Source organism: Lottia gigantea, assembly GCF_000327385.1.
Source record: "Lottia gigantea unplaced genomic scaffold LOTGIsca_73, whole genome shotgun sequence".
Lineage (NCBI taxonomy): Eukaryota > Metazoa > Mollusca > Gastropoda > Lottiidae > Lottia > Lottia gigantea.
This window is the reverse complement of record NW_008710453.1, coordinates 408,864-553,042: the sequence shown is the minus strand read 5'-3', so window position 1 is coordinate 553,042 and position 144,179 is coordinate 408,864. Positions and strand designations below refer to the sequence as shown.

The following is a 144,179-nucleotide window of genomic DNA, read 5'->3' as shown; positions in this document are numbered from 1 at the left end:
TTTGATTTGTCTAACAATACTCCATTAGGTAATTTTGTTGACTCTTTACTAGTGTTGATTAAGTAAAATGTGAAAATGTGAAAAATGTACATTATGTTTAATAATGGGCACCCTTCTTGATGAAGGACTTTGGTATATCACAGACCCCATGCTTGATCTATAGTGTTTTTTCATGTGCCAAGTTAAAATGTCGGTCAAAAGTCCTTTTACATATTTTGCCTTTATACCTTAAATCCTGGTATGCACTATATGAAATGTTACAACTTGATATATGTTTTCAGGAATGTCAATATTTTTAAAGAACATCACTTTCCATGGAATATTGTTGGATGCTCTGTTCGATGAAGGTAATAAAGATTGGAGTCAAGTAGCAGACTTAGTTAAAGAGGGAATCAAATCAGGTGCTGTCAAACCCTTGCAGACAACAGTTTTTGAAAAGAATGAAATTGAGGAAGCATTCAGATTTATGGCTCAAGGAAAACACATCGGAAAAGTTGTCATTAAGGTAAATTTGCCTTGGTATTGCTTTGAAAATCTCAATTTGCTTTGCTAATTTTACCTTTAGCATGTGATAATAGTGATTGGTGTTGTGTTGGAAATGCATGTCAACAGAATAAAATACGGCCAGTGTCAAGTGGCACAGTATCAACTATCTTGTTATTTTCAGATGAAATTTGTTAAAGCAGCAGTTTTCAGCGATTTAGTTGCATAATTTGAAATATTTACATTATACATTAAAATCGGATTGTTTGAAAATGAAAAGATCATTAAAACAAATATTCGCTTTTGGGGAAATTTGATAAATCTGTGCACAATAGGAGAATGAATTCTTTATTTCAAAGTAGACGCCTTATCCACCAATATTAGTCACTGTCATGTATATTGTCTTGCTCATGTTCAGTTGGAATGTATTATTCAGGTTAGAGATGAGGAGGAAACCAAAGTGGTTAAACCTGTTGCAATCAAAACACCAGCTATACCACGTACAGCATGTCATCCCAATAAAACTTACATCATCATTGGTGGCTTGGGAGGCTTCGGTTTGGAACTTTCACAGTGGTTGATAGATCGTGGTGCCAAATCTCTTGTTCTGACCTCCCGCTCTGGTATAAAGTCTGGATATCAATCTAGAAAGTTACGATTATGGAAGAAGAGCGGTATAAATGTAGAGGTATCATCTAGAGATGTCAAGACTGAATCTGAAGCTAAACAGTTAATAACAGAATCTTCTAAACATGCCCTAGTTGGTGGAATCTTTAATTTAGCAATGGTGAGTCTGGTTTAAATTATTAACCAAAGACTTAGGGAATCATTGCACACAGCTTTAAGAATCAAAACAGAAAGTTCTCTTATATTAAGTAGTCAATTAGTTATAAAAACATTTAAAGTCTGCATTTGATGGTTTCAATGACTACATATTCTACAAAGTGATTCCAGGCATTGTCTGAAATGTAATTCTGATATTTTCCTCCCAGGTTTTGAGAGATGGCTTCATGGAGAACCAGACATTGGAAAATTTCCAGAAAGTTTGTGAACCCAAAGTGAAAGGAACCAGTAATTTAGATAAAGTAACAAGAGAGATGTGTAAAGATAGTTTAGATTGGTTTGTTGTATTCTCATCAGTCAGTTGTGGTAGAGGCAATCCAGGACAGGCCAATTATGGTTTTGCCAACTCCTTTATGGAGCGAATTTGTGAAGCTAGAAAGCAAGATGGACTACCAGGTATGTGTTCAATGAATTATGATAGCTGAAAGAAGACAAAATGCTGTCCATAGAAGTACTATTCAAGCACCTGGTCTAGTACATTTAATTGTTCTTAATACAACAAATTTACTATATTGATTAATTTTAATAAATTTTCTTTAATGCCTTACTTTCTAAATTCTAAAACTTCAAAAAAATGTGTATCTGTAAGATATGATGAAGAAATATTCTGGATTTACATCTTTGGTCTAGAATAGAAAGATATTTATATTTTTCTGTTTATTTTCAGGATTAGCAATTCAATGGGGAGCTATAGGAGATGTTGGTGTGGTCTTAGAAACAATGGGCAGCAATGATACAGTTGTTGGTGGTACATTACCTCAGCGCATCACTTCCTGTCTGGCTATCTTAGACGAGTTCCTCAATCAGTCTCATCCAGTTATGTCTAGTTTTGTGCTAGCTGAAAGGACGTCTGGTAGTAAAGATGGTGATTCCAGCAGACCTGATCTGGTGCAATCTGTTGCCAATATTTTAGGTCAGTAGTCTTATGTCCATGATAATTATTTTTTCTTTGTATCATCACAAAGACAAAACAATGGTACAATTTTGAATGTACATGAATTCTAGTTCTGGTCAAATTCATAGATTTTTTATAATTTTATACGCTCACACATAAGATGGGCGTATATTGTAATCACCCTGTCGGTTCACATTTGGCTTGTGCTCATTCTACAGGCTACAGTTCTTTATGGATTCTTTTGATTTTTATTTTGTATGTCAATGTCATTATGAAGATGATCCCTATTGATTTTCGTGATGATCGGATAATTTTTCACCGAAATATCGTGTCTGACTTGACGTTTTTCTCTATTAGTTATATTGTGCAACTCGTGCTCACTCTTACAGGCTACAATTTTTTACAGATTCTTTTGATTTTTATTTTGTGTGTCAATGTCATTATGAAGATGATCCCTATTGCTTTTCGTGATGATCGGATAATTTTTCACCGAAATATCCTGTCTGACTTGACGTTTTACTCTATTAGCTATATTGTGCAACTTGTGCTCACTCTACAAGCTACAATTCTTTACATTCTTAAATTTTTTTGATTTTTGTGTGTCAATGTCATTATGAAGATGGTAAATATATCGAATTTCATAATACTTACAATCAAAGCTATGTGGGCGTATGTTACCTTGCCTGGCAAGCTATATTTGACTTTGCATGTATCTTTGAAAACCAAATATTCCTGGTAAAGATTCAAATGTTCTTGACATAGAACTTGAAAGTTTTTATGTTTGAGCCGCTCGCCTTGAACACCTGGTGTCACTGTTTGTTTTTTTCAACACTGCATCCCTTTCTGAGAGTCAGCATTATCTATGTATTTATAACATTGCTCTGTGTAATGTGAAAATCTCTTTCCAGGAGTGAAGGATGTATCTAGTATTAATGCTGATACTAGTCTAGCTGATCTTGGATTAGATTCCTTGATGGGTGTGGAGGTGAAACAAACATTAGAAAGAGACTTTGAATTATCATTGTCAATGCGTGAAATAAGACAACTGAGCATTTCTAAGTTACGTGATATTGGTGGCAGCTCGTCACCTGAACCCAAGTCTGGTGATACCGAGAAGATGACTAATGGTTTGAATCTAGATGATAGCGGAGTGTCCGTTCGTTATGATTTTGATCATTTGATTCCATCCTCTACCATCATCCATTTGAATTCTGTTAAAAATACTGTCAATCCATTGTTTATTGTACATCCTATTGAAGGTAAGGTTCCTCTTTTTCTATCATGTACATAACTGGTGTCTTGCTTTTCTTTTTCCAATGTAGCCAAATGTGGACACTTTGATATGAATGTGTGATAGCCTGCCTATTGAAGTTAAATCTTGGATTTGTTCAACTTTCACCAATTTTGGTCTAGTTTTTTTAGCAGTCCTATGCTCTTGAGAATACATTCAAGACTAAACCCTGTATTTGTATAGCAATTCAGGAAATTGAGCTTTATTGCCTGGAGTTAATTTCCTTGGATGCGAAAAAAAATGAAATTGAAGAAAAGATGAATATTATCAAAGTTATGACGTGTCCCTTTTCAGGTGTTACCATTATGCTAGAAAATTTAGCAAACCAACTGTCTTGTCCTGTGTATGGTATCCAATGTACACAAGAGGCACCTTTATTGTCCATAGAAGCACTGGCTGGGTATTATTTAGAGGTAGTTTGACATTTGACGTAGAACTATGTCTCTAGTATTTTCAATATGTCTCATGGTAAACCCATTGCTCAATGTTCTGTCTTTGTTTATATCAAGGTTTACTTCAAGCTTTTTTTACTCAGTTTCTCCTTGTCATCCTATGGTTCAAAACTGGTACTCACAAATTAGACATTGTGATTTGTTAAACCAGAAATTTAAAATCAAGTTTGATTCAGACTAGGCTTATAAAGCCAGCCATTTACAGATGAAGGGTAATCTTGTCTCCAAAATAAAGTAAAACACACATTTTTCAGCAAATGGACACAATCCAACCTAATGGTCCCTACAGATTAGCTGGTTATTCATTTGGAGCATGTGTTGCCATGGAGATGGCTCTGCAATTAAAGGCTCATAATCCTGATGACCCTAACATTGTCCAGTGCCTCGTACTCTTTGATGGTTCCCATAAGTATGTAGCTGCTCACATTCAACCATATTTGGATAAAATATCACCTGGTAATGATGCCCAAGCAGAAGCTTATGGAATGATGGCATTTATCCAACAATTTATGCCAGTTGAATTTAAAGAGGTGAGTATTTTCATAACTTTTTGGCAGTTTGTTGCTATATGAATTATGAATTTTATTGATGCTCACTAATACCAATTCAATAAGTCTTGAGTGGGGTTGTGGGCTTTATTCAATTCTTTATTCAATCTGAACACAAAACACAACCATTTCACAATTCTCTGTAGATGTAAGCATCCATGTTAAATTCATGTTAATATCTGGCAAGCGAATAAACTTCTTGTTTGTAAACGGAATATTTCTTGACTTTTGTGTTTTATCCCCACTTTCAAGATTCGTGGTGGCTTAGTCCTTGTGCATGTTGAGAACTCGCTTATTTAGTTATCAAGTGGGTTATAGTTTATTTCATCTATTGCTATTGTTGAATATTTGAACCATTTAAAACTTTAATAAGTCTTTAATTTTCAATATTTCTTCCAGCTGTACCAAGAATTATTAGATCAACCAGATTTTAAGAGTCGAATCAGCTGTGCTATAGATAAGCTAATGCCTCTACGAATATTTCACCATCGCAGTGAACTAGAGTTAACAGCCAAATCCTTCTTTGATAAAATATTGATTGGTGGCAAATACATTCCAAAATCCTCTTATAATGGTGACATACATCTACTTAAAGCTAAACAATGTACCTATGATTCCAATGTACTGGGTTCTGATCTTGGTTTATCACAGGTTTGTAGGCTATATTTTGTTAATTAGCCCAATTAGTGAGGAACAGGAGGAAGTAAGGACAGATTGAGTTGATTGCATATTTATTGGATGTCCAATTTGACATGCTAACCACATCAGCAGCAGGTTTCAACATTCTCATAGAACTTAATATGTTCTCTAATTCTATGGAAAAGAAGTTTACATATTGTGTACAAAAGCTTTGATATTTTAGAAAATCAGCCTAAGAATTTGAGAATATCAATAATATGATTGAAAAATTGAAATTTGGTTTTGAGAGCAATTTTTAAAAAAAATTCTGTCATGAATACTTTCATGATAAACATAATATTTATGCTTTCAGATTTGTAGTGGTAAAGTTCATACTCACGTTATTGAAGGAGACCATGAAAACTTTATTTTGGGTGAAAATGCCAAGAAAATTGCTGCAGTATTGAATCCTATGTGGTAGAAAGAATCCAAACATTTGATCAGAACAACCATTACTTCATTTTTTGTAAATTATATCTAATCCAAACAATAAATCCAAACAATATAAAAACATTGCACCTTATTTGAACAAATGAAGTACAAATTATTAAAATTGTCAAAATATTAATTTATTTGATGAAATTATTAATTGTTTACTTAATTAAAAAAGCTCAATGATACCTTTTCACAATGGTTTACGGTAATTGGACTTTTTGTCAGATTTGTGCTTTGAAGGACCTGAACTTTGAAATCTTGAGTATCCAGATGGGCAAATCTGCACATCTGGGAACTACAAGAACAGTCTAATTTGATAGAATGAGTGGTAATTGAACAGTCTTTTTTTGTTTAGGGGTAAAATAAACTGCAATTTAAAGACAAGCCATACATATTTTCTGGTTGTTACTTAATTGAATTACCTCAAAATAAAGTGTTTGTTTGGGATGTGCATAAATATCTAAACCCAACTTAAGTCGTTTCAATTGTTATAATTTACATTATAATGGTGCTGATAATGTTCATAATGACTGTAATCATAATGTTCATAATGAAACGGAGTTGGCATGATGCAGGCAAAATTGCTAGCTGAACAACTTCTAGTAGCTTATGAACAGTAAAAGCCAAAGAAAGTGTATGATACACAAATTTTGTGTGGAAAAACTTTCATTTTGCTTTACATAGTATTCCAATTTATTTATTTTTTTTTTTTTCAGAAATGTTAGTTTTCTAGAATTAGATAAATGAACTTATTTAAACATTAATGTCTATTTTGAAATGAATCATCTTGCATTTCGCTAGTCAACTTCTATATAAATTGAAGAGCATAATTTGTTTAATCATTAACAAAATGTTAGTTTTTCTAACAAAGCATTCATTGCCAAAAACTATTTTTGTATGTGATTTCATTTTTGTGCATAGCCCTTTTAATTATTGGGCTTAGCATTTCACTCAAATGAGCTCGCCTTGCCTACAGTGACTGCACAAAGTAAACAAAATTCATCATTATTTGTCTGAGTAAAACTAATTTGCAAAACTTGTATTGCTGTCTTCTCAATATTTCTATTTCTTTTATACCGAATCAAATTGAATTATTCCCCTTTTTATTTATTTTCCAGCTCATTTATTTGTTTCTTGTATTGTTAGTGTTTGGATATATAGTCTTGGTGACTTGTACAGTATTCTTTTGGTCTGTATAAATCAAAATCAATTCCTCTTGAATTGAGTCGTTTAGTTATGACCTGAATTAACCCAGGGATGAAATGATCATGTAGAAGCACAAGATTTCTTACATTGATTAAGTGTCATTATCTTAACCTTAATGCAATGCAATTGTAAACCGGTGAAACCAGCATTTACATGTCCAGTACATCTGAATCAAAACAATGTTAACATACTTTAAGGCTCTGTAACCTTCACTCTATTATACCTTTTTGTTTTGTTGTGGTACTGTTTAATGAGTAATATTTATAATTTTTGATCAGAATATAAATTATTCTAATTCATTTTGTCCTGTTTTTATATTGCACTGCAAATGCTAATATGTGTATGTAGTGGAAAGGTTATACCTCTGGCAATTTTTACTGTTGGTTTTAGCTCTAACCTCAGGCTTGCTAAATTGGTGCTTACATAATTGTCCTCGATTGTACCTCCTAACTAGTAGCAAAGGCAATCAGGGTTAGCTAGAGTTACGCGTATATAACCCTCGCTAAGCGTAGGTTTCGGCGACCCAGTGGTATGCGCGCTTGCCTGGCAACTTTAGGGTCCCGGTTTCGAGGCCCAGTTGAAGCTTTTTCAAATACCCAGTCCTTGACTTGTATTCTTTTTTTGCTAAGTCAAACACCGCCTTTTCTATCATTTTATGTATACAAAAGAGGCCTGTGAAGTCTAGAGTGGCCTAACCCTAGGCATAACCAAATCGTTCACATTACCCACATCCAATTCACCATATCAGCTAATTGCCTGCCAGCTAGTCCTAAAACATATTGACCCTATTCCAGCCTCTGTGCCCACAGACCTCCTGTCGCGGTCACGCACGCCACCAACTTCACAGATTTTCAGGGAGGGCACTATGACAGTCACCCCCGCACCCCAGGTTTACGTTCTAGAGGGGGCATATCCGAGGTTGTCCGAATTTCTAACCTATTGACCTCTAGTATCACTTACCATCACAACAGGTAGTATTATTGACCTCTACTATACTCTAGTATCACACACATAACCCACACCCAATTCATTTTGATGTATAACATTGTATAACAAATTTAACAAAATTGTTATATTGTGTTTCCGTTAAGTTTAAATGGACACTGTAATTCATTAAGTTTACGAACTTACACTTCTGATAAAAAGAAGAATCAGGAAAAATAATTGACATGAGGGTATTTAAGAACATCAAGAAGGGGTCACTTTAATTTTTCATTATTTCGAAAATGCACATTTTTATACGCCCACACGTAAGATGGGCGTATATTGTAATCACCCCGTCGGTCCGTCCGTGCGTCCGTGCGTCCGTTCACATTTGGCTCGTGCTCACTCTACAGGCTACAGTTCTTTATGGATTCTTTTGATTTTTATTTTGTATGTCAATGTCATTACGAAGATGATCCCTATTGATTTTCGTGATGATCGGATAATTTTTCACCGAAATATCGTGTCTGACTTGATGTTTTTCTCTATTAGCTATATTGTGCAACTCGTGCTCACTCTACAGGCTACACTTTTTTTTACAGATTCTTTTGATTTTTGTTTTGTGTGTCAATGTCATTATGAAGATGATCCCTATTGATTTTCGTGATAATCGGATAATTTTTCACCGAAATATCGTGTCTGACTTGACGTTTTACTCTATGAGCTATATTGTGCAACTCGTGCTCACTCTACAGGCTACAATTCTTTACGGATTCTTTTGATTTTTATCTTGTGTGCCAATGTTATTATGAAGATGATCCCTATTGATTTTCGTGATGATCGGATAATTTTTCACGGAAATATCCTGTCTGACTTGACGTTTACTCTATTAGTTATATTGTGCAACTCGTGCTCACTCTACAGGCTACAGTTCTTTACGGATTCTTTTGGTTTTTATTTTGTGTGCCAATGTTATTATGAAGATGATCCCTATTGGTTTTCGTGATGATCGGATAATTTTTCACGGAAATATCCTGTCTGACTTGACGTTTTTCTCTATTAGCTATATTGTGCAACTTGTGCTCACTCTACAAGCTACAATTCTTTACATTCTTAGATTCTTTTGATTTTGTGTGTCAATGTCATTATGAAGATGGTAAATATATTGAATTTCATAATACTTACAATCAAAGCTATCTGTGGGCGTATGTTACCTTGCCTGGCAAGCCATATTTTAAAAATGATTGATGATTATTCGGCCTGATTCACATGCTTAGAATTCATTGCAAAATAGTTTGAGGTCGTTACCTGGTCGTTTTTCTACCCGGTTCCAGGTCGTTTCACGTTCATTGGTCGTTTCTTGGTCGTGGTCATTTCTGGTCGTTTCTGGTCGGTTCATGTTTAAGTAAGTACGTATGCTCAGGGTTTGGCCACTCTAAAAAAAAAAAACCCAAAAAACGGTGTTTGACTCAGAAAAAAAGGAATTTTTGAAAAAGCTTTAATTGGGACTCGATCCCGGGACCCTAAAGTTGCTAGGTAAGTGCGCATTTTCTATTCTATCAAAATGATCCTTACGAAAGAGATCGAAAGTGTAAGGATCATGGTGCTGTTTCGCTAAATCAGTCGCTAAAGGCATGGTACTATATATGCCCCCATTACTGCATCGCACCCCAAGCTCTTCCAATTGTGATATCGACACAAAGGTAATAATATGACTAAGTAATGTGTCTTGATTATTCACAGCAATTTTCAGACCGATCAGACAACCTGCACTATGTTATAATATCGGTCGCTAAAGCATCGCTGCATCGCACCCCGACAATTTGGTCGAAATGACTCGAGACTGAATGAATAGGCAAAGCAAGTACGACTAAACAAGAGTTACGTCCCACTGCCATTTCGCCATAATCAGGAAAAATTTATTTTAATGTCAGAGTGAAGACAAAACAGTAAAATACCCAAGAAATTCAGAAACACTGTTATCAAAAGATTAAATCTTAACAGTAGGTGAAGGTGAACCAAATCATCTAGTACTATATTGCATTGTGTTTCCTGTTTAGTGCTAATATACTGGCATCATGCCTGAGGATTCCAAGAAACTAATTTGTTTCATGGAGATACAAGATCTTTAACTCATTTAATATTCATAGCTGAAGTCAAAATGTATTAGTTAATTCATTATACATATATACAGCCTAACTTCATTAGAGAAAATAATTAGCAGACGTCTTGTAGAGAGTAAATGATACTAGCTGAAGCAGACATGTAACATAAAGTGGCCTCAACTCAGGTAGAAATTCCTTCAGTTGTAGCCATTATCAGAATTGGACAGCCATCGCCTTGCCATGATTTCTGCTAAATTTATCATCCTTATTAGTGTGCCAGCAGTGAGATTTTGTTGATTTGATACAATGTGTTATTGTAGACTCTTATAAGACAATTTATTAATAATTGTATAAATGTAATCGGCAGAAGGTACATTTGTGTGTATTTTATGAAAACCACTGATAATCTTCTGTGTTTATTCCAACCATTTGATTGATAGTCTTCAGATATAAAGGAACTATATTACATTAGTAAGGAATTCTTAGAAAATGTTGAAAAAGTTAATGGGATGGGTGAGTGTTTTTATTTTTTAAGGATGGATATTGTGTGGTTTTGATAGAAGGTAAATTATGTTAGTTCTGAAGATGATATATTTTTACTATGTACTTGTCATTTATGAGTTTTCCAGATTAATCTTGGAAAAAAGTTAAATGATTTTAATTCTTAATGCAAAAGCATGTACATGAACCACCATGTGATGGTGTTTATAACTTTGTAGCAAATTTTTCCTGTGTATTTTGGACTTCAACTCTTTGTTGGGTATTAGGTAGTGAGAACCGACACCGGTCCGATTCTAGGTAGCACTGACACAGGCATCAGAATTTTTCTTATCTTGACTAGGATTCGAACCCACGACACCTAATCACCTACCAGATGACTCAAACTTGCTACCAATTGAGCTATTCCACTTCCACATGGTTGGGATGATTTTAACCTTTTTTTTTTTTCATCTTTGGTCCTTACATTTGATAATGATTTTAAGGACATTGATTGGGTGTCGGTTCTAATCTTGGTTAGCATGTGGAAGTCTAGTGACCTTGAGTAAATCATCTTGATTATTTTGTTAAAACCTAGCTGTTAATGGGTACTGGTACTGAACCTTTTTCAAATAGTAATGGCCAACAATCAGCTGCTAGATATGATCCTTGAAAACCTAATTTATCTTATTTTTAGCTTTTTCTTCCATATTTAAATTCTAATTTAACTTTGATTCATCATAAGATCAGGAACATTTTTGAGAAGGTTTTGAAAATTAATCATGGTACATTAGTGAGTAATAGTGAACTGGGTGTGTGATTGAACAAATATGTTTTCTGTAAGTCTTGGTACTAATGCCAGGCTAGAGATGGAATCAGTGGTTTATTGAGATACTGACATATCATTTCTTTTTATCACTTCTGAGCTTTACAACTTGAAAATCAACTGTTATTATATTTTTCCATGTTTGTCTATTTTCAGAGTGACAGGAATGCTGGTTTCCTGAGAGCAGCTCTGGACGGTAATTTAAATGAAGTATCAAAATATTTGAAGGGATCTACAGATATAAACACCAGCAATCAGGTAATAAACCATAGAATCAAGTTTTCCAGCCCATTAAGACACAACCAAATTTCTTAAATATGATTGAAGGTTGGACTTGTAGCCAATTTGAATCAGATGACCTTGAATGTAGCAAAACGACATACCTATTACAATCACAATCCAACATTGTAGTCTGACTGGAAAGTCACAAGAATATGTGAGAGTAGCTGTGGACTGGCATTGTGACAGTAGAGTTTTTCATGCGTTTTGGTGGATTATTGATGCCAGGCCTATATATATCTTAGGGATACCTCAATGCAATGCTGTAGGGCCAGTTTTTTCCAATGCCTTTGGTTTAAGAATCATGTTTCTCAATTCAGAAAGGTGTTGCTTCTCCAAACACTCCCACTTAATCTATATCAATTCAAAAATTCATCAGTCTTGATAGTTCATGCATCACACAAAAACAGCTGGGAGTTGAAGAACCAACTATTAATAGCACTGGCTGTAGTATCAGTATTTTTTGACTAGCAGATGACAATCCAACTCACTAGGGATTGAGCTTTTTCAATGCTACAATTTGGTTAAAGTACTGCAACTATTACTGTTGTTGAAATGGATATGCCTTTCGTTCATAGCCCTTGTTCTTCCATACCTTCCAATTTTGTTTTTAGGGCAACTCGTCCATTACAGGCTCAGTGGTCACAAATTTTGACAGATCATGTCAGGTAACTTTGAGTTGCTGGAAGATATCTGAAGTTAGGAATCTGTATGATGTTTGTTTTATGTGGTCTTAAAATTCATGATGATGATGTACACTTTATTTTATATGTTTGGAATTATGCTAATACAATATTTAATATCATTTAATACAAAAATACTAAAATTAATTGCAATATAAAAATGATTTTATTTTTTTTATTTCAGAAGGGCCTCAATGCACTTCATCTTGCTTCGAAAGAGGGACACTTCAAGATTGTTACAGAGTTATTGGCAAGTGGTGCAAATGTAGAGGCTGCCACAAAGGTATGTATTGTGTTTCCTGTCTGCAATTTCCTGCCTCTTTTATTGTCTGCTGCTATTGTTATGTTAAACTGTCTACATGAAAACATTTTGGCAATATTTTATCTTAAGGATAACAGACTTAAGTACCCTGTCTTCCATCTGGTTCATGGATTATCCATTTCCATTTACAAGCCCTTTGATTCGCGTCTGCACATAAATGAATAAAAAAGGTTATAGTTGAACTTGAATGGTTGTTCTAAACTCTCATTCAAGTGCACTGCCATTATTGAATTGAAAATATTGTGCCCAGTTTATTAGTTGTGACAGCTTTTCTAAAGAAATCCAAGCTTTCCATTATTTTCTTATGCAGAATATGAAAAGAGATTTTGTGAGACATTTTGAATAGATTAGGTCATAAAAAGGATTAGTTACATTCTTAAGATATTTTATAATAGTCAGTTAATTCAGGTATAATGTAATATGTAATTGGATAAGGTTTTTTTTCAAGCAAAAAATAGGTCAAAACTATGGTGGCCTATATACGACAAAATTGTTATTTCTAATTTTGAATTATAAACTTTGATTTTTATTTTAAAACTTTGATTTTTATTTAACAACTTGATTTTTCACCTTTGTGGTATGTTTATAGATTGTGTAAAGCATCTCAATGGCATTCCGTGTATAATAAGAGCTGATAGAGGCACAGAAAATGTTAAAATTGAAGCACTTCAAAAGACTCTTAGCGATTTGAATGAAAATGCTGGTGCAAATATTTCTTTATGCAAATCAGCGCATTGAAAGTTTCTAGAAAGTTTACTGACCGGGGAGCAGCCAAAGGCCCGAGCTTTGTCTTTAGTGCAACACTTTGATGAATGGTCACAAATTTTGACAGATCATGTCAGGTAACTTTGAGTTGCTGGAAGGTATCTGAAGTTAGGAACAACTGTATTCTATGATGTTTGTTTTATCTTAAAATTCATGATGATGATATACACTTTATTTTATATGTTTGGAATTATGCCAATACAATGTTTAATATCATTTAATACAAAAATATTAGAATTCATTGCAATATAAAAAAGGTTTTGTTTTATTTCAGAATGGTCTCAATGCACTTCATTTTGCCACGAAAGAGGGACACATCAAGATTGTTACAGAGTTATTGGCAAGAGGTGCAAATGTGGAGGCTGCCACAAAGGTATGTATTCTGTTTCCTGTCTGCAATTTCCTGCCTCTTTTATTGTCTGCTGCTATTGTTATATTGAACTGTCTACATGAAAACATCTTGGCAATATTTTACCTAAAAAATGTTTATCGAAGATTGTTAATTTTCAGTACAAATTATGAATTTTGTATACAAATGTTAATTTTCAATGACAAATGTTGAATTAAGTGTGCAAATTAAGAGATAAGAATTTAGAAATAAGAATTAAGAAACAGCAATGAAGAACGTTGAATAAAAAGCCATTCAGCCTTCCATATATATCTAGAATTCGAGATGCCTAGTTTATTTATACAGTTATAAGCTGTTGAAAACATTCCAGAATTCTTACTGAAATGGATTGTAGGCTGAATTGAGAAGACTGGTCCTTCCTCACATCCAGTTATAAATCTAAGAACGTTCATTAAGTTGATATTTGTATGTCTTCCACCTGAAGAAAATGACAAACAAAATTGATAATAAAATAGAATTAATGTTAATTAGTATATATATAACAACACCGTTTGCAATTACAGTCGTAACATCCCTCATTTGAGGCGGTCAAATAAATTTAACTATTGGTGTTTTTAATGATTAATTTATGTATTCTACAGTAAAAAGACAATATATGAACTGAAAGACTCTTGAATTGATACCTCATGCCTGATCATGTGACCGACCTGACTGACCAGGGAAAATTCTGCCTTCTAATTTGTTATTTATGAGGTAATGGCAGCTTTGGTATTTAATGTTCCTCATTCTCAAATTCATTCACATCCAATAACATTTGAAAAACTAACTAACATTAGAGAGTTATCAATTCTGATATATTATAATTTTTTGGACTTTGTAACAAGAAACCTGTAATTTGAAAATAATTCCATCAACCTACGAAAGAATTTATCAGCTTCCCACGCTTTCTAGTAGAATAACTCAACGCAGGATTTCAATAACGCTACAAGATTATTGATCAATTTCCCAGAATTTTCATGGCAAATATCTCCATGGTTCCACTATCAGGGAAACCATTTAGAACAAAAATCAAATCTGAATTTGTTTAAAGGTTTCTTAAAGAGTAATTACTCAACTAGCTGTGAGTTTCAATTTAATTTGGAAACTTTCGATCTCAGCATTGATATATTCTGCGGATGATGCCATTGATTCCAATGGCACCATGACCTAATGTCTGGAGCTTTTTCTTAGAAATTTCAACTCAATCTGACATGCCTTGACCTTCAGAACATTTTCAAGACATTTTTTTTTCATAGCGTTAAAATGAATTATTTTATTTTTGAATTTAAAGTGGAAAAGTTTGATTCATTTTGAGAAAAATTTACCAATTGTTTTTAATTCTTTTTTCAGAAAGGAAACAATAGTTTGCACGTTGCTGCATTGGCAGGTCATGAAGAGATTGTGAATATTTTAGTTGATAATAATGCCAAGGTTAATGTCCAATCTCAGGTAAGGACAGTTAAACCTTGCGGGAAATTAAATTGTTATCAATCAAAGCTGTAAGCAAGTGTTTTTGATACACAATTAAACCAGAAATCATGATTATCCAACTATTTCTATTATGAAAAGAAAAAGTATTCTAAACAGATATACTTTGAAATATACCCATTTTAAGCCCTCAATGTGTCTCCAATTGTTTCAATGAGAGTTTTCATGTTTTGAGATTAGATTAGTAGGTCAAATTCATTGATAAATCACATTAATAATCTATATTGACCACAATGGGATACCAAACATACTTTCACAATTAGAGAGTTCTGTTTATACAAACTGTTATCTGTGTCTGTTGTAAATCTAATTTTATCATTAAATATATTAGGAATGACATTGTGGTTCAATATGTCCACATGAGAGGTCCAAAGTTTTGACAGTGGTCATTGAGATAGAAATGTAAAGGAATACCAAGTTTAAAGATTATTGTGTTGTATTTTCAGGCCGGTTTCACACCACTGTACATGGCGGCACAAGAAGGACATTCCGAAGTAGTCAGGTTTCTATTGGCTAATGGGGCTAGCCTAAGCTTGGCCACTGAGGTGAGTACTTGATTGTTTATATACATTCGATCAAATCCTAATGAAGTTGTACTTGTTTCTTTGTTATGTTTTCTCTGTCTCTTGTCCTCTGTGATGAGTTCTAACCATCCAAGTTGTTCTCAGTAGAATATTGACCAGATAGCTTTGTTTCATAATTTTTATCCATAGAGTTGATAGCAAGAAGATTAAGCTAATGCTGCTGTCCTGGCAAAATTTTCCTCATTTGCACATTTCAAGACGATTGCTCAAATAGATTCAAACGTCAAATTTAATTTCACAAAAATTTTATGAATTATAATAATAAGTTCACCATGATTCTGTGAGGGAGGTTATTTTGGTGGGTGGTGGGAGAGTTTGTTCCATGAGATGAGGATCTTTCTTTGACTTTCTCCATCTGAATCATTTCGATCCAAGATTCCATGTGTTTTGTCCCTTCCAGGATGGATTCACTCCACTATCTGTGGCACAACAACAAGGTCATGAAAAGGTTGTCAGTGTTTTATTGGAACATGATACAAAAGGTAAAGTGAGATTACCAGCACTTCATATTGCTGCTAAAAAAGATGACGTCAAATCAGCCGCTTTACTTCTACAAAATGAACAAAACAACTTCAACACACAAACAAAGTTGAGTTTATCTTGAATAAGGTTAAAATCTTGATGATGATGTACTTGAATTATTTTTCAGAATGGACTGACTCCATTAGGCCATTAGGTGATCATGTGGATTGTGCTAGACAAAGCACAAGTTGATGATGTCACAGTGGTAAGTTGAGTTTTTTACAGGTTATAATTCAAAGCAATGAATCATACTATCTTCTATTGTGTTCGAGATGTATGGTTGGGAAACACGAGCAATAGTGGATAAGAAGGCTATCTATTTGCAGATAGCATGATGGTCATAGGGTTGTGGTACAATCTTTGTAGACTGAGCAATAGTCTTTCTAATTCTATAACTTTCATGGCAAAACATTTCAGACAAAACCTTGCGTCTATGATGTTATCTATCCGTAAATTGTTCGTCTACATTAAAAATTATGGTCTGTAAAAATGTTTCAGTTGAACCAAGCAATAAGTCGACAAGTTGTGAGCAACATTTCCAAATGATCTTAATTTTACTGAACTTGTCTGTAAAACGAGGAATCAGTCGATAAAGACTTCGGCCATCGGTAAAACCGATTGGTTAACAGAAAGATCTTACATATATAATGTAATTGGTAAACTTTTTCTTTACATTCTACAGTAAAAGTAATTTTGTTCTTTGTTAAGTATACGATATTTCATCCCTGAGCGCTGGATCAAATGACCTATGTTTATTTTGCAGGTAAAAACGACAATTTGTCACTAGAATATCACTCTATTCATCAGAAACGGACATTATCCACCTAAAAGAAATCTGGCTGCACCGATGCTGTTACGTTCAATTCCATGTGTGCTGAAAAAATAGTAGATGCAGACAGAATTCAAATGGAAAAAGATGGGAAAATTGGGGCAGAATTAGAACAGACAGAACCTGTTCAGAACTCTTCAATCGAGCGTCACCCGGGTGTTCTACGGGTGTCCTGGACGAGAAAAAATAGAGGTATAATCCCCAACTTCTCGCATAAAGTTGTAAATATATACTCTGAATATGTCAATAATAGACACGCTCATCACCTTATTAATTTCATTTTGTGACTATTGTATTTCTTGTTGTATTCCAATGAATTCATTCGCCCCCAATGGTGATGGCTCAAAGGGTTGGATTCATTTCATTTCATTTTCAAAGGGTTGGATGTCGAAATAAAGCTAACACTCTTAACGCCATGAAATGCTTTTCAAAAATATTTTTGCTTCATTGACATCTATTAAAAATGCTGTATGTCGCTATTATCAAATATATCAACCAATTTTCAGAACAAAGTTTTATCAATACGCAACAAAGTGTTCTTTCATTTCATATGCAGAAAGCATATCTGTGAAAAGGCTGTAACCCTTTTTTGAGTTAACCTAAGTTGACTTTTATTAAACACAGAAAGTTACCACAAGATTAACCATAGGTCTTTATGTCCCAGTAGGAGGTTTTTTGAAAATTCTTTATTTGCCAAGTCCAACAATGTTTTTTTATCAATTTAAGTATACACAACAGGTCTGTGAAAAGGGATAAGCCTTGCAATCCTCATTGCCTTTGCCACATTTTAATTCACTTGGGAGCCACTCTCGAGAAGGGTAAAACTTGTATTTTGAGCTATTTAAGGGTTAGGGTGCTCTGAGATAAAACTAAATAAATTTACAAAATAAAACTGGAGGAAAATATTTGCAACATTATATTAGAATTTTATTCAAATTCAACATGATATTATAAACAACTTTCAAGAAATAACATTTACTTCTATAAAAGCACTAAAAAACTTATTAATTTTGCAAGATTTTTTTTTTCTCTAGATTTTGATGTATCTTATTTAATAAGCAATACAGCATATACAGTTCATACAAAGTGGTTTGTTGTAGTATAATAACACTTTACAAGCTCTAAAAATATACAAACTTGGTATTTCAATTCTTTTATGATATCAAATAAAAGTAAATCTGCATGCTACTTCTTTATCATTCATTTAGAGAAAGTACATTGTAAATCATACATACTTATTTTTTTTAATAATGTTATTAAAGGGATTGTAAAGAGGACTTCAAAATTTTTTATGTGTTTTGGGGACACTAATATCATTGATTTGCACCATTCCAATTTTTCATCAGATATCTGTGGTTCTTACAATTCAACTAAAACTATGCCTTATTTGACAACACTATTGCAAAAGCTGCTTTTGATATGCAAAGGTCGTTAACAATAGTGACGTCATAAAACGCAAACTAAGATAAAGCATTCTAATCAAGCTGAAAAGTTTTTAAAATTCCTATGGCTTGTTTTGTTTAAGTATACAAATTATCAGTTGTCACATTTTCTATTTTATAAAACAATAACATCAAGTATGGCATAACATTAAAATATTTAATAAATCTTTCTCTTTTTATTTCCTTTTTGTAGTGGAGAGAGTTAAAGTATCATTGAAATTAAGAATTCACCGGTTTTGATTTAAAAAATATTAACATGGAATAAACATTAAAACATTTTCAAAGGGATTGTAAAGTGGTTATCTTAATTTTCTATGTGTATCAGGGACAGCATCAATGTGATTTGCACCATTCCTATTTTCAATCAGATGTCTGTGGTTCCTGCAATTCCACTACATCTAATTATTTGATGACGTCACTAACTGCAAAGGGCCTTATGAGACAGCATATTTTGTGATTAGTGACATCATCAATCACTTCATTTTTGTGGAACTGCAGGAACCACAGATGTCTGACTGAAAATTAGAATGGTGCAAATTGATGCTAACAGTGTCCCCGATACACATAAAAAATTGAGAAAACCTCTTTACAGTCTCTTTCAGATTTTAAAGATAGTTAAATATAAGACTAGTAAGATTTCATTGAGTTATTTTTTTTTAACATACTGATTATCTTGAGATAAGTTTTGAATTGTTGCAAAAGCAAGTAAATTTGTTTTTCTTTGATAAATACGCTGAACAATAAAGTGATGAATATACTCTTATTGGTCAATGTTGAGAATTAAAATTTTAATATCAATTTAAGAGGTAGTATACCTTTAAAGATCTTGGCCACTACTGTTACTTCCAGGCATACATCTTAACCTATGAATAAAGCACCATATCATAAAGTACATAAAAACAACAAATTCCAAAGACTTCTTGGAATAAAATACTCTTCCCGTTCACCTCTTCAGCACAATTTACCTCGAATGAAATATCTGAACCACACAGCAACATTTATGTTTCTCAAAATTTTCTTGGTTGATCATTCTTTTCTTTGTAATTTTTCTTTAGCTTTCAAGCGTTTTGATAAGTCATTCATCAACTGGATACTCAATTCATAAAGAAAGAATCCAGCCACAAGAACAGAGCTAAAACCAACTGCACAAAGTCCAACAAGAAGTAAGGCACCACCTAAAAACAGGGTGGCTAAAGTTAACATAGTTCCTGGAAATAGAAACAGATGTGCTCATAAGTTCTTACCGGAATTCAATTGATTGTTCTGTGCCCCTGTTTCAAAGACTTCGCATGGATGGAAATAATAACCTACTGGAGCTAAATTATGACTACTTGTATATTTGATTCTTTCTTGATTTACAATACCTTTTCTTGCCAAGACAACTATTTTTAGTCATACTACATACTATTTTATTTTCTAAGAGTTTCATCGTATTTTGTACCTTTTAGTACATGAATAACTTTAAAATATGTCATACGAGTGAGTAAATATGAGAAACAAATGCAACTAACCTTCTATCAGAACAAAACCAGTCACACCCAAAAACATACTTCCACAAACAAATGTCACAAAACATATTATTGGTATACTGCATAATGTTAACAAAACTACACTAAATACTGTAACTACCGGATGACTGAATGTGAACTCTTTGATTGTGTTTAGTTTCTGCTTCACTTCAAAATAATCACTCAGGGCATGTAGCACAGCTGATATCTGATCTTCATCTTCATATATTGAGCCCATTTTCGCCTTACCAGCACTAGGTTTGTCCCTGCGAAAATTCAAGTGATTGTTATATTAATGCTCACAGACAACATTAAGGCCTACTTTGATTAGACAATCTGATGTTAAAACACCTTGCAACTTTAGAGGAGGGATAGACCCAAACTCCACCTCATAAAACAGGAAACGTTTTTTCTGACCCTATTCCATTCGACAACTGTCAAATTTGTTACCAGAGGTTTGGAATTAAATAGTCTAGAAGTAGAGTAGTAAAGAGAGGCAGATGTGTCAGGCGAATCAAGTTAATCAACATTAACTGAACCCAATCTAAGACTATCATTAGCTTACTATAGTAAGTTATTAGTAAAGTAGTATCATAGTTATAATTACTGTAATTTACATATTATATTAGGTGGGTAGTGTTATGTTGACACGGTAGGGCTATGCCTTATACTAGTTGATTTTATTGGTGGCAATTATAACCTAAAATAAAAATCAAGTTCGTTTCCGGAAATCAGATATTTTGACAAATGCTGAATTGCCAAATTATTTATTGAAGTACTTTTTAGATAGGGCCTGATCACCAGATGGGGAAAAAATGATTTGAGTGGTTCGTAAAATTTGAATCCCCGTGTGTAGGACAAAATTTATTGGGATTGTTCTTTATTGAATCTAGACTATGATCTAGGTCTCACTTTAGTCTAAGATTTTATGCTATTCTGTCAACACTTTATCAAGATAAGACAACTCTTGTTTGACGTTTTGTCGATCCTGTGAAGAATGACACTCATCGTTTCAGAATTGTTTTATGAAATTCATATTACTTTCAGCCCAATAATTCGTTTGTAAATAAATTGATTATATTGATTCTTTCCATAAATGAAATCAAGAACTTGATTAAAAAGTGTTTTACGTACCGGTAGTGTAACATTGGCCTAATCCTTGCTTTGAGTTTGACTGAGAATGTGATAAAAAGAATATCCATTTGGAAATTTATTACTAGGCCTATAAAAATACACAGACTAAGAGGAAGGTTTTCATTTCTACCGTTCAATGGGTGATTTTTATGTACAAAGAAAATGAGTTAATTTTATTTACACTATAAAGTGTAAAATCATATAACATTTATTTTTCTATGGGCTCAAAGACAATTTACTGAAGTATCATCATTACAACCAGGATCTTTTAATAATTTGATAGACCCACAGACAATGGAAACTAATTAACAAACATTGAAACATTAATTCAGGGCTAGCAATGATAGAGCTTGTATCAGCCCTTCATTGCGATTAATGGCCAAGATATCTCTTGATCTCTGACTGTAAGAAATTGTGCATAAAATTAATGAAACTTGTTAATTTCTATTATTCAGGTAAAAGATGTCACGTTATGACGTGGAAAAGTTTGTTCCACAACCAGACCAAGAATTGATATGTTGTATTTGTACCAATGTACTGGACGAACCAATGGAAAGTCCTTGTCGTCATGTCTTTTGTAAAATTTGTATTGAAACCTGGTTAAATAATCGTAGCACTTGTCCAACATGCCGATTTACCGTAACCAATGGAGACCTAAAACCAGTTCTACCCTTGGTCAGAAATATGCTGAATAAATTAACACTGATATGTGATTTCTCTGATAATGGCTGTAAAGATTTGGTACTCTTAGAAAAATACCAGAACCACATAAAAGCCTGTGATTATGAAAAAGTTGTCTGTAGATATCCTAAATGTGCTTTATCTATGTTACGTAAGCTAATTAAGACACACGAAGAAGAAGAATGTAAATATCGGGAAATTATATGTCAAAAAGACTGTGGATTAAAGATTGCTGTAAATTCTGTTGAAACGCATGACTGTCTGAAGGCACTGAAAGCATTCTGCGAGAGTAAGTATTGAAATAGTCTATTGATACTTCATCAAATCCTAAATCACATGTTCGCATAATGCCTGTTTGTTTAAGAGATAAAAGGTAGTATTATTAGGAAAATCCAGAACTTGAATGGTTCCTGTTATTCTGAAATGAAGACATTGTCATAATCTTGTTAAGAAGTCGAAAGTAGGGAAAATCAAAGAAGCTCTATGTTTTGAATCCTTAAAGATTACAGTTCTGTCTATATTTGTAAGCAACAAAATGTCAGATTTTAATCGGGGAAAAAATGATAAAAATTTTATCTGTTTGCATCCATGATTGATAATCATTGTCTTGATTTATTTTTTCAGAAAAAGATAAAGAAACAGAAATCCTTAAGGGTGAGTTACTGGAACTAAAAAATATGTTTGTAAAATTAAAAGAAGATGTAATGAAATTTAGAAAAGAAGAGATTAGACAAAGAAATAATTCATGGGAATCCAGTTCAAGTTCCAGTCAGGATAGTATGTTTAGTGAAATTGGCTGGCACAGATCTAGATCACCATCAAGAAGTCCCTATAATTCACTATTAAACCAATTACTGAATTCATCTAGGAGTCAATCTCGCAGTAGGAGCAGAAGCAGAAGCAGAAGCAGAAGTAGGTCTCGTAGCAGATCTCTGTCTCGTACTTCATCAAGGAGTAGAAGTTCAACTCGACATTCAAGCTATTCTCCAAGTCCAAGAATATCTCTGTATTCATCTGGATCATCAGTTGATTCTTTTCCCTTGCGTCAACGAGACCGTGATGAGCAGGAGGCAATTTTAAACAGTATCAATTTGGCATCGGATAGTGTTTCTTTAATTGATAGGAATTTAAACAGAGCACAAGATCTTTTGATCACAGTCAATAACCCAGTGCCCATAGTGAAATGTGTACAATGCGATGAATTACAAGAAAATTGTCAATGTGATCATTACAGTGTTGTTCATTCAGATGCCGAACATTCTGAATCGGGAGGATATTCTGAGGGACCCTCTCTGACATCTTTTGCAGAAGAAGGACAATTTTCTTCTGACAATGATAATCCAGATCAAAATTTATCTGAAGATAATGTAACCAATGATGAATCACTGCATAGCAGAAGAGGCAGAAGCTCTTCAGAAGAACACAGCAATGACAGTTATAGTCCTACTCCGGTTGAAGGTCAAACGTTCTCTGTCAGTTATAACCCAACACCCTTAAACCAGTCTCCAGCTATCTCTCCAGGTCGTACACAAAGACCCAGCAGTCTTTCATACCCACTAGTGGTTGATTTGAACTCATGGTCAGCGCCAGTTGACACAGTTAATAGCATTGATCCAAACTCTGTAATAGGAAGACCTGCTTCAAGAACTGATCCAAGTTACAGTCCAAGGTGCAGTCCAAGATCTCACTCAAGGTCGACATGTTCAAGTCCAGTAAGTGAGCGTAGTTGTTCAAGATCTCCTGTGCGGAACGTAAGCTACTATACTAGTGAATCTGAAATCATAAATCCAGATGACAGATCTGCTAGACATTCATCACATTCACCAGGACCAAGTTACAGCCAATCGCCATACAGGACTTGCTCTAGTTCCAACTCTGACTCCAGTCCTGCTAGGCCTCGTAATACATGGTCAGGGAAAAGAAAATACTCTAGAAGCCCTGATGCTAGCCCATCATCAAGAAGCGACAGTCCAAATTCTTCAGTGTCTGGCCCATGTTACAGAGAATCAGATAAGACAGACACTGATTTCAATCGTTATTTTAATGACTCTTTCAGAGCAGAAAAGAGGCAAAGGATTCATAGTGATGCAAGTTTCAGTCCGTCTGCTTGGTCTCCAAGGCGTGACTTTGTTACTGATTTTAAATCTAAATATCAGCACAAAATTAATGAAGGTGCATCAACTTCAAGTCAACAGTCAGATTTTGCAACAAATCAACATCACTATCAAAATGATTACAAAGACACAAGTAATGAGGATACTGACAATGAGCGAAGGATGTCCAAAAAATCCAAAAGAAAAGCAAGTGGTAAAAAACGCAAAAGATCCAAAAAGAGATCATATTCCAATGACTTGAATGATATATCTGGTAATGAACGAGAACACGACACAACTGTATCCAAACCCAAATTAAAAAGTGTAGTTGGACTTTATACACCTACCAAACCTAATAATAAGAATTTTAAGTTTATTTTACGCAAAGCTAATGGCGAGCTGATGTCCTCAGAAAGTTCTGATGACTCAAATTAAAGATAAACCAGTAATTATACCTCAGGCTTTTTGGTGATTTTTGAGTGAATTGGAAAATCAGTTTGAAAGTAGTAAGTTGGCTTTGATAGAAATATTAGGCTTTGTATGTTAACATTGTATATAAACGCACTTCCCTCCCAGAAATTTCAACAGAAAATGATGCAAAAGTTTAGCCAAAGATTTTCCTCATATTCAGAATATGTTTACTGTTGAATCTGATAACTCAATTTTGTTTTACTGATCAGAAACATTTTACTGAAAACTGATGAAAATAAACTTTTTCAGACCAAGAATTATGGAATATTTAATTTTGGAAAAGTTTATTTTTTATGATTTTAACGACTTCAACTTAAGCCACTTTGTCACTTGGTTTGTGAATTTGACATCCTTTCAGAGTGTCCACATAACTATTAGTATCTTTAATATAAGCTTATTTATTTTATTATACTTTTTTTTTGTTAATCATTTCTTTAGATAATAATCTAAATAATATTTGGCACCAGACTGGAACCTCATATAATTCAGGAAGAACCTGAAGGAGATTGTCTTTAGTTTTAGGCTGCAGAACTATAACATTTTGTGTAGTAATATATAATAATATATTTAAATAAAGGCTAAAGATGTTGATGTATCATATATCTTTACATTCAAGTGCTTATATATGTGAGTAAAGACATCTTAACTAATGCTAAAAGGCAACAAAAAGAGGCAGTAGATTCTTAAATAAGTGTATTAACCACATTACACATGTAACTGCCATTTTCTGTTAAGTTGTATCAGTATGTTCACCAGTGATGTTTGACTGTTGACTTTCTGTATTTTATTGGATACTATAATGTGATAATAATTTGTATATTGCTTGGTTTGAATAATTTTCTAATATAACTTTGTATTTCTTTATTTTCTTTCCATCATCTCTCTATTAGTTCAGGTTGTCACAGTTTTTCAGAAAACGGGATTGAATGAGTAAATTTCAATGAGTCCCATAATGGCATTGATGGTTCCTATGTTGAAGCAGCCATTTACTTAAGATTAAGATTAAGATACTATATAGGCCTACTAGTAGAAGATCTTGTCAAAATTTTACCCGAAATCTTCAGAGACGATAGGTGCCATAAAAAAGGCATCTTGTTCAAATAGAACACTAGACCATGGCTACAGACTGTATCATGAAAAATTTCAAACTTAGCCATTTAGTTGGACTTTGCAGGCACCATGACTAAAGAATAATGCTCATAAGACTATCATTTAAACTAAATAATTATTTAAACACACTATTAAACATTTTACGAAAGTACTTAGTCTAATGAATTATTCTTTAGTTTCATGGATTTATTGGATTCTGTTGTATAGTTTTGACATCAGGTAAGTCCACTGATGAACAAAGACTCATCTTAATCAAGATTAAAAACTTCATTTTTTTGGTCATCCTAAGCGGTAGTATACATTTAACAATATTTGAACCAATCATAAGAAATTTAGCAGAATCAATGGCTTTTAATAATACAGAACAAAAAACCTTGTTTTACTACATTTAAATACAAAGTTAAAATGTATTTCATCAATATAACAGACAATAACAATCTTGACAAGTTATGAGAAAAAATTGCAGAATTAAAATAGGTACAAAACATACATACATTATAGGAATATAGGAAAAAAGAATTAAAATGAGAAATCCTCGTCAGTTTTATTTTATTTTGTTACCCTCAGATAAGTTTTATGGTATAAAATATGAGTTACCAAAAACAACCAAAATTTGGAAAAGCATGAGTATTATCAAATCATGAAATAAGGTTCAGTTATAACTATCTAAAGTACATATGTAGCATTGGGTTGTTGGTCTGATTTTTTACATAATTTTGCATTCTATCTTAAAATGTTCACCCAAAAGATTCGTCCACAGGAAGTTCAGTTTATGATCTAATTGTGCCTTCACATTCTACTAAAGAAATAGCTATTGTGAGATGTCTTGGTACCATTAACCAAGTGAAGACGAATTTATTCTATTGATATGTGCGAGTTCCTGAATTAAAAGATTAAATGTTAAAACTTACACCTCTATACACATATAACTAATTGGGGTCACTGTGCTATAAATAGCTATATACTATAAATCGAGCCACAAGTTAAAAAAATCCCTAAATTCGAGAACTGCGACACTCTCGGCACTCCAGTGTCCCAGTGTATGTCAGACTACGAAGAGTTTATAAAACTCCTTCTTCTACAGATTAACCACACAATGCTAAGAGTAGTTTCTTGTATTTTCCACTGGTATCAGATGATATTGCATCTTGTAATGATTTACCATAGTCCTCATCAAAAATTTGTTTTATATCTGCTAAATCAATCTAGAAAAGCAAATGATTACATTGAATGTTCTTAGTTAATTTGTATGCATGAAGTCAAAGAAGCTTTTTATTGGATGGTGCAGAGCGATGGACAGGTACTAATAAAAAGGTCTCAGACACAGCTACTGTTTCTCCACTTACCTCTGGTCTAGAAACAATAGCTCTTGATCTCTTCCTTGACTTACCTCAGATCTGGAAACTTTGATTCTCGACAGGTGTAGCATCATCTGTTCCTCCACTTAATTCAGATAAAGAAAATATGCATCTTATCAGTGTAGAATCATCTGTTCCATCACTTACTTTAGATAAAGAAAATATGCATCTTATCAGTATAGAATCACATGTTCCTTAACTTACCCCAGTTACAATCATCTGTTCATCTACTTACCTCACTTTTTGGAAACTATAATTCTTATCTGCATAGAATCATCTGTTCCTCAACTTCCCCCAGTTAAAATCGCCTGTTCCTCTACTTACCTCAGATCTGGAAACTATAATTCTTATCAGCGTAGAATCATCTGTTCCTCAAAATCATCTGTTCCTCTACTTACCTCAGATCTGGAAACTATAATTCTTATCAGCGTAGAAGCATCTATTCCTCAACTTCCCCCAGTTAAAATCATCTGTTCTTCTACTTACCTCAGATCTAGAAACTAAAATTCCTATCAGTGTAGAATCATCTGTTCATCTACCTACCTCAAATCTAGGAACTATGATTAAAATCATTGTAAAACCATCTGTTCCTCCAATTATTTCAGATAAAGAAAATATGCATCTTATCAGTGTAGAATCACCTGTTTCTCCGCTTACCTCAGATCTAGAAACTATGATTCATATCATTGTAGCATCATCTGTTCTCTCCACTTACTTTAAATAAGAAAATATGCATCTTATCAGTGTAGAATCATCTGTTCCTGAACTTACCTCAGTTATAATCATCTGTTCCTCTACTTACCTCAGATCTGGAAACTATAATTCGAATCCACTAACCCCAGTTTGTTCCTCAGCTCTAGAAAATATGGTTCTTATCATTGCAGAATCATCTGTTCCTCAACTTACCCAAGTTACAATCATCTGTTCTATACTTATCTTTGAAAACTATCATTCTTATCAGCATAGATTTATCTGTTCGTCTACTTACCTTAGATATAGAAACTATAATTCTTATCACTGTAGAATCATATGTTCCTCAACTTACCTCCGATTTGGAAATTATACTTCTTATCTGTGCAGAATCATCTGTTCCTCAACTTACCTCAGGGAGAATCATCCATTCCTTACCTCAGATCTAGAAACTATAATTATTATCTGTGTAGAATCATCTCTTCCTCAACTTACCCCAGACAAATAAAATATGCATCACATCGGTGTAGAATCATCTGTTCCTCCACCTCCCTCAGATATAGAAATATGATTCATATCAGTGTAGAATCATCTGTTTCTCCACTTACCTCAGATCTAGAAACTATGATTCTTATCAGTGTAGAATCATCTGTTCCTATACCACTCATGGCCTTCTTTAATTTCTTAGCAAAATACGTTGGTGGATGACTACTGTCAACTGAAATATAAGATACGCCTTATGAGCTACATTCTCGTGTTTAAATGGTTGCGGAATGAAAAGATTAGCGATTTGGGTATGGATGATGATGATGCCTGCAGATTTTTCCCTGATCATTGGTGCAGGTCAGAGGTCACAAGAGGCGTCTAGTCATTTCGATGAGACAAAAAATACAACCCTGTGGTCTACAGGCTGTGTACATTTAAGATGTTTCTTCAGTCAAAAATCAAAACAGAGAAGGCTAATGCCAGTGTCCAGGGAAAATATCACTTATGGGGCACTGCATGGATATGCTACAAATAAAATTTTGCCCTTTATTTATTACAATTTGGAGCAGACAAATTGGATAAAAATAACTCCATTTCATCAAATTTCAGCTTTAGTCATTTGAAATAATACATACCAATTGCTGTTAATCCCTTGGCTAAATTACCGGACATTTCACTCTTTATAGACTCTCTTAACTCTTTTCCTGCTATCTGTAAATACATGTAATTTCTAGTCAATATGGACAATTTTGTTACAGGTATACTACCTCTTAGGACGACAAAAAATTGAAAATGTTGAACTTGGTTGAAATGCGTCTTTGTTCATCTGTTGACACATTAACTGGTGTCAAAACAATACGACAGAATGGCACCTGGTAAGTCCAGGATGAATATATACACTTGTTGACTAAGTTTGAGATTTTCAATTTTATGTCCATTCTAAGAGGTAGCATCCATTAAAAATATTATGTAAAGAGTGGTTTCACATAGATATTCATACTAGTTACAATGGCAGTAATAATTTAGAATGAAATGTCATAACACCTGAACTTATGTGTATGATGTTAATGTTATGTGACATCACTTGGTAACAGCTGGTTCACCTGCCACTCAGTGTAGCAAGTGTTTAAAGGGTTAATGAAAAAGACTCTCATATATTTACCTCCTGGTACTCTTCAACAATAGCACTTATTTGATAATAATTTCTTAATCCTAATATTTGAATAAACATAGATTCATCTGTTCCTAACTTCTTCTCTCCAGCTTTATATAGTTTCTCCGCATCTTGTCTAGCTTGTTCTCTATCTACCACAGCATTGATACCTTCTCTACACGCTATTTCATAGTTCTCATCACTAACTTCATTACGATTACCCTGTCATTGAAAATAATGGAAATTTCATTTCATAAATCATTAGACGAGAAGGCGCCAGAGAATTTTCTTACTGGCAATTATTTCCTCATGTAAAATGATAAAAAATAAAATTAAACTTGGGAGGCCAAAGCTAAGCTAGGCTTTTTTTTTGGGGGAGGGGGGACTTTATTGGTTATAGGTTAACATAGTTTTTAAGTAAATACATCAAATGCAACATGTAAGCCTATTCCATTATTGGAAAAGATAGACCAAAATTAATTTCATAATGTAGATAAATCCATCTGATTAGGATCGAAAACTCAGATTCTCAAGGTTATTTTCATTTTCAAATTAAAATTGTGGATCTTAGAATTTAAAATTTGAAGCTTAATAATTGAAAAAAGAAGCCATAATTTTCACTTGGTACAAATTATTCATTGGAATTAGCAACAAATCCATTCCTGCACAGTTACAACTATAGATGAGTTGGAAACTATTATACTAAGAGCTTTACCTGACAAAGGGCTACAAGAAGTCTTTTATATTTTCCGCTGGTTTCTGATGATATCTTTTCTTCTAATGTTTTACCATATACTATTATTATTATTATTATATCAATCAGAATATATTAAGATAAAACACATACTAAATACTCATTCGTATTAATATCGGGACTAGAAACTAACATTGGCAAATGTTGAGCAAAATGACTAAATATTTTGAAGATCTTTGAGATGCAATTAAAAAAAAATTAATTAAAAATATCTAAATTCTATGTACATGAATTCAAATTTTGCAAGCATCATTGCAGGCAAACATCAGTAAAATCAGTAAAATAAGTACTATGTGAAAACCACACAAATGTAGTAATATAAAGACTAAAGGGATGTAATTTGAAGACTAAAGGGATATATTTTGATAACATGATAATAAAAGGAAGATCGTTAGAAGAGTAAAGTGGACAATATGAAGACAAAGGACTTGAAAAGTGAAAGACAATAAATTGAGAGAAAAAAACATACTATAGCATTTAAAAATAATTTGATGATAAAAGGTAGACAAAAGGGAAGTAATTTTAAAACTAATGGGAAGTAATTTTAAAACTAAAGGGAAGTAATTTGAAGACTAAAGGGAAGTAGTTTGAAGATAAAAGGTACACAATTTGAAGACTAAAGGGAAGTAATTTTAAAACTAAAGGGAAGCAATTTGAAAACTAAAGGGAAGCAATTTGAAGACTAAAGGGAAGCAATTTGAAGATAAAAGGTAGACAATTTGAAGACTAAAGGGAAGTAATTTTAAAACTAAAGGGAAGTAATTTGAAGACTAAAGGGAAGCAATTTGAAGATAAAAGGTAGACAATTTGAAGACTAAAGGGAAGTAATTTTAAAACTAAAGGGAAGTAATTTTAAAACTAAAGGGAAGTAATTTGAAGACAAAAGGGAAGTAATTTGAAGATAAAAGGTACACAATTTGAAGACTAAAGGGAAGTAATTTTAAAACTAAAGGGAAGTAATTTTAAAACTAAAGGGAAGTAATTTGAAGACCAAAGAGAAGTAATTTGAAGACTAAAGGGAAGCAATTTGAAGACTAAAGGGAAGCAATTTGAAGACTAAAGAGAAGTAATTTGAAGACTAAAGGGAAGCAATTTGAAGACTAAAGGGAAGCAATTTGAAAACTAAAGGGAAGCAATTTGAAGACTAAAGGGAAGTAATTTTAAAACTAAAGGGAAGTAATTTGAAGACTAAAGGGAAGTAATTTGAAGACTAAAGGGAAGTAATTTGGAGACCAAAGAGAAGTAATTTGAAGACTAAAGGGAAGTAATTTGAAGACTAAAGGGAAGTAATTTGAAAACTAAAGAGAAGTAATTTGAAGACTAAAGGGAAGTAATTTGAAGACTAAAGAGAAGTAATTTGAAGACTAAAGGGAAGTAATTTGAAGACCAAAGAGAAGTAATTTGAAGACTAAAGGGAAGCAATTTGAAGACTAAAGGGAAAACTAAAGGGAAGCAATTTGAAGATAAAAGAAAGACAATTTAAAGACAAAAGGGAAGCAATTTGAAGATGAAGGGTAGACAATTTGAAGATAAAAGGTAGACAATTTGAAGATAAAAGGTAGACAATTTGAAGACTAAAGGGAAGTCATTTGAAGCCTAAAGGGAAGCCATTTGAAAACTAAAGGGAAGCAATTTGAAGATAAAAGGTAGACAATTTGAAGACTAAAGGGAAGTAATTTGAAGACTAAAGGGAAGCAATTTGAATACTAAAGGGAGATAATCTGACGACGAAAGGAAGGTAATTTGATAACATGAGAGAGAAAACATAAGATAATTTGAAGACTAAAGGGAAGAATTTTGAAAACTAAAGGGAAGCAATTTGAAGATAAAAGAAAGACAATTTAAAGACTAAAGGGAAGCAATTTGAAGATAAAAGGTAGCCAATTTGAAGACTAAAGGGAAGTAATTTGAAGACTAAAGGGAAGTCATTTGAAGCCTTATGGGAAGCCATTTGAAAACTAGAGAGAAGCAATTTGAAGATAAAAGGTAGACAATTTGAAGACTAAAGGGAAGCAATTTGAAGATAAAAGGTAGACAATTTGAAGACTAAAGGGAAGTAATTTGAAGACTAAAGGGAAGTCATTTGAAGCCTTGAGGGAAGCCATTTGAAAACTAAAGGGAAGCAATTTGAAGATAAAAGGTTGACAATTTGAAGACTAACGGGAAGTAATTTGAAGACTAAAGGGAAGCAATTTGAAGACTAAAGGGAGATAATCTGACGACGAAAGGAAGATAATTTGATAACATGAGAGAGAAACCATAAGATAATTTGAAGACTAAAGGGAGATAATTTGACTACTAAAGATTTTCTTTTCTATAGAAATTATGTACAGGAATCAAAGGAAAACTTTGACGAACCAACAGAAATAAGGAAGTAGATAATACTTACTTTCTTTATAACACTCATTAATAGCAGCTATTTCATCATTCTCTCTTGTTGCCAATATTTCAATTAATACATCATCATCAGTACCAATTCCCTGAAATAATTTAACATGATTCATGATACATTATCAAATAAATTCAAGCAAAAATATTTAAGCACACCTTGAGAGACCACTTTCCTTCTAGTAGTATATAAAAAATGTACAAAACCTATTTACAGTCCCTCTTATTTTACTTAAACTAAACTGTCTGTGTTTATGTTTAGAATTACCCACACGATGCCCACAAATATCTTTGCTTGATTTTTGAGCTTTTCTTTATCAAATTCAAAGAGTATAGTAATCTGACAAGACATCTTCTTCCAGTGCCTTTGTTATTTTTTTCCCATGATAAAAAGCTCATCATAGACTGGGTTGGACTCACACATTAGTGCTGTTGATTAAGCTATATTTGCCTGACATGTCTATAATGCAATCCAACATATCTGGTTGAAAATAGACTTCGTCGGCATGTGCCACACAATGAACTTTTCCACTTCCCTTATAAAATCCATAGGAGTTTCATACCAAATGCTGAAAAAAATGGGCTCTGTTGATGCATTACCTTCATGGCTTTATGGAGTGACCAAGTATCATAATAAGCAGGTGATTTAAATAATGCCATGATGGTTTCTTCCAAATTACCAGATAGTTCACTACAAAGATCTTTTATCAAATCCTGCAAGAAAATAATACTTCGTGGTAAAAGAAAGCTAATCCTGAACATGGTTTTTGTCCAGGTTTGCACGGTCAGTGATGATAGACCGAATCTATCATATGGAGAATAAGATGATACAGACTGCATATAAAAATTTCCTTAGGCAGACATTTCTTTCATTGCATACATTGTTGTGCTTTGATTTAGTCTGTTCCAATTCATTGAAAATATATAGTAGCCTAAATCCGAAAATTGAGTATAGATGAGGCAAACACAAGCTGGGTGACCGTAGTTGATCATCGTGGTGGGAAACCCATTGTTGCGAGCAGCTATTTCTCTCATTGCATTCAGTATTGTAGTCCTCTGTCATATAAGACTGGTAAGGTAGACATAATAATATTCCACCAACTACTTGTATCTTTGGGTTAAATACAGCCATTATGAATGCATTTTGAAGAGGTAAACTCTTATTACTTACCTTTCCAAACATAGTTTTGTACATTTTCTCAATCTCCTGTCGTTGTTCATTAGATCTATGGCTGACTATTTCAATAATAAGAGCTTCTTCAGTTCCTGAATTGTTGCAATAAATATCATAGATATATATTTGTTTCTAAGTTAACACTACATTAGAGAAGCTTTTAGCATGACAGAAACAAAAACAGAAACACGATGTTTGACAGATGAAAGTTGTAACCCGGAGGACAATCAAATCTTTATAGTAAGTAACAACATAACTTGATGAAATTTAATTGACAGTAAGAGCTCACTTAGTATTTGTGTTTTGAATATCTGGGATATGAAATCAAACATGTTACAAAAGCTAATTTTAGAGAAAAATGTTGTATATTCATGGCCATATTCTTTGTACATCCACGTTATTGTGGAAATTGTACCTCACCATTACCACTTTTTTGACCAGAAGCAAAGCACCTTTGCTTATTGACTTTTCGTCAGGAGAGTCATATAATTTGAAGCTTACCTGTTCCTTTCATGGCTGCTCTTAATGCTTCTGCGTCAGCTTCTACATTAAAGTCTTCATATGGTCGTACTGTTGGATTATCTATTGCAGGTAAATTACCCGAAACATCAATAGCAGCCATCTCTGCTTGTGGAACATAATAAGGAGGCATTCCAGGTACTGGCATTGGGACAGCCATATCTGCTTGTGGTGCATAGTAAGGAGGCATTCCAGGAACTGGCATTTGGACAGCCATATCTGCTTGTGGTGCATAGTAAGGAGGCATATCAGGAACTGGCATTGGGACAGCCATCTCAGCTTTTGTTTTCTTTTTCTTTTTCTTTTTAGACTTTTTCACCTTATGTTTATGATGATGATGGTGATGTGTTTCTACAACAATCACATGGACATCTTCATGTTCCTCTCCACTGCCATGATCTTCATCACTACTACTACTGCTACTGCTACTGCTGTCACTTTCACTTTCACTTTCACTTCCTTCTTCTTCTTGGTCCTCTTGTTCTTGTTCTTCCTCCTCCTGATCAGCCTCTACCCAAGCTTGCACTTCTGCTTCTACCTCTTCTTCCTCAGGTTCTTCTTCAGGTTCTTCTTCTTCAGGTTCTTCTTCTGGTTCTTCTTCCTCAGGTTCCTCTTCTTCTGTAAAGAAAGAATTGATATCACTTAGAAAATAAGTACAAACTACAGATAGCTTTGCCATGGCGTTTGAAATCCTTCTATTTAATAGAGCCCTGTCACATAATTCAGAGTTGAGACACATGTTAAATTTCTATGAAATGTTGAGTGTCTAAGGGTTACAATTATTCTTACTTTAATTATTTTGAAAATACAGCTTTAAACAAATATGGTATTGCAGTTTAAATATGATACATTCGTTTATTAGTTCACCTACTAACTTAATGATTTATATATATATTTTTATTTGTTTAATTATAAAACATCGAATATTGTACATAATTATATTGTAAACTATGAACTGTATATATATTAGTGAACTATAGGCTTTTTTGCCTTATGGTCAAATAAATAAAATTATTATTATTATTATTATTATTATTATTATTATTAAATTTCTAATAAAAATTACAGACAGGAAAAATTTCGGCACTTCCACGATGTTTCACTGCAATAGTTAACAAATCAAAATGGTTTTATTTCACTCCCTAAGATATTGTACATCCATAAAACCTTATTTCCTTTAAGACTTGTGCAAGAAAAAGCGTGGAAGATCTTACCTTCTTCTACTTCTTCTATTTCTTCTTCTTCATCTACAAAATAAAACCTTTTCAATAAATAAAGCACATTTGGATTCAAATATGAAATGCAATATGAACTTTTTGATATGAATAATAAATGTGAAATAACAGCCTTATTCAATAAAATATGCGAACAAATCAGAGAATCAATATGCATTAGAGTGACTTAGATGTTTCATTGTAATGCACGGTCTTGCTGTCTAAATAAAACTATTTGTATAGATGAATTTGCATTTACTTTTGTACTAAAATACAATTACTTGATGGCCTTTTTCAATGTTTATTCACGTAAGAGACAGGCTGCAACCTTAAAAAAAACCTGGGCTGGCTCTTGGAGTATCAGCCCTGCAAAATTTTTGAGCAAACCGGCCTTCCAGATATTAGATATGTTTGGTATAACCAATCGAAGACATCCCACCAGACATCACCAATGTCTCATGTAAACTATGACAGAATATCAGACATCGGCAATGTCCTAATATAAACTATGGCAGAACACACAGAATATCAGGCATCAGCAATGTCCTAATACAAACTATGACAGAACACACAGATCATCATACATCACTAATGTCTCGTGTCACCAATGACAGAATATCAGGCATCAGCAAAACGAACCCACCGAACACACAGAATATCAGACATCGGCAATGCCCTAATATAAACTATGGCAGAACACACAGATCATCATACATCACCAATGTCTCGTGTAAACAATGACAGAATATCAGGCATCAGAAAAACGAACCCACCGAACACCCAGATTGAATATCATACATCGTCAATGTCCTAATATAAACTATGACAGAACACACAGAATATCATACATCATCAATGTCTCATGTGAACTAGGACAGAACACACAGAATATCAGGCATTAGCAATGTCTTACAACTGTTTGAATAGACCTACATAATTCATAAGCATTGACTTAGCTAGTACAAACTGACATAAAAATAACTATACAAATTAACCCGAACATCAGTAGGGCCTTATACTTCTTAACAGCATAGCATTAGGCCAATATTTTCCAAATAAACAATGTCTAAGTGCAACCTGATGATATTCCATTTCAAGGCATCAGCAATGTCTTAATATAACATCTACAATGTAATTCAGTAAATATAGAAGGCTACATACCAGACATTTTGAAATAACTAGACCTTCTGTATGGATGTAGTGACTAGTGTAGTTTTCAGGTACGGTATATGTGTGTCAACCCAACTGTCTACTGAAGCAGAGAAAATCACATACCATTTCACTCACTCAAATTATTATAGTATATATAGTCTCTATCTGTTTACTACAAGTCTATATATATATTCAGCCTCCAGTAAACGATTCATTTAAAGGGACACAATCATCTAATAATAGATTTATATGAACCTACTAATACACTTCTATGAAAACGTGCTTGAATATTAAAATAGCATGACATATTATGGAATAATATTCAAATATTACCAATTAACATAGCCAAATATATACAATAGGCGTATAAAGAAATAATTTTGTGTAGTAGAGGCCTACAATCCATAATATAAAAGTTATAACATACATCTAGTGTGAATCATAGCTTTACCAAAAACTTTGTAAAGCTTTAAATGGATGTAGTTTGAGGCAGTTGTTTATGTCAAGTCATTTAAAGTAACAAACACTTGCAATATTAATGCATATACACTAGTCAAAGTGATTTTCGCCAGCCTTTATTTGCTATTTCGTTATCTTAATAAATGTCTTAAAGAGGTTGGCAAGTTGAGACCTTAATGTAGCCTATGTATTACTTGTGTCCTTAATTACTTGGAAGGCATAAATATAGACCTACAGTAAAATAAGATTCCATCTTCACAAAAACAGTGCATTCCATTAATGACAATTACTATATATTAAGTTTGTGAAGATTATGAAATGAATTAGGTTTTGTACAATAATGTCCACATAAGGATTTTTCCTAAATCGGTGGTGCTCTCAGCTTTTAACAAGTGAAGTACCTTGTAAAATAAAGTGATTTTTTGGCGTCTTGTTATAAAGGATATGCCTTCAAATTTAAATAGAGGTACTCATACCTTGTGAACTTGTGAACCCAAGCATAACCAAATAACCCTACTGTCATGTATGATATATGCTGTAAGATATACACATGCATTTTTCAGTAGAAATGTCATAAAGGGATTGTAATGAGGTACTCTAAAGTATTTATGTGTATCGGGGACACTGATATCATCATTTTGCACAAATTCCACTAAAACTAAGTGGTTGATGACTTCACTAATTGCAAAATATGCTTTACCACATAAGGCACTTCGCGATAAGTGACCTTATCAAACTCAAATTAGATATTAGAGGTGAAAGTCGACCCTCCGAAGCACAGGCACAGGCATCAGAGTTTTTATTACCATGAGAGGGGTCAGAAGAACCCACGGCACCTCACTGCCAAGCAGACAACAATCTAACTCGCTACTGACTGAGCTATACTACTGTCACAACCCAGCGTTATAGGAAAGTATTGACGTTTACACAGTTCGAAAGTTGTTAACCCCTTTAAGGGTATTCATATAGCCTGGCATGGGCAATAATAGGTTAGGGACCGACGAAAAAGCGCAGCAAATTAGTAATAGTGGAATATGTTTGTCAATGTTCTGCTTTTCATACTGTAGTCTCTTCCTGGTTGAGTAGTGTCCAAAATGTGCGAAGTAGATACAATTTATAATCCATCTAAGTCGTACATTTTAATTTGTTTAAGCTGCAAATACCGTTCGTGGGCTTCTAATTCTAACAAATTCTCGGTACATTCACCAAGACTTTTCTGTGTAGCATACTGAGCTCTAGTTTATTGTCTGTCCAAACTGGATAATTTTCAAGGCAGTCTCATCTCCTGAGGGTAAATTTTTGGCATTAGAAAATTATATTATTGAAGAGATTCTTTATTAAATATATATAAATACTATCAATGATTTATAGAATATAATAAATACCAAAAAATATAACTTTATAAACTTTTGTTTATAATAAATATATTAAAATATATTAAAGTATACATATCAAATAACTGTATATGAAAATATTGGTTTAGATTGCTAAAACATAGTATGTACAATTTATATCACAGCATATCAAAATATATGGTATTTCACTTTTAGTGTTCCAAATCCTAATCATTACATTGGAGATAGAAAAGGTACCAACTCAGTGAAAATCATTAATAGGATGCACTAAAATACACTTATATCAATGGAAAATCTTTATTTGAAGTTCCAACATGGTGTGAAGGAAAATTTTGAAAATACCTTTAATAATTTGCTTAGATTAAATTGCCTTGATAATCTAGTCTACAGAATTTGAATTATTGTTAAGGGGGGAAATAGATTTGAATAATGAGACTCTCTCAAGCTTTGTTTACATTGTTGACAATTGCTTTGACAGCTTCATATTAAGAGAATTGTACAATTTCTTGTTATAAATCTGTATGAGATGGTCATTGATGGTTATCAATAAAACAAGTGTGCAATTTACTCTTTTTTGAGATTACATTTGTATAGGGTGAAAATATGGCAATATCATGGAAGAAAGTATATCAATCTCTAACTAATGATAACAACAACTGTTTGTAATCTCCGCTAGTATCAGATTCTATAGCAGCAGCTAGTGTTTTACCATATCTCTTTTCATACGCTTCTTTAATATCAGCTAAATCAATCTAAAAATATAATTTAAATAAATCTTCAAAAATATGTTTCACTTGTATCTCATATCATGCTTAAAGATGGATTTTCCAGTTTTTTAGTGTCAAATTAAGCAAACTATTTGATTAATTGGTGTTTCTAATGAATTATCATGTATTCTTAATCATATCATTATGTTCTTATTGCATATGATAATATAGGTTTTAACCAATCATAAATGTTCATGTTTGTAGAGTCTGGATAAACAAAAAAGACTTTTTGACCTTTCTTGATCGGCCACTCATTGGAATTCTGCTGGTAATTCTCTTTAATTTAGCTTATTATGAATTAATTATGGACATGTGAGATAAACTGGTATTTTTACAAGTCACGAGAACACCTCTACTTTCTATTCATATAAGCATTAGCATTTTCATTTTCATAAATGAAAATAAGGGAACCCATGTTTAACTTGTCATATGTGTCTGTCATAGTTAAAGTGACACAGATTATACTCAAGGGTAAGAAAAAGGGGTGCGCATTATATTTGCAATTATACAGTATATTATGATCCTATCAGAAATATATAACATTGTCACAGACAGGCAATATCAAGAACTCTTTGTCTACTTCACTTCAACAATTTGTCCAGCCACACCTCTAAAAATCCCTCAGGCTCAATGTTATAGCAGATTGTGCTTGGTACATTGGTGGTTTTATGTGGTCAGAAAGTATCCAATTAAAATTACCTCTGATCTGGAAACGATAATTCTTATCAATGTAGAATCATTGGTACCAGCCAATCTCATAGCCTTATATAACTTGTAGGCAAAATATTCTGGTCTATTTCTAGCTGAACGAACTGAAACGGGAGAAAAATCAAAAACGTATTCTATATCCATGATGAATGCTAATATTGTGTTCATATGGTAGACAAATAATAACATTGCTTGGTTACATCAAAAAAAATGATGGTTGTGGGTTCTAATATCGGTCAAAGTGTGGTGACACTAGGTAATAAGTAACATTTCCTCATTATTCAAATCTACCCAACTGTAAATGGGTAGGGATAATCAAAGAAAGATCAAGGCCAAGGGTAGCTGATAGATACTTAAGTCTTCTCAGGGATAAGCATCACCATGTGAATGCACAAAAATCCTAATTTATGTTTCACTCTTAGGAAACGGACAGGGGATGTCACATCGCTGGGAGTTGATTTGCATGAGAAATTAACTGAACTAACTCAAAAAGAACCCAAAATAAGCATGATAATAAAGACTAACCTATAGCTTTTAAACCACTTTCAATATTTCCAGACATCTCACTGTCTATAGACTCTAATATATCTTTACCAGCTAACTATAATATAAGATTGTATATTCATATCTCACTGTCTATAGACTCTAAAATATATTTACTGACTAACTATAAGATTTTATATTTATATCTCACTGTCTATAGACTCTAATATATCTTTACCGGCTTACTATAATATAATATTTTATATTTATATCTCACTGTCTATAGACTCTAATATATCTTTACCGGCTTACTATAATATAAGATTTTATATTCATATCTCACTGTCTATAGACTCTAATATATCTTTACCGGCTTACTATAATATAAGATTTTATATTCATATCTCACTGTCTATAGACTCTAATATATCTTTACCAGCTAACTATAATAAAGAAAAGAAAGTCTTTTACCTTTTGATATTCATCAAATACGGCAGTTAACTGGTAGAAATTCCTTAAAGCTAACACTTCAATAAAGGCTGACTCATCCGTACCAAACTTCTGTTCTCCAGCAGCATACAGTTTCTCGGCATCTTGCTGAGCCTGATCTCTGTCAATTATAGACTCTGCACCATCAGATAAAACACTCTTTATCTGCTCTTCAGTTAGTTCATTTCGATTTGCCTGGAAGTAAAGTAATCTCATTAGTTATATTGAAACATCGACAAAATATATCTATATTTTCAGCATGTTCTGCTCAATGCTAGACTCATTTCAAAGTTGCCCTTCCAGAAAGATCAGATTTTGGTAAAATTTCTAGTATGAAGTCAATGGTATTCATCTGAAAGTAACTTATCTCCTTTTAAAATCAATTTTCAGAATCATTCAGTACCCCTACAATTCAACAAAAATGTAGGCTACTTTAAGTTACACCATCACTTTCAGATCTTCCAATGCTAATTACTGATACATCCAATTTTTCGGGACTGCCTGAAAATGATGGCAACAGTCCAAACTTCTGCAGATTACACTCTCAAATGTTACAAGAAAGCTAATGGTAACCATGGATACTAATTTATAAGGGAAATAACTCACTGACCTGACAACAAGACACAAGCAGACGTTCAAAATAACCAGTTGTATCACCAGTTATATCATCTTCTAAATTGCGTCCAAAATCTAAAATACACCACAATTTATGGAGTCATTTTAAGAACACCATTAACGGGAGGAAAATGTTATAAATAATGCTTCATGGAAGTTAACAAAAACCATGCAACATAAATTGTTCAGCCCTGGAATTATATACATGGCAAAGTGAGTAGGCCTATAAGGATGTAATATAACAAAAACACAAACTAATTCTAACTGCAGAATTAGCTTTCATACTTACGTTCAAGATAAGACTCTTTAATAGCAGAAATCTGTTGATTTGATCTTGTACACAATATTTCAATTAGAACAGAGTCTTTAGTACCAGGTCCCTATGAAAAAAAAAAAAATTCACATAACCTGATTAAAGCAAATGTAGCTAATTGGTTTACAATTTTTTAAATTCTACCAAAGAAACCTGTCACAAACATCAGCAACAATCTTAACACAAAATCACCAATTCCCTGGGCTGATTTGGGTCTTGAATATATGTAAATAGTCTTCAGAAGAAATGTTTGAAAATCGCACATTCTAGTTTTATATACATTTGATTTTAACATTCAAACGCAGATAATTCTGGACACACACGGATCTGAAGGCTCAAATTTCGAGGCGAAGTTGTCCCTTTACTAGTACTGTAATCTCTTTATTAGTAATAAAACAATTTGGTGCACAACTGGAGAACTGCACTTGATTGACTACATCCTACTTAATAGATACCATGGGCATAAACAATTCAACTACAGAAAACAGCAAATACCTTCATAGCTTTCTGGAGTGACCAGGCATCATAAAAAGTTGGTGATTTAAATAATGCCATGACTGTTTCTTTTAAATTACCACTTAATTCACTGTCTAAATCTTCTACTAAATCCTATTGAAAAAAAAAGGTAAAGGTCTAGCAAGGAAAAAATCTTTGACTACCAATTTTTCAAGGATAAAAACGTGTTGACAAGGATACTGTCTACCAGACAGTCTCTTTGCTAAACCTTTTGGTATTGATTATCAATATCCATTTACAGCTGGGTCATATAATGAGGAAAGATGAATCAAGATAACCAAAGTTTCACAAGCCAACCTAGATTAGAACCCACAACCACCAGTTGATTGACATACGAAACAAATGACATCATGTAAAGATTCCAATGCTCCAACTGACTGCGCTGCAGCAAACCCTCACTTCATTATGATTCCTGCACGTGTCTCATTTGCAAAAAAACCTAATAATAAGTTCATTAAATGCTTACCTTTCCATACATAGTTTTATAGGTTGTCTCTATTTCTTGCCGTTGTGAGTTAGATCTATTACTGATTAGTTCTATGATAGGAGCTTCTTCTGTACCTGTAATACAATTAAATACATAAATACATTTTGGTTGGCAGCTGGAATCATTAAAATAATTAATCAAAGGTATGAAATAAAACAACTGGAAATGTATAGTAAATGTACAGGCCTTTTTATCACAGTATTTCACAAAAATGAGAAAAATGAAAGTTATAGGCTACTTTTGTATAAGATGATAAACAGAATACAGCTCTTCAATGAAAAGAAAAGAGGTGATATTTTTACCTGTTCCAGTCATAGAATTGCGTAAAGTTTCAACATCAGCCTCAACAGAGAACTCGTCTGAATTCTTAACAGTAGGATGATATGTTTCTGCCACATCATCGAGTGTCACGGTTGGCATCTGTTCTTCAGGAGGTGGTGTTGGTGCTCGAGGATCAGATGTATCATCAACCTCATCAGCATCTTGTCTCTTAGCTCGGATCTTCTTCTTATGCAGCTTCTTCTTCCTCCTCAACCTTTTCAGCTTCCTCTTCTTCTTCTCTTCTTTATCTACTTCTTCTTCTTCACCTTCACCAGCTTCTTCTTCTTCAGACAATAATTCTACAATACCATACATTAGAACAATAATTGAACTATGCAAATGCCAACTAATCATAAAATATTTGTACCATTTTTGAAGTTTCTTGAGAAGAGGATTCAACCACTTCAATAGATAGGTAAAAATAAAAGACTTTGAAATTCGTAATATATGCATATAAGAGTGTTAACCACGCAAGTCAAAACATTTCTGGTACATTTTTGTTGAAGTGCAGGAAAACCAGAAGTCAGATTTTCTTTTGAAAAGCGCTACGGATAGTTTTAATTGAACTCCATCAGACAGATGGTAAAGAAAACAATATGAACCCTCTATTCCTTAAAGCATCCCTAAGTATTTTATTGAACTTGCAATTTGACAATATTCTAGAAAAAGGCATTATGACATTAGTAGATTTGTTATATTGGCCTGGTTATTGTCGTTAAAAGTAGGAATGGCCTTTTGCCAATTAGATATAGCATTAGATATACCATTTTTTGAAACAGATTTTTATGTATTTATGGTAATTTTGTTATATGGGTCAAAATGTACAAAATTTAAACCTACCAGCACATTCTGCTTCATCAAAAGAGAAATCTTCATCTTCATCATAAGAAAAATCTTCATCACCTTCTTTGTGTTCTAAAATAGAGCAACAACCATAAATAAAGTACTCTTCTTATCTCAAAATTTAAAGAAAAAATGACCATAAACCAAAGATGACAAAATCAAATTTTTATAAACTCTTTTACAGTTACGCATATTTTGGAAATAAAATCACGAGTAATTAGAATATTTCTTAGATTTAAGGCCAATTTAAAATCTGGCCATTCATGCAGTATGCAATGAGGTTAATAAAACAAAATCTACAATAAGCAGCCTAGGTTTACAAAAACAATGGAACCACTAGTACAAAACCAGTACATGAAATAATGAATTTAACTGAAATGTCCGTTTTTTTGACGTAAAAATTTAAAACCCAACTGTACGAAAACTTTGTAGGACTTGTTAAAAAATTGTTTGCATGCGATTCATTCATTTATAAGTAAACTAAATGAATATATGATATCAAATCTAGATCAAAAGCGTATAACATTCTTAGCGTTAATTTCACAATTTAACTAATATAATTGCTTTGAAGTTTTTTTATATGAAAGGGACAAAAAATAATTTCCCATTTGTTTAAAATACTGAGCATAAAAAGCATAACAAACAAAAAATTTGACAAAAAATAAGGGGGAAAACAGACAAAAAAGCCAATATAACATAGAGATGAAGGATAATAAAACACATGCACGTTAGATGAAAATAGCTCTATATTGAGAGAAGTGATATACTGTACCTTTCTTTTAGCCTTAAAATAAAATCGCTATCTTCACAATGTCGAGTTATTACGAATTAAGTCTAATACCTTGACATCAATAATCACTTTCTTGTATCGAGTTTGTAAATGCAGCTATATGATTGTATTGTACCCTAGCAAATACAGCCAATCAGAACTATCAACAGAAAGACTGTTGACAATATTGATTGGCTCCGATTGGCTGTATTCTCTAGTGTACAATCAAATTAAATCACTGCATTTACAAACTTCTTTCATACAAGAAAATTGATTATTGGTGTCAAGGTATGAGACAGAGTTAGTAACACCATTACATTGTATAAAGATGCAAAATCGAAAAAAAAAATTATTTAATGTCTAAAATGTTCAGATTGCAACCCCTAAGTGTGTACAATGAAGTCTATGGTTGTACACAAGAAAAAGACAATCATTGTGAAAGTAGAGTTTATTAATATATAAAACAGAAATAGAAATTATATATACAACAATCCATTTATCAACAAGTTTCAAATAATAATGAAAGACTTGAATATAAAATAACAGACTAACTTCTTACTTCTGTTGGTAAATCTGTATTTTACCATGTTTCCATGTGAATTTGAATTATAGCTTCATATTAGTAATGATAGTCTTAGAATGACTTGACAACACAGTCTAGGTAACATAAGACCAAACTTTCGTTTCCTTTTTTTATTAGCTTTATATTAAAATTTTAAAATAGCCACTTCAGTGAGGGTTTTACGACAGCCTCTTGAAGTTTGTCTAATTAACAGGTTAATAAAAGCTAATAAAACACAGAACGAAAGTTTGGTCTAATTTCAATTGGACTGTTGACGACACTAATCAAAATATAAACACACATTTTCCTCCAAGAAATTTCTCACAAAAATGTTAACATGCAATGTCATGCAATTCTAAAACATGACTAGTTTGAAGACAATATTTGAATTCACAGGAAAAGCTTGTGGCACAATTTGATTTACTAACAAATGTAAGATGATAGTAGTAACAAATATTGTATTGAAAAGAAAGCTTAAAGATGGATTGCCATGAAAATTCTCTGTAATCTAAGGAGCATGATTCAAGCGAACTTCAACTAAACAACTATGTGAACATATGAACAATCCAATTGCAGAGTGGTATATGGTTTTAAAGGACAGAAGTTATTTTTCAACTTTCAAAGCTCTGTGGACTATCAAAACCTTACTTTCATGAATATCAATGAAGCCTGGGTGTTTTTGATCAAGAAAAAAATAAGAACCCACCATTACAAATCTAAGAAAAAGCTGAATATCAAGGCATATCAAGAATGACATGAAAAGGTAATTATTTAAAGGTATTGTAAAGAGGTTGTTTAAACTTTCTATGTGTATCAAGGACACTAATGACATCACTTTGCATCATTCCAATTTTTAATTGGACATCTGTATCCTTGAAATTCCACTATACATTGTTTTATGATGTCACTATCACTATAAGGTCTTATATAATATAAACAGCATTTGTGATAGTGAAGTCATAAAAGGCTTAGTTTTATTGGAATTACAAGTACAAAAGAAATTCAATTGAAAATTGGAATGGTAAAAATCAAAGCTATGAGTGTCCCTGATGCTGGCGGTGCCAGCCTTCTGAGACAGGGGCTACAAATAGGGGGCAGCTGAGGCTGAATTCAATTTTTGGCTACTCCGTGGTCCTCTCATAGCATCTTAGAGGGTTGTCTCAAGAAAATTTTAGAAAAAATGAATTGATTTTGTGCATTCTGACACATATTTTGGAGAAAAAAAGTAGACATTTTAGATTTTTTGAAAATAAAGTGGGGGTACAATTGGGGTGCAAACCACTTTTCTTGGGGGACAAATGCCCCCTCCCCCTGTAACCCCACTGGCGCTGCCACAATGCAACTCATAATAAATGCATAGTTCAATTTTCAGTTGCTAATAAATTAAATATAATTGTTATTCTAATGATAGTTTATATATTAAACAAGGAATATAGAAGCTACTGTGTGTGAAAAAAGTAAAAAAAATATCCCTCAGCTGGAGCCATAAAAACAAATGAGCACCATTAACCAATTATTTAGTAAATCAATGAACTAAACTAAGTGATAATTATATAAAAAGTCTGTTTATGATAAACTTGGGCATCCTTAATGGTACCACTAGCACTTCTGTTGTATATTCTCATAATCTAATGTGGATATGCTGTAAAAAATATCATTATTATGTGAGCTGATTGGACGGAAATTTTGCAATTGTATCACATAAATGAGCATATATGTATATAATATTTATGTTATATGGGATACTTTGCACTTTTCAGTGTTAAGTGGCCCTCACACCATCACCAGTTGCCTATGGTTGGGAATACAACTCTCATGGAACTGAGTTGTGAGTTTTGGATTCATGACTTATTATTTGCAACCATACATAAAGTCTATGGTGTGGGGCACCTTTAACAAGTGAACTCTTATTGCACTTTCTTTCAATATATGGTTAGAATTTCTGTGTATTTTTCATTTAAAAAGTTTAAGGGATTTTGTGGTCCAATTTAAACATTAGTAACTGGGCTTATTATGCATAATACTAAATGATATTGTATATCTAAACCCTTTGTGTAGTTTTTTTTATGTTTCCCTGGCAACCATTTTAAGCATCAAATTTGAGAATAGCTGAACAGTGTTGGCACATGGACATTATTTTTAAATGCATATTGAAAATGGATCTATTATGAGATACATCAAATGAATTAAGGACATACCAGGTCCTGGTGGATAGCCACTGGTATTAGGTGGTGGATACTGACCAGCAGGAACAGCTATAAACAGTTACAAACAATTGTAATTTTGCTGGCAATATTTCTCCAGGGTTGATTCATTCATGTAAACATTTGAGAACATTTATAACAAAGATATATAAGATTTGAACAACATTTAGGAGTGGAGAACTCAAGGGAATGAATTAAGTTACAACAGGAGTAAATTTTTTGAAAGAGGGTGTTATACCATAATATATTTTCAACATGTTTTTTGTTAAAAAGATGTATATAATATAAATAAATTCAATGTTCTGTTTAGTACAACTTGAACCATCAATGAAGACTCATGGAATGGATTATCTCTTGTCTAACTGTCTTAAAGTTTACTTGTTTATTCCCTTTGAATATATAATTACGAAAATAGGATAACCCTCATCCTAATAAAAATAAATCAATTTTTGTATCAAAAAAGATTCTTGTTAATTTGAAGAACAAAATCATTAAGTTGTAGAAAAAATACTTACAGAATCCACCAGCACCTTGTTGGGGTGGTGGATATTGGCCTTGAGTCTGTGGATAACCTGGTACCCCTCCTGCAGCCGGTGGATAACCTCCGCTGGGTGGTGGATAACCTCCGCTAGGTGGTGGATAACCTCCACCACCAGCTGGATAACCTCCATGTTGTCCTGGATAAGGGTTAGTAACATTATGATGAGCACCATGAGGATGATGAGCATAATTACCTGGTCCTGGAGCATAACCTGCAACTTTCCATGGCTGCAATGAAAAAATAATCATATGTTTCCAAGCAGTCAACAATAAACACATTTGTTTTAAGAAGGTATGCAGTATGCAATGAGGAAAAACAGGCTTGTTTTTATATATAGATTCATTGATTCAATGATTGGAAAGCTTATGGCCACAGACATTCTTTCAAGTCACAAAACAAAAGGTTTAATACTTACTGGAACGCTACCAGCTGGGATTCTTCCCTGAAAGCAAAAGAGCAAATTACTGTATAACTGAGCAAAAATACATTCATTTTAAACAGTAAACTTTGAAATTTCTAGCATTCAGACAGCAAATACTTATTATCATGCATTTTGATAATGATATGCCAATCATAGCACCACAGCAAACAAAAACCAGATCACTTTTTCATAAATTATCTGATCCTGCCCGGTAATAAACTGCATATAATATATATATATTATATAAGAAATGAAATGAATGGAGTTTTACGTTGTGCTTTTCTGCACCATGTGGGCTAATGAAGACGGGCAACGCCATTCAGGTTACAATGAGTAAATTTTGCCAGGACAGTGGCATTAGCCTGCTGGTGGTAGGACATTGTATCCATAAAAACACCTGAAGCCATTCTGCACCTGAATTTATCAACTCAGTTATGTTGCAGATGATTTCAACAAGATCAAATCAGTCATTATATCTTATCAGAGGTTACAAAAACAATTGCAGTATTTTTATATTAGTATTATCATGTGGCTATGATATGACAAAGGTTGACATGACCAGATAAACAGAATACTGTAATCTTTTAAAGAATTATTTACTGAATACAAACTTAACTTTTAATTCTAAAATTTGGGATGTATTAATACTAACAACTTTCTCCCATTGGATTCAATGCTTCATTGTTGAGTTTACACACATAAAATCTCAATCCAGACATTAATTCTGGTTTGTAAAGTGTCTAGATCATGAATATTTCGACAAACAAGCATAGAGGGATTGTTAAGAGGTATTTTTAACTTAATTGTGCATTGGGAACAGTGATATCATCGATAAGCACTCATTCAAACTTTCAGTCAGACATCTGTATCTGTAGTTTTCTGTTTTTTTATCATAAAATGTTTAGTTTGTATGGAATTTGCAAAAACAACAAATGTTTGATTGAAAATTGGATTATTGCAAATTGATGCTATAAGTGTCACCAAAAACATAGAAAATCTCTTTACAATCCCTTTAAATCAAGACTTGATGACTACATCCAACTTTTAAAGAAAACTCAACATACCTTCTTGTAATCTTTCTTCCATTTTTTCATCTTCTTGCGTTCATGTTTAGGTAAATGTTTGTACTCATCATCAGATGAATCTGAGCTAGAACTGGAAGAACTGCTGTATTTGCCTCCATGGTGAAGTTTCTTATGCTTAGGCATAGTGGTAGATGGTCACACTACCTGACTATAAACTGAAATAAACACAAGTCACAAGATAGAAGACTCCTACACAACTAGATACTGACTAATCTGATAAGAGTAGAGTCAGAGAGAAGAGATTTATAACAAAAATCTACATTCTTACATAACCTTAGGTTGCCATGTTACAACTTTTATATTAATCTCTAATCTCAAACAACTCTCAATAGATTTCATGGTTTATATCAGACCTAAATACAATATTAAGCTAATAATATAGCCCTTATCTAAGGGTGGGGGAAAGAGTTAACAAAGTCAATATGGGTCAATTATTATTTGAAAATATGCATTTACTGAGGGTCATTTTTAGCCCAACTGTGGCTCTTTTTGCAAACAAATGGGACCTTGGATCACTTTATCCTAATACTGCAATAGCTTGACAGAGTGAGTAAGAAATATAACCAAGTTTTTCATACAAGACAAGTTACCTTAATCTAATTCAGATTACCATTACTTATCAATGTTATTTTTTGAGGGTCTTCATTGTAATCTAACAAGATTGATACCGAGGTAGCATACTGGTGATGCTATAAGCAATATATAGCAGCCAATCATGGGAAACTCTCCCACCAATCAGAATCACTTTTACAAGGGAGTTTCAGCAGTCTCATTAATTTGTCTTAATATCACTCTGCCTTGTTTGGGTTTCCCTATCCCACACGTAATAGTCAATATTTAGACACTACCCTGCATGACATGCTGTGGTTGGTTGAAATGAATCTAACAGTATGCAAACTTAGTATAAATCTGTATAGAGGATAGGCTACAATGGAGTCCAAAATAACATAACATTAACAACAAAATGAAATTGTAATCCCATACTAATTAGGTTACCGTACTGTGTGTTCATATATTTACAAAACAAAACGACAAAAAAGCTATATGCAAGAGTGTCGATTGGCGGTTTTGAAAATTATGACATGAATATTTATTATCTCGGTCACGGCCAAATAAAATTCAGACTCAGCAGCAAGGTATCAGGTCAACCTTAAGTTAAGGGTTTCTTTTCTGACCTGTAGAATAGGGACAGGTAGATTTGCAAATTTCAGAGTATGACAGTTCATGACACATAAAAAACAAAACAGAATACAAAGGTTAAAACGAATCTCAATTTCATGTCAATGTTTCACTGCTCATTACCTTTTTTTAAATGAATAAAAATGGGTGTGATCAAGATCGTCAATCAAGTTTCCAAAACATGACGAGTAAGTTAGTACAAGTGAGACTAGTTAATCGAATATAATGTGTGTTCGATTACAAATTAGACCAAAATACAACCAGAGCCTTACATTTTGTTATTCTTATTGCTAGAAATTACATTTTCACCAATTTAGCATCTTTTCTAAAATATCAAATTTTTTAATAATCTTTTGCAATCCTGTCTTCCTTCACTTTCGGTAGATATATAAACCGAACGCATCCAAGGACAGACTACTCTGTACTAAAGAGCAGATAACTCAATTGTTTACCTTTTTTTAGTGGTAAGTCGTGAGCATCTTCTTTCCTTCTTCACAGTCACACCTAGGAATGTAAATGAAAACCAATTGGATATCTCACACCCCTTTTTAAGATCCAAGCAAGGCCAAGTTTATAAATGAAGGATATTAAGTGTTACTTGCGTGAGTGTACGGCAGTGCATTATTAATTGATACGTGTCACTCACCCAGAATAGATCAATTGTTTCACAGACCACAACAAGAGTATACGTTGTCAATGCCAGAGAATGGTGGGAGGCAATCGTAGGCTCCAAAGCTTAGTTTCTTAAATTTATTTGTCCTTAATCTTATATTGAAAATTAGTTATTATTGTTTACTGTTGTAAGAAAAGGAAAGAGAATTCATTACCCTTTAACTTAAGATTACGCACACAAGAAACAATTTGATTTTTGCTTTAAGTTTTAAGAACTATTTTATAGATCTAGTTTAGAAGTGTAAATATGGTGAGAATATCAAGTACAGGAGATATATTACCAGATGATAATAAATCTAACGCAAATACCAGTAGTAATAACTCAGGTGGTGCACAGAGAAGACAGGTAAGGGGATTAAATCATAATGTGGGCAAAATTGCTGACCATTATTAGCTCTGAGATAATACCACATATTTGCACTTAAATACTTATAACATATAAGGATAGGCAGCCAGTGAGCATAGCCATGCATCCGATGAAAATTCACATAAAAATTTTAGAAAACATTTTACAATGCCTTGTTTGTTTTTTGCTTGTTTAATATAAAGAATATATAGTTGAAAATTGAATAAACAATAATAATAAAGTAATGAAAAATATTCTTACATTCCTTTGTTTTTATTTTTAGGGGGCAGTTCGTCATGAAAATTATAATCAACAGGAACAGGCAGCAATGCAAGGAGAGGGAGGTGGAATTTCAGTATTTGAAGCCTTCAACCAGAGACTATTAGCTTTGGGAATTCCTAGGTGGAATGCAGGATCCTATGTGATAGAACCTATTGTATCTGTGGCATTTCTATTAGCAGGACTCTTCTTAGGACTTCCAGGAATAATAATGGGACTGGTGTTGTTTGCTGTGGTGAAATTAAGCCAAAGTGGTGGCATTCCTGGAATGGATTATCTGTTTGGACTTGGACGAAATCAGGGTACTAATAATAGACCTAATAGAGGAAACAATGATCGTAGACCAAGAGGTGGTGGGGGGCACAGATTGGGAAGTTCATAAAATTGAAACAAAATAATACTATTTTTACTTCATTTCTGGCATTAAAAAAAATATTTATAAATTTGCAAACCATTTGTTTTCATATTTCTACTTGGGGAAGGGGTGGCCTCAAAAGACATATCAAATGATCACCTTGACAAAATAAATGCCAACCATAATTTTTCTTTTTTGCACACCAGAAGCAATGCTGATGAGAATAACAGTCTGAATATTAAGACTGTTGTCATATTTCCCTTGAATGCAGACAAACTGGATGAGAACACTTGAAAGCGTCATATCACAAAATTTATTGTTAAGTCCATATCCTTGTCGAAGACAAAAGAAGCTTGGCCATCAGAGACTAACTTTTTTGACTAGTGATTTGTATCATTGAATCCATCACAGCCCTATCAATCATTTGAGTCAGAAATAAGAGTTACAATAAACATCAGTATTGTATGGTTTCCAGGTAAATCTGAGCCGCCAATATGTGGTGTATCAGCCCCAAATTCTTCCAATGGTATACATTTACTTTTTAGATTCCATTTCTTCAGTAGATGCACTATAGACCTGTCAGAACTGAAAATGAAGAATTTGATACAAGACATTGTCTTTAAAAATAGGAATTCAAGATTTTTACATAATAAGATACAATTCAATAAAACTTCTAACTTGTTGTTTTTAATCTTATAGTATTCCTATTTATAGTTTTAACACTTTTAACCCTAGCGGTCGGTTAACCAGCCACACACTAACGCAATATATACCCGAGCAGCCTGTATACCGGCCGTTACTTAGTAACGTCATACACTTTTACTTATATTACTTGGAGTTCAGGGTATATGGCGTTATATTTCATTTATACTCAGGGTTCATAGTATTAAGATACATGTCATTGTAATATATGTGTATATCAAAGAGAAAAAAGAGATATAGTTATTTAAGTATTTTATGATATCTGTATCACTTTTCACAATTTAAATCCAACACTCTTTCTGTATATAACAACTATTTATGGTAATTTTTGAACCTTTATTGCCTTAATCATTTTTGTTTAAGGGATTTGGTCATCTATTTATGATAAGATATGTAAAGTGGTACAGATAGATAGAATGGAAATCTTATCAGTTGGGAAAGCAAATGATAAGATTACTATATCCTTTTAATTAATAAATCTGAGAACTTATATTAACATTACCTTCATTCTTGATAGGTACACCAAAACTCACAAAGTGGATTTCTTTTTAAAATAAAACTAACTGTAACAATAACTTCTTCAAAATCTGAAATTATTACCAAAATGATTCTCCATATTACAGGATGATTTTATGTTTGTTTGTAAATTAGGGATATGCTTTAATTTGAATAACAACGACTTTGTAATTGAATTCATTGAAAGAATTATATTTTAGATAATTGCCTTAAATAAAGATTCAGAAATGAAAACATACCTTTAGTTTCATAAAAGCAATCAGAGGCTAAAATGATATCAATATTACCAAGTTCTAGTAAACTAGGATTAAATTCACCCCAAGTTAAGCCTATTACTGGAATATCTTTAATATTATTATCTAGACAAGTTCTACGACAGTTCTGTTGACATTCTAACAATCTAGCAGAATCACTCAATATCACATCAGCGCCACATTTAGCTGCCATTATTCCTGGAAGTGCTGTGCCTGCTCCAATCTGAAATATCAATAAAATTATAACCAATAGGCTGAATGAAGTGATGTCTGTGATAAGTCATTTAATATGTCATTAAGCACAGTGATGTCTGTGATTAATCATAAAAAGCGTCACTGAATACAGAGGTAAAGCAAATAAACTTAAAGATCATCATAATCCTTCAAATACAGTGATGTCCTCAATAATAACTCATTGAATACAGTGCTGTCTGTGATAAATCATTTAGACTGTCATTCAATACAATGTTTGTAATTAATCATGAAGTCGGCCAGTGAATACAATGATGTCAGTAATAAATTATTGAATACAGTGATGTCTGTACATAATAAATCATTTAGACTGTCATTAAATACAGTGATGTCTGTAATAAAACATTGAATCAGTGATGCCTGTAATAAACCATTTAGACTGCCATTGCATACAATAATGTCAGTAATAAATCATTGAATACAGTGATGTCAGTAATAAATCATTGAATACAGTGATGTCAGTAATAAATTATTGAACACAGTGATGTCTGTATATAATAAATCAATTAGACTGTCATTGAATACAGTGATGTCTGTAATGAAACATTGAATACAGTGATGTCTTTAATAAGTCATTTAGACACTGAATATGACTGTCATTAAGACTGTCATTAAAAACAGTGATGTTTAAAAACCTATTAAACAGAATGTCACTGAATACGGTGATGTCTGAGAAACACATAATACAGTGATGTCTGTAATAAATCATTTAGTCCAAGCTTACCTCTAGAACATTTTTATTTTTGACTTTTTGTCTGTTTTTCCAAATAAACTGAGCTAAAACAGGAGCACAAGGCCAGACATACATTCCATATTCAGGATTGATATACTGAAAATATACAAATCTGCCTACACATGGTTATGTGGCAGTGGTATAATTGCCATTGAACTCTTAGATTCTCTTTCAAATGCACAAAAACTTGTCCAAAATCTTAACAGTTAGATATTTCAAAAAAACATCTTACATTTCTTTCTCATGTGTAGGCCTATTAAGTAGTTAGTCAATTAATTTTGCATGAACAAATTTTACCAAATAATTTCAAATTTGAAAAGAGTAATTAATATTACCATTAACCTATAGCCTACCTCTGGCACAATGATCTCCATAACATCTTCTGATTTCTGTTCCATAAATTTGAATAGTTTTGATGAATTCATCTTTCAAACTAGAACTTCAGCTTAGTGTCTCAAAAAAATAAGTTAAACATTTTAAGAAAAAGTATATTCATGTATAAATAAATAAGATAATAATTTATTATGATAGGCCTACCAGGAGATTTTTTTAATATTGCAATTTACAGATTGAAAATTTTGTATTAATTGCCCAGGGTCATTCCACATAATTATTGTCTTATCCCCTAATCTAACAAGAGCTGAAGTTATTAAAATAACAAGTTGTTGAATTTGTATATATTTGATTGATGTAACAAATAGTAATTGAATGTGTGAGTTACCCAGGGAGATATATTGATACAAAATTACTTCGACAAGGTAATTTATCAGAGCTTTTGAGGGTTCAACTTTGAAAATCTAACATAGATCGGTGGCATGAGCGTAACGATTTGATTCACAATTGGACAATTTAGAGACATGAATCATGAAACTGAAACTACTTATTGAACTAAAGGTACTTTCAACAGAATTTTGCTGGATATTCGAGAAACAAAGAAAAAGCCGCTTAAATCATTTTAGGAAAATAAACTGAGCTGATTCTGAAGATAATAGATACTGCAGAATGTTATAAGTTAGTTGTCTAAATGAAACATAAAGACATAACCCGTCTGATATGATGATTTTTATGTCTAAAAGAAAAACGCTGAAAAATATGTCCATGATATAAGCGACTTTGTTCCTGTGGCAAATAAAGATGGCGGACGAAGAGGAAGAAAAAACTGAACGGACGAAAAGAGAGGCCCGAAAATGTTCCCAGGTTGCCAAAATCCTCATGAAAGAGGAAAAACGAGCAATTCTAAAAGAGGTATATATTTTGGTTCATTATGATTCACATCCCTTGACAAAGAAAAAGGAAAATGACCGTCTCTTTCAAACCAGTCCAAATCGGCAATCAAAACAAAAACAATCAAAATTTAAACATGACCTGACTTGAAATGATATCTACTTTGGCAACAAGTATATTATAAGTTCTACATGGTTTCACTAATTGAAAGCAATAAGCATTTGAAGAGCAAAATTACCATGGCCAATAGAATAAATTAATTCCTGGCCTTTGTCTACATGGACACTTTGTAACTTTGGTTGTAGAGACTCATCATGAATCATCGAGAGTCATGTTGGAAGTTGTGTATGATATTCCCAAATTCTGAATGCTTTATTCATGTCTTACAAGATTCTGGAATGGCAAAATATAAATAAGCTTGAAAAGACTACAATAAGATTATAAGTAGGCCTACTTGTCTTAAGAAACCCCATTAATTCTGACTTTAGTAAAGCTTAATGAAAAAGAAAACTTATGTAGTCCTAATCCAACAAATTTTGCATTTTTTCAAACACCAGGTAACATCTATCTTGAAAAAAGCTGAATGTGATAGAACAGAAGCAGAATTAACACAACTGAAATTAGCAGCAGATGTGGTCAAGATTGTGGAAAAACGAGCCAAATTACAAAAAACAAGAAAAGACAGACTTTTAGAGGTATAATAAAGATTAATTTGCTTAAGAGTTGATCCTTGCTAAATTTCATTAAAGTTATATGTACAGTTTATCTTGAGCAACTTTTTTTATATTCAATTTGATAATGCTTTGGAAAATTTCATAATACATGTTGTGCATTTTTTAACGTAATTATGATATGAAAAATAACTTATTTTGTAGACTGAAGATCCAGCCGAATTATTAGATAATAAATGTTACCAACTTGCTGAGAAGATTAAATCCTGTAAAAATATAGTGGTTTATACAGGAGCTGGTATAAGCACTGTAAGTATTAAAAAATTAAACTGAGAAAATCAAAGGCAAAGTCAGCAAAGCTATCCATAAGCTATCTTAAAATGAATATTGGAAATAAATTAAAATGTTGATATATTTAAACTTAAAGGGGTTTCTAGCTTTGAATTATTTGTAACAGGGCCATATGGATAAATTGAAGGCTTTCTTTACAGTTTTATTTACGATATTGATTACGTGTAGCTGTTTTCCTGAAATCATAGAAATGCTTATACAATCTCTGTAATAGTGCGTTCAGACGACTAAAGTTAAGGCAGCTTAACTTCAAACCGTTCTTCGAGCCCATTTTTTTTAGTCGTCTGAACGCAATCTGTTGAATTTAAGCTGCCTTTACTTGCATACTTTGGAGGTGGCTCAAAACCTGTCTTGGAATGTTAAGGCAGCTTATGATGCAAGGCTCTTTGTACTAAGTTTGTCTTTTTAAGACATTTTAGATGAATTTATAGGTTCTGTGAAATAAGCTTATGAATTGAATTCATGATGGAAAAATATAAGCTTACATCTTAGATGAAATTTGAAAGTTTGTATAGTTCATACTATCAGCTTACAAAATGATCTATCCCATATTATGTCTCTAACTGTTTACTGAATGACTTAGATTATGTACATCTTAATTTTAGGCAGCTTCAATTCCTGATTATCGAGGCCCTAATGGGATATGGACACTCTTGAAGAAAGGACAAGAGCCTAGGTAAGTAGAATAAAATCAGAAATCTGTAAGCTTATCTAAAGCTCATGCTGCTCACTCGTGTTTCCAAATCAAAATTCTCATAAGGGAAGGTGGTTTTAGAAATAGAAGTTTACTTTCGAATATAGGATAAAAAACATATATACACATACATATACATATATACATTTACATAAAAACATTTAATATCACATTAACCACTATCACACTGTTCCTCAACCGAAAGAAGAGGCTAGAATAAAATTTGCAGAATTCAAATGAATAATGAAGATATGTTTAGCTTAAATCGTTTGTATTTGCAATAAAAACATGAGTTTGGATATTTGGATGAGTTGAAGAGCCGTATAGAAAGGTTGTTATATTTTGGAAGTGTCTTGGAAGGTTGTGAATAGTCTGTTTTTGTTCATCTGAATGTGAGGTTTAGTCATTAGAATTATGTATTTGTTTCTGTTTCAGAGCTCAAGACTTGAGTGATGCTGAGCCCACTTTTACTCACATGAGTATAACTAAATTACAACAACAAGGACATGTAAGTTCTATTTTCAATTATACTTCCCAAAAATTGATTTCTTTTCATTAACATAAAAGTCTAGTTGACATTACTATTAAAATGACAGCAGAAACAATATTCTAGGAATGTAGACTAAAATTAAAATGTGCTTTCTGTAGGATGGTGCTCTTTGCTTCCACTGATGCATTTATCATGCATTACAGAAAAAATTGATAGCAAAAGAGTTTGTTTAGACTTGCGACAATGTGATATAGCTTAGATTTAACCCTGTTCATGTTACAGTATTTTTATTATAGATTTCCTATGTTGTGTCTCAAAACTGTGATGGGTTACATTTACGAAGTGGTTTTCCTCGGAACGCTTTATCGGAAGTTCATGGCAATATGTATTTAGAGGTAAGTGAAAATAGCTATAGGATATAGGATAAAAAGAGCTTTTTGCAACATGGATTCTTTAAGTGAGGTATGAAGTTGACAAACCAAGTTGTATAGTGGTAATACCGTGTTCTGCAAAGGTGGGCACAGTAAATATCATATTACCTTAATGGTGACATATGACACAAATCTTATTGAATCTATTATAGTTTAGATAGAAATATTAAAACAGAACCTGAAACATGTGCTATCTTAAGACAGCTGACCTATTGTCTGAAGATTATATGGCGTGAAACTCTGAGTAACAACATGTTTCAGGTTCTGTTTTAATATTTCTATATCACTCCACAATTGATGAATTGAACTTTTAACTGTGGAAATATTTTGTTATTGTAGTTTAGGTTATATTTAATGAAGTCATTTTATTCTGGTTTGTTTCAGACCTGCTATAGTTGTAAACCTAAAATAAGGGAATATGTCAGGCTCTTTGATGTGACAGAGAAGACTGGTATGAGACGCCATGCCACTGGTAGAACATGTCATAAATGTGGGGGAATGTTAAAAGATACTATTGTACATTTTGGAGAAAAGGGTGGAATGAAATCACCTTACCATTGGAAGAAAGCTGCTAAGGCTGCAAACAATGCTGATATGATACTTTGTCTTGGAACAAGTTTAAAGGTAACTAATTTACATCTATTTTTGTCTTCTTGTGTGCCAACAGCTAGTAGGTGAAACCCTTGACAAGACTAGTCGGTGACAAAAACACTGACCAAGACCGTTGGGGTGCCCGTACCTTTAGAGGCTGTTAAAAATCCCCAAACAGTCCCAATTAGTTCATGCTTTGATCATGAAGGAATTTCTATCACAACTTTTGCATGGCATCACACAACATCATAATCATGCCAGTGCATTGTTACATTTTTCTAAATTCAATATTTTATTTTTAGGTGCTCAGGCAATACCCCTGTTTATGGGCAATGGATAAAAGACCATCTCAAAGACCAACACTATGTATTGTTAATTTACAGTGGACACCTAAAGATGATAATTCAGCTTTGAAAATTAATGGTAAAGGTTTTATGATCTTCAGAAAGTATGAATTTCAAAATGAATGATAATTTGAAATAATGTTCAGATTATCAAATTTGCTACATTTATAGACAAGATTTTTTTTCTCATCAGTTTTAATCAGATTACTCTATTTCTAAACTTTAATATTTTGCAGGTCGTTGTGATGAGGTATTTGATAGAGTTATGAAGTTTCTAAATTTATCAGTTCCACCTTATACAAGGTAAGGTGTTTAAAGCATATCCATATAAGTTGAACAAGAATATTTGTGCATATCTGGCTGCGTATGCTCGAAATGATCTAAGCTCTAGAATGTCTGAGAGTCCTATCTTCCAACATTGTTTCTAGGATATTCTAGCACTAAGATCATTTTTGCCTGGTTTAATTCAAAACATACAAACACGTCCAATATTTTTGGGGTATTTTTGGGTTTAGCTGATAAACACTTAAAAAGGAACAGTTTGTGAATAATGATTCCATTTGTTAATCTTATTTTAGGCACTCAGATCCTATATTTCGCTTGGCCACTCAACTCAGGAGACATGAAAAAGATTCCACTGAAAAGAAGATTTTACAGATGCCGTTAACCATACCACCTGAAAAAACAGCTAAAAAATGTGATATTGCTCAAAAACGTAAAGTGAAGAACAATCATACAATGTTAAGGACATTACTCAATTCTTCTGTGACCAATCCAGATTTGGATGTACCAAGAGTCTTAAAGAAACAAAAAGTGAAAACTGAACCACAAGATGATAGAAAAAGGACAGATATTACTCCAGAAGTGAGAGATAAATTGGCTCAAATGCTCAGGAAAAATCCAAACATACCAATACCACAAGTCTTTCATAATCCTATGATACCACAGCTTCCTATCCACCCAGCTCTAGTAGGTCTTCAGGTACCATTTCATCCTTTGGATTTAGGTGCTAATCTTTCTCTTCCATCTACCTCGGCATCAGCATTTTTCCCTGAAGCAATGCACAAAGCTCTACTCCTCAATAACCAGGGACAACTTTTGCAAAACTGTTCCACGTTCCATCCAAGTTTGATTAATGCTACCTCCTTGTATCAGCAAAGTGATCTCATGAACAAGTTAACTATGCCAAATTATTCTGTGAATATTGACAAAATTGAACTGAATGTAAGACTAGACCACAACTATTTCCGAAAAATTGTGACTGGAAAAGTGAAGAAACGTTCAAATCCTGGAATGGTTCTGTCTGTTCGGAAACTGCAAGACAGCCCATGTGATTCTGAGGATTCAAGTTGTGATGATAGTGAAACTGACAGTGCCAGTGGGAGTGTCACTGATATCGCTTGTGAAAGTATGAGTGGTCGCTCAAGTATGAGTGGAAGTATGACAGATATCGCTTGTGAGAGTTTGAGTGGGAGTGTAACTGACATTGCTTGTGAAAGTATGAGTGGTCATTCAAGTATGAGTGGAAGTATGACTGATATTGCTTGTGAAAGTATGAGTGGTCGCTCAAGTATGAGTGGCAGCATGACAGATATTGCATGTGACAGTATGAATGACTCTGCTAGCGTGACTGATAGCGTGATAAGCTCTGTAGATGATGATGACTCAAATCCTGCTGTGAAACCCACAAGAGCTCCTGGGTGGTATGGCAAGGGGTTAACTCTGAAACGAAAGAGAAGAGTCAAAAGTATCAATTAAGAGCAAAAATATCATTTGATAATCTGTCTCATGTCATTTCATAGTGAAAACACATTTTGTACATGCATTAAAGCTATCATGCTTTTATGAGAAGTAAAATTAGCTATTGGAAGAAAAAAAGCAAGTGTGTTTGCTGTTATATTTACTACTAGCATCTACCATACAGTTTGAAGAAATTCTGCTGTCAAATTTTTTTTTTGATAATTTGTTTGATGACATAAAAATAGCCTTTAAATAGCGTGATAGCTTTAATTTAATTTCTACTTAATAGAGCTCATAATTCTGAGCAAGAGTTAATAAAGGGAGATAAGTGTGAATTTCATTTTATAATTGCCCGTAAGCCTTTGTCACCTTGATTTTTCAAAGGTGTTGGAATTAATTCGAAAACTACACCATTGATTCAGCAGGCTTATATAAAACTTGCAGTTTATTTATTTTGTAGATGATAATAGTTTATTGAAAAATTAAGAATCTTTTAGTGTAGAAAAACTTAAGAAGCAAATAGACGAAATTCAACATGGTGGGTGATTATTAGTAGAAAATGGAAGAAGCTAATACAAGAGATATACAAGGGGTGAAGACTAGATCTGCTTCTTCTATTTATGTTTTCATCAATAATCCCTCATAGAATTTTATCTTTTTGCGCCTAAAGCTTTGTAAGCTTACTTATGGATGGCAGGGTGAAAATAAACTGATATAGTTTCAAAGGTGTTTCCCAGCTGATTTTTCATGTGTTCTAATTGCACAACTTTTCAGATTGAATATCTGACTTGAGGTTCATCTGAAATTTTAGAGAACTGATGATAGTTTAAACAGACCAAACATAGTGATTATGTGTAAAAATAAGTAATTTTGACTCAGTTTTATTTTCAGTGAAGAAGAACCAATTGTAGGATTTTTCTGAAACGTGTTGTTGACATCTGAAATTAAGCTCAGCTGGTAAAGAATATTTTAATTTGACGAAATCCATTTAAAAATATTTTTTTTTATTGATTTCACCTATGATTAAATGAAAAAATTTTTTTTTTGTATTTATATTGAAATAAGATGTGTTTTAATTCAGAGCCAACACAAATCACAAAAATGTGGATTAAAACTTATTTTATTAAAAAGTTTATTTTTGTTCAAATTTTGCCCAGATACCTGTTATAGATGAACAAAAGGGTGACTGTTTTCACATCTTTCCTCATATAAATGCTCATTTACTATCATATCTTTATATTTGATTTATATTTTTATTTATTTATGGTAGAGGTGTGCTTCAGTATTTGAATTTTCTAAGAAAAAAACAATTAAATTATTTAGAATATGCTTCATGTTGTTGATTTTTCATTTTGGTCAAAGAGCACGAAACTGTTGTAATAAATGAATTTTAATTGCAAATTGACTTGAGTAGGGGACATCTTAATCCCAATAACAATGTTGGATATCAACACACAAGCTAACACAATAACAATGTTGGATATCAACACACAAGCTAACACAATAACAATGTTGGATATCAACACACAAACTAATACGTTTTTGTCGGACTGGTTAATAAAACAACACAGTCGATATATATATAAAGCAACATTGTCAAGATAAAAGCGCCTGATAACAACGCTTTTAATGGAAATGGCCTGTTTGTTTTGTTGTGAACTGGAGCAAAACGATGAAGTAATTCAAATAGCCCAGTCAGGCCTAAATAAATATTATACACATATCTCGAGACCAGGATATCACGTTCATTGAAAGACTAGTTGATCGAAATTTATACTTACGTAGCCTACATAATAAATCCTATTTCAGTCTACATTAAACCACCATTCAAGATGGATCCTACCCGGATCTTACTTTTAATTTCTTTTTTATATTACGTTTCTTGTGAAGGTAAGAATTTGTATTTAATATTTGGTTTAAATGATATGAATTGTGATAAGGAATTTCAACCTTTTTCGAGTATTAGATCAAAATATAATTATTAAGTTGAACGATTTCTCGAAAACTGACGTTTCGATTATTTACATACATGTACATTTTGTGTTTAAATTCCCATTGTAAATGTCTGAAGTAAAGAAGTTGAGAAGAAGAAAGGTCGCACACGCTGCATTCAAGCGTGTTACACCGCTGAGCCATAGATTTTGACCACCCGATTAGAGTCTTTCCGATAGATCGAAGAATCAAGGATGGGGATACAGAAGTGTGGACACCCCTTTCCCTCTCCCATTTTTCTAATTGATCGTTATTCAACGAGTCAAAAATATTTGAGTAATCCAAAACTAACAATATTACATCCGGAAGCATTTCTAAATACATAATATATCGGTACAAAGAGTGCCCAATACCGTTACATATATATATACTCCCTTGGTGATCTTTTAACTTGAACAATCAAACCACTCACAATGATACACTTACGACCAATACAGTTTCTGCGTACTAATATTTGAAACCACGAAGCACACGACTTGGGAATTAACCTTTTATGTACCCCAAGGCGTCGTTTCTATAGTCCTTAACTTTACTGTTGTACGGGTATTGTCATAAAGTGAATTAAAAAGATAATAGTCTAACGATATCCCCAAAGTGTAGTGTAGGCTATATTGCAAGTCTGTAAGGAATGTTTTAAATTTTCAATTGACACGCAGGTCCTTGTTCAATGCCACCCATAATTATTTGTCGGAATGAGAATGAATCTTGCGTCCTGTTGGTCTTAATATTAAAGAAAAACAAATTGATCGTATTGCCTAAAAAGAGGAATGGGGAACTGAAGTATACAGAAGTACTCACAGTACCGCCTTATTAGCCTTATTTACAACACGACATTCTATTTCAAAAATATAATTAACCTGTCACTTTAAATAGAATTCTAAGTGAAAATATTTATCGACATCACCTTTAAAGTAATTAGAACTGTCAAGCGAGCTATGACGTCATCAAATCGTCAAAAATACAAAGTATATTTTTTAAACAAAAGCTATAAATGAAAGAACGTAAACCAATGAAGTATGTTAAAAGGCCTTTACAATATTAGTTATTTCATGCTCTATTAGTCTTTGACGCACCTTGTTTATAAAGAAATGTTGGTCAAACATAGTTCACACTGCCCAAGACTACAAAAAAAATCTGACCGTCTCTGATCGAAAAAAATCTGATGTAGGATTCCCCTTCCCTCCCCCCTGAAAATTCTTATAACCGACCAATTCCATTACTACAGCTAAACACCATACACCATTGCCTCTGTGACTGGTTCCTGCAATTCCACACAGAGTTTGCGATAGTGACGTCATCAAACGCTTAGTTTTAGTGGAATAGCAGAAACCACCTGATTGAAAATTGGATGCACTTAAAAGTTTAGAAAACCTCTTGTCGTAAATATCATTATTTTGTCATAGCCATGGTGGTAATATAACAACCGTTGAAACAACTTTTCCGAAGAAGCTCTCGTCACAAAGAGAAGATTTTTGTTATTTTACGATGAAAGACGGTGTGAACGGCCCTTTAAATGATCTACTGTCCTTAAATCGGACGTGTCCTGTTGTATATTGTATAGAATCAATAAATAACTGGTATTATATATATTATTAACAGTGTCCTGGGTAAACCCGGTTGTTATAGGTGTGTTATTGAGTGAAAATACCGCAAAGCAAGCAAGCATGAGTTATTGCAGAAATTGTCTGATAAATGTGGAGGAGCCAGGTTAACGTTATATGTTATATTTACATTTTGAGTGATAAATTCTTTATGAATTTGATCATAAATTACCATTTGTCGAGTAGAGAATACACAGTAAAATAATCAACATATAGATATAAAGAAAGAATAGTATTTATACTTCACTAAATTTAATATAGAACTTATTACTTCCTGGTATACAGCATTGCTTAATTATTTTATTTATATAAATAGTTTATTCTATATAAAATGTCCGACCAAGTTGTTATTGACAATAAAACTAACAAAGACATTTTCAATTGGCTAAAAATTTGAATTTTTGATTAGTACTGGGGTGTTCGTGTTTCAAATGCGGATAATGCCTACACAATTTAGCAAAAAGTAAAACTTAAAGTAAAAATGACTTATTTGTTCAAAATGTCAAAATCTACCAGAATTAGTAAGGAAGCGGAATTTCACTTCTGTAAGCAAGTAAATCAACAAAATCTCTTAGTTGTACAACAGGCAAGGATTTCACCAGTATGATTAGACTTCATTAGCCCTTCAATAAAACTCGAGGTTGTAAAACAGCAATAAGATCCACATGGTATTAGTCTTAGACTTGTCAGAAAACCGAGGTTATACAACAATAATGGGTTTCACTAGGTCTGTGTGTTAGCCCTTCAGAAAATACCAAATAGCCAGCGAGAAAATCATAACGATGACTTTTAAAGAGTATATTATGGAGCATTTACTCTACAGAAAAAAAACAGTAATGGGCTTCACGAGTCATATTATTCACTTTACCCTTATCCAAAAACAACAACATTGGACTCTTCAATCAAAGGTTACTAATGAATACATGAAGGCTATTTAACTACAAAATAAAATGCATATTAACCGAGGCGGATTGACCTATAGGCAAACTAGGCAGCTGCCTTTCGGCTCATGGAAAGTTCGACCCATGACAAATTTTGTAACAGTAAAAATTATCAAACAGTTAATGAATTTCTGCAGGCCCATCGAAAATTGTCTTACTAGGAGCGTGATGTGTGAGAATCGACTAAATTGGTTGAGCCTAATGGTGATGAATGCGAATATTGCACTGCATTTTAACCAAAATGAAAACGAAACATAAGACTGAGCGTCCTATATGTACTAATGTTTTTATTTCAGAAATATCGTTTGAGTCAGGTGTTAGTTTCGAGACAGTTGAACAGTCTAAAATACCAAACTCTGCTGAATACGATGACGTAGAGAATACGGGTACGTTACATTTTATTTTCAAATTGCCTGTTCTGTTTGGTAGAAATAAAAAAAATGTATAGATAATACGTGGCCCAAACATGTTGACCGTTAACTTAACTGCTAATGTATTGTTTCCCTTTAAAACAGAGTGTCACTAAAATGCGTGTTATAATGCCTGCGTATTGTACACAGAGTTTTATAGTACATACATTAATCACTGCACGCGAGAATTTAAAATTCTATCCATTGGCATATTGACAAATAATAACAAAAACGTCTGATTACAATTATTTACCATAACCATATTTTCATATAATTAAAATAAAGAAGGTACGTAGGCTGAAATAAGTCATTTGTCTTAAAATCACAAAGCCTAAACTCTGTGTAACAACATGTTTCAGATACTGTTTTAATATTTCTATATTTTTACATCGTATATTATGCAGGAAGTTATTTATTTGATGCTGAAGTTAATAACAATAAAAAGAAAAGATTATCTTTAGGAGTTCCCGTTGACTATTTCAAATCTCTTAATTCGAGATATTTTCGGGCACATCCCGATTTTATGCCATGTGTTCAAAAAGTGATCACATCACTTCAAAATCAAGGCAAAAATGTAAGTTGTTCAGAGTATTAGTTTTATGGGGGTGACTGAGATATAACTAACGTTGTGCCGAAGGCATTTATTCTACTAAAATAACCATTCTGGTCAAAGAAAGGTACTATTTCACCAATCTGGTTGCTAGTTTGACGCGATAGTTTGGTATACTGGAAATACATGCCATTGGATTGATCCCAACCGTGGATTAGTTGCCTGTGTAGATGTGGTATAATATATAGCTGCAAGGTTTTGACGGATTCCAAGGCTGGTGGTTCTTCAGGATGTGCCTCTATTGCTTATAAATCAACGAATGTTTTGTTTCAGTTGAGAGTGGTATCGGGCTATCAAACTAAATCAGATACTAATAATGGTAATAGTATAGAGGATAGATATGCTAGAAGTGGTACTGGTATTAAGTTAAAGTATCAACCAGGAGTTACTGGTGATCTTAAAGACATCGCAGCAGCAGCTTTGAAGAAATGCCCCGTACACTTCGAGGTAAACTTACATTTTTTCCAAAGCGTCAAAGAATAACATCTTGTTAATTTAGATGTTCGGTTTTGGATCACGGCATAGATCGAGATAATATTTTCTGTTTTTCAATCCGGTTTCTCCCTGGTACTGGTGTATCTCTTTGCTTTGGTGTTGACATACCAATGTCTCCTAGTTCAATAAATTGGTGGTCCATGAGTTACAAGCTATGTACGTTAGCCACCTAAAGAAGAGCACCTCCATCATAAGCTATATAGATTTATGTGTATTTTGAAATAGACAGTTTCACAATTTTGTTTTGTTTTGATTTTACAGAGATTGCAAAGAAATCTGGGAGTGGTCTTGGGAAACGGCTACGTTCACCTGCACATGACATCGACAGAAAACGCTGCACTACATGTATCACTTAATGGAATCAGTGGTATGACGGATGCTGAACTTCAATCGTGGGCTTTAAACCAAATTGATGCTGGTCTAGATCCTGTCGGTTCACCAGATTGCAGTAAGATAACTGGATTAGATAACGGAGGGTTCTATCCAAGTGGTGTCACTACCCCACAAGAGGCTATTGGTGATGTTGATATTCCAATATCAAGAGAAGTTCCTGAAGATTTTAAGAGGTACTATATAGTCAAATAGTCATTGGACAATTTAATTTAATTTTGCTGTCCTTTTCTACCCTGATAAACATACCAATGAGATATCGCCATTTATATAAATTCCAATTCAACAGGAGAAATTGCACTTCACGCCATCAACCAAACTTGTTATTTGCTGTAAGTAAGGAAGGAGGAACAACTAAAGGCTAAACCTATTGTCAATTATCCTTCTGGATTGTCAGTTATTCTTACCAATAAATGAAATGAAATGACAGGTTTTGCAGTTTGTTCCAGACAACTCACTAGCGTAATATGATTATTTTCATTGTTTCAGATTAGTACAATACCAAGGTAGAAACATTGAGTTTGTTAACAATGAAAGAACTGCAGCATGGTGTGGTATTGTTGGTAACAATTGTCTTGACTGTAGAGAGAAACCACTTGGCAACTCTCTCAATCAAAGGTATGTTAGGTTCACCAGTCATTTGGTTTATTAGTTACATGGCTAGTTTGGAGATGCTGACATGGAAAAAGTTTAAAATCTCTTGACGGTACTTTTGGGTGTCTGAAAAAGAGTCGGTTAATGACACTGTCCAGGTAAGAATCCCGATATTGCTCGCTGCATGGTCTTTTGTGTCGTCATTACCCAATCAGCAAGATGTAATCTTATTGCAATTTCTCAACCACACTGAATCATTCACAAAGGTGTTGCCTGCCCTTTTAGTATTGATGATGTAGAGCAGTATATCGGATTCAAATTTGAAGAAGGCCAAGGAAAGAAAACACGGTGAAATGGTCTTCTATGATATAAAAGTAATGCTTCTAGAGGAAAACAGATCAAAATTGAAATTTGTATTTCAGATGTGCAGCGAGATTAATGAGTCAAAGAATGTACAATGTTCTTATTTCATTACAGAAATTAGTTCGTGCTAATGGAGGTAAGATAATGCAGTAGACTATCGTTTTCACCATACCCCTTGTATAGGTTCTTTTTTACACAGATGAACTAGGCACCTCTCATAGACACTAGTATTTTAAAGCTTTTTTTCAAACTGCAGTCCACAAACGTAATAACCTTTTGGCCTGTGGATTTTCTTCTTCTATTCATCTTGATCTATTCAAACGTCCAGCCTAAGTTTATGTTTTGCATCCTTTGAATTTCAGATAAATTGAAAGTGGAACAAGCTTTTGATGAGAAATACGCTGGACATGTTGCTGATTTTGATGCTACTTCATTATATACTGAGGGTAGACTGGTTAAAGTTACTCGATCAGTAAATCCATCATTAGCTAATTACAAGAAGTTAACTCAATGGGCTATTTGCTCTAAAGCTGATTTCGTTCAGAATAATGGTAATACAATTATTTATTATATTTGTTTACGGTAGTTCAAGTCTACTACAATTGAAATGATGTAGTCTGGATTATCTAGACTCTTAAATTCTTTTTTAAAATTTGGCTTTTAGACAAAACAGCATATTTTCTGCACACCTTAAGAATGTTCATGAAAGAACATTTCATAATTTAATTACGCGCATTAAAGAACAACTTTCGACAACTGTAGCGACATTTTGGACGAATTGGTACCTTTCCACGTTGGACATCACCTTTAAAAAAGCATGCTTTTTGACTCCTGGTATTGTGTCTTTATAGGTGATCATGTTTTAATTGGTGTAAAGAAAATGTATGGTCGAATAGCACAAAAGATTGAGTTCCCCCTGGTGCCATTATTACGAGTTGAACCACCCCAAGCTAAGAAAGATATGTACAGTTTACCAAACGGTTTTACAGTTGAGGACGAAGAAGATTATCCTTTGATTGATTCCAGCTCACAGGTTTGTTGCTTTCTGATCTCCCTGAGTCAAGTCAAATTGATTTGGATGCAAGCTACACAACCCATTGTTACTCACCGGAATGCTGTTACATAGTTACTGGGATAAAAGCTCACATTCATAATGATGAGTCAAGTGGAAGGTATATAGGATGCATATTGACTCCTATGGAAGCGCCAATAGTGATTCACGATGAAGTTATCCTATAGTAAAGCAGGGAAAATTAATTGGAGTGATGTCAACATGCTCAGTGAGTTATGTTTAAACTTCCCCTTTTCAGGAGGATCTTGAAATAGCCTTGGATACCCCACTGAGTTTGTTTATGTCCAAAGATCCAAATGTAAGATACCTTCGTCTGCACCCATTGATAGCTGATTGTTATTCACAAATCGTATATCATCTTAACAAACACAACAAAGCAACTGGTATGTATACTTTAGTTACACTAACATTTTGAATAATTATTGACAATTCCTATCCCGTCCATTGTTGCAGTTACTCAACTAGATGAGACTCAACTAGGCATCGGACTAAAGTGGGTTGAGGCCCCTCCCCTGTGAATATTTTTAACATACTATGCTCTCTTGCATTCTGAAACTCCTGTACGCCATTAAATGCTCGCGAACATTCTAGGGTTTTGTCTCTATGGTAGTTGGACCACTGTTGCAGAATAGATTGACCAGAATATAACGTAGACATGGAACTTCGAGCAGCCATTTAATTTTCGTGTTGTTACAGTCTATAGTAAAACCACATTTCTTACAGATCCAAAGATCAATGTTGATGTAGTCCGAGGATTTATGTCCACAGAAGAACAACAATTGAAGCTGGCCCCAAGTGATCGTCGATACAACACCATGACTCTGGGTACTGGTTTTGAGATCAAATACTCCAGTAATAATACAGTAGAAAGACCATTGTACACTCTCGTGAAGCAAGCCGTCGACTATTGTGGACCTCTGTTCAATGATGGCGTCAAAGAAGAAATGGGTGTTGGATTATACCAAGATAAGATTTTTGTTGATATGCGATCTGATTTTGATGTTTGGACAAAGGCATCTAATCAGCTACCTGAAGGCAAAACCCTGTCAGACTATAGAGAAGACATGTTACAGAGATTTGAATTGGCTGTTGGTAAGATCTCTTTCTATAATACTCTGAAGATTCTCTTGATGTTACTATCCAAAACTTCTTCAGATCGTAATGAAGGAATGGTGCAACTCTTTGCATCCAGGATTATGCATGTTCTATTCTATTCAATACTGTTAAAATAATTCTAGAGGAGATTTTGGGCAAGTTCGTAGTTCCATAGCACTCTAACTTGTGCATGTATTTTTGCATCAGACCGACCATGACACCGACAAGTGGGTTTGAATTATCACTTAATTTTGTACTTTCCAGACAACAGAATAGTGGATCCTGATAATTTAGAAAGAGCCTGCATTTTAGCTAACCACCCGGGTCTTCAGCATGCTGATTTTAATCATGAACACACTGAGCATGTTAAACGACGACGACGAGCTGCTCCAGAACCTGATGATTGTGTTCCTGTCAGTGATACAGAGTTCTGTACTTCTACTCTGAAACACAGACAAACTGAGGTGGATCATATCTGGACGGAGCTGACTAGGAAATGGTTGTACAGGAATGAAACTGAAGTTAGAGAAGCCTTGGAAGGATGTTTCTTGGCTTGTGGAACCTGTTTAACAGGTAAGATATTTAAAATTTATTCATACATATATACTTTCACAGCTTCTATGACCTTCTGTAAAGATTGCTTCAATTACAGCTAAGGAGAAAGAATAATATTGCCAAGGATACACATACACAAGATTTTGGCGCCTGGTATGCTTTTTGCAGCAGACGCCAGACAATCGGAAAGTTTTGAATAGAATCATTCAGTGTTCCTGACGCACAGACAGACTTTCTTCCCGTAATAATCCTTTTGAATAGCACCATGGCTAATATATTTTATAATATTTGTTTAAGGTACAATCTACGAAGATAAAGTAGAAGATTGTAATAATTTCTTACACTGGGTTCCCTTTGATTTGATGAACGATGCTCCAGGCATCACCAATATCTTTCCCAGAGATTCTATGTATCTGAGAGGTCGAGCTTGTAGTCATGGACATTGTATTGAAGATGCTCCTCTTTTCCATCTTGTTGGTAAGTATACTTCTTTCTGATTATGATTTATTTGTAATAGATAAGAAAGGAGAGAAAACACCAGGAGCAGACACTGCTTTGGAATTTGGTGATAATCGTTTCCAGAAAGTAAGGGGTGTCCAAATGTCATTAGTTGCCAAAATAAATGGAAAATGCACCTTGTAAGTTCGTATGAGGAGCAATACCAGCGAAACAAAGCTTAAAATGTCGAAGACACATCATGATTTAAGATGGTAGTTGAGGCGAGTAATCCTAGTTGTAAACGTGAGTATCAATAAATTGGAGTTGTTTGCTTTCATTTAGCCAATTCGAAAAAACCAAACAACTTCTTGTATTTGTTTTTTTTTTGTCTTTACAGCATCATCAGCAGAGGCTATTTACCGACCAGATCCAGAGATGAGTGTAGAAAATGAACTGTACCCACAAGCTGAGAATCCTAGCCCAGTATTCGAATTGTTACATAGAATCTATACAATCCATGCTTCTGGTACTGTTAAGTTCTGGGTACGGGATGAGAACGACATGCTATCATTATTGTCACCCCTTCAGGTAGGAGTCACTGATCTTTTCCATTGTCAGTTGATTAGCTTGTTCAGCTTCTAATAGGTCGATGAATATGGATTTCATTGTGTTGAAATTAGAAATAACTCGTTTTTGTGCACTCGTACAAAATTTCGCTGACGTGAAAATAGTTAGTCGCACGGATGAGACAAAAAACCCCAAGGCCGTTTTCCTACAGACTTTGTACGTTAAAGTTTCATGAAAGAAGGAGTAGGCTGATGCCACAGTCGTAGCCAATATCCGCTGCGTGCAGAAAGGAAGGATTTAAAACCTCTTAATTCTACCTCATTTGTTCCAGGATGCAATGTTATACAATAAAAATGTAACTGATGTAGAAGTATTCGTGCTAGAAAAGAGTAAAATGGATGCAGTAGATTCAGTAATACAATCTGCTGTAGCTGACTGGTCTAGTTCTGGTTGTCCAAAAGTTACCCGTGAAATCATCGCTCCATCCAAAGTCTTACCTTTACCAGAGGGTATGTCATTATTGGTTCATTTATGATTCAAAAAGACTTTTATCTGGGAAATATCGATATGAAAGTATGGAGGCTCTATAAGAATATAATGTAATCGTCCTTTGTATTCATAGATTATTTACAACCAAAGATCGACTGCATTTAGTTTTCTGGAACCCAGTCGCTTTTATGACACTTTGGAAATAGCTAAAACGGGAAAGAGATTTTCTGATCTCTCAATATTCACCAAAAACCGACTTTAGCATCTATCTGCACCATTCAAAATTTTAAACCGACACCCTAGGTTCCCGCATTCCCTGAAATATCTGAACAGCGTCTATACCTCTTTGTACTCAACGATTAGGAACCAAACGTCAAATGAATAGCGCAAATAAAAGATCTACTGAGTCTCTTTTGAATAATTTGCACTCTATGGGATGGGAATTCATACGATTCAATTCATAGTTGGTTGTTTGACAATGTTTGGTTGTTTTGTATTTCAGATGTTGGTAAGAGATCACCGCATTCAGCTGTTCGAGAAGAAATTATCAACCATTACACATCCTGGGAGGCTCGCTGGGCTAACATGGAAATTTAAATATTATCTCATTATTCTCCTATAACATTCCATAGGATTTTTATCCAAATCATCCACACTAATAATTGCCTCTTAGAGGCCCTATATTTGTGCTTATCTACTAATGTTTTACAATTTTGTTCATTTTGAAACATATCATTGTTATGGTTTCTCTAATATGGAAATGTAATGATCTACGCAATTCTCAAAGGTAATGTTCCAGTCTCCAATTAATGCTTTCCCGTAACCTCCCAGTGCCTACGATCAGAACTGCAATACGAAAACCACATATAGGCGAAACATAGGTAGCAGCAAATAAACTTTTCACACGATGAAGTATATCAATCATAATCAAGATCTATTAGATAGCCAAATATGCCTTTGTAAATTAGGAAGTGCGATCTCATTAAATGCAGATCTGGACATTTCATTTTGTAGTTTTTTATTATCTCCATTCATAGATGTTAATGGAGTCGCCAACATAATAGCACGGAACGAAGCCACCGGATCTGAATTTTTTAAGCAGTTTGTAAAATTTTAAGATTGCTCCAGTGATAATGTACCACAAGTATTATGCTAGAAATATCGCTCTGTATTTAAGAATAGAGAGCACAAACGGTGAACAGTTAATATTAACAATGGACCTATTGTGTATTGTATGTATTATGTTATGTAGAATCATCTATATGCTTTTGCACAAAATCTTCGCCTTTACTATCTAATTGTACTTTTCAGTTTTTACACATAATGTGTCGTTTTTATTTTGAAAATGGAAATGAACCTGGAGTTGGATTCTCTTTTTATCTTTCTGGTCTTGCATACGACGACTGGTATATACTGGTGTACATGGAGGTAATCAACATTTTACCAAGTGTACAGGGATCGTTTACATGCAGTCTGTAGCATATAGGATTGCGGTTCCCTTCCAAAACGACATTAAACTGGCATGCCCAGCCTCTCATCCTGCATCAGTAACATAACCTTGGTTAACTACCCTTTCCCAAATACAAGTTTTCTGTTTTAGTAGGATTTGGCTGCTGATCGACCCCGAGAATCTTGCGAATCCTTTCAATTTAGTTACTGACTGATAATAAACAAGATGGAAATATTTTGGGTTATGATGACTCGGAAACGATCGTAGAAAAAAAGCGTTTGACATTATGCTGCTTTAAAGAAGCCAATCGTACCCATAGCTAGATTTAAAGACAATATAGCATACTAAAGCGTTTATTGATTATTTTGGGGAAGATTTCCACAATATTACAACATTATGCATTAGCCAAGTTGTTAAAACATGTCACATAATATATATCAATAATAATAATGTAATCAAATCAATAATAAGAATATAATAATGTAATCAAATTATTCATAATAATAAAAATCAATGATAAGAAATCTATAACGAGAATGATAGGAGAGGTATAACTACAGACAATAACAAACTAACAACCTATATATCAGTACGCCCAATTGGTCATCGTGGTGTCCGAGAGGTCATCTCGTGACTCTAAAATTGTCTAAAAATGTACAAAAAGCAGATCTTGTCCCGAAGAACCGTCTAGAATGGGATTCAAAAGTGTAATATCATAGATAAATAACATCATTTTTTGATTAAATCTATAAATGCAGAGATGGGGCCTCTGTATTTATAGATTTACAGATGGTTATATAATACTTTATAATAATCACACAAAACAGCATCATAATATATTAGGCATTAAAACGGTGATCAACATGAAAGAGTATCATGCAAACATGATGCAACATTAATTATATTATCATCAAATAAGATTTCAAAAAAATGTGATATATGGAAGTGGAGTTAATAAAAAAAAAGTTAAAAAATAAAATCCAGCACTATTTTCAATAGTAAAATCATTCTTAATTCCGTCTTTCTTATGCACTTTCTTAAAACACAAAACAAAAAGCGAAAAAACCTTATATTAGGTATGATAAAGTATGTTTTGTGTTCAAATTATAAATGCCGTGGTGAAGTGATGCACTAATGAATGCAGTTTGAAGCATCTGATCATAAGACTTGACTTAGCTAAAATATGGCAAGTACACGCAATTTCACAAAAATGTCTGTTCTAAATTACACACCATTTACTAATCTAAAATTTTTGATAAAACATTTTAAACGTCGTCTTCCAAGTATTTGGGTGTTTCCAATTCTTCCGTTTCTGGTTGCGTGTCCATAAATTGACTAATGATCTGCTGCATGCTCTCTTTCAATTCCTCTGGTGGGTGTTGGTCTTGTTGAATTTGAGTATCTTCTAAAATGAACGTTTCTTCTTGGCCATGTGATCCCAATACTGTTCTACTATGAACTTCTTTCTTCATCAACAATCTAAAACATGATTCATCATTTTGAAATGGACCAAAAACAACCCCACAGAATGTGAAATGGCGTGAAATACCAGAACGTTTTATCCACGGTTCCTGAAGAAATCCACAAATATATACCCCGTTCTTTTATGTCCTTGGACATTAAATGATTTTGAAAGATCAGCGAACTTGAAGTTATAACGAGTGTACATCCTACTTTTCTGCTCTCGATTGGGCTAAAGACAAGCAAGGAATTATGTGTGGAATGGGGACAAATTTTGCCAGAATAGTCTCGGCGCATGGACATGGTCTTCTACACTTATCACCGACAAGGCGGAAACCGGGATTTACAATGTTCATTTCAAACAAGGATTGGACAACACAATTTAAACTGTTCTGGACAAGGCAAATTTAGTTTTGAAAGGACTACTCACCTGGTACTCTTATCATCAACGTCATCACCTCCCATAGCATAACCTCCTTGATGGTCTGGGTCTAAACAGAGAATCACATCATGGTATTAAATATTATGAATGGAACGATTTTATACATTTCATGTTCTAGTTCTTCGAGTTAATGATAAATGGTCTCCATGGTAAGTTGCCAGGGCAGAACTGAAACTCGTCTACTTGCGTCCCTTGGGAAAATTTGTGGTTGTGCTTTGTTCATATTTTTTATTTGATCATCAATTTGCTAAGTACTTCTTGCTCAAGTTTTGATTTTTAAAAATCCAATTCAAAAGGATGGTAAAAAAAACGCTACATAGATATATTGATATATTCAAGGCAAACACGCCATGCATATGAACCCGTCCAAACCCATCAAAACCCCAAACTCTACCTGCTAAACACAAATCATACCGCAAAGCATCATACACATACACCCTTTCACATATGCCTCTGATGACACACCCTTAAGGCGAAAAAGAAATTCCCGAAAGCATACCTCATCAGCAACAAAATATTTAAAATAAAATAACTAAAAAACAACCGACAATCTTAATACCTAACAAAATAAAAAAAATCCTCTGAGCAACCAAGTTTGGCATGCCCCGCATGAGCAACCAAAATAAGCACGCCGCAAAAATAAAATAACCGGAAATGACTGAGCTACAGTACCACAACATTTACATCTACCTGAATCCTGATAGTCCTCTCGGTATACTGCTTCATCACCATGGACTGCTAAACAAACAGAATGGAAGATCGGTTAATCAGATACACAAAGCGGAACGTTACAAATACCTTACAAAATCTTTCCTTCTCTCTTTGAAAATAACTTAATTTCCTTTATTTCTAAATTCCATACTTTGGAAAAATGTGTTAGTTTACGAAGCAACAGTTTATTTTTTCAATGATCATTCCCCAAAATAAACACAAAACCATAACAAAGCTACAGAGTACGAAAATAGTGCTAACATATCAAGGTGCCAATACATTATTAAGGAGTCATTACTGAAAAAGAGTGAAATATATATACATGAAACAAGAAAATCATAAACATTAATAATACAATAAAGTTACATAAGCCTTAAGCTTAGCAAATAGCGCTTTGCGTCCCACCTGCAAAAGAAACAGAAAATGCCAAAAATAATTAGTGCCTATAAAGCAACATAAGAAATTGAACAACACAGACATTTGAACGAATACCTGAAACGTAATATAATTAAACTAACGGAAATGAGTAGAACGTAAAGCTAACCAAATTAACTTCTCGAAAAGAAAATGACCCAACAAAGAGATTACTGCATGCTGAACCAAAAGACAGAGTGCACTACTGAGACAATGGTTATTATTATTATTAGTACCTCTTGTTTCATATGTGACAGTTGAGACATGGCTTACACTGGGTGCATGCGTTTCTATGGTAGTATCGAAAGTTTTGATTTGTTCGGTTTGTGACGCTAAATTTGATTTTTCCATGGCTTCTCTTTTGAGTCGCTTCATCTCTTCCCATTCTACCATGGTGTAAACTTTTTTGGTTTCTTCATACGGAATCTTGGTTGATAATGGCTGAACGATTTCTTCTTCGGTCATGCCGAATTTGAAAGGTTCGGTTTTTAATTTCTTGGTTGGGCCCACTTTCTCGGCGTGAGTGCCCTTTGATTTAGGGGTTTTTGAAGTCCTTTCGTAGTTCTCAATTACACGTTCTTCATAAATGGTTTCATGGACCTCGGTTTTGGCAGATTTATCTTTGCATCCACTATCAGATTCATTAGAGACTGTCATTAAACTGGAGTCGCTATGTGATGAAGATTTGACCATACCATCAGATCCCATACTGGACCAGGCAGCAGATTCAACAGACATCAGCATAATGTTCCTTTGGTCAGCTTGAATTTCAAGAGAATCTGTGGACGTTTTCATGACATCATCACCGCCGTGGAGAGAGTCTTTGTCAGATTTCCCGGCACTCAATTCTAGCGAATCCGCTGAGCGTTGCATTTCTTGGAGAGAGTCTTGAGAACCTCGTGTGTCTGGTTTTGGTACATTGGATTGTAAGTGAACTATGTCATGGGTAGAATCTATGGATCTTTGCATGTTGTTAAACTCTAAACTATCTGCCGAGGTTTGCATCACAATACCATACAGCGAATCTGCTGACCTTTCCATAATTCCACTGTATTCATGCAGAGAATCAACATCAAATGGCCCCGATTCCTGTCGTGAATGCTCAGAACGTTGTTCTAACGTCAATGAGTCTGTTGATATTTGCATCACGCCAATGTCTCCAGGTATTGAATCATTATCCAGAGCTTGAGTTGAATTCGGATCTGGACCAGCGAAGATGACACTGGATGTCATGTCAGTCATTTCTGATGTGTCGCCGTCTAGGGAGTCACCATCTCCAAGTTGATGAGGATCACCTTCACTCAATGAATCTCTTTCAATACTGTCTCGTCCATCTAATGAGTCTTTGTCCAGATCTGGTTTGAAGGATTGAGAGTCAAATAGTGTTCCACTTTCGAGGATATCGACAATTTTGCGAGCTTCTGCTTCTAGCTCTTCTGTTGCAACGATTTCGCTTTCGATTGTTTCAAATTCAGCCAAAGATGCCATTGAGGATGTTTCGCTTCGCCTGCTGGAGCTTTCTACGGAGCTACGACGCTCTTCTTCTTGGCAAACTTGCTCAAGTCTTTCAAATTCGGATAACGATGACATTGATCCGTCGTTTCCGCTTCCAGTGCTTTTACTTTCAGGAGTAACTTTGTCGACCGAGCTTCCGGAACCAGAGTTAGCCGTCTGTTTTTCTAACCTTTCGAATTCGGCTAACGAGGAGGTAGTTGATCCATCATCTTTATCATTACTTTTACCATAAAACCTTTTCTCATCTACGGACCCGGGAAGACTGCCAGTACCAGGAATACTCTCTCGATCCACATTATCAATAGAATTAAGAGAACCAGACCGGGAGAATTCTCGTTCGAGTCTTTCAAATTCTAACAAGGATGAAGTCACAGATACATCATCTCGTTCACCACTTTTGCTGAAAAATTTGCCAGTTGTGACTCCGGGAGATTGGGTAACTCTGTCTGGGGAATGTCTAAAGTCTGATCCAAGTTCTGATTCAATGTCGTATTTATCTACAAGTTCAAATCTTTCTTCGTCAGAAATTTCTGTTATCACAGATAAGGCCTGTCTACTGTCAACGAATTCATAACGATTATCATCTATCGGCGATTCGACCTCCTCTCTTTCTTCTATTTCTTTTTGTTCAATCCATTTTGGCGTTTCTTCCACAGCAGTGCCCGATTCTTCAGTGTCACTGGTATGAGAGGGTTGAACATCAGAATGAATTGAAGATGTCATGGAAGCAATTTCAGCTAGCCTGTCTTCGTGTTCACCATCGGAAAAATCATCTTCATCCTCTTCATACGCAGGAACAACAGTAGCAAAGCTGTCAACGCTTGATGAGTCACCATGTTCCTCAGGACTCAATGCACTGTGTCCTATCATGGTCTCGTCCGGTTCGAAAGGAAAAAATTCTTCTTCTGGGGTAACTGACCCAGAATCTGACCCTACATCTTTATCATCAGTAAATTCTAAGGTTGCAGGGACAAACTCTAGGTCGCCTTCAGCTAAAAAATAGTTCTTATCAGTTTGGTTTTCGTCATCTTCTTCACTTGGTATGACATCAGGTTTTTGGGTCCGAACTAACAATGGTCGATCTTCTGTTTCATATTCGTCGTCAGTTTCGTCGTCCTCTTTATACCCGTCACTGGCATCAAATTTCTTACTTGGGGGTATAGTTTCAGGGAGATTTTCAATGTCATCCTCGTCATCATCCTCAGGGACACATTCGACAGATTTGGCAGAATCTGCATACATTTGGGAAAAGTCTCCCTCGTCAAGCTCTTCATGCATATGTTGAGTGACTGTTATTTCAGGAATGTCCTCTGATATTTGCTGTGACAAACGTGATCGAACAGGAACTGGTGGTGGTACTCTTGGATCCCCAATGACATCATATGATTCTCTTTCCTCTTCAGTTTCAGTTGGATACTGATTAACATCATCAGTTGGTTCTGATTCTTCCTTCTCAACTTGTATTAGGTCACGATCTTCATCAACAGGGGTTTGAACTTTATGTTTCACCTCTTGCAATATATTTTCAACTAAATCCGAGGCAGCCTTTTCCAATCCTTCTATATTCATATCCGGAGTTTTAGTGACGTCAGGTGTCTGAGATGCCGATGTATCACCATAAAAGAGTGGTCTTTCTTTTTGGGCATCGGGTGTTGGAGAAATGGGTCGTTCTATATCTTCATCATTGTCACTACCAACTTCCAATGAGTCTGATTTGACACTTCCATCTTCATCTTCAATTTCTTCTGGTTTACTTTCATCCAGACAGAGCAATTCTTCCTCTGGCTCATCATCTTTAAACTCTGGTTCATCCCCTTCTTTGTCAGCAAAATAATCATCCGTCATTTCTAATGCGAGAGCCTTTTTGCCGTGGTATAAATCATCGCTTCTTAATTCATAATTATCATCTGCTATATCTTCGGGTGTAGCCATGTCTTGTTTATCAATAGGTACTGGGATAAATTGGTTATTATCATCTGTTGTTTCGTCGGTTTGGAAAGTGCCCTCAGTTGGTGGTTGGGTTAAGTCAGAATCAAGATCTATATCAGCTTTTTGGGATTCTTTTTCCGGGGATCGAGTTGCAGTTTCATCCGAAGGCATATCAAATCCATATAAAGTTTGTTCAGAAGCAGTCAAATTTTCACCAGCAGGAGCGTATAGTAAATTTTCCTTTTCAGCGCAATCGCTTTTTGGAATAGGTATGTCTTCGTCACTTTCGAAGTGTTCAACTCGTTCGTCTACTATGGCATAAGTTTCATCCATTCTGTCTGCGTTGGTCGTTTCTTCCTGTTGTTCTTCTGGTTCTATTTGTTCCTCTGGTTCTATTTGTTCCTCTGGTTCTATTTGTTCTTCTGGTTTTGTAACGACCTCTTGGTCATATTCGGGAACATAATCTACTTCGGTGGGTCCGTTTAAAAGGGATTCCTTTACAGGTTGATCGTCTATTATAACGTCTTCTACATTGACCTCTGTGAAACTTGATTCATCCAATGGAGCACTTTCTGCCAACTCTGATGGTGACATCATTTCGAAAGGAGAGCTTAGTTCATCGTCATCTTGCTTTTGTTGATCTGATATTTCAGTCAATGTTACAGTCATTTCCTCTTGATCACTGGCTATAGGCCCTTCAGTTTCGAACACGTCATCATCTGGACTAGAGAGGATAGCTTTAGTTGATGCACCCGGAACAATTTGTTTTTCAATCGTATCGGGTGACAGATCATAGGCCGCTACGACGTGAGATACATTTCCTGTATCCAGATCATATGATGCGGCCAGAAGTGTGGGCTCCATGGACATTTCGGAGGATGAGGTAGATGTCTTTATGTCTTCACTGTGTAATTCTTGTGATCGAGCAAATAACGTGTCAGACTGAAAGGTGACTTTCTTTTCGGCTTGTTTTGATATTTGGTCATCTTCAGCACCTATTCCTATTGTTGGTGTTTCTTCAATGGGTGACAATTTTTCTTCAGTAGAATCTCGTTCCGTTTCGGACGATTCGTATATTTCGTTATCTGCCAAACTTTTACCTAAAGCATGGACTGCCATTGGGAATTGATGTGGACCATCTTCTTGTTCTTCAAAATCCTCTTCAAGAATTTCAGCATGGGGCTGAAGACTTTCACTCTCACCAGACGGGGATATAGATCTATCCTTTTCATCGCCCATTTCATCTAACAGTTCCTGGTGGGCCATTCTCGACTCCCTGCTGACCACACTTTCTCTTTCAACTGAAGAATATATACTATCTGAAGAATGGGCTAGGGATGCATCGAGAGCTGACTGAGCTGTGGCATATGATAACATCATGTCTTGTTCTAGGTTATATCTGTCAACCTCATTAAAACCAGTGTAAGCAGAACCGGACGCAGAGTTGATAAGCATGTCCGAAGTGTCATTGGAAGAAGTGTAAAATGGAGACTCGTATTTAGCTTCTTCCTGTATTATTTCTTCTTTGACGTGTTGTCTACTTTGCTTTATTGTCGAAATTACTGTTTCGGTATGGGCATCGATAATATCTTCGTGTGGTTCATGTGCTCCAAGAGCATCAACCATTAGGTCTTCAAGCTGATCTTCATCTTCAGGGGAAACTTGTGCCTCTTCAGATTCGTATGGTTCTGTTACTAAAGTTGGGGTTTCATAAAGCTGAAAAGTAACCCTTTGTTTTGCTTTTGCCTCTGACGCTTCGACTGGATCTAAATCGTCTTCTTGTTCGAATTCCATTGTTTGCGAAGGTTCATCCTCATCACGATCTCTTCGATAAAAGGTACCCATATCTATCGACTTTACCGATTGGAAAGACGATTTCTTTTCTTGCTCATTGAAAGATTGAGAGTATTGTCGTTTGAATTGATGAGCTATTTCCCATGGTATTCTGACGTATTCCCCGAGAGTGTCATCAAAAACTTCAATTTCCCTGTCAGAACTCTCTTCTGATGAAGACCTTTGAAGTTGCTCCTCTGATCCGTTGCTGGAATGAACACTCTCCTCGTCAATAATATCTGTGGATTCTTCTTGAATAGTTGGTTCTCTGCACGGTTCCTTCGATTCTCCTTCATCACATGTTTCGGGAACTTCCTCTTTTACCAAAGACTCCTCCGTAATTGACTGGTTATCATATTCAGATGGTATCGAATCTTCACGCTCAAGTTCGGTCGATTTAGTTTGAAATTCGCCAAAAGTTAATTCGCTTTGTTCTAATTGAAATTGCCTTTTCTTAGCTTCAACTTCTTCGGGAAAGTCAAACGTTAATGGCTTTTCTTCAAGATCTTCAGGTGATATTTCTTTAGTATCTTGCTTCATAAGTAATGGCCGTGCAGTTGAATCACTCTGTTCGAAACTCAGATGTTCTGGAATTTGTGATTTTTGAATTTCGTCGAATGTTTCCTGTTCTGTGGAGACAGTTTCTATTGCTTCAACTGGAGATGTTTCGTCGATTGAAATGAGCTTTTTTGCTGATTCTAAGGTTTCGTCATCAAGTTGTATTTCTTCAGCAGCGGTGTAAAGTAAATCATGTGATTCGTCAAATGTTTGCTTTTCTGTGGAAACAGTTTCTATTGGTTCAGTGGGAGATGGTTCTTCGATTGAAATGAGCTCTTTTGTCGATTCCAAAGTTTCTTCTTCAACTTGAATTTCTTCAGCAGCAGTATAAAGAAAATCATGTGATGGTTCTTCTTTGTGCTCTTCAAGAACTTCTTCATCTCGGATCACCTCAAGTGGCTTTATTTCATCAACTGATTCGAATTCAGGTTCTTCTTCCAAATCTTTAGACAAAAACTCTTTTGGTTCTTCTTCAACGACCTTTTCGGCGGCTGATTTGAAGTCTCTTTCCTCAATTGGATCGACATGCACAATTTCTACATCGGCATCATCAAATTCTTGAATTTCTTCAGCAAATTTGCCAGTATCTTCTTCAGTATGTGTCCCTGTGACGAATCCTAGACTCTCCATTTCGACAGGTTCTACCAGGTCTCCAGATTCACTATGAATTTCAGTGATCTTTTCAAGAAGAAATTCGTCCGTGGAAGTAACTACCACCTCGGTGTCTACTTGATATGTAGTACTGGCATATTCACAAACTTCTTGTACATCTTTGGTAGTGCCTTCTATATATTGCACTTCACCTGTATGGGCTTCTTGGTCGTCAGCCAATTCATCAGAAGCTAGATCGTGTTTTTCCTCGACAGAAGCGCATGGATCATGTTCAAATTTAGCGTCAGAATGGAGGTTTTCTGAATATGAGAAAGTGTCTGGAGAATCAAGTGTTAAGCCATGCTTAGCAGAAGAGGTCTTCGAAAGGGGAGAAAACTGTTCCTCCACATCCGTCTCTTCCGTTTTTTCTTTCTGGGTTTCACAAATATCAGCATCTACGGAAATAGAATTGTTAATTGAAAGGATAAAGTTATCTACAATCAACAGTTTAACTCACATTTCAAAACTACTTTCATAATATTTCATTTAATTATTCTCAATAAATGATCTCAAAAAGCAATTTGTTTAGTGATATCGGTTATTTAACAAAACAATGTCAAAAGAGAGAAGAGAAGTTAAACTTGACCAAGAAAAATGGAACTAAATGAGATGGCAAATAAAAAATTCGATAGGCAAAGAAAATGTCATGCAAAATAAATCCTGAAATAGAGGTTCCTGTCGTGACTAAATGAGACTGATAAAGGAATAAATGTGAAATGAAAAAAATAAAGAAAGGTTTAAAAAAAAAGTTGTGGTCGATATGTACCTTCCTCTACTGCTACGTCATCCAGTTGAGCTACCTCCGAGCCCGATGAAGTGGATTTCTCTTCAATCTTAATAGAATCACCTTGTAAAACTTGTTCATCTGTCAAGATTAAGATTGCTTTGAGAATGGTTGTAAACGGTGTCAATGGTTTGTCATGCAAATAACGAAAGCATTATGAAGAACTATAGGGAATGGTATTGTTGGAGTTGGGATTGTACTTATATATTGATAATTAGATATTACACTTCTTCAATGTTAGTAGTACTTGACTATATTTGTATATATAATATGATTAAGTTTAAATTGGTGAAAGATTTCAAAAGATTAATAGCATTAAATCACGGTGAATGGGGAAAAAAGGATCAATTAAAAGGATTAGCTCCGACAAAAACATGACATGATTGAATGTACAACTATGAAATTGCTTAGAAGCAAATACAAATGGTCAACGTCATACACTGATCAGTGATCAAACTTTGCATAATGATATTTTAGCTTTTCAAATCGGTTTCTAACCTAAAGCGGTTCTTGGCGCACCAATGACGCACACAGGCTTCAGAACGGAAGATGTTGTTTTCCCCGGCTGAACAAAGTAAGTGATAAGCCATTAAGAGACTTTTAAATTAATATAAATATCATTAATGACAACTAGATTTATACAATCTAGCAACAATCAAAATGCAAAAAAAAGGAATCACATTAAACTTTATCAGGGTGAAATTGTATAAGATTCATAAGAATCCCACGAGAGCAACAGCAGCCAAATTTCTATCAGAGCTAAATCTTTCTAAAACAATTCTGAAAATAAAAGACTAATTAATTACAACATCGGTGAACACAACAACATCAAAAAACATCTAAGATGAGCATAACATATCTACACAAGCTTAACGCAAGATCATTAACACACACATGAAATGAACACAAAGACATTCATATTATGATGAAATAAACACATCAAAGAAGGGAAAGAAATGGAATGGCTGGTTTTTGATGAATGAATTGCTTCTTATGCCATCGTTATTTCTGAAGCAGCATGCAAAGCAACACACGGGATAATGTGATCTGTAGGTCTTGAGTTTCTCTTCAATGTCGGTGGAATGGAGGTGCGGAGGTCCAAAAACTTGCATAAACGGGATTAACATGCGAAAATGGAAGCTAAGTAGCCATGCTGAAGGTTTTCTGATCTCTTGGAAGTTTAACAAAGTAATAGCAGTGGAGGCAGCCAAAACACGATCATCAGCCACTCACCTTCCTTCTGAATATTTCCATCTTTTTCGTAAAGATGTTCATAACTAGAGGATCTGCCGAGCTCTTGAAGGTGTAAATCTGGCTGCCCAGAATCAAATCGATCTCCAATATCGAGTTGAGTATGATCAGAATCAGATTGAGTTTCTGTCTCTATATTGACTCCATCATAGAGCTTCTCAAAACTAGACACCATTGGTTCAGGTATTTTGTCATCGTCATCATCTTGTGGGTAATCATTGTCAATAAGTTCCTGTCGATAACCATTATCAGAACTTAAAGCTGACATAGTGTTATCAACAGATTGGTCATTCCCTTGCATCATGGCTACTTCACTTGATTTGGACAGATCATAGGGAGATCCGAGTAGATCATCCATTTGTCGTTGAGTGAACTCTAGTAAATCAAATATGAAATAATGAATCTATGATCATGAGATTGAGAATTAGCAGATTGTAAATTTGAAAATGATACTAAAACGATACCAAAGCGAAATGATTTGAGTGTACACTACGAAAGAAATATTTTAGCCATTTAAAAAACTACGAATGTACAAGAAGCACATCAATGAAATTTCAATTAGATATTGTACCTGATTCAAATTCTGTTTTGTGTTTTGAGGTGGTATCGATCTGATCCTCTGTGTCAGAAACCCCCAGTGATCTATTCAAACCATCTTGATCAGCTGAAGCTATCAACGTAAAATCTGATGGAGAAGGTGGGACGTCCAGCTGCTCGAAATATCTGTTATCTGTTTCTTCATATTGGTATTCATGTCCAAAAACCCTGGCCAATGACTCAGGATCATGGGATTGTGTCATGACATCTGGAATTCCTTGTGGTTGATCGACCCCAAGCGCCTTAGCAAGCATCTCTGGATCTTGGGATGCAATCATTGATTGATGATACTGATCTTGTTCCAGGTCTTCAGCGTCAAGTTCTTGGTCTGAGTCATAATCTTCATCGTCGGCTAACGCTCGATCGAGTTCGGCCGAATCCTGACTTGCTATGAGGGCTTGGTCAATAGCAGGTGACAATTCGTTATTTGACGCGGCCTGTGCGGTGTATGTGTCAGTAAGGTTAAGTTCTTTTATAAGTGTTTCTGGACCTTGGGAAGTTATGAGAGTAAAGTCAGAAGGTGATGGTGGTCGGTCTTCGTGTTGGGAGTCAACGTCCGATTCCTCGTCAGAATATGTATCTGAGTGAATATCTGATTGTATATTTTGTTCTATGAAAATTTGCTGCGACGTGTCTGCACTTACCCGTCCCTCTACCTCAAAATCCCTCTCGATATCTCTGTCCTCAGCCTCAATTCTATGGTCGATGTGGTTAATAACGTCCTGGCTACTTTGACTTCCTATCTCGGAAGATGTGACTGAGCCATCCTGAACTTCAGTTGATGATGAAGCATAATGAGTTTCCGTTACTTGTGACGAAGTGGTTGCAAATTCGCTAAATAACGATTGGTTGATTATGCACGACTGCTCAGAAATGATTTCCCCGGGTGCATCGCCATCAATCTGGCCTCGCTCAACAACGTCAACTGTATCTAAAGATTCTTCTATAAATTCTTCTTTCCTGTCAGTATAAACTGTCACTTCCTGTTCCTGTGGTTCTTCTTCGGATGAAAAGTCTTCTTCTTTGTCTACTGAATACTTGACATCAACAGGTCTTTCTTCTTCTGTAAAATATTCAGCTCTATCTATGGATAATTCTGGTTTAAATACTAGGGCTGTGGTCTCGGATATCTTGACTGTTTCTGCAGTTATTTTCTCTTCCGTGTCTGATGATTCATCAGCAGCTTCAGGAACACATTCAACTTCATCGATGCGTTCATGCTCTACAACATCTTCAATCGGTTCCTGGCTGACCTCTAGAGTAACCACCTCTTGAGCATCCTCGGGTACGTATTCATGCTCAAGAGGGCTGGAATATTCGACCACCTCTTGTGTTTTTTCAGGTTCTTCATATTTCTTTTCCTCGACTTGCTCAAATTCTTGCTTTTCTTCGATACTCTCGGTAAGCACATTCTTATCTTCTATGCTCTCAGACATGGATTTTTCGCTTTCGGAAAATGTTATGAGAGGAACTTCTCGTTCGGAGCTTTCTTCTCTCTCCATTTGCTGAACTTCACATGATTGACCCCCTGCGCCCATGAAACCCATACTTTCAATTTCCTTTTCTAAACCATCGTCAGATTCTGAAGCCGATTCTTCCGAAATTTCCAAATCCTCATCAGCCTCTGTTTTGGAAACTGTCTCATATGATTCTATATATTGCTGAGCTATCGTTTGTTCATCCTTTACTATTTCATATTTTTCCTCGCAAATTTCAAATTCATCTTCTCTCTGAGTGAGCTCTGTCTGTTCAACTTTCTCAAACTCAGCATGTTCATGAACGCGATCTTCATAGTCTGGCTGATCATCTGCGTCAAGATCCGTCACCATTTCTGATCGTACAAACATATGATCATCCACATCCTGTTTTGTTGAGTCAGATTCCGCATATTCTTCTTTGACTTCTTCAACATCTGCATTGTCCATTGCTTGATCGTAAGACAATCTTTGAAAGTGTTCAGTCATGAAATCCTCTTGACGCTCAACTGTTTCTATGTCCGGCGTTATGTCTTGTATAATATGTTCATCGGATGATTCATCTCCGGCAGTTTCACTTTCTTGGCGTAAAGCATCAATGAAATCTTCTTTTCTAGTAACAGCTTCTTCTTGTTCTAATTGTGCAAACGTCTCATTCTGCTGTCTTTCTTTCAGCTCAGCTTCTTGCATTTCCTGTTCTATCTGGGCTTCCATTTGTTCAAACTCTTCTTTTTCTCTCATAGAGTTGTCTTCGGAGTCGTAGTCATCTTCACCTGGTTTTTGATATTGCTTTTCATATTCGCCTAGATCCTGTCTCTCACTACTTTGGTAAGTGTCAGTTACATTCTCTGTGACCTCAAAACTGACTTTAGTCTCAGTGTATTCCCGAAAATCTTCTCTCAATTCTCTGTATTCCATTTTTTGAGTCTCCTGTACTTCTTCTTCATCTTCTCCTTCTTGACTCGCCCCAGGATGTTGTTTCTCTTCAATAAAGTCAGGTTGTCCTTCTTTGTACTCCGGCTGGTATATCTCTTCTTGTCCGGTCTGTATAGCTTCTTGATGTTGTTGGCTCTCTTCTATTTCCGCTTGCATCACTCTGTATTTTTCTTCGTCGATTTGTGTCTGACCAAATTCTTCAAGTGCTTGTTCTTCTGGATGTTGATGTCCCAATGACTCCTCAATTTGAGTTTTATCTATGTCATCCACAAAATCAGACTCTTCTTCATCCGACGTTCTGTCGATCGCATGGATATCTATAGGCTTAACTTGTTCCACGTCATCACCTTCAACATGCTCATGCTTTTGCATTTCTTCATCCATTGCACGAGATGATTCCGTGTGCTCTGTTACTTCATGTCTAGTCTCATATTCTGAGAATTCTTTTGTGGACTCTTCTCTGTATTCAACAAGGTCGTCCGTTTTCAACAGTTCTTCATCGCCACCCTCTTCGTCAACCTGCTGATCATAGTATCGTTCTTCTGGTTCGTCGGTAAATTGCGGTTTTTGTTCTCTCTCAGATTCACGGAATGCTTCTATCGACTCCCGCTTAAGTGTTTCAATATCTTCCTTCAATTCTTCATCACCGATGTCTTCAGTTTTAATTTGCTCTTCGACATCGTGTTCTTCGTGCTTATCTTTCTCTGATTCGGGGAAAGCTTCAAGCGACTCTTGTGTAAGGCTTTCAGTCAGTTCGATATCTTCCTTTAATTCTTCATCATTGATATCTTCGGATTTAATTCGTTCTTCGACTTCATCTACCTTTTCGATAATCTCCTGTTGGGAAAATTGGTCAACTTCTTCAGTTTCGATTTGATCTTCTTTGGTGCCAAACTCTTGTTCCCTAGTTTCTGATGTAAGATATTCATCTGTTAGTGGTTTTTGTTCAGTCTCAGATTCAGGGAATGCTTCTATCGACTCCCGTGTGAGTTTGTCAGCTAGTTCAAGATCTTCCTGTAATTCTTCATCACCGACGTTTTCGGTTTGAATTCGTTCTTCGACGTCATCTTTGACGACCGTTTCCTGTTCGTAATATTGTTCTTCTGTATCTGATGTTACATCTTCATCTGTCTCAGGTTTTTGCTCAATCTTAGATTCAGAGAATGCTTCTGTCGACTCCTGTTTGAGTTTGTCAGCAAGTTCAAGATCTTCCCTTAATTCCCCATCACCGACGTCTTTGGATTGAATTTGTTCTTTTAACTCTTCATCATAGACGTCTTCCGTTTTAGTTTGCTCTTCGGCATCGTCGTCTTTGTAGACAGTTTCTTCATAATATCGATCTACTTCTTCGGTTTTGATTTGTTCTTCTTCACCAGCGTCTTTGCCGACCGCCTTCTGTTCATAATGCTGTTCTGTTTCTGACGTTACATCTTCATCTGTCTTTTGTTCAATCTCAGATTCGGGGAATGCTTCTATAGACTTTCGCCTGGGTTTTTCGGAACGATCGAGATCGTCTTTTAATTCTTCATCATGGACATCTTCCGTTTGAATTCGTCCTTCGATATCAACTTCTTTATCGACCGTCTCTTGTTCATAATATCGATCTACTTCTCCAGCTTCTATTTTTTCTTGGAAATCATCTTTATCGACAGTCTCCTGTTCGTAATATTTTTCTTCTGTATCTAATGTAACATCTTCATCTGTCTCAGATTTTTGCTCAATCTTAGATTTGGGGAATGCTTCTGTCGACTCCTGTTTGAGTCTGTCAGCAAGTTCAAGATCTTCCCTTAATTCTTCATCAGCGATGTCTTCAATTTGAATTTGTTCCTCATCATCATGGTCTTCGTCAAAAGTTTTTTGTTCATAATCTTCGTCTATTTTTTCAGTTTTGATTTGTTCTCCCACATCATCTTTGACGATCGTCTCCTGTTCGTAATATTTTTCTTCTGTATCTAATGTAACATCGTCATCCGTCTCAGGTTTTTGCTCAATCTTAGATTCAGAGAATGCTTCTGTCGACTCCTGTTTGAGTTTGTCAGCAAGTTCAAGATCTTCCCTTAATTCTTCATCAGCGATGTCTTCAATTTGAATTTGTTCTTTATCATCAAGGTCTTCGTCAAAAGTTTTATGTTCATAATCTTGGTCTATTTTTTCAGTTTTGATTTGTTCTTCCACATCATCTTTGACGATCGTCTCCTGTTCGTAATATTTTTCTTCTGTATCTAATGTAACATCGTCATCTGTCTCAGGTTTTTGCTCAATCTTAGATTCAGAGAATGCCTCTGTCGACTCCTGTTTGAGTTTGTCAGCAAGTTCAAGATCTTCCCTTAATTCTTCATCAGCGATGTCTTCAATTTGAATCTGTTCTTCATCATCATGGTCTTCGTCAAAAGTTTTATGTTCATAATCTTCGTCTATTTTTTCAGTTTTGATTTGTTCTTCCAAATCATCTTTGACGATCGTCTCCTGTTCGTAATATTTTTCTTCTGTATCTAATGTAACATCGTCATCCGTCTCAGGTTTTTGCTCAATCTTAGATTCAGAGAATGCTTCTGTCGACTCCTGTTTGAGTTTGTCAGCAAGTTCAAGATCTTCCCTTAATTCTTCATCAGCGATGTCTTCAATTTGAATTTGTTCTTCATCATCATGGTCTTCGTCAAAAGTTTTATGTTCATAATCTTCGTCTATTTTTTCAGTTTTGATTTGTTCTTCCACATCATCTTTGACGATCGTCTCCTGTTCGTAATATTTTTCTTCTGCATCTTCTGATGATAAATCTTCGTCCATTTGAGGTTTTTGCTCAATCGCAGATTCGGGGAATGCTTCTATCGACTCCCGTTTCCGTTTTTCGGCAAGCTCGAGATCGTCTTTTAACTCTTCATCATAGACGTCTTCCGTTTTAATTTTCTCTTCGACACCGTCGTCTTTGTCGACAGTCTCATAATATACTTCTTCGGTTTTTATCTGTTCATCTACACCAGCGTCTTGGCTGACTGTCTTCTGTTCGTAATATTTTTCTTCTGTATCTGATGTTACATCTTCATCTGTCTGAGATTTTTGCTCAATTGCAGATTCGGGGAATGCATCTATCGACTCTCGTCCCAGTTTTTCAGCAAGCTCGAGATCCTCTTTTAACTCTTGATCATCGAAATCTTCCGGTTTAATTTGTTTTTCGAAATCATCTTCTTGGTCGACTGTATCTTGTTCATTATATTGGTCTACTTCTTCAGTTGTCATTTGTTCTTCGACATCATCATCTTTCACGACCGTCTCCTGTTCGTAATATTTTTCTTCTGTATCTGATGTTACATCTTCATCTGTCTGAGATTTTTGCTCAATTGCAGATTCGGGGAATGCTTCTATCGACTCTCGTCCCAGTTTTTCAGCAGCTCGAGATCGTCTTTTAACTCTTGATCATCGAAGTCTTCCGCTTTAATTTGTTTTTTGGTATCATCTTCTTTGTCGAATGTATCTTGTTCATTATATTGGTCTACTTCTTCAGTTGCAATTTGTTCTTCGACATCATCATCTTTCACGACCGTCTCCTGTTGGATGTCGTCTTTTTTGTCTATAACACCATGCTCATCATATTTTTCTTCGGTGCCTGATAACAAATCTTCGTCCATCTGAGGTTTTTGCTCAATCTCAGATTCAGGGAATGCTTCAATCGACTCCCGTGTCAGTTTTTCAGCCAGCTCAAGACTGTCTTTTATCTCTTTATCATCAACATCTTCCGATTGAATTTGCTCCTCGACATCGTCTGCTTTGTCGACAACCTTCTGTTGAAAATGTCTGTCTGCTTCTTCAGTTTCGATTTGATCTTCGCCATCATATTGGACGACCGTCTCCTGTTTATAATATTGTTCTTCTGCTGCTAATGTTACATCTCCATCTTGCATTTCTCCATCCATAGCAGAAGATGATTCCATGTGCTCTGTTACTTCATGTCTAGTCTCATATTCTGAGAATGCTTTTGTGGACTCTTCTCTGTATTCAACAAGGTCATCCGTTTTCATCTGTGCTTCATTGCCACCCTCTTCGTCGACCTGCTGATCATAATATTGTTCTTCCGGTTCGTCGGTAAATTGAGGTTTTTGTTCGATCTCAGATTCAGGGAATGCTTCTATCGACCTCCGCTTAAGTGTTTCAGCTAGTTCTACCCCTAATTCTTCATCACCGACATCTTCGGTTTTAATTTTTTCTTCGGTATAATCTTTTTTGTCGACTATATCGTGGTCGTAATATTGTTCATCTGTTTCTAATGTTTCATCTTCATCACCGACATCTTCGGTTTTGATTTTTTCTTCGACAACATCTTTAGTGTCGACCTTCTCTTCTTCATAATATTGATCTTGCGTTTCTGAAGTATCTGCGTAAGTCTGGGGTTTTTGTTCAAAGTCCAATTCTGGGGGTGCTTCAAGTTTTTCAGCAAGCTCGATGTCTTCCTTTAATTCTTCATCTCTGATGTCCTGTTCCTCGGCATCGTGCTGTGTGTCAATAGTCCCTTGTTGGTAATATTGATCTGCTCCTTCAGTTTTGATTCGTTCCTCGACATCTTGTTCTCCGAGTCTATCTTGTTCATAATATTGGTCACCGTCTTCGGTTTTAATTTGTTCCTCTTTTTCGTGCATTTCTTCATAATACTGCTCATGTTCATATCCATCCTCTGGTTCCATACCATGTCTTTGAGTTTTATATAAACCAAGGGCTACTGTATCAGCAGCCTCTGCCAGTTCCAGTTCTCTTTGAGGTGCCGTGTCAACGATATCGTCATGTTGTATCTGTTCTGTGTCTTCCTCTTGTTTATATTTATCTTCTGTGTCTAGAACCTCTAGCTCTGTGGTATGTTCATGAACATCTACGTATTCATCTTCTCTTTCCTTTGCTTCATCTGATTCTTTTGTATCTTCAAAGTAACCTCCCTTGACTTCCTTATGAATTGCATCTTCAATTATTTCTTGTTCGATGAACTGACGTTCGTCATCAGGCAGTTCTGGTTTTGTAGGCATGTCCTTGAACATATCTTGAACATCAGACAATTCTTCTTCGGCATCTTTTGCTTCCAGTTCTAGCAGCTCCTCGGGTGGATTAACAGAAGGTTCGATTTCTCTCTCTTCCTCGGATAGTTCAATTTGACTTGATCGTTCTTCCCCAATAACCTGTGTACTTTCATATTCGGCAAATTCTGATTCAAGAGGATCCCTCAATGCACCAGTGGCTTCAATCTGTCTTTCCAGTTCTTGAACCACTGATTCTGTAGGTATGACAGGCTTTTCTACCAATTCTTCATCTGTTAATTCTTCTTCGGCATCCTTTGCTACAGGATCAGCAAGTTCTTCCGTTGGTTTCAGTGGTGTTTTTTCTAAGTATGTTTCTTGATCTTCTTGATGGGCGATATAATCACACGGTTCCTCCTGAACTGAGGTTGTCTCTTCAATGTCATGTACTTTTAGATGACTTTCTTCATAATCACCAATGGCCTCTTTAGTGATGATCTTTTCTTTTATTTGTTCTTGTTCTTCATCATCACCAATTTGCTCTTCATGTTGCAGAGATGTTTGGACATGTTCTAACTCAAGTGATTTTTGAATTTCTTCAGATTCAAGAGATTTTTGAAATTCTTCAGCTTCGGATGATTTTTGTAATTCTTCAGATTCGAGTGATTTTTGTAATTCTTCAGATTCGAGTGATTTTTGTAATTCTTCAGATTCGAGTGATTTTTTAAATTCTTCAGATTCGAGCGATTTTTGGAATTCTTCTGATTCAATCGATTTTTGGAATTCTTCTGATTCAATCGATTTTTGGAATTCCTCAGTTTCCATCGTTTGGTCAAGTTGGTCGGGTGATGTTTCCAATTTTTCATTCATTGACCTCTGCTCCTCTGCTTCACCGCGAGACAATTGTAATTCATGTACCTCTGTCACTTTTTGCAGTTCTTCAATATCTAATGATTGCGATTCACCGACGATCTCATCAGAACGATCAGCACGGCCAATGGCAATCTCTTCTTGTGTCGATTGCTTTTCCTCCTCCAATTGTTGTTTAGAATCGTCGAGGTCATCTCTACTTTCAGTAACAGCAATTTCTTCTCTTTGCAAAGTATCAGAAACATCGACGAAGTCATCTTCGGAGTCTGAAATTTCTTTTTCTTGATCCTCTGTTATGTGGTATTCCTCTTTGCGGTAATGTGGTTCCTGTGGTATATCTGCTGATGCCGCCTGTTCTTGTTGTATGTCATCTGGAACGACAACACTCATCAGATTCACATTTTGTGCTGCTTGCAATTCCTCCTCATTCAACTCTCCGCGGCTCATGACTTCCCAATCTTCATCTTCACTATCCTCTAGTATATGGTCCCTTTGTTCAGCAGCTGCATCAACAAATTCAGCAGACTCACTAGTTATTAGTTCTTGGGTATAGGGTTTATGTAAACTATCACAGATTTCAGTGGTTATTTTTGATTCGGTAATGTCAGGATGGGCACTCTTGGCTTCCTCTATGTCGTCGTCATAGATTTCTGTTATTGTTTTTGTTTCGGAAACCAAGAGTTCCTCTGGTTGGAATGTTTCTGTAACTGGTTCTTGATCCATATGCAGTTGAATCTCTATTTCACTGGGTTCGTCATACACCGCTTGGCCCGAGGACATAGATTGTGACTGAGAGGAGAATTGTCGGTTTTGCGACTGGTAAGAAATAGATTGTGTTTCGACTACATGTTGTTCTGTAATGTGTTGTGTATATGATTGTCGCGATGAAAGACTGTCAGATATGTCAGTGTGTATTGTTCGTGATTGCTCTGAATGTTCAGTCGTGAAGGGAATAATTCGTTCTTCTTGGACCATGTCAGTTTTTTCTTGCACTATAACATCGTCGGCTTGTAATTTTTCTTGACTGATGTCTTGTTCGATTGTTTTACCTGAATACCAGCACATACCAATCCAAAGGAAAGCAGGCATTAAAAGAAGTTAATGATAGGATGGTTAGTTTACAAGATACATTTCGTATAAGAAAATAAAATCGAAGAGAAAATAAAAATCAGTTAGAAGAAGAGTTGAAATATAGGGATTAACTTTCATGTGAAAATGTGGATTGAAAAACTTAATAAAATTATAGAAAACGAAATGACATAAAATTACGTATAAAAAGTGTTTTTGGTTATGGATGTCAATTTCTTTAACTGAATCTATACAATTACTAAAATCACGATTAACTAACTCTCTGTGATATATCAGATTATTATCATGCACATGCAATTCACGATAAAGTTCAAACTATTATATCATCTGAAAGAAAATAAATAACAGTACTCTGGAAAATTACGAACACTGAAACAAAATGATACAAACAGAAATTAATACATAGAAAGTGAGTTTACAATTATGTACCTTCGTCCTCTCTGTACGTCTGCTTGGCTACAGAAATGGAAAAAAAATAGAAAAAATGGGATTATTTGTTTCGACTAACAGGCATAATGTATTGGCACTTGATATAGATATAGCAGCTTAAATACCATAGCTACGTACAATTCTGTGACTAGTAAAGCCAAACAAGTAAAAAATATAAACTGAAAACTAAAACATACACATGCTTATATCAACAAGAAAAAAATACGTGAAACAAATAGTAGAAAACAAAAAATCTAAACGTCTGTACTTCAAACCCCCTGTCACAGTCGTAATTTGGAATTCGCATCAGTCAATTAACCGTCACCAAACCTACCACCCTAACACTCTTAGAAAGCTAACCTTGTGCATTGTAAGCTTCGGTATTTACTCCGTAATAACTGGCGAAATCTCCGTCGTAAGGTATGGAGAAATCTTCTGTTACGGTAATAGTGGGATAATTGTCATTATCAACACCTGAAATTCGAAGGGATGGAATTCAAGAAAAAGTCCCTAAAACATTTGCAGTATCAAACCTTTCATTTTTTAAAGATTTTTTTCTTCTTGAAAATCGACCTACGATGATTTACTTGACAATTCTTCAAAAAGAACTACCAGAACTGTTTAACATCTTTCATCTACAACTCCGGCTACAAACCTCATAGACACTTGAACACGGCGACATAAACTAAACTAAATGTGTTAGCCAAAACTTGGAAAATATTGTTAGATAGAGGACAGATCGCTTCAACATTGTTAGAAAACACACTAAAACACGTTTTGTTAAAGGAGTGTCAGATCTAAAAGAACTACGTCCCACCTGGTGAACTTGGTGTGTACGTTACTTTCGATACTGTTCTTTTATTCAATCCTGTTTCGTCAAGTTCTCGCCAATCTATATATAAAAATTTGAAGCAAATACAATTACAGAAGATCAAGGACATTATCAGCTCTAGAATGTACCATTTACCACAAAGAAAGACCATAAATAGAAAAACAGTTGCCCATCCACAAATACCAACAACCCAAATTAAGACGTCTACGGAATTTGACAATAATACTTGAGAGTTATTGAGTGAGCATTACCAAACACAAACAGCACAAAAAATCGTGAGATCCTTTCCATACATTTCAAAATGAGAAAGATAGACATGCAGTAACTCTATTCCCACAACCATATTCCTTCTACGTTACTATCACTCTATTGGAATATCTTTCATTCATGCTTCCATGCTCTTGTTTCAAAAATACCTTTAGTCTTACTCAAAATCATACAGACTTGTTTATATAAAAGCGTTCATCTGAATTCAACCAAATTTATTCACAAATTTTAAATGTTCACCCAAAAAGCAATGGTAAAACCACCCACACGTGTTGTATTTACCTTGCTGGTCCTCAGAAGAACCATGGTGTACTGACACTGTTTGCTTTTCACTGCTACTTGACCTGGAACCATAGTCACTCTCCTCTTGGTCCACCCTTAATTCGTCTAAAATATCATCATCAGAATCAGTGTCGCCCCCTTCAACAAAGGCAGACACAGTTCCAGGAATTACCTCTTCAATCTCATAGTCACCAGAATCCTGCACATGTCCGTCTGAATCGAAAGAGTCTTCATGTGTTTTAAGTTTGTGCACTTGCCTACTAAATGCCACTTTTCTAATTTCACCCCCATCATCGCGAGAGGGTTGCTTAAAGATTTCTTTTTCTGGATGCGCGGGTTCCTCGAATGTCTCAAAACGATCAGTTGAAGTAATAATTTCATGGCCATCTTGGCCAGCAGATGATCCCGAATGGTGGCGAACTTGATGAATATGATGAATCGTTCCACCTTCCAGGATCTCTTCCCGATCCTCAACACTAACATTATCTTCCTCGCCTTCTTCTTCAATATCAGAGTATTCACCAGAGGATTCAGAGGAAGTGTCGTCCAAAAATGTGGAAACAGTTCCGGGAATGACTTCTTCAACCTCATACTCTTGTTCAACCTTTTCCTGATCAGAATCGAACGATACGTGGCGGGTTTTGAGTTTATGGATCTTTTTATTTACGATGATGCCCTTAGTAATAATTTCCCCGCTGGGTTGCACCTCTTCGACCCTTTCTTTGCTAGTGACCATTTCTGCAGGCGACTGAAATGTTTCAATGATTTCTGTACGTTCGGTACCTGGTAAAACGACTTCTTCATGTACGACTTCTTCATCACCATCATCTGTAGTGATGCTTGTCTCTATGTGTTTCAGTGAGTGTCTTCTGACAAGCTGCTTCTTGTGGACAGTTCCGTCATCAAGAACTATTTCGGATTCTTGCACGTCTTTGACATCAGTGATGTTAGTATCTGGTACGTGTACTACTTCCTCGGTTACTTCTTCGTCCCCATCGTCAATGGTGACGCTTCTGGTAATTTGTTTAATGGAGTGTCGACGAACCAACTGTTTCTTGTGAACTGTGCCGTCGGGCAGTACATCTTCAGATTCTTCAACAGATTTGATTTCCTTAATTGGTCCTTCCTTTTCAGTTACCTCGATATCACCTGTCCCAGAAACAGAGCGAATTGATTTGCGTCTAACTACAGTGCCATCAGCTAAGACTTTTTCAGAAGACTTGATGTTACCATCTATGGCAGAATCAAACACTGGAAAGCAGAAGACCAAAGCAGTGGTAAGCATTAATCGCCACTTCAAACTAAAAGTTTTATTCACAAAACATAATGATCTTGTGATTTAGGATTCTAAAAGCTACTAGATAATTTGTAATGAGATTCTAATGACAATTTAACATAGATAAGATGTGTTATCTCTAAAACGACTCATGAATTAGTTCGTCAATACCCAAAGGATCGCTGAATTTCTATGAAATATCAACTAGTATTCTAGAACTACAAACTAAAAGACGTTCCCCAGGTTTTGCTTCCCTTTACTCTATGTCATGTGGTTATTTAACTGGCTTTGTTCAAAGGACCGACAAGAACTTTAAACCTTCCTTTCAATGTTTGGTGTGACACTGCTGCTTTTGATCCTCGAAGTCTTTTATCAGTACGTCCGCTTACAATGGCTTAACCGTTTTCAAATGAATTTTATGTTCCCGATTTCCCAATAAGGTTAGAATGTTAGAACGTCGAAAACCTATATTAGTTATTAGTAAAATTGGTATGCACAATTCCCCTTCTTTTTCCCCTGAGTTGACAAACGTAATAATATGGTGTTACACTCATACCACAAACACAACAAACACACACAAAACAATTTCCATAGAAAACCTTGAGTAAGATTAGTGTCGTGCCCTGCTTGCAGTGGCACGTTCCGTACTTTGGTTTTAAACTGAATAGATGTGTTATCAATTACGGAGAAAGGTTGACGTTTTTCTATATGAATTCGACATTTATGAAATACTTGTTATGATTAAAGGAGACACTGTTAGCATCGTTTTACACCATACCAATTTTCAGCCAGACTTAAAAGGTTCTTTCAATTCCACTAAAAATAAGCGTTTTATGGCGTCCTTTGCTCTCAGCTTTCGCGATAGTGACGTCATCATCATCAGACATCCAACTATAAATTGGAATAGTGCAAATTGATGCTTTCAGTGTCTCCAATACAAATAAACAGTTAAGAAAGCCTCCTTGCAATTCTTTTAAGGTCTGTTACCTATGTATTGTAACAATAACCATTATGTTTCTCAGCAAGAGATATTCATCATTCCAAGGTTTTCTATGGAAGCAATGACAGATAACAGATACAGTGAAGACAGAAACAGAATAAGATGCTAATGAAGACTAATAGAACAAAACATAAAAGCATGCAGGGCAAGAGCATATGGCAAATCTAATCGTAAGTTAAGTGTTTGAAATGCAAATAATATAAATTTTACTCTTAATAAACTTCATTCAGTTAAAATCAGTTAAAGAAATTATTATCAAATCAATGCAATTAATTCTTTAAAACTCTTCATTTATAAAAGGGAGACGAATTGGAGCAATTAAGGCTTTGAGAATTTTCAGAAGTTTTGACTCCCATAACCAAATCTAATTTTTGGAAACTTTTAAGTACCTTCGTCAGTTGATCCATAAGGTAGACCTTCGTCATCTCTTTCTGAGGACACTTCTCGTCGATCAGCATGTTCTTCACCATATTGGGGCATTCTATCATACATGGTATCCGATTCTTGTTGGGTATATCGGTCAATGTCGGTCCCATGTCGATCTCCGTCTACGTCAGTATCTCTATATTCTGTTCGTTCATAATCAACACGACTGTCGTATTGGTCTGAATACTGATTTGCGTTTTGTCGAGCGTCATAATCTACGGTTGTCTCTTTGTAGTCGATATTTGTGTCTCTGTAGTCTAAGTTAGCGTCTACATTGGTATCTCTGTAGTCTAAGTTAGCGTCTACATTGGTATCTCTGTCGTCCATGTTAGAGTCTCTGTATTGATTAGTTTGATAAGAGTCAACATTGGTGTCTCTGTATTCTATATTGCTAGGCCTATCTCTGTCGTCGATGTTAGAGTCTCTGTATTGACTTCTTTGATAAGAGTCAACATTGATGTCTCTGTTGCCAATGTTGGAGTCTCTGTATGGACCTGTTTGATAAGAGTCAACATTGGTGTCTCTGGAGTCTACATCTGTATCTCTGTCGACAATGTTAGAGTCTCTGTATTGGTTAATTTGATAAGAATCGATATCAGTTCCGCCATACTGGTCATACCCATCCTTATATGCCTCCTGACGACTCGAAAAATCATCATAGCCTTGTCCTTCACTCGATGGTGATTCGAATTCACCGTGGACTCTAAAATCAGCAGGCATTGTGGGTTCCGGAACTGAAGATGGTTCTTCTGGATAGCTACCGTCTGAGGTTGGACTCGTCATTTGATCCAGGACATCTTGCTTGTATGTTAATTTGGCACCTTCCACAGTTGATTGGAAGCTTTCAGACGGCTGGGCTGTAACCTGTTGTTGATCATAGGAATAATCTTGTGCTCTTTCTGTCTCCCTCGTATAGTCTGAAATTTGGTAGTATTAGATCATGAGCTGCATGCAGACATCATTCATTTAGAAACATAAGTAGTATGCAGAACATGCTATCCAGAAGATTCCATAAATACTGTGATAGAAACTGTGCGGTGTTAGAAAAGAACCTTGTGAGTATTTCCTTAGAACTACAAATCATAAAACTAAATTCTGTTAGTCCAAGAAAAGTGTGGAGTCAAAAAAGCATCTAAATTCTACAAAGCAACTGCCGAAAGTTTTTCAAAAACGCAAGTAATGTGCTGAAGATTTTAGTTAGTTTAGCAGAAGTGTCACACCAAAGAGTTTGAAAGGCGATTCATGCATTTTTGCATCAAAAATGAGAAGAAAAGAGAAGCAAACAGATTCTGAAAAGCCTAGATGTAAAAGGCAGATAATGATGTTGGACAAGGGCAAAATATCCGGTTAAAATTCACACCACCCTAATAGTGCTGAGTGCACAATGACTTAAAGAGTACCAGTACCCAACTTGGTTTCATTACTGTAGTTTCAATTGCATGAATGTCTTTCTAAAAATATGGTAAGAGAGGAATTTCTAAGTACCTCCACAATTTCCATCCAAGAAAATTAAAAGAAAATAAAATACCACAACCAAAATGAAATAAAATGACATTTATTTGTAGACAAACAGAATTTAACAACAGTAATGAAAGCAAATGAAATAAAGATAGGCAATGGTAAAAAATTAAGAAAAACGAAAATATTACATAGATTGCAAATAAAATTGACTTTTCAAAATTTTTAGATCATTATTATTGGGATATAAAGTTGATGAAATTCTTTTGCTGTATTTATGAGAAGTGGAAATTTTTGCTAAGAAACAGATGAAATGGAAATTGACACACAGATGAAAAAGGTATACTTTCAAGGGAAACTAGGTTACTAGCGAAGTCTACTGTGCCTAACTAATTTGCATAAATATTGCAAAATATATAAAAAGGCAGTAAATTGGGAAAAAAATTCTACAATCTATGCAGAATAAAAGAAAAACACAATTAAAACAATGGAATACTTCCATCATCAAAGAACAACTCTATCTGAAGATTTGGGCAACCAGAAGATAGCTCGTCTCTATAAATGTTTTTTTTTTTTTTTTCAAAGCATTTTTTTAGTGATGTAAATTTCTCAAAGAAATCGGATTACAGATTTCAAAATGATTGTCTAGCCTTTGTATCTGTATCAAATTGTACCATTTTAATTTCCTGTTTTAGTCTACGGTTTCTGCAATTCTAGAAATTTTTGACCAGATAACATATTGCTACCATTCAATCCAAATGGTCCAATGTTCCATGAATTAAAAGGGATGGTGCACATAGAATCTAAGAGTGTTCTCAATACACATTAAATGGCTTCAAAAACTTGTGAATTTCTTTGACATGTGTAAATCATAACTAATAAGATTCATTTATTACATTCTGATATCGACTCTGTTGCAACATCTTTTTAAATATTTCTGATGCTATTTGAAACAGTTTTTGCAGTTTAAACCTTAGAGTACAAAATATATTTGATCAATTGCAATGACAATTATCCACCAAATTGAATTCATTCTTAAAAGTTGGTACTCTAAGTAAATCAATGATGTTTTTAAAGGGTTCTTCCTGAATCATCCTAGATTCCATAGAGTTGCTCTTTGATTTCACAACAACAACAAAATTCTCTAACAAAAAATAGACCACTACCATTTAAATAATTGAAATATAACAATAGTGAAAATATACAGTAAATAAAGTCTGTACACAACTAATAATAATGAGTGGCAACAAAAATAGCTTTTAATTGTTTAAAAGTATATATTATAAAAAGCTTGAACACAATTACTTATATGTAGTTTTGCAATATAACCTTCCTTTACCTCGCCATGCTTGGGAGTTTATTTCTAAATATATTGTGATACACTTATTCATGCGTACTGTCTCTAAAAACCCTGTTTCAGGCATACATTGAAATCCAATTCTAATTCCAAAATTACATTTGCATAATATGTTTTTGTTTTACAGATTCTGACTGTTAATATTTTGGAATATTCTGAATTTATGGCACCCTGTTCCAAAATTTCCCCCATGGCACACTGCATGGTATTACATTATCCCACTTAGATGCAGAATAGTAGGACATAAAACTCATATCATTTCACTTAATGTAACTTTGTGTTATTCAACACTTAGAAAAATCATATAATTAAAGAAACGAAAAAAGCAATTTGTAAAATTTGAAGGCATGCATCTGAAACAGGGTTACAGACAGGAAACCGAACTCAGAAATGGTCATGGATAAAGCACACACTAAAATGGTAATAATTACACACCAGATTCTTCTACATTTTGAGCACCAACAGCAGCAAGTCTAGCGGCAGCTTCAGCCATATTAGCACCACGAGGCATCTTTTCTTCTGAAATGGACAAAAATAAACCAATATTTTACTTACGTCTGCTACCACAGAACCTGGCGAGATACCAGAGAGATTTCAACACAATAAAGTTCTTAAGTTTGTGAATTTTTCAAAATTTCACCATGACCAGGTGCAAAATCAAACAAGATCAATCGAAAACAATTCTTAAACAGTTAGTGACCTAATTATGTTCTTAGCTTTGGTAATATTCTATATGTTCTGAATCATACAAGTACATGTGGCATCAAGAATTCCTAATATTATGAAGGCTGAATTACATCAAAACAATTGGCAATGTAATTCACAGAAGAGATTATCATTTACTAAGTAAGTCAAATATTGTGGTATTTTATCTTTTTGGCTGTGTTTCAAACCATTTTATGTTGGTAATATAAATAAACACATCATGTGTTGTTATTTACTGGTGTCTTCATGATGAAGTAGTCTATCACAAACTTTTAAGCATGATAAGGTGAGGTAGGTTGGTAGACCCGTATCTTTACATTTCCAAAGATCAGCTATAAGACAGAAGTTATCTTTGCATCAGATATGGTTACTGTTTTATAAGATGACCTCTAAAAATTACCGAGTTAGTAACGTTATTTCTTTAACAAGGTCAAATATGAATTGAGGGTTGCAAGTAAAATTCATCAAAATGTTATAATTCGAAATCTATTTCATAAAAGGACAATCTTACTCCAAAATATACTAAATGCTAAATTGCCATAGTCCAAGATATTTAAAACAGGATCAAATCCACAGCCCAGATAAGCAACACAAAATAATTTCAAATTCATTAATTAATTGGCTTACCAAAAGTTAGTATGACTCCCACAAATTTAGATTGAATACAACATTAAGGACTATGATCTACATTATCTATCTTATCATAGTAAATATAGACCAAGTCAGGAAATAGTCACTTAGGTTCATATGATATCACATTTGTTTACACTAGGCCAGGACTAATTTAAATTTCATATAAAGATAATTTTGAAATTCATGCAGTATCAATGCACAAGACATGGAATTTGAAAAAAAAACAAGCTAATATCATCCTAAATTACATTTTCACAATGTCAAGCTGTTACAAACTATTGCAGTCAAGGTATAAATCAAAGTTTGTAATAGCTTGACATTGTGAAGATACCAAAATTAATGCAGTTCTACTGTATAACATGCAGAGAACTATAAAAAATATAAAAGGAAAAAGCTTTAAAAATTATAACCCTTGCCACAAACAATTAAGAAATAATTAAATGTGACACAAAAAATCAGAGAAAAATCAAATCAAATTAATGTTAATAGGAAAGGAATTTTAGTAATTGGAACACAAAATCACAAAATTTTTTAACTAAAACCTAAAAATGAAAAAAAAATAATGCCCCTAAATAAATCCACCAAAAAGCTCCAAAATTAACGATAGCAAATGAAGAATGAGGATGACATCTTCATACCTTTCAGAACAGTGACTTTTTCTGTTGTGCCAGCTGGAGTAATTGTGGTAACTTTACGAATAGTTTTCCACGTTTCTCCATCATCTGACACCTGATATATTTCCTCAATTTCTGTTGTTTCCATAGTTTGCTCTTCATCATAATATGTTTCCTCTGTTAGGCAGCAAGAAAGATTTGTCAAATTTTAGTTTAGCTCAGAAAGAGGAAACTTTACCAAAAGGGAATATTCTAGCCAAAATTTGCCTCAGAAGGTGACATTTTACCTAGAGTAATTTCTGTTAGCCAGTCAATGTTATGTCCCTTTAACAAACTCTTCTCTTTTGAGAAGAGAAAAGTATGCATGATAGTCTGCTCCCCTCTGTCAGAGTAAAAGTAATGATGGCTTGAGACACTTTCATTTCTCTTCAAGAAAAAGGAATATTTTAGCCTTCAGGAAAATGACACGTGTCTAAAATTTTTTCATTAGAAAAATTCCCTTTTGGTCAGATAATTTGTTAAGAAAAAATGACAAGTTTAGTGATGAAATTTTTTCTTAGATTGGGATGAAAGTCATCTAGCCTATTGTCTAATCTAAAGAAAGGAATCTGTCCTACAAATCTTGCAAATACAAATCATTAAGTATAAATAACTCTATGAACTGTTACAGAAAAGTTATATTTGTTATATATTGGTATGAAATTCTCACACATGCTTGCAATAAATAACTAGAAATCAATTGACAGATTCTTTGCTAAAGAACGTTTTAGTGCAAATTTACACTGCACTGGCAGTAGGAATCACCAAAATGAAACATTAATAACTCTGAAGCTGAACATAACTTTCCAAAAATTAGTTTCTACACCTTTTACGCAACTTTTCAGAATTTCACCAAGTTCAACCACAAGTTTCTTCAAGAACTTTACTTGGACTGATTGACTGACCATATAGATTCTATAATTTGCAAATCATAAATCAAATTCTCAGCAATCATTTTCGACATAGAGCTTATGATAGCAAACTATCAATTGATTTCTAAGATTTAGAATAAGAATATAATATAGACGTTAAATATCATTCGAGAAAAGTTATCTAAAAATATAATTACTACCTGTGACTGATGTTTGTTCTGTAGGGCTAGGGGGTGGTGTCTTAACTACTTCATCATCAATGGCGCCAGAATCTCCTGCAAGCAATTAGCCAAACACCACAAGCATTAGCAAAATCATCAAGACAAGCACATTCCAAAAATGCAATTTTTTTTTTCAAGTTGCATTTATTGTGTTTGTGCAGAGCTCTTTTAAAAACCTAAGAATTTATGTACCAAAAAAAGATGTTTGATGTTTGGATTTAAATCATCTCGTTGGTGAATAAATCGATATCTTATTTAACATAATCTATTTTCCAAAAATTTTAAGTTGTTGTACTTCTCTTGTTTGTGTATAAAGCTCTTCACATCCGTGCATATAATATTTGTGATTAATGGTATGTACCATTTAAATATTCAATTATAATTTGATTTAATATTATTTTGATATTTATATTTTTATCATTATTCATTAAAATATAAATTTGACTTAATAGCTGATGGACCTTGTGTCTTGCTCACCCTTGCACATTTCAGAGTGTAAATCTGCCACCTGATATATCTTCAATTTAATCAAAATTACTACTAAAGTGACATTTTTCCATTAGAATATCAATGATAATCGTATTATGCTATCTAAGACTGTCATTTCATTGATATATATATATATATATAGGCTATCGCGCTATATTTTATTGTAGTGCAATCTGATGTTGGATTTTCATTTTGAAACGTTTTCCAGATGACTGAAATCTTCAGACAATTATATCCAATGCTTTTTGCTATGACAGTGTTTATAATACATACATAATTGACATCATATAATGCCAAATTTACAACATCAAAAAGTTTGACAACACTTAAGGTGCAATTATGCTTGCATATGACAGAGTACCAAGAGCCAAACATTAGTAATAGTACCTTTTGAGAACAAAAATAGATCTTGAAAAACATAAGTAAATTGAGTTGACATCAAATTTAGTAGCCCATCTAGTTGACCCTTTTTTTATGGTCAAGCAAAAATATTTGTGCAAATTCCGGTCCAATTCATATTATAAACAGGTACAGATCTCTTTAATTTTGGGTAGTATAAATAGTAATTTGAAACTTACATTTTGTTCATTACTACTTAAAGAGATTGTAAAAAGGTTTTCTACATTTTTTGTGTATCAGGGACACTTGATAGCATCAATTAGCATCAGTCGGAGTTTTAATCAGGCATCTGTGGTTCCTGCAATTCCACTAAAGTGTCTTAAAACTAAAGAGCCTTGTTTGATAAAGTATATTTTGCAATTAGTGATTGTCATGAAACACTTATTTTTAGTGCAATTGCAGGAACCACAGACATCTGACTGAAAATTGGAATGGTTCAAATTGATGCTATCAGTGTTCCTGATACACATAAAAAATTTAGAAAACCTCTTTACAATCCTTTTAAACTACCTAAAGATAAAGTGAACTATTCATATCTATAATCTGAATCGGACTGGGATGTAGACAAATATTTTTGCACCCTTAGACATATCAAATTATAATATTAAGTGTACATTAATATATAGTGAACATTCATTACTTCTAAGATGCTTAATATACAATAACAATATGGTTTTGAAATTTGGCAACTTCAGTCTAGAGAATTTTAATGTGGATATGCATTTAAAATCATAAGCATATAGCAAACTCAATTGGGAGAGGCAAGCCAAAAATACATGCACAAAGATGCATATGCACACAATTTTTTACTCGAAAATATTTTCCACTTCTGCCCTGATAATGTTTTGAATAGAAAACTTTCACCTTTATTTTCATCAAAGATGTTATGTATAATGATTTCTATTAGTACTGATTGTCTAAGATTGCCAAATTTCTTCGAATAAAAAAAAAAACATTCATAACATGTTAACTTGCATACAAAAATAACGTGAACATAAATTAGATATTAATAATGCTGAAATGTTAGAGAACATGCTGAAAATTAACATCAGAACTGAAAAAACCATGCCGAAAACTGAAAAATATTAACACAGGAAGATAGGGTGGGGTGGAACAACATTATGCCATGGTGAAACTATGTACCTTCACTTGGTAATCGACCTGGAGCTGCCTGAGTGGCTTGATGATCTGTACTACTGATGAAGTCAATTTCGTCTCTGGAAGTTTGGACTATTTCCTCTTCTGCTATTGATTCTTTATCATCTATTTCTAATGTTGAAAGATTGAGAATGAATTAAGGAATGAATGAAATTGCACAAGAAAATGAATGTTATGATGAAAAATGACAAGACAACAGATACATAACAGATTTGAAGTTACTTGTTACAAAAAAACACTTATATGAAAGGAAAAAATGACGACAATGAAAAATGACTTCACAGCACATAACAATGAAGTTACTTGCTGCAAAAAGCACATTTATATGAAACTTTAAAGGAAAATAATGATGATAATGATGAAAAATGACTCAACAGCACAAAACAGAATGATGTTACTAAGCACCACTTGATGTAAATTGATAAATCTTTGTTTCAAGTCAATTATGCTCTGTAGAAAACCATGCAATAACCACACTAAGATACTTGGGTTTTTTGCTTTTTGTGACCAAATTGTGTAAGAGTGATGCTTTAAAAAAGAGAGTTTCAAATGGCAATCGTGATGGATTTTGATTATGATAGATTAAAAATTGTGATGGTATTTTTTATCATAGATTCAGAATTGTGGTTGTGATAGTTTAACTATTGTGATAGTGATAAATTAAGAATTGAGATGGTTTAAGAATTGTGATTATGATTGATTAAGAGTTCTATACAAATTGCAATGTCACAATATCTATGCCCTTCTGAAGTAACGTCAAAAATATTATGCAATGTCAAGGTTAGCTTGGCTGGAAATGAAGTCCCTTTCAAAATGATAGTGATGAAGTTGTATGCAGAATGTGGTAATTAAATGGCGATAAAAATGAAGTTTCTTAAAGAATGCAATGCTATAATTGTGATAAATGAAGTCCCTATCAAAATGATAGTGATGAAGTTGTAAGCAGAATGTGATAATTAAGTGGTGATAAAAATGAAGTCTCTTAAAGAATACAATAATGTAATTGTGATAAATGAAGTCCCTATCAAAATGATAGTGATGAAGTTGTATGCAGAATGCGATAATTCAGTGGTGATAAAAATGAAGTCTCTTAAAGAATACAATTATGTAATTGTGATAAATGAAGTCCTTATCAAAATGATAGTGATGAAGTTGTATGCAGAATGCGATAATTCAGTGGTGATAAAAATGAAGTCTCTTAAAGAATACAATTATGTAATTGTGATAAATGAAGTCCTTATCAAAATGATCAAGATAAAGATGAAGTTGTATGCAGAATATGGTAATGATATAAAGGTAAAAATGTCTCTTACAACTGTAATGCTATAATTGTGATATAAGAAGTCCCTAACAAAATGATAAAGATTAAGTTGTATGCAGAATGTAATGCTATAATTGTGATAAAAATGAAGTCTCTTACAGAATGCAATGCTATAGTCGTGATATAAGAAGTCTCTAACAAAATGATAGTAATGAAATTGAATACAGAATGTGTTAGTTGAAATCCCTAACAGATTTATGATGACAAATGAAATGAATTCCCTAACGAAATCATAAAGATAAACTTGTATGCAGAAAGTGATAGACTATAAGTTAAAATGGTGATGCTATGATGAACTTTGCAAGCCAATTAATAACACACACCTTGGTAAGAACGTAAAGAAGCCTCCTTTTGTTCTTTCTCTTCTTGCAATTTGTCAAATTCTGATAGTAAGTTGACATAGGCATCTTTCTTCTTCTGAGATATTGCTTCACGTTCTTCAGGAGTTTTGGCTTTTGCAACCGGACGTCTATGGTCAACATGCACTGAGAAATCTTCAGATATAGATGAGGGTCGGGAACTGGAAGCTGGTAGGCAGGAAAAAGCAGTATTTTATAAAAGCTCCACAATTGTACATTTTTTTTCATTATAATACAAATTAATTTAGCCATCTTGCATGCACTCATTTTCCAATTATCATTCATATTGAAAACACAAATATAGTCTTAAAAATTGTACGAGGTTTTCTAAATGTTTCTTGTATCGGGGACAATGATAGTATCAATTTGCATCATTCTAATTTTTAATCATACGTCTGTGATTCCTGCAATTCAACTTAAACTAACAGCTGATGTCACTAATCACATGGTGCCTTATGTGATACAAGCAAATTTTTCAATAAATGACGTCAAACACTTATTTTTTGTGGAATTGCAGACACCTGACAGAAAATTAGAATCGTGCTATCAGTGTCCCAGAAACACATAAAAATTTCAGAAGTTCTCTTTACAATCCTTTTAAGTTTTTGATAATTTATAAAGTAGAAACTCCTGTAGATACTATACACGCAAATACACAGTAATTCCAAATATCATATATTTATAGTGATTCAAATAACCATTACACATTTTGAAAATGAATGCATGTTACTCATTGTGGTGCAGCATTGTTATTTACAGTATTCAATATATAGTCACCTTAAAGACATTGAAAGCACAAATCACACTAAGCCAATATAATATATATGTAAAAGCACAATTTTTTACAATTATTTTAGTTCAGAAAACATAAGGTATAGGGAGACCCTTACAAAACCAAATCCTTCAAAATTTAGTACCGGTAAATCCTACAAAGTTTTCTACAAATGATTCTACCGATTGGTGAACAGAAGGCAGAAAATTTCAAGAAAACTGCTGGAAGTTTGTGGGATTTAATACTATTTTTAAGGGTTGTGGGTTTTATTTAGAGTCACCCTTCCAAAACACCATTAAAAATGTTGTTAAGACAATAAATTTTATACATTTAACCAATGTATTTGGAAGATTTTCAAAATGTTTTGTTTGTTCATTTCTTCCAAAAGTTGAAGGTCAAAATTTAGAAATACCAACCTTCTTCAGCAATTGCTTGAGGTGCTGCTCTATCAGGATGGCCCGCTAAAGAACCACGCTCACTACTAGGACTTGATTCTTCTGCAGCAGATTCAGATTCCTGTAAAACACAAAGACTGCAGAGTTTCAGGAAAATAAGGAATGAGAATTAAAGAGCATGCCAATGCTAAGATACATGTAGATCAAGCCTGCTTTTTGTTCCTAAAATCTTTTCAAATATTCTAAAGCTAAGATGGTGAGATACAAAGTAATGTAGTGTAACCAAAGACACTTCAAATATTTGCAAAAAAACCTCCAGTGTCAGTGTAATACTAAAAACTGTGACCAACGCTTATAACAACAGATGTATGTTAGATTTTTTGCAATAATAGTTCTTAATCTAATAAAGTATTAAAGATGCCAAGATAACTCTACAAGCTACAAGAATGAACAAGCATGTTATTCAATAGAGTCCAACAATTTTAAGCAACATTAATTGGGCAGCAATAAATATAACAAGGTTATTAGCCCTACCCGTTACTAAGATGTGATCTACCGATGAGAAACAGATAAAACCAGATTTCTCGAGCTACAAGATAATATTTTTATCTACGTAGATTCCTCAAGAGAGATGCTGAATTGACAAACCCTGATTAACTTTGGCGTAAGGCATTTTTTAAAAACGTGGACATATTTTTTTTACTTGCAATACAGTAATTGAGACCCCATTTTATCAAGTTTCTAGACCAATCAAATTTGATAATCAATTATGATAGACTAAGTCTAAAGCTACTCAAAAAAACAAGTAACGCTATCATTCAAAATCTACGGACCCTAAAACATATTCACCAAATATCTGTGCTCGACATAAACAACATGCACAGTGTGGTGGAAAAGACTTAAAAGTTGAAAGAAGAATGCAAGATATTGCATGCAAATTTGATAATAAAAAAATTCTAGCCTTCTACTCAATATCAAATTATTTTGGAGAAAAGTTCAAAGAGTAATTTTGAAATTTATAGAAAGAAAGCACAAAAAAATGCAGCCAGAATTGAGAATAGAAAGAAGGGAGACAACTGCTCACCTTAATTTCATCTAGCCTCTAATTTTGATAAGGTAGACACAGCATCAGCATGCAAAAGATAAGGATTGGATTTGACAGCGTTGTTGAGGTGCAATGATGAATGAAAGCATCTGACAGTGACAGAAGCCAAAAAATAAAACAGGTAGACACAAAAATAATACTGAAAGCATCTAAATTGACAATTCCATTGTTTAATCCTTTTAAGATTTTAAGCGTTCTTCTACACTTTCACCCATTAAATGATACAGAAAGGTTTTTAAAATTAGCTTCAGCACCAAGGGGTATTTATATGAATTGGTTAGACTGAAATTATTATTAGAGGCTATGCCTGATACTATGCCTATGCTTACTGTCTATGTTAATCTATGTGAAGTATAAGCCAATGAGTGGTTAGTATGAAATGGTGTAAAAAGGAAAATGCGTTGTCTCTTACCTTAATCATATCTTGTTCATCATATTGCACATCTAAAGACATACCACGTTTAATGGAGTCTTTCGAAATACCAACCTCTTCTTTAAAGGTGTCGAAACCTGCAATAGAATCATCAAAATTTATGGAAACCCATACATTTTGATTGAATTTGATCCATAACAGTTTTAGAACAAGCTAACAGAGGTGCATTTACAGTTACTGTCATTTTTATCCAATTTCTTGTACTCGACAGCCGAAATGAGATGTGACAAAAAAGATTTTAATTCTTCTGTTATATGAAATTCTGAGGTGTCCAGAACTTACCAGATTGGTCCATAGCAACACGAGCTGCTGCTTCTTCTACTACATCATCTACAGTTTCCATGTCATACATACAGCTCTTGACTACATCCTCACGATTGATCTTACGTAAGGCACTCTCTAACACATTACCTTTAATATACAGAAATACAACTCAATTCTCTTTTCACATTTGTTTTCCCAATAAGTCTTTATATTTGTGCAGAACACAAGGTTGATGCTCTTGTATTGATCACAGGACAATGTACCTGCACAGAACACAAAGCGAAGGATTCTGCATAGAACATAGAGTCTATGCTCCTGTACAGAACACAAACAAAGCCATTGCTTCTGTATAGAACACAAACTAAGCAAATGCTCTTATTTAGAACATAAAGTTGATGAACCTGTACAGAACATAAAGCTACTGCTGCTGTTCAGAACACTAAAACTAATACTCCTGCACAGACCACAAACCAATGATCATGCTCCTGCTCTTTAATAGATCATAAAGCTAATACTTCTGTGAAGAACACAAAGCCAATGCTCATGTTCCTGTGAAGAACACAAAGCCAATGCTCATGTTCCTGTGAAGAACACAAAGCCAATGCTCCTGTACTGAACACAAAGCTTATGTTCCTGTATATAACACAAAGCTTATGTTCCAGTGAAGAACACAAAGCCAATGTTCCTGTGAAGAACACAAAGCCAATATTCCTGTGAAGAACACAAAACCTATGATGCTCTTTTATAAAAGAGAAAGCTCTAAATACTAATTTCAAACACTGTTAGTTAGTGATTAAGCTTCTACATACCTGTGGCTTGTTCTTTATTTCTTTCCACCCATAACTGTAACATGGCTAGAGCTTGATCATTGACATTGTTATATTCATTTTTAATGGAGTTGATATCTGTCATACGTATGTCTAACTGTTGAGCTAGTATTACCCAATCACCTCGTACATTATCAGCTATATCACTTAATCTCATCTGACCACGTTTAATGGTATCTTTAACAACTGAAATGGACAGAAATTAAAACTCAAGAAATAACTCAGTTTAAACCTTAAACACAGCCTTTTACCATTTATAATCTGAAGAAATTTTATGTACCATTGGTTCTAGATGGCATAATTCAATCAATTAAATGTTCTGTTCAATAAAAGTTTTGTCAACCATGTATGAGAAATTCTTAGAAATTCCTATTTAAACACTGACTTGTCACTTCAGAAGTTTTTGAGATCATTGACTTACCTAAACCTTGCTCACGTAATAATAAATGTCTTTGATTAGCTTCTAATGCTGCAGCTGTATTCAGTTCCATGGAATCAGACTGCAAAAGATAGAAAATTGCAAATTCAACCACACCAATAGATAAACAATGCTATAACAACCCTACATATTCCCAACACGTTACCCTCATCAACAAATTCATGTAGTGATAAATTTCAGTTGGACTGATTTGCCAAAATTAAGGCAGGAAAAGCTAAGACTAGGTAGCCTTCGTTCCCAAAGATTCAGGCATATCACCATGACACCATCCTTCCAAGTAGTATCTATTCTTGGACCATGAATATACCCCTCTATTCTAAAGTACTCACCTTAATGGTATCTCCAAGAGAGATATTGAGGTTACATATAGGTTGTTGTGGTGCCTCTCCTCTTCCAACTTTAGGTTCTTTCATGAAGGCAACTCTAGCTGATGGTTCTTGATCCAGGTCTCTAACCTTTACAGTACAGGGCAGTCTGTTCTCTCTAAATGCTCGGAAGTTAACATGAAGTTGGTCTCCTGACTTGGTGACAGGGATGAGATTTCCAGCCATCTCTATATATTGTGGTCGACCTTCTAACACCTAGAAAGCGAGTCAAATGATAAACAGAGGTGATTCCATAAACAGAGAAGAAAGAAATGGTGATTGTACAGAATCTCTATTTTTGGATTTTTAAAGAGATCAATCCTCTGTTGAACAAAAGTCTTGCATGTAACATTACTTGCATTAGACTTCTTAGTGAAACAATGGTTTCTCAAAAGAGCAGACTTAACAAAACTTATTAGCAGAAGAGCATATTACATGTTCTGCACCTGTAGCTGACTTGATAACATTGATTTTCAGCAAGAAAAATAAATCTCTCTGAAAAGGACTGACTTACCTCTATGTCTCGACTTCTAGCTACTTCTGAAAATCTCTCCTGTTTTTCTAATGTCTTGTCAATCTTATCATCTGTCATACAGAACATTCTTAACTTTCCTTCTTCCTGGGCAGTACGTTTAGCAAATACCACAAATTTAGCCATGTAGGGTACTGTAATGGCTTCTCTGTAGAGTAATGTTGCCATTTGAGTGGCTTCATTTACATTCTGACAATCAATCAACCAGAATCTGCAAAAATTCAAATCAAATGGAGTTTTACACCCTATACCTTTCAAGGTGATAGCTAAGAATTCCTTAATCCATGCAGATAAGGGACATCTTCCATGAATCTATAATAATGTTTCTGCTTTAATTAGTGTAGGCACTACAGCAAAAATTTTGAGACCTGTGACATATATATGAAATATTTCGGAACAGATTCTCAAACTTTGAAAAATTGTGGACACAGATGTGTTATTTTCTATTCACATCCTTTCACCACTCATCAGAATGATTTAACAATAGCACAGGAAAAAGGCATTGGAATATTTTTTCTCCTTGATTTTACAGTCTTTCATAGTTAAACTCAAAACTTACCTTGCAGAAACTGTAGTAGTAAAAGATACACAATCGTTCACTAGAGTCATAGGTTTATTTTCTGTTATATCTTCCCATATAGCAGGATCTTTCTCTCCTGTAAACATACAAATTATCAACTGAATAAACATTTTGTTATTGGTTATTCACAATAGTATCTTTAAACTGCAGTACAAATATATAACATCCATTTACATGAACCCATATTTGTTTTCAAATTTAAAGCCTAATTCAATGAACTAGACATTCAGCAATAATCAAATTGCTTGAAGGTTTGGAAATTAACAGCTTAAAGCCTTTTAAGACTAGCAGCCTCTCTAATGTCTATGTTACATAAAACTTAAAGGGATTGTAAAGAGAGGTTTTCTAAATGTTTTATGTGTATTGGGGACACTGATAGCATCAATTGGAACAATTGAGATATGCAGTAACATTACATGCAGTAACTATGAAAAAGGATAATGGTCAGTTTTATACATCAGTGATGATAACCGTAAAGTTGGTGTTTTAACCCTTACTGCCAAATAAAAGGCAAAAACAACATATGTCAATGTATTTACAAGTACCGGTACAAAAACAAAACAAAATAAAATAAAAACAATTTTATATTTGTCATGCATAAGTAAATTATGAGAGGTTATAAAAATAAAATGAAAAACAAAAAACAATGTCTTTCAAGAAACCGAATAGTAAGAAAATAAATATTAAATTTAGAAATGATGAAATCATAGAATTGATTTCAAATGGAATTTAAAATCTCCACCCATTAAGACTATTCTGTAAATGATAAGGAAAAGATTTAAATTTTGGGACACTTTTCATGCTATATAGATTTGTATATCAATGGCAGACTATTTTTTCTCTATGTAATGTAGAAAGTGTTATCCAATGTTATGCATGCGATAATAGGATATACTTCATTTAATGGGTCGAAAATTAATGATAAATATACAGTAATAAATATACAAGAAAAATTATACAAGAAAAATATACAAGAAAAATATACAAGACAACAAGATTGTATATTGAAAATTTACCTCGTCCATGGTTGTTCCCTATTGGCAGCAAATAATTAAGAAATATATTATTAGTAAATATGATCTTCAGCAATCAAGAAACATTTCTAAAGTTTAATAAAAAGTCTAAAGTCTAAATAAAAGGCTGAAATGCAGCTCTTACTGTTGGTAGGGCATGTTTTTTTTTTAATATATCCCTTTAAGAAACATTTTAGAGACCTAGAGATATACTCCCATCCATATATATGGTAATTTGATTCACTACGATGTACTTTCAATGATGAAAATTTCACCATTGAAATGCTACAATTCCTGGAATTTTAGAAATGTCTCTTTAAATATTGCTTCTGCTTTGTGATTCTATTTAGTTTTGGTGAGGAGGGTTCTTGTCTTGCTGAGGACAATTAAAGTGGAAGGGGATGCTGTAAAACTCTGGATGATTAGTAGAAAAAAGATAAAATATCATATTAGTAGGTCATTCGCTGCCAAGGTTACATCTTAAATTTTGAGTTCTTGATTATCCAATTAAACATTTTTTATAAAATTATAATAGCAGAAAATAAATTCTGTTCATCTTGTAGATTTGTTAATGCATGGAATTTTAAGCTCAGTAATAAGCTTTGATGTTTTTACGATGGTTTTGATTACGCAAATTTTAAGCTCGGTGTAGCTTAATACATGAAGACCTGACAGCGAATCAGAAAAATAATCTGGAATTATACTATTTATTTTGAATTTAGTTATTGGTCAAGTTTTGGTGATTGGAATAGAAATGAACTAATTAGTTACAATAGACCTTTTTAGTTTACATTAAAATTAAATGAAATTAAATTAACTTTGTTGAAAATCATGTCAACCAATCATGAGAAATTTTCCTTTGAAATATCTTGAATCATGATCATGACAACATGACTAAATATAAAAATACCCATCATGCATCCAAACATTCAGGATGTAACAACAGTGAGAGGCAACGTAAGAACTGAACAGCTTCAAGAAAATACACTAACACAATTTCTTTTTCTAATGTAGGCCATATTGTAAATAATCATTCCATTCTAGTGACATTCCTTTCTAATATTAGACAAATACAGCTTTAATATACATAAACTTAATGGCTGGGTTTGTTTGTTGTTCTGTTATTTGTTTGATTAATGAAGTGAAGAGTACAGCAATCAAACACAGCCATATCAAAGGGAGACAACTATTAGAGCACTTGTACTCACCAGATATAGAATAGAGCAGACGTAATGTTGGACGCTCTCCACCATACTGATTTATCATTCCCTTTTGTGAGGCCACTGGCACAGGTATTGTCAGAGTAATTGGCTTGTGGAACTTTCTGCGTCTTGGTTCGACAGTTACGATTGGACTAACAGCCACACGATTGCCAAGCAGCTTAGCAACCAGTTCTGGAGCAATTGGTTGTGCCTAATCAACGGGAAAACCAAACCAACCAGGTCACATTTTGTTTACAACAAATTTAAGTACAAACATTGAAAAAATAAATACATCATGCAATATGGCCTACTTTATAACAGCTACAAACAACAAACTGTAGAAAAATAAATATATAGAAAGACAGAAGAATGAATGAAAGGAAGAAGTTAGGTCTCGTCATCAGAGAGATTACATTCTACTAGCCTTGCCCTGGGTGCCGGCCCCGATGAAGGCTACAAATGAAAAAAATGGAAAGAAACTTGTAGAGCGTTGGTGCTTACATTTAAAGATAGGTATTCTGAATATTGAACTGAAATTCAAAATAGGTCTTTTGTCCAACTGAATTTAAGGCACAGAAAAAACAGTTTATGATGGTGATGAGGAATTTGATGGTGAAAAATTCGGGACAATCTGATTAAAATGCTGGTCCAAAAGTTTCATTATATTCTTTTTTCTATCCATGATCTGATGGAATTATTTCATAAACTTTTGTCACAACTAGTTTAATGCTACCCAATCATCAAGTCAACATCCAATAATTCCTCGCAAGTAGTCTGTAACTATCACAAACAGAACATTTAATTGGTTGAATTTTTTAGTGACCTAGAACATATGTCACAGAGCAATTTTTTCAGATCATGGATGGCATACAGAAAAACATGAAAAAAGCATTTACATCTGTATTTTAATCAGATTGCTATGCAAGGTAATGGTATCCCTAGGGGTATTAGTTGTGAAAGAATGATAATGATAACATAGCTATAGGACAAGGACAATGAGGTCAGTAGATAATGATTAATGGGTGATAATTAGGGATAATGGATGACGTAGCAATGATAAAGTATAATGATAATGGTCATGAAGACAAAAACACACAATTAAAAGCCATGGACAAAAAACAGATACAAACATAAACACTATTTTGAATTTTTTTCATTTCCTTAAAATAACCAAATAGCCTGCTTGGCTTCCTAACATTTTCAGAGTTGTAAAATGCAGAAATTTTTCATTGTCAGCAGATGACCAGTTACTGTTGAGGTCAGCCATCTTGGAATAATGAAAACAATCTTAACAATTCTCACCTGTAGACCAACTCTGATTTTCTTTGTAAGAGTGCCCTCTGGGAAGACAGCTTGAACTTGTGGTACGACTGTAGAGCTAATAAGATTTCCTTCCTCTCCGATGTTCTGGTTCTCTTGACGAATTCGTGAAACTAGAGCGAAATATTGTGGGAAGTCAGTTGTGAGAATTCGAGTTATTCTTTTAGTTGCAAGATCATCTTCTTGATCTAGTTCTGAAAATAAAACAAAACAATTGTCATTACAGAGAGTTCACAACATCAAATTAGAAATTTAATATTCAGGGGAAATATCTGCCACGTTCAATTCAAATTTTTCAATCAAAAAGATTTTTTGGGAATCATACACATGCAACTGTCTTTCAGACAACCAAATCTATTGACTATTGTCTCACTTTATTTGCTGGCAACTTAAAGCACTTGAACTCACAAAAAGGCATTCATTGATCCTTTGTAGGGCGTCCATAGATTTGAAAATCTAGATGGCTTGGAATTTGTTTACAAGAAGAAACTCTTGGGATTTTTTACAACAATAAACAAAGAAAACATCAAGATTTAAATTAAAAAGATCTGAAGTGTACATGTAGACATTAAAGTGAAAGAAAAATAATAAACCAACCAAGTATTGATAAAAAGAAGTGATATTGAGATCATAAAACAATTGTGTGTACAAATCAGAACAATAATAAAGGTTTTCATACATGAAGGTGCTAGGTCAGGGCTATCTAGATGTACTGATAAGACTTAATGACCATGCCATTGAAAGATTATTTAACTATTTAGGCACCATGTCAGAAACAAATTTTTCATGAAAGTGCCACGCTACATTTATGACTCTTTTTCAAGCCCAAAGTTCTATTTCAAGTGCATTTTAGTGCAATGTCAAGACTAACTGAAGAGCAAGCCAAATCATTAAAATAACATGTATGGGCTTTTGGGTACAATGTCAATATAATATTTTATATTTTCAAATGTCATGTCAATACCATGTATGGACTACTCCAGAGCAATGTCAAGACTTCATCAAGGTCCTATTTATATCATTTAAGCACCATGTCCAATGTCAAGTCATATATATGAGCAATGTCAAATTATTCAAATGTCATGTTTAGGCTACTCCAGTGTAGTGCAAAAAAGATAGCTATAGGGAAAACTGGGGATATCTGGGGTGACTAAATTGAGTGCCATATAACCACAGATTGAACCAAGTAAAAATAGAATCTATAGCAAATTAAAATAAAACAAAAAAGGGCATGCTCACTCCACAAACTATTTAAAGAGGTGCTGGCAAGAGATTGGGTGCTCAGACCTTCGAGGCTTCCCCCTAAAGCATCATTGACGGCTTCTTCTGTGGCAACCATTGGATGTTCATACCAATTTTCACCGTCATCGCTACGTAGTATTTGGACCTCTCTCTCTTTTCCACGGAGAGAGGCAAAGTGGGGGACCTCTAAAATAATAGGTCTGAAATAAAAAAAGAAATCAAAATCAACACAAATAGCTTAAATTACCTAAAATTTTGAGTACAGTGTATATATGTATGGTACATTTTCATATAATTAATACAGATACACTTGCCTTAAATTGACAGCTGTTATAGCCATACATGTATTGCAGAAAATCATACCGTATTAAAGACAAACAGGTTGTCAGAATTTCATTTTAAAAAGTGATATGGACAGCTGAAATTGAGTTCAGCCACAAAAGCAAATATTGAGACCAATATAACTTTTTAAATGTAATAAATTTAAACAATCCCAATTATTTTTGAACAACTCTTCCAATCCATCATGCTTCACCATTTGGCATGTACTAAAGATTAGAGCCTTTTTTATTCCTTTGATTAATTCCTGAAATTCCAGATTCATGGAATAGGTTTCTGATTAGGTGTCTATTGTTGATAATAATCAATAATGGTAAAGTAGTTAATAGAATAATAGAATTATATCTATTACAAGACCAGCTATTATCATTAATTACTATACAGATTCTGTTGAATACAATACAATAATCACCAGGATAGTATTATATTATCATTATATTCTATATCTTCTAGTATGTGTACAGATTCTTAAATCTACATCAGAAAAGATTTCGCAAGCCTATCATATAGTGTCTGAATTGATTTTGTGCATTCTGACACATTTTAGAGAAAAAGACATTAAGATTTGTTGAAAATATAGTGGGGGTACAAACTACTTTCTTAGGGGGGCAAATGCCAACCTCCCCCCTGTACCCTTACTGGCACTGCCACTGACAGGCATTGATGGGCTCTTACACCAATTTGCTTACATTACCTCAAAATGGGCAAAAGTCACATGAAAAGCAAGTAAATTTTTGATGTATTACAATATCATTGTATTCTACATCTTCAAGTACGTGTGTACATATACTTTAATTTATATTAGAAATATGCAGGATTAATGGACCCCTTATAAGAATTTGGAGAAAAAAACATGAAAATGTTGGCATAAAAGTTTAAAATTTTCTTAACTGTTTTTATTTAATTGCACCACAACCAGATACTGGATTTTTATTCTGAAAATGGCTATATATGCATGCAATTCAGCTATAGCAAGTAAAACAAATAGAAGTCCAATTCCCTATGAATTGACGACGCTTCTGACAATATGTCCGAGGGTGTTATTTTATGAGTGATTTCTACTGGTTTCTAGATAATTACATGAAAAGAATTTATGAATCATAACGTAAGAATGCCAGTACCATTGAATTACAATACTGAATAGAGTGTGTTGTGTTGTGGGAACAAGTATTAAGTTTGTAATCATAAAGCTAATGAAATAGAACACTTATCAGAGGGTGGAGTCTTAAATTTTCATTAGAAATATAAAATGAAATATTAATTGCATCTCTTTATAAATGTTGACAAATATATATTCAAACTTATATTTCAATTCCGCAAAATAAAATTTACTCAATTAAAGGGATTGTTGAGAGACTTTAACTTTTTTTTGTGTATCAGCAAAACTGTTAGCATCGATTAACACCATTCAAATTTTCAATCAGATGTCTGTGGTTAGTGCATTTAACTAGTGCGATATTGACGGCATAAATGATAAGTGAACCTCAGACGTGTGAAAAGTGGTGTGGTGCAAAATGTTGCTATCTAATCCCTTTAATCTCCATGTTCCCTAAAATCAAATTTTAAACTTGACATTTGACATCAAGGAAATATTGTTTAAACCTGATTACATAATTATGAACCTTAAGCCAGTAATTATGTTCCTAAAAAGGATCATGAAATTTGGAAGCATTCTATTTAAAAAGATTTTCCAAGCAAGTCGAGAATCAAATTATTTATAAGCATCTTTAAATCTTAGACTATCAGACTTAGATGGTACCACATGGTGATTTAATGTCTATAGATAAAGTATAAAATCAAATGTTCTAGAGTTCAGGCAGTTTCAGGAATTTATTGGAATTATGCCAAAATGAGATCTCCCAGGAATGTTAGACTTTTATCTTTTGATAGCAAGTATATAATATTGTGTAGCAGCAGAACCCTGGCTACATTGACCTTTGAAACATGGAACATGATCAAATACATCAGTATTGGTATACTAATATAGGTATTACTAATATTGTAAATTTATTTTAAGCCTAAAGTACATGTTATTCTTAATAATATATTTACAATGTGTTTAACACCCTAATTGGGCTCATAAAAATTGCCATCATACATTGTGCAATGTTGAAAATGTTGTCTGCTTACATGGAATTCGGCTATTTGTTTTTAAAGGCATTTCTACAGCCTGTGGCACACAGAGCCTCAATATATTGTTCCATCCACATGAATATATTCCATGTCAGCCCAAAATCAAAAAGGTTTTTCACCACTGAAGTCTGTTTACATTATCAATATCCTGTTATAATTACTATGAGTCAACATAACAATATAATTTCACGGATCATTAATAAATACATAGGACACCCCATAAATTAATTATAGCTCTTTTATTATGAAAAACATATTAGGTACCGGTACATTGCTGGTGTGTCAAAGGAAAGTGAGCCTAAAAACGTTTGCACCTCTATTGAAAGCGACCAAAGTCTGAAAATTTATCCCTTGAAAGTTGTATAAGCTCAAATATTTTTTTATTATATCTGTATTAAAGATTGTAAATCTGAGTTAAAATGAATGTATGAACATGGTGAAACAGCCAAATGGTACTTACCCAAGGAATTTAGTTCCAACTGGTCCCATTTCAATAACTCTGGCAGCGAGTCCTTCTCCTTCAATCAGTGGTGGTGGATGCGACAATCTTTCTTTTTTCACCAGTCGGCATGTCACACGAGTTGGCATGGAAGCTTTGCGTGGTGGGATGATAACTCGTATTCCGGAATGACGACATCCTCTCATAGCCCCACCGCGGGCATCCACCATAAAACTTATGAGGAAGCTGTGAGATAAAATAGTCATTGTGAATTACAGGGATTAAACCAGCAAAAAAAAATATATAAAAAAATCGTTCAAAAATAAATAATCTTCTGTAAACAAAAACAATATCGTTTATATACAAATACACAGTAATAATAACAGTAAAACAACACAGTTTAGAAAAGCACTTTAAAATCCACTTTTAAAATGTCAAGTAGCCTATTCAAGTTCTATTGTTAAAGTTACTTGTTTTCCTTTCCAATACACAGGAAATAATGGCATAACAAACTTCACAATTAATTCAAAATAACACCATTCCACATTTCGAGTTTTCAAGGCACTTAATTTCCTTTCTTTGAAAAATCAATTAAAAGAGAAGCTATCCATTTCAATGTCGATGCCAAGAATTAAACTGTGCATTGATTGACAACAGCAGACGTTTCACTAATTCCAACTTTTAACAGCCGTTTTCACCTTCATGCACTTTACACTACTGTTACCTCACAGAGTTATTCTAATTCCAACACGAATATAACAACTAAATTTAGCTCTAGCATACACAGGTGATTTTAATCGAAATCCATTTGGTATTTATAATCTCTATAACTGGAGAGTACAAGAGAAAGAGAGTGTGTATAGCCTACAGGCTAGAAACCTAAACTAAGATAATAATGGCTGACTGGTATATTTGTAGCAGACGCAGAATCATATAGATCAGAATCAACCAGTCTTTTCTCAGTCAGCAGACAACTTTAACAAGAGTCTGGGTCAAATTAACAAGAGTAGTTCATTTACTTCACTATTGGTCATTGACGTTTGATTCATCTCTTGGAACATCTGTCAAAATTTATTTTCATTAGACACAGTAAATATATGTTGGTAAAGGATAATTAGCCTCTTGGGAAATGTAAGCAACTTTAATTTACAATTCAGTGTTTCAATCAACTTTAATCTTATCATCCTTGATGTAGCATACAATTTGAAATTTAAAGACAGCAGACAACATAATTCCACATCTTCCTTGACTTTTGGAACATTTTGACCTCCCGGCACTTGCTTGCCTTGTTATCGGAAATGTGACCTAATACTGAAACACATCACGTTTTAAAGGGATTTAGTTGTGGAAATATTTGCTTGAAAATACTTCCAATACCATTTTCTCTTAATGACGGACAACCTTACACCACATTTATATTTTGAAAAGAGACACAGTTAGCTGAAACCCAGCTTTATTGTCTAAAAATTTAGACGACTGTATACTTTTCAGATGACCTTATGACCTTAGCTGCTGGTGAAGCAGCCATTATCACATGACGTCATATAACATTAATATCATACAATCTTAGTCAAATTAAAAAGGGTTTAAGGTATATGAGGTTTTATCTTTTTCACATCATAGTTAAAAGGATAAATGCAAAAAGCTCCATCAAGTCTCAAGATGAAGAATACTGAATCTTCATTCAGAACTCTTAGAGTGTCTTTAAGAGAGATAAGGCAATGTTTAAAATCTATTTTAGTAATGTTTATCAACAGTTGATTGAAGATGGTAGAGCGAAGTGATGTTTGGAATCATAATTATGTTTCAACCAGAATAAATATCTTCAAGGTCTTGAAATTCGGAGAGATAAACATTTTCCATCAATTTAAATTGTTTAAAAAAGGTCTTCTAGTCTTTATATGTGTATCAAGGGACACCTATGGCTTCTATTTTGCTATTTGTTTACTTAACTGAGGTTATCACCTGGTCAAGTTATTTTTTCTGGAACGGGAAATTGGAATGATGCAAATAGAAGCTATAGATATACCAAAGCTATAAATTTCTTATTTCTAAGATGATCACGTTTAAAATAAAAAATCTTCTTAATTTGTACTTAATTAATATACAGATAACAAGTGATTCTGTCACTTTTCTGAAATCTTGTTCGGTTATCTTATATTGCATTATAGGCTAATACAGAAAACTGCTTGTGCACTTTCATAGACTTGGAGACTTCAAACACAAGTTGTTCTTGTCTTTGAAATGAATTTGATTGGTATGCATTAAGAGATAATGGCTTTTGGCACTTTTAAATTTATCAAATTTGGTGAATTCTAATACTAAATCACTGTAGAGGCAAAAATATCTTTTTATTTCATAAACTATTTTTTATCAACGGAAATCTTTCTATCTTATCAAGTTTGTTCTTCTGACCTTGATAAAAACAGATACATCATTTTAAAACCTGTTTCATAAAATCGTTACAAAATCCGACCTTTTTAATCAGTGAGCCTGTTTGATTGAGTGTAATTTAGATCCTGGTCATATTGCAGGTGTTCATTGTGCTAAAGATAATTATTCCAGTTTGTTTGATAGTACCAAAATCTTATCAATGTAAATGCAGCTGTGCTGTATGAATATAATATGCATGTACTAATACAACTGAAAAATAGTATGAAATCTGAAACTAAACCATCCAAAATATTTTTTTCACTAGATATAAGGGGCACATCCCATTTTTTGTCGCTGATTGTCATTAAGTGTCATGTTTGCCTGCATAGCCAACAGAATCACCAATTTTTTCTTGACAGTGATTATTTTCAGCGTATGCCCACAATCACCATGAAACAAAATTCCAGAAAGCTATTATGATTTGTAAATAGTCATTTACAGAAGTCATGTACTAGGTCTACCTAACCTTGTCTAAAAATTGCTGAGTTTTAAATTTTATTACACTGTTTAAAATACAGTCGTTTTGAAAGCAAATATTAGTCATAGGCAAATACATGTGTAATAAATTGAATAAATCCTTCATTTTTGGCAGGTCATGAAGTAAATCATGGAGAGTCTTCAACATTGTAACACTTATTTTTCAAAATTCATTTAGTTGTAGATTTGAACTATTGCATTTGTCTTCAATCAAACTTGTAAGATGGTTACTCTTAATGGTCATAATTCAAGTAGAATTGCAAGTGCATAGTGGTATAAGGTGATACCGAAATAAGTCAAAGTATGATAAATCTATTTGTGACCCAATTCTCAAACTATATGTCATACACAAAACTGCAATCTTTTTTCTAAACTTGAGAGTTGACAAAATAAAATAGATATTAATGTCCATTTCACACCTAAATCGCTCTTGCCACTGAAAAACCAACATTGATGTCAAAATGTGTACAAAACTCATAAATTTGTGTTCAATGTAAGAAAGGATTCTCTCACAGCTTCAGCTATTTTGGAGTTCTCCCACACATTCAACTTGATTAGAGTGTCTCTAATATTCATAGCATGCAAACAACAAAATCAATGCGTTTCTATGTTTGCAGGTAATGAAAGTACCAACGATATTATGAAATTAATTAAGTGAAATAATCGTCAATCGTCAATTGATCTTGGTAGCACTCAATTCACCTTCAATCAGGAATGATATTGATATTGCAATTGGGTTGGTCAGCATCCCTTTTAGGAAGACATTTGCTGTGTGGAATCTTCAAACGAGCCTACTCTAAATAAATTTACAATCAAGTTTATTGTCTAAGGCCTTGGTTTTATCCAAACGACAAGATAAGTTTTCAATGTCAGCCCCTCAGACCTGAATCACTAAAAGAAGGAAATAGTCTTCAGAAAAACTAGAACTGAACGAGAATGACACAATCCCTTCAAATATTTATGTCTTCTCTATACATAGCAGTCTTAAGAAAATATTTTAAAAACTTTCAAATGCAAATAATTTTTGACACACTTGGAATTGAAGATTCAAATTTCAACGGTGAGCTGTGAACACTATTACTGATTAGCTTAGCATAAAATTCCTGTTTCTAAGACTAAGGTACAATTGATCAAACTGTCCCCATTAAGTTACAATTTGAAATTCTTAAAGGTTCTTTTCTGCAATTCTATTCAAATTCACATTTTGTAAGTGTTTACAAATCTACTACATAACTAACAGTTGTAGACTACATCATCATTACTGTTACAAAAACACAAAACTTAAAAATACTTCTTTAAATATCTTAACAGTTTCTTAGTTTACTTTGAAGATTGCTATTTCTGTTCATTCTCTTAGAATCATTGACTTTTTTCTATTTTGTTGGTATGTGTTTTGTAAATTAATCTTTATCATTAAAGGGACAGATGTGGCATTTTAGGGGTTGATTTTAATCCTGAATATATGTAAATAGTCTTCAGAAGTACTAGATATGAACGAAAATCGCATATTTCCTTTCAAAATACTTCAAAGTAGGAATTCTACTCACTATTTCTACATATCTTTTCTATATATCACAGAGTATCTTAAATTGACGAGTCGTCATTTTAACATTCAAATGCGGATAATTCTGGACACACATGGACTTGAAGGCTCAAATTTCGACAGTAAGCTGTGAATACTATTACTGATTGGCTTAGCTAAAAAACTGCCGTTTCTGAGACTAAAGTGTGATTGGGCAAAAAGACGTTGCATCCGTCCCTTTAACAACTTTGAGGTCTTTTCATTTTTTTTCTAATTAATTCTTAAATTATATCTTTTAACAGAAATTCAACCAAATTAAAGCGAGTTTTTTTTCCTACGCTCCGACTTGAGGTTATTTTATATCATTGGCATGCAGTTTGTTTTTGTGGTCTCAAGAGGACGCTATGAAACCATTTACGAGAAGACACCAGCCTCATATCCATTATAATAGGAAACTTCAAATGTGATATTTTAAACGATTCCTCGGTGGCCAGGTAAATTTATAGAAACTATATAAAGGGTTTAGATATAGTTTCACGCATAATTAGCGTAATTCTTCATGTTGAAAATAAACCTGTCTAGACCTTTAACTATCTTAACTAAATTCTGCTTTTTAACATAAATTCCACTCCAATGAAGTAAGTTTTTGTCCTACCAATATTTGATTCCAAATTGACATGCACTCTGGTTATAAAATCCTCATCAGCTATAATGGAAAGACTTCATCGAAAATGATTGCTTCATGACTTCCTGTCGGTGAATGAGTTTAAGACAAAACCAATAGAAATATTAACACTTAAGAAAAACACATTTGAAGAAGTTGTCTTCAAAGACAAACATATACGAGATTCCATCTATCATAATGTAAATACTTAAGAAATAAATAAAATGTTTCTTACTCCATTATATCCAACTGTACATAAACAGAGACTATATCACTAATCCAAATCCTTTACCCACAATAACTGACCTGTGGTCACTATGTCCCAATTCTATATAACACTATATAACACCCTTTATCTCTTAACTATAGTCAACGGCCTTCAAACCCCCCTTGTGGTTATCACCCATGTTCAATTACACCTTTCTAAAGATTAGTGTGGAAGAGTTCATTTTGATTACGTAAGGGTAGACATACTCTTAAGATTCTGACACAAAAGATACTTAATTATATAGATTGTTTGTAGAGGTAATCAGCTCTTTACACCTTACTAATAATAGCTGATTCTTTATCTTTCCAATTATACCTGCCAATTCCTTCTCTATTCTTTTATTCAAAATAACAGCTAAATTAAAACATTATCCTTGTTAAACAACTTTAGAAAGTTTGAAGTTTTTTAACAAAAAGCATAATTTTGCAGTTAAAACATGTTTTTTTAGTCAATTAGTGAAATCATAGTACTATTTCACTACTTGTTTTTAGTACTTTCGTTTGTAACATGTTGAAATTCAGAGATCTTTATCAAAACCATCCAGAAGCTATTTTCATTAACCTTTTTAACACTAGTGACTGTTGTACAAGCTACATTATAATGAGAAGTATACTTAAATACAATTTTGTGAAAACTATACATCAAATAGTACAGAAATAAATTCCTTAACACATCTGAAAGTTTTCGCTAAAAAAATCAAGCCCTATTTTTTTAACGTCAAAAATATTTCAAAAGTTTACATAAACTTCGTTATGCTTTTTGGAAGCTGTTTGAAATTTTCAACCTCTTAAAGCATTTTACAGTGTTCTAAGTAAAGATGTTGTCCCATTTAAAAAAAATTCACAGTTCTGACAGATTAACAAAATTCATAATGGCAAACTGACAGCACTACAAAATATATACATCAACACATATCATAACTGTTTATTTGGCCATGGCTCTACACAATATCTATTCTGATCACAATGTTGCAAATCGTTTACTCTAGTCACATTGCAAATCACTTTATGGTCACAAAACTACAAAATGTTCTCTCATAGCCTAGCGAAATGTTAAAGCCGGGTTCCCTTATTTTTATTTATTTATATATATATTCCATTATTGGACGGCTAATACTTAAATAAATTGAAAGTAGAGGTGTTTTTACAATTGGGAAAAATACCAGTTTGTCTCAGAAGTCAATAATTAACGAAGGGATTCCAATGATCGAGTGGTTAGTTAATAAAGATTATTAGGTTTCACAATTTCCATAAGGAAAGTAACTCTATGCATGCCTTTTCACAACCGAACATTACCAAAACAGCCAAATACCAACCGAAGAATTAAAACTTTCAATAGTTATGTTTCCAAAATAGGGAAAGACGATTTTTTTTATTTTCTAAATACACAATGTATTTAATTGGATTATTTCTAACTTACAAATATGTCTTTTAAACATTGTTTGGCTAATAATTCTTTAAACGAAAATGTAGCTAGATTATCAGATCAGGATTTTACTAAATTTGATCCCCAAGCTTTTCTACATCCTCACACAAAGAGTTCCTGATTTATTCATTAGAAACATCAATTAATGAAACAATAAGCGCGATTTGACCAAGAAAAATAAACAAAGGCATCTTTAACTCTGATCACAGCAAAGCAAAATAATTCTTTTGATCACAGCATTGCAGACCAAATGTTTACATTAATCAAAAACTTTCATTGAAATATTGTAATAAATAATAAAACCAAGTGCGATAAAACAAAATTCCATTACTCATAATAATATTGATTATTACTAACTATATAGTACATTAGTACATGGCCTAAATATAAATTACTTGGTATAATTATTATCATAAAGTAATATTTGTCATCAGGCAAGTTAAATTTATTGTTTGGTTTATAATAGGCAAGCAAGCAAACAGGCCACCCAGAGAAAATGTTCAAATTTCAAGGTATTACTCACTTCATCTAATACCTCAACTTGCTTAAGCAGTTTTCTTCTATCAGGCAAGTTTTGAAATGAAGAAATTTGATTGGATTGTACAGCAAATAATAAAATAGAAAATACAGCCAATCAGAGCCCTTGACAGAAAGACTGTAAACAAAAATTGTATTAAGACTTTCTGTCGCGGGCTCTGATTGGATGTATTTCCTGGTGTACACTCCAATCAAATTCCTGCATTACCAAACATGAGTGATACAAATTGGCCAAAACCAACAACCAAACAAACAATTCTCTACAGAAGTCCTTCACTGCTAAGGCGTATATTTGGCTTCTATTGATGAACTAATAATAAATTCTGAAGGCCACAGAAATATTCAAATAACTCATATATCTCATTACATATAAATTGAATTGAAATCTAAAAATAAAATCGAATGAGTTTTGTTTGAAAAAAGAGAAAAAAAAAACAACTATACACCAGAAAAGAAACATAAATAATAACCAAAAATAATCAGACATAAATATTATATCTATTGTCTAAAATTTAAAACTAAAACCTTATAAAAATATATTCATAAGACATAATTACTAAATATCATAAAATGAAGCACGTACAGTACATATGGTATACAATATCAAAATATATCACAATAACACAAGCATTGTGAAAGAAAAATTAAAGGGGAAAATAAAATAAATTTGGGGAAAATCATAAAAAAATCAAATTAATAAATGGGGAGTTATAATGAAAATAATATGTAGGAACAACACTCAGGAAAAAATTGTTACCTTTTCCATTTCAGTTTGCTAAAATTAAAGGGAGAAAGCCACTCATGAGTATAACATTGTCAAAACTTTTCTAAGGGTATATTAGTTGCAACAGTGGCTTATGGAGGCTTTTAAGCTTTTAAGCTTTTAGCTACATATTTTGGAATCAAGATTTTACTTTTTCTCATGAAAACATAGAACATTTTCATTTTCATTTTTAGAGAGTTCACAAACCTTAACATATAGAAAGCATTAATTCAAAAACTAAGAACTCATCTGGGAGATTGATGTTCATACCATCTGAGATACTCCTGTCAGATCAATTGAGATAGTCAGGTCAACTGAGATAGTCAAATCAATTGAGATAGTCAGATCAATTGAGATAGTCTGATCAATTGAGATAGTCAGATCAATGGAGAAATAGTCAAATCAATTGAGATATTCAAATCAGTCAAGAAAGTCAAATCATTCTAGAAATGGAAAAGTCATGTAAGTTATAAATTTGTAAACAACCGTCTTTAATTTGGTTTTCAGTATGGAGCTAATGGTACCAGGTTTCTTGGTAATTATTTACATTATATTGTAATTTAGTTTCATATGGTCTACAAGCAAGGTCATCTTCAGAATTGAGCTTCATCACAAGGGGAACAACTATTTAGATAACTACATCCCTTCTAGTTTAGACAGGATTCTACTTTCGCTCCAAGGCACATTTAATGCAAAGTGTCCATGTTAAATTCTAAATTTTCATACAAGAGCCTAATAGTATCTCTTGATTTGAATGTGATCCCCAAATTTGATTTTGTTTTCTACAACTGTTAATATGGTAACTACTACATTAGTAGAAGCATCAGAAGCAACATGAAAACAGGAAGTAAAGCAGACGTCAACTTACCCGGTATAGACTGGTGCTCTATCTACTGGTACATTGTCAGGGTCGAAAGTAGTACTGAAGGATGAACCACTGTAAGAGCTGAAACGAGCATTTTGGTTAGGTGCTGCATTGCTCAGGAAGCGATTGTCTGGGTGCTGACTTGCGTAAGTCTGGCTTGTAATCTGGGCTTCCATATAGTCCTAGAAATAATACAAGAAACGTGCAAAAAGTTAAATTTAAGAACATAAAACTGAACCAAAATTTTAATAAAGAATACAAATGTATGAAACTTTCAAATTTGAAGATAACTTCTTACCTTAAAAAACCTAAAAACATTCAATGAGTAACCTACAAATTATGTAACCTAAGTCATAGGTATTGTTATTTTAAGGTTTATATATAAATTGTGATTGTATTCATTTTAATGTGTAAAATTTCTAAACCTACTAGCTGTAACATGCAAGATATGCTGTAAAATAATTTTTTACTTTTTAAAAAATATCTAAATGCTATGGTCATTCAACAATTCTTGAAAAAAATTTCAGCTTTCAGAGCTCAATTTCAGCTACAACTTTACAGAATGATGAAAAAGGCTTCTAATCAACTATATTATAGTCCTTTAATATATGACCTGCCTTGTACAATCATTTGTTCTATCTAGACTAGTAAAAATGTTATTCATAAGCAGAATATTAGAATCCATAACTATAGTTTATACTTTTATCCATTAGAATATCTCATCAGAACTATTTTTCATGCTTTAAAAATGCAAAAAAACGTGCCCCATAACAATGGAGGGAAACTACTTAAGCTATTCTACGTTTCTTCCGGGAGAATGTAATTAGAATTAAAAATGGAGTGCATTAAAATATAAAATGTGAAATGTTTTGCAGTATTATTCCAACAATAATTGTTTGTATATTAAGAAATTCTACTTTGTAGATTATTTTCTGTAAGTCTGATTTGTAGATTAGTGTAATCAAACAAATGTAGACCATTTTAGATTATCTGTCATGGATACATGAGTAATATTTGTTATGGTATTTTTCCACAATAATAATAACAAAAAATTAGTATTTATTTTAGTAGTAACAACTTACACCAAATACTAAGAAATGGTACATCATGTGTCTTGACACAATTGTTGACTATTTTAGATTATGTGTCATGGATACATGAAGATCATGTGTCCGATTGTGTCTAATTCTCAGGGCACAATGTTGTGTATGCAGATTATATTAACCTTTTTAAGAATTTTAGCTGAGTAATAATAACAAAATAATAAATTAGTATTTGAAAGTTAGTAGTAACGACTAACACCCAATAAAAAGAAATTGTACCTTATTAGATACTGAATCATCAGGTTGATTTCGAAAACTATCATTTAAATCAACACTGGGTGTGTTTGAATATTGGCCCTGGTATATAGGGTCATATTTAGGTAGGCCGGCAGACATATCAGTTGTGAATACCGAATCTCGGTATAACGGTGCCTCTTGGTCTTTACCATAACGTACCGACTGACGTGCATACAGATCTTCAGTGAATAACATATCTTGTTTCTAGAGAACGGAACAAAAGACAAAGAAAATAGCAAAAAATAAAAACAAATAAAAAGAGTACAAAAATTAGATAAATGAAAATATTTGAATTTAACTGCATCAGGGTTGTAAGTATATTTGTTCCATTAAATCTAATTAAATCTAATATGGAAAAACAATATTACCAATTTGAGCAAATACTTAGCATCAAAATTGTAGTTCAACAGCTCTGCTGCAATTTATCTTTTTAGCAAACATGATTCAACTGGCCATTTGATTTCGATTTGTAAATGAGAAAAAAAATGGAGGCTTGTTTTGATATTATTTTTAATAGAAAAGAGTTTTCTTCCCTTTCCAATATTTAAAGGTCATTGACTGTTAAAATATGTATTTTGTTCTAAAAATTTATTTTTAAAACAAACAATATCTGTATGTAGCGCAGCAGAGTTAATAAATTCAAAGATTTTCAAATAACACAAAAAAAGATTAAAAAAGGTCTACTAAGAGATTACAAAATGTAGATACATCAAACTTAAATTACCATAAAACCATAAAAGACAATGAAAAAAGAATAAATATAACTTAAGTGTTCTTTTATATGGGAGGGGAATTTATTTCCTATATGGTTCTCCTGTCATGCAGTCTAAAAAATCATGCTGAAACTTTCAGATCTCCAAATTGTGCATAAAATTTCAATGAAGTATAAAAGTTGAGTCCCAAAAGGGTCAAGCATGAGGACAGCATCTCAATGTTACCTTTCGCGTTGATGCATCCCCGGCACCAGCCATGTATTTCAATTCATCATCATATTCCAACTCGCTGGTACTGTCATCCACTGATCTCAAGGTCAATTCCTGATTGATGGAATCGCGACCCAGAGTAGAATAGTCACCAAAAACACTGTCAGTTCGAGATTTGTTGGGGTCCTATAAGAATGGGTGCAAATAATATATACATACATAATATATAGAGCACATTAATCATGCACTGTTTAAAATATCATACATACATGAAAATCTTATCTGAGTGCAGATGCCAAATTTTGATAAAACTTTTGTTGTCATAGATTTTCAAGAAACCTTTTAAGATGGGTTTCCTCATTTTTAGTGTCAAATTAAGCAAAGTATTTGATTAATTGGTGTTTCTAATGAATTATCATGTATTCTTAATCATATCATTATGTTCTTATTGCATATAATGAAGAGTCTTTTTTATGTCCATGTATGTACAGTCTGGATCAACAAAAAAAGGCTTTTTGACCTTTCTTGATCTGTCACTCATTGGAATTCTGCTGGTAATTCTCTTCTAATTTAGCTAATTATGAATTAATTATGAACATGTGAGACAAATTGGTATTTTTCAAAGTCATTAGAACACCTCTACTTTCTATTCATATAAGTATTAGAAGTTTCATTTTCATAAATGAAAATAAGGGAACCCATCTTTAATAAAGCCTTCAAAATTTCTAGAGGACTATATTGTCTATCACAATTTCTAATTCATCAACCAAATTGAAAAGAGGGTTTGTAGCTTATGTGTATCAGAAACACTTAGAGCTTCGAGTTCCAAAGTGCCAACAATATTCCGCAGAAAAATCACCTGCAGATTTTCAACTATGTCTGATATTTATGTTAAATAAAAATATAATTGATATTGATATTTGAAAAAAATATATTGACTGAAAAAAATATATCTAAAGCTGAAAAAATATTTCAATTGATTGAAATAATGGAGTGGACAACGTTAATTATGCAACACAAAACATCTAGTCTACTTGCTACTGTGACTTACAACATAATATTTGGTTAATATATGAAAATGAATAAAATGTAAATGAAAATAATGTGTAAGAATTGAATGAACTGAATATAATTGCATTGTGATTTAAAAGAAATCATTTTTTTGAAACCTAGATGCTTAATGGTAATCTTTTATGATTTCTGCTGTAAAAATGATGACTGATCAACCTCCAATACAGAAGAGCTGGTGTATGTCTGATCTCCAGAAGGTGAGTTTATGTGACAATGTTGATGACTAATTAAAACTCCAATGTAGGAGAGTTGATGTGATAATGTTGATGACTAATCAAATCTCCAATATAGGAGAGCTGATGTGATAATGTTGATGACTAATAAAAAGTCCAATACAGGAGAGTTGATGTGATAATGTTGATGACTAATCAAATCTCCAATATAGCAGAGCTGATGTGATGTGTGAATGAATGTATGAAAATGGTTAGTCTACTGATATTAGTGCTTGGGGTTCATGCCACAGGTTAGAGTGTCATGATGCGACAAAAATGGACAATCCAATCAGCACTAAGTTTACCTTGTCTTTAGGAGAAAGCGTGTCGCCATGGTAATATTTCATTTCTGCTTCATAATCAGGAGCTTTCTCAAGGTATGATGGGTAACGCATGGTGGATCCAATCTCACTGGTAATACGTCTTCTAGCATCCTCCGAAGTTTGATAACGATGTTGAACATCCTATTTATAGTAACACAAAGCAAAACAACATGGAGTCACAATATCAAACCATGCATTCAAAATGGACTCTTTTTTCAAATTATAATTTTAATGCCAGATCTTAAGGCATAAATAGACTTTCATTGCTGCAAAATTTCAGAGACAGTCAAAAAAAAGAGAAATGGGATAAAATTTCAGGGAAAGTCCAAAACACATAATAACGGATAAATTTGAAAATATCATTGACAGATCAAAAGACAAAAGAGTCCATAACATTTTAGTAATCAATATCAAGAAAGATTATGATGTGCCATTTATCAAAAAACACAAATTATTCCATGGATTCTAAAAACATCTTTTGGTTCTCTTGTTCTCAAAATATGAAAGATGATATTCATTTGTTTTCTGAATTTTCTAAATGTGCAAGCAAAATCCTAAAGACCAGTTTCTATATTGAAGATATGCATTAATGCATCATTTCAGATTTTGTCCTGCTAGATTAAGCTACGCACACTGTATTTTTCTGTTGTCATAATAGGCTCAGCTTATAGCGTTTCTAGATGTGTTTCATCCAAATACTCATAAATCGTGTAATTTAGACACAGGGAAAGTAGAACTAAACAGATTTGACACAAGATATCAGGGATATTAATAGAATCCAAGGAATAAGTCAACTGATTTATAAAAAGAAATACTGAAAACCCAACTGACAAAGCCTGTTAAGAGGTCACTGTATATTATTTATAAACAGAAGGTTATATTGGTAGTCAACACATGCCTGCTTTCGTGTAGAAAATACACATTACAATAACACCATACAAATTTACTTTTCAATTTTAAAACTGAAGGATATAGGCATTTAAATATTTGCTTTACCTGTTATAGATAGAGCTTATTATCTGGTAGCATTGTCAAATTTTAGAATAAAATCCTCTAACATCCTCAAATATACTTATTACAGTACATGTATATCATACATTGTAATAACTACACCTACTAACTAATAGCAGTCTGTTTTTTTTTTAAATTGCAGACAAACTAGACATATATTTTTCATTTTAACACGTGATGCAGATGGCTTAAAATTAGCTGTTTTAGCTAGAAAAACAAATATTTATACAACAATATCTGTTTCCCACTAGGTCCTCGACAAGAATAAAAAAATAAATTTGTATGGCAAAAAGACTTTTTTATACAATGATAGCATCTCCATTTGGAATATACAGATGTATGTGTATATAAGCAAAGAATGATAAACAATGCAAATTCATCTAAGACTTGTTCAGTCCAGGGTAACACCCAAAGGTATCAACTACTTTTTTTGAGGTCAGAATTTCAATATCATAAAATATAACCACTAAAATTTGATTTGAACAGTGATCAGAAAGTAATATAGGGACAAATAAATACATCAGTCCTTGTAACTAGCCTTAAATCAAAATCCTTAGATGCTGTCAAAGTATACATAAGCCTTCAATATATAAACAGAATAACAACTTGTACACACATCTTAGTATAATAAAATAACAAATTTAAAAATAACCTACCTTGTTATCAAAAGAGTTGTCTAATGGGGAGGTGCTTCCACCACGATCAAAGGATAAACTGTCATCACCTACAATAAGAGTTAATCTTTTAAACAAATGATCTTTCAAACAAATGATCCTACTTAGAGTGCATAAATAATCTTCTTATAATAGATGATCTTATTATAACATAAATGATCTCATTATAAAAAAAATGATCTTTTTATAACAAATGAAAATAAAATAATTAAATGACATTTTCAGTCTACAAAATGAAATTTATTATGATATAGTATAGGATTTAGGAATTTTTTTTGACACAGTACAGTTATATTTCCTTAATCAAATTCCATAAACAAACAAAACAATCTCAATGTGAAATTACATAATAATGCTGAAATCGCAAAAAATTGACTATCAATAAGCCAATGGCATAAACAATAATAAAGCTTTGATATTTTAAAATAACTATCATTGTCTCAAAGAAAGTATTTGTTGTAAATATTTGCTATACCAGCTAATAGAGCTCAGTTATCAAATTGCAAGAGAACTGGGTGTGGGATTTGAGTTCTGGAAAAGAACTACAGACATGTATCGGAAGTTGAGGTATCAGCTGGTAAAGGAAATTTCTAACCTTGATAAGGAAAATAAAAAAAAAATCAATTAAGAAGCTGACACCAATTAAAAATTAACAGTGAAAATGATAATAAATATTAATAAAATAATAAAACAGATTCATCCATTTTCTTTTAAACATCCATTTTCCAAATAAACAAAATTCAAAATAAGCCATTTTTTCCTTATTATGCAGTAACTCTTCCATGCTACACCAACCTATTTCATTTTACTTTTCTCTTTTTTTTAAATCGAACATGCGAAATAATAATCAATTTGATTAATATACAGATCTTAATGTATCGTTAAATATTTTTCTGTGGGTGACTCCACTTGCCATCCAAGATCTGATGTAATTTTTATCCAACACATGTTCTAAAAATATTCAAAATAAACCAATTAAATGCCCTGTTCCATAATGTGATGAATTCTGAGATCAACTTTTGTATTTATATCTCACTTCATTAGTGTTTCTTTTTGGTTAACATAAATTATGACTACTAGTTAAAGAATAATTTAATCAGATCATAGATGATAAGTAAAGTCAAAAAGAAAATTATGAAACAAAATATCTAGAAGTGCATTTTTATCAAATTGAAAAATCTAATGAAATCTAAACAAAAAAATTTTTTTAGTGAAGGAATAAAAAACAACAATTAACTACAACAAATCGAAAACCACACATAAAAAAATTCTAGCGACTAGATTTTGAATGAAATATTCTACGAAAAAAATAGTGCAGCACATCAACTGACTTACGGGTTTGAATTTTTTGTCCTTCGTAATAGGGCAAGTAGATGTGTTGCTCAGAGAGAGGCTTGCCGAAGATTGGTGACTGAGGCATGAAATCATCTCCTGATGCAGCATGGGATATATGAATATGAATATTAATGAAGTATTTGAACAAAGGACTGGGATACTGTTGGGACAAGTGGACAAATATAATATATACTTCCTTATCTATGATAGATATGCATCATTAGTACTTTGGTTTTTATTGGGACTAAATGTCTAGTATATTACATGAAAATAGAAATTTTCCTGTCTAATAAAATCAAGTTTTTTTTTCTGACGTCAATTGCCAAACATCGTGAATAGCCGTGTATGTATATTTGAAAATTTTTCATAACAAAAAATTGATGATATATATTTGTCCACTAAAGATGTTAGTAGTGTTCAAAATAACACAATAACAATATTATTAATAACAATAACAAAAGTTAGTTATATCACCGTTTATATTCAACACCCTACCTCCCAAATATTCTACACCAAATTATTTCAAATTAGAACTAGATTACAAGACCTTACAATCTTATCCTTGCCAATTTAGTTGACCATTTTACCCATTTTAAACATGTTAAATCCTTTCAGTGCAAATCAATGATCACAATTGTGCTATTTAAACTTGATTAATGACACAGAATTTGGACAAATTTTACCTAAATCATGGGAATACGATCCCATTGAGTAATTAAAGCCCCGTACAGACCAAATAAAGCTACCTTATCAAAGAAAAAAAAACATTTGGATATCAAAACTGTTAGTAGGGATTCAAAACTCAACACTATGACTCAATGAATTCAAAACATATTCATGAATGGACTCCAGGACATTTCAAATGCAATGGGACAGTTCTGCCAAACTTTTGCAACATCAAACGTTCAGGCAAATTGTTTTTGGCTTACATTCGTCTCATGAACTTTGCCAATTCTTTTGATCATTGCTAAAATTTGACAAAATGATAAGGCAAAATTGAATAAGACAAACATTTTCCTACCTCCTTCATCTTCAGAATCTGAAATGAGTGTCTCTTGCATGGTTTCAGGGGAGACGACTTTGTATTTCTCTTCTGACATTGGCATTGTGTCAGTGACATCTGTTACACCTTTCAGTGTATCAACAACCGAGATGTAACCCAATTTCTGAGCAATTGCCAGTGGTGTTTGTCCATTCTGAAATAACAAAAATACAGTTAAAAGATAAGAAAGACATTGAATTGGGTAAAGGCTTTTGGAATTGGAACAGAGGCAAAATCCTGATGTTTTCTAAACTTTCTTTCCATTTGTACAAAACCAAGGAAAAAATAAGCATCCTTAATATAAACAGCTTAACCAAGGGTTTTGACATTTTGATTAATGTTATCTCTTCAAATTAATATCAGCACAACATTTGAATTTAGTGATTCAGAAAGCCCTTTTTTTCAAATATTTGAAAAAACATTTTGATTACTCAATACTTGGAAACATTGTGGGTAGAATTTAAAACCATGTAACCAAGGGCAACACGAACCTTTCATCTTCAAAATTTTGACCATACTTACATTGGTGACAGCATTTGGTGATGCTTGATTCTTCAATAGCATGTTAACCACCATGACATGACCTTGTTGGGCAGCTTGATGTAATGGAGTGTAGCCAACCTTGGTAGTAGCATTCACTGAAGCCTTGTGTTCTAGCAGGAATCTTGTCATATTGATCTGACCGAAATGACAGGCTGTGTGTAGTGGTGTGTAGCCAGCCTGAAATATTTGATCAACAAGATGACAGTTTTGTTCTTCACGAACTCCAGGAAAATAAATATTATGGACTCTCTTAAAGGAATCAAGAGTTGACAAACCCATATCCAATTGGCATCTGGTGTTTCAAGATTGGTGTACATGCCCTTGAAATACCTCGCTGGTGGAGCTCAAATTGAATTAACTTTGACTCTTGAGCTTAAAAAGCTGAAGTTTAAGGATAGCATCTTATTCAATTCACAATTTAAAAAGGTTCCTCAAGGTTAATTTCAAATATTACTTTTAATTATCTTTTATAATATATGAGCCTTTTGTAATAACTTGACTACTTTACCTTGGTGTTAGGATCAATCTCTGATCCATATTTAACAAGTACTTGGGCAACTCCAACTTTATCTTCTTGGGCAGCTAAATGCATTGGTGTTAAACCATTCTAGAATGAAAAATATAAACTAATTTTTAAAACCTTGCAGAGAAGAGCTTGATATAGATGTAGATTTTAAGTAACAAAAAATTTATTTTATGAATTCCATTTTCACAATTTCATTTGCAAATTCATTCCCATTGGATAGATCTAACTTGTCCCTATCAAGTAAACTTACATTTGCTTTAGCATTGACATTTGCCTTCTGTTCCAATAACAAGGACACCATATCAGTATGGCCCTCTTGAGCAGCAAGATGTAATGGAGTAAATCCATTCTGAAAATCAATAAGTAACAATTCAACATCTTATTTCATAATCATATACAAATTATTCCAAGTTTATACAGTTTTCTTACTTTAATAGTTTTAATTAACTTGCTTATGAACACAACGTAGGAGAAATTGAGCTCTGCTTACTGAAAGTTCAGACAAAATGGCACTTATGTATTCAGTAAAAAAGAAAATGAAACTTTACCTTGGATTCTGCATTTGGCTTGGCACCATATTCCAGTAATGTTGTGGCAATATCCATCTGGTTCTTCTTGGCGGCAATATGAAGAGGAGTGTAGCCATTCTGAAAAAAGAAATTCGATTTCTAATTAGTTTCAGATGATTGAACATTGCAGAAAACCCTGAATCACCAATTTTAAATAAGTGAGCCAGAAACAACAATTGCCAAATTTCTGTAAAAACTTCAGGAACATACTAGGCCTAGTGGCAGTACCTCAAAGCTTTGATGTGTTCTACCAAGTGTTCCAGTCAATTGATTGTCAAGTCACGAAATTTTGATTTTTATAATTAGTCCAATTAACCAATCACAAACTTGCATCATTAAAGCAACCATTTTAACATGGGTCCAGTACAAGAGAAATCTCCGCTTCCATATTTCAAATCAACAAGAAGATTTCTTGTGTGTTCCTTACCTTCGCAGCTGAATGTGGGCTAGCTTTGTTTTCCAGCAGAAGTTGTGCTACATTCACATGGTTGTAGTGGGTAGCAACATGTAAGGGAGTTAATCCATTCTTTCCTTGTACATCTGGATTGGCATCCTTCTGTAGTAACAGACGGGCTACTTTGATGTTACCATATTTGGCAGCAATGTGTAGTGGTGTGAATCCCTTCTACAAAGACAAAAAAAAAACCAATGGTACATTTGATAATCTTTGGTGAACAGCAGAAAAGCATGAATTAAAGGCTTACCCTTGGAATTATTGCATGTAACTACAGCTAATGGAAAGAGCAAAATCATTAAGAGATACTTACACCTTACTCTTAAAAAAGCAATGTTCTGGAACATTTGATGTTAGGGAATGTTTCTTTGACCTTTGTCCACAGTATCATTTGAATGATTTATGCACACTTAAGCATAAGTTCATCGAAGATCCTCTTAAGAAGCGATGCAAGCTGCTATAATTCTTACCTTGGTAGTCATACTATGATCAGCTCCTTGTTCCAGAAGAACTTGTGCACATTCATCATGTCCTTCTTTAGCAGCAATATGGAGTGGAGTGTACAGATCTTTAGTAGTGGCATCAGGACTGGCACCATGTTGTAATAACAGAACAACGTTGTCAACATTACCTAGTCGTGAGGCAATGTGTAATGGTGTCTGTTGCTCCTGAAAACCAATTAATTTTACAATTAGTCTGTGATTGTTAGCAAATGTTAAAACATTCTTGCAGAACTAGAAATTCCTGATAATCCTTGAAAGCAGAACTCATTGGGGGTACTGACATGTTGAAACTTTGGCATTTTTAGCATATATAAGTGGACAGATGAAGACAACCCATGTTATAAAATTGCAAGCAGAGACATTGATGATGTTCAAGCAGACAACATTGTTGTCCTAGACCTAAAAAGGATCAGGAAAAATACTTACTCTAGCTTTGGCATCAACTGTTGCTCCATTGCGTAACAAGATTCTGATGATATCAGTTTGGTTAGCTCTAGCAGCTAGATGTAGAGATGTTTCACCACGAACTGTTGGGAAATCAGGATTAGCATTCTGTTGTATCAGATAGATTACTATATTCATATGGCCCATAAAAGATGCAACGTGGAGTGGTGTCAAACCAGACTGAAACAAACAAGTTAAGATTTAAAATGAAATGAAGTTTTTTATCATGCCTTAAGTCATCTATTTGGAGATGGAAAGCTCGACTAAAATGTTCGAAACAGAGCATGTTCAGTAAACAAATCTATTAAATGCTTGGTGCAACTCAAAATTATAATAATGGTATCTTGTTCATCTGTATTGAAGCTAATAATTTAACATATGAGGCAAATATCTTTCAGAAGAAAATTTAGTGAATGCTCTAGAATATTCCACTCACCTCTGTAGTTGCTTCAATATTTGCTCCATATTTCAACAGTAGTTCTACCACCTTAATCCTGTTCTTCTTACATGCAATATGTAGTGGGGTGAATCCATTCTGAAAAAAGAATGTATGAGCCCATTATCAGTTAAGGTCCTGTTCAATATGAGACTTAAGGCAGTGGCCATTTTGACAATTTTGGTAAAGACATTGGCATTATAAGTGAAGGCATTATCTACTATAATTACTAAAAACATTTTTTACCAAATCTAAGGAAATCATCAGTAGACATTATTGTCCATGGTCATAGAAGGCATTATTATTCTGTAAAGTCATTTTTTATTATCATATACAAAGCATTATCCAAAGAGGCATTCCATTAACTGTCAGTAAAATAAAAGGCATTATTCATAATCCTCAGCATGTCTAATACAGAATGCCTAAAGTAATATTGTGACTTGCAACACATTTGAGCAGTTCATTCAGTGAACTTTAATGGCTTACCAGAGCTCTGGAATTTGGTTCACATTTTCTGTCCAAAAGAAGTTTGGCTGTTTTGACGTTTCCACAATGGGCTGCTACATGTAGTGGTGTTAGGTAATCCTAAATGATA

General features: G+C 33.8%; 12 protein-coding genes across 12 annotated transcripts in view; 6 read left to right on the top strand and 6 right to left on the bottom strand.

Annotated features, from left to right (window-relative positions):
• The window catches only part of LOTGIDRAFT_235996 (hypothetical protein), a gene marked incomplete at both ends in the record, with an annotated part of 17,789 nt that extends 12,178 nt beyond the window's left edge, over positions 1–5,611 (top strand). The window contains 10 exons of the mRNA XM_009066084.1: positions 1–28; positions 282–505; positions 920–1,270; positions 1,476–1,722; positions 1,994–2,239; positions 3,130–3,480; positions 3,807–3,925; positions 4,219–4,494; positions 4,912–5,163; positions 5,504–5,611. The exon at positions 1–28 is cut by the window's left edge and continues 95 nt beyond it. Coding sequence (XP_009064332.1) covers positions 1–28; positions 282–505; positions 920–1,270; positions 1,476–1,722; positions 1,994–2,239; positions 3,130–3,480; positions 3,807–3,925; positions 4,219–4,494; positions 4,912–5,163; positions 5,504–5,611 — 2,202 coding nt within the window. The remainder of the gene's footprint in view (positions 29–281; positions 506–919; positions 1,271–1,475; positions 1,723–1,993; positions 2,240–3,129; positions 3,481–3,806; positions 3,926–4,218; positions 4,495–4,911; positions 5,164–5,503) is intronic.
• Positions 5,612–11,316: 5,705 nt separating this feature from the next.
• On the top strand, positions 11,317–17,556 carry LOTGIDRAFT_196169 (hypothetical protein). Its single transcript, XM_009066083.1, has 8 exons — positions 11,317–11,421; positions 13,487–13,585; positions 14,203–14,314; positions 14,951–15,049; positions 15,535–15,633; positions 16,073–16,154; positions 16,322–16,399; positions 16,958–17,556. Exon 8 carries the CDS (start codon positions 17,062–17,064, stop codon positions 17,308–17,310), a length of 249 nt encoding a protein of 82 aa, XP_009064331.1. The 5' UTR covers positions 11,317–11,421; positions 13,487–13,585; positions 14,203–14,314; positions 14,951–15,049; positions 15,535–15,633; positions 16,073–16,154; positions 16,322–16,399; positions 16,958–17,061; the 3' UTR covers positions 17,311–17,556.
• Positions 17,557–19,240: 1,684 nt separating this feature from the next.
• LOTGIDRAFT_235994 (hypothetical protein) lies at positions 19,241–20,706 on the bottom strand. The gene is made up of 3 exons (XM_009066082.1): positions 20,591–20,706; positions 19,977–20,239; positions 19,241–19,673 (listed from the first exon to the last, which is right to left on the bottom strand). Coding segments are annotated over exons 1-3 (447 nt in total). The 5' UTR covers positions 20,593–20,706; the 3' UTR covers positions 19,241–19,491.
• An 863-nt stretch (positions 20,707–21,569) lies between these two features.
• Positions 21,570–22,088, top strand: LOTGIDRAFT_131348 (hypothetical protein; the record flags this gene model as incomplete). The annotated part of the gene is made up of 1 exon (XM_009066081.1): positions 21,570–22,088. One exon carries the CDS (start codon positions 21,570–21,572, stop codon positions 22,086–22,088), a length of 519 nt encoding a protein of 172 aa, XP_009064329.1.
• A 4,459-nt stretch (positions 22,089–26,547) lies between these two features.
• Positions 26,548–34,087, bottom strand: LOTGIDRAFT_131243 (hypothetical protein; the record flags this gene model as incomplete). Its single annotated transcript, XM_009066080.1, has 10 exons — positions 26,548–26,667; positions 28,119–28,228; positions 28,632–28,707; positions 29,159–29,289; positions 29,329–29,371; positions 29,865–29,944; positions 32,293–32,383; positions 32,892–33,005; positions 33,463–33,557; positions 33,967–34,087. The coding sequence occupies 10 exons, from the start codon at positions 34,085–34,087 to the stop codon at positions 26,548–26,550; spliced, it is 981 nt and encodes a 326-aa protein (XP_009064328.1).
• A 216-nt stretch (positions 34,088–34,303) lies between these two features.
• LOTGIDRAFT_168195 (hypothetical protein) lies at positions 34,304–36,366 on the bottom strand (the record flags this gene model as incomplete). Its single annotated transcript, XM_009066079.1, has 3 exons — positions 34,304–34,602; positions 35,199–35,231; positions 36,360–36,366. Coding segments are annotated over 3 exons (339 nt in total), but the record flags the coding sequence as incomplete, so codon positions are not given.
• Positions 36,367–38,793: 2,427 nt separating this feature from the next.
• On the bottom strand, positions 38,794–42,617 carry LOTGIDRAFT_131207 (hypothetical protein; the record flags this gene model as incomplete). Its single annotated transcript, XM_009066078.1, has 8 exons — positions 38,794–38,916; positions 39,631–39,743; positions 40,165–40,240; positions 40,594–40,770; positions 41,222–41,301; positions 41,516–41,606; positions 42,035–42,148; positions 42,522–42,617. Coding segments are annotated over 8 exons (870 nt in total), but the record flags the coding sequence as incomplete, so codon positions are not given.
• Positions 42,618–51,367: 8,750 nt separating this feature from the next.
• Positions 51,368–52,450, top strand: LOTGIDRAFT_235990 (hypothetical protein). Its single transcript, XM_009066077.1, has 2 exons — positions 51,368–51,485; positions 51,769–52,450. Exons 1-2 carry the CDS (start codon positions 51,387–51,389, stop codon positions 52,144–52,146), a joined length of 477 nt encoding a protein of 158 aa, XP_009064325.1. The 5' UTR covers positions 51,368–51,386; the 3' UTR covers positions 52,147–52,450.
• An 875-nt stretch (positions 52,451–53,325) lies between these two features.
• On the bottom strand, positions 53,326–55,001 carry LOTGIDRAFT_168192 (hypothetical protein; the record flags this gene model as incomplete). Its single annotated transcript, XM_009066076.1, has 4 exons — positions 53,326–53,408; positions 53,577–53,814; positions 54,568–54,672; positions 54,930–55,001. 4 exons carry the CDS (start codon positions 54,999–55,001, stop codon positions 53,326–53,328), a joined length of 498 nt encoding a protein of 165 aa, XP_009064324.1.
• Positions 55,002–55,718: 717 nt separating this feature from the next.
• On the top strand, positions 55,719–60,026 carry LOTGIDRAFT_196160 (hypothetical protein; the record flags this gene model as incomplete). Its single annotated transcript, XM_009066075.1, has 10 exons — positions 55,719–55,821; positions 56,358–56,495; positions 56,676–56,780; positions 57,428–57,498; positions 57,952–58,024; positions 58,303–58,401; positions 58,822–59,061; positions 59,331–59,457; positions 59,609–59,675; positions 59,951–60,026. Coding segments are annotated over exons 1-10 (1,029 nt in total), but the record flags the coding sequence as incomplete, so codon positions are not given.
• Positions 60,027–62,847: 2,821 nt separating this feature from the next.
• On the top strand, positions 62,848–74,086 carry LOTGIDRAFT_235988 (hypothetical protein). The gene is made up of 16 exons (XM_009066074.1): positions 62,848–63,002; positions 65,943–66,032; positions 66,461–66,630; positions 66,940–67,113; positions 67,423–67,727; positions 68,041–68,169; positions 68,568–68,644; positions 68,871–69,059; positions 69,360–69,541; positions 69,819–69,963; positions 70,277–70,672; positions 70,940–71,248; positions 71,528–71,707; positions 72,066–72,256; positions 72,567–72,744; positions 73,227–74,086. The coding sequence occupies exons 1-16, from the start codon at positions 62,945–62,947 to the stop codon at positions 73,319–73,321; spliced, it is 2,868 nt and encodes a 955-aa protein (XP_009064322.1). The 5' UTR covers positions 62,848–62,944; the 3' UTR covers positions 73,322–74,086.
• A 3,215-nt stretch (positions 74,087–77,301) lies between these two features.
• Positions 77,302–123,490, bottom strand: LOTGIDRAFT_235987 (hypothetical protein; the record flags this gene model as incomplete). Its single annotated transcript, XM_009066073.1, has 28 exons — positions 77,302–84,122; positions 84,455–84,553; positions 85,706–86,098; positions 86,295–86,883; positions 86,965–89,165; positions 93,410–95,647; positions 96,477–96,590; positions 96,934–97,008; positions 97,498–98,748; positions 100,163–100,342; positions 100,694–101,116; positions 103,450–103,533; positions 104,991–105,143; positions 106,078–106,152; positions 108,130–108,255; positions 109,789–109,992; positions 111,013–111,112; positions 112,509–112,606; positions 112,812–112,940; positions 113,603–113,806; positions 114,042–114,120; positions 114,389–114,640; positions 114,939–115,167; positions 115,516–115,612; positions 117,758–117,962; positions 119,054–119,265; positions 120,359–120,513; positions 123,246–123,490. 28 exons carry the CDS (start codon positions 123,488–123,490, stop codon positions 77,302–77,304), a joined length of 17,031 nt encoding a protein of 5,676 aa, XP_009064321.1.
• Between the last annotated feature and the right edge of the window lie 20,689 nt (positions 123,491–144,179).

Excerpts from the sequence above, each read along its gene's own strand:
- LOTGIDRAFT_196169 (XM_009066083.1), top strand. The coding sequence starts at position 17,062 with ATGTGTGCTGAAAAAATAGTAGATGCAGACAGAATTCAAATGGAAAAA.
- LOTGIDRAFT_235994 (XM_009066082.1), bottom strand. Across the intron at positions 19,674-19,976 it reads TGGTTTTGTTCTGATAGAAG|GAACTATGTTAACTTTAGCC; the intron begins GTTAGTTGCATT and ends TTCTATTTCCAG.
- LOTGIDRAFT_235990 (XM_009066077.1), top strand. The coding sequence starts at position 51,387 with ATGGTGAGAATATCAAGTACAGGAGATATATTACCAGATGATAATAAA. Across the intron at positions 51,486-51,768 it reads GTGGTGCACAGAGAAGACAG|GGGGCAGTTCGTCATGAAAA; the intron begins GTAAGGGGATTA and ends TTTTATTTTTAG.
- LOTGIDRAFT_235988 (XM_009066074.1), top strand. The coding sequence starts at position 62,945 with ATGGATCCTACCCGGATCTTACTTTTAATTTCTTTTTTATATTACGTT. Across the intron at positions 67,728-68,040 it reads GTTCCTGAAGATTTTAAGAG|ATTAGTACAATACCAAGGTA; the intron begins GTACTATATAGT and ends TCATTGTTTCAG. Across the intron at positions 71,249-71,527 it reads TTGTGGAACCTGTTTAACAG|GTACAATCTACGAAGATAAA; the intron begins GTAAGATATTTA and ends TATTTGTTTAAG.